General features: G+C 44.6%; 1 protein-coding gene and 2 long non-coding RNA genes across 4 annotated transcripts; 1 reads left to right on the plus strand and 2 right to left on the minus strand.

Annotated features, from left to right (window-relative positions):
* Window positions 1-61397: 61397 nt before the first annotated feature.
* Window positions 61398-97181, minus strand: ANXA2 (annexin A2). 2 transcript variants are annotated; one of them, XM_082198121.1, is made up of 13 exons: window positions 97089-97181; window positions 83182-83241; window positions 81040-81139; window positions 75300-75394; window positions 73854-73967; window positions 69066-69156; window positions 67239-67318; window positions 65955-66014; window positions 65354-65447; window positions 63959-64054; window positions 63292-63350; window positions 62503-62625; window positions 61398-61849 (listed from the first exon to the last, which is right to left on the minus strand). In XM_082198121.1, the coding sequence occupies exons 2-13, from the start codon at window positions 83227-83229 to the stop codon at window positions 61790-61792; spliced, it is 1020 nt and encodes a 339-aa protein (XP_082054247.1). In that variant the 5' UTR covers window positions 83230-83241; window positions 97089-97181; the 3' UTR covers window positions 61398-61789. The 2 variants fall into 2 exon arrangements, with proteins under 2 accessions (XP_082054247.1, XP_082054248.1); XM_082198122.1 differs by having other exon boundaries at window positions 75261-75394; window positions 97089-97180.
* On the minus strand, window positions 79585-81033 carry LOC309518234. Its single transcript, XR_014213393.1, has 2 exons — window positions 80775-81033; window positions 79585-80250 (listed from the first exon to the last, which is right to left on the minus strand). It is a non-coding gene; the product is annotated as an uncharacterized lncRNA (long non-coding RNA).
* Window positions 97182-102387: 5206 nt separating the features above from the next.
* On the plus strand, window positions 102388-111313 carry LOC309518237. Its single transcript, XR_014213396.1, has 3 exons — window positions 102388-102475; window positions 109429-109507; window positions 111122-111313. It is a non-coding gene; the product is annotated as an uncharacterized lncRNA (long non-coding RNA).
* Window positions 111314-121896: the final 10583 nt, after the last annotated feature.

A 121896-nucleotide genomic window follows, 5' to 3' on the forward strand; every position in this document is an offset into this window, starting at 1 on the left:
AGGGCACTACAGACAAAATTAGCAAAATCCTCCATAAACACAATATCAAAACAGCCTTCTGCACCAACCAAAAAATAGCCAATATCCTCAGAAACCCAAAAGACAAAATCCAGCTGGAAAACCAAGGGGTCTATGAAATACCCTGCAAAGTCTGCCCAGCCACGTACATTGGACAAACAAACAGACGAATAAATGCACGTATCGCAGAACACAAGAATGCCGTCAAAAAAGAAGAAAAAACTTCCTCTCTTTTCCAACACATGAAAGAAACAGGACACGAAATTAATTTTGCAGATTCCAAATTGCTCTTTAACATGGAACATCACCACAAGAGAATAATCATGGAAGCCATCGAGATAGAGAAACACCCTCACAACATGAACAAGCGTGACGACACGTCCCGCCTGCCAGACATCTGGAAATTAGCCCTCCCCACAAAAACCGACACCAGAACCAGAGGCACACAGAACGCCGTCACCAATCAACCACACCAGACCCAAACCCAGACCCTCTCCACAGACATATTACAAACTCCATCCAGTAGCCAAACTATAGTGGCACCTCCGGATGCAGCACCCCCCTGCAATCCCTACACAGATCTGGCTGGCACAAGGCACAAAATCACAGCTCGCCCCTATACACGAAGCCAAGCCAGAGCACAACTAAATGCAGCACAGCCATCTTCTCAGAAAAACTCTTCACAAGCTCAAGAGGTCAAGACACGAAAGCTTTAGTAACTAATCTACACTTAATGACCCACCCAGTGGTATTCAGAATATCACTCATGAAATCACTCAAGATATCCCTCAAGTAATTAAGGAACAAAAGAAGAAAAGGCACACTAATCTAGGAACTTCCTCTCTGCCCAGAACGTTGGAGGCTATACACCACACCCCTCAACAGTATTTATAGGAACTCAAACACCAGATTCTGCTCTGTTCCAGTAACAAGAAGCCGAAAGCACCAGCCTGAAGATGACGAGTGAGACCTCGTCGAAACGTCGCCCAGACACCCCGACTCTTACACGGGAAGACACCCGAAGACACCAAAACCTGCATTCCTGTACCCGTGAAAATCTACGAAAGCATATATATATATATATATATATATATATATATATATATATATATATATATATACAATAATAACCCAAACAAAGCTAATATTGAAAGAGAACAAAAGAAAAAAGAAAAGAGAGAGAGAGAGAGAGAGAAATGACCAACCACACAAATACAAAATTTTATTGGCTATCAACCTTTTATCTTAATCTTCAGCTCCCATCTTTCTCAGTCCCAACCCTGAGAAAAACCACTCTGTTCTGTCTCTCTCACAGGGATTTCTTCTATCAATCTTCTCTCTGTGTGTATCTTCATATCATATCATTCATTTCATACTTATAAGTAATACTATTTAACATCAATTCAAAGCGATCAAAAACTATATACAAAGAAACAAAGAAGAAAAAGGAAGTATTTCCACTCTTCTATCTGCCAATTATATATAATACAGTTATTTCCAGTATTTGGCATAGTCATTCCAAAATGACTCCTAGCTGTATTGCTAGGATACATACAGCTTTTTGGCATCCACTAATGGTATTTCTTCAAATTTCCTTCACGGGCTTCTGACATCCCCAATTCTGACACAATCAGTCTAATATGACTTTTTCTTTATTGCTATTTTTGAATGTCCCAAAATAATTTTTTCTTCAGTTTCTTGTGAGATATTCATTTTGTGGACTCCAGCAAATCTCAATAAAATGAGAGTCCACATTTATTTGCCTGTTGCTTAATTTCATGCTTTCCTCTCCAGCTTTTATATTTTTTTCATCTCCTTTCAGGAGATAGGCAGGATTTTCAGCCATCTTCTCTTTAGGAATATTTTGAAGTGAGTAATCTTTTTTAAAAAAATGATTTTCAGCTTTGCTTTTGCAACTTCCCCCAGGAACTTTCCAAACACGTGGGGAAAATCTCACTCAGATCTAATGGAGTACAAAGATTATTGCACAGCCCACCCTGCACCAAATGGTCCATGGCAGGTTTTAAAAACATAGCAACTAAAAACAAGATGGAATTAAAATCATGGAATTAAAATCACAGAGCCAACCAAGAGCAAAGCTAACAGAGCAGCTGCCAAGACAACCTCCTAAGTGGGCCTTCCTTCTCTGAGTTGCAGGCAGCCATGTTTAGTACCAGAGTCAGCTCCCTCAAGAAAAAAAGTTCTTGAGATTTGGGCAGCTTCATCTCTCGTAAGGAGAAGGCTTCTGTACTTGTATCACTTCTGGATTGGGAGCCATGTGCATAAACTGGATGTCCAGCTGTAGAGTTGGAAGGGATCCCAAGGGTCATCTAGTCCAACCCCTGCAATGCAGGAATCTCAGCCAAAGCACCCATGACAGATGGACATCCAAGCTCTGCTTAAAAAGCTCCAATGAAGGAGAGCCCACCACCTTCTGAGGGAGTCCAATCCAGTCAAACAGCTCTTACTGTCAGCGGGTTTTTCCTGACGTTTAGTCGGAATCTCCTTTCTTGTAACTTGAATCCATTGGTTCAAGTCCTATACTCCAGGGCAGGAGAAAACAAGCTTGCTCCATCTTCCCTGTGACAGCCCTTGAAATATTTGAAGATGGCTCTCATCGGAATGCAGATCTGTGTGTCTACACCACATTTCTGTCAGTTGGGTGTCTTGTGCCTCCTATTAGAACATAACAGCATAAGACGAGCCTGATTCATCAGGCCAATGGCCTGTCTAGTCCAGCATCCTGTTCTCACAGTGACTGTGAGGTGAAAGGTGGATTGTTGTTGTTGCTGTTGTTGCAATACAAAGAAGTGCTGGTGCTGTAGAGGTTCACAGGCTGCAAAATAGGTCTGGAGTGGCTATAGTTATTCAAATGTTGCATGAATCTTCTGACGTTCAGAGCTATTCTACAGTGAAATGAACTCCCTCCCTTTTTTGTCCTTTGCTTTTTTTCTATTTAGCCGTGTTGTTTGGTTTATTTTTTGTTTGTGATGAATTTGTCTGGTGTGTATTGGTGTGTAATGAAAATTAATAAAGAGAATGCAAAAAATATATATGAAATGAACTCCCTCGAACAGTGATGGACTCCTCTTCATTGGATTTTTTTTATGATTTTTATTGATATTTATTGAGATTTACAATCACCAACCAACACCCACCAACAAAACATCACATCTTATTACATATATCCTACTTTATGCTCCATAGAGCCGTTGCCTTCCGTCCTTCCCTTCCACTAGTTTTCCTATTCCATTCATTGGAGTTTTTAAAGCAGAGGTTGGGTGGCTATCTGTCAAAGATTCTTTAACTGTAATTCCAGCATGGTATGGGGTTAGACTAGATTACCATTGAGGGCCCCTTCCAACCTTATACTGCTAAGATTCTGGGATTCTTTGATATGCTGAGATGTAGCAGTTTTTAAAAGACTTCACGGCTAGGGATGTACAAATTTGTAAATGTTGTTCTCCCATTTTTCCAGTCTTAATGTCCAACAGTTTGACTTCACGCCCAAAGATACACTCTTCCATTGTCTCCCAAAACAGGTGGATGACAATAAAACCATCAGTTCATTACATTTCCATATGGTTTGTAATTTGATTTTTTTTTTTTAAAAAAAAAAAGTCCTCTGGAAAATTTGTCAGCATTTAAATGCACATATTGCCTAATAGATACGTTTTTGTAAGAATTTTTTCTAATCTTATTTTTACAAATGTGTGTATTTTTTTTAATGCACTTAGCACATGCATTTCCCTACACAGCTTTTGGTCAGAGAACTGCACTGCTGAATTCAAAGAAGTGTGCATTTTGAAGGATTGCTGCATTTTGGTTTGTGTTGTAAAAAATAAGGCAGATTTGCAAAGGAAGCCACTTTTCTCCCCCATCCTTAACACTGGTCTCTACAAGGGGGAAATGCTCTTTCCAGATTCTGATATGGTTTATATATGCAGTGTCCAAAATGAGTCTGTGTGGCAAGGCTGCATTTCTCTGCTTGGGTGCGACAGGAGAGTCCAGCCTCTTCAGTCAGCATCCTTCATTTCCATGTAACTAAGTCTGGAAAAAAGGGGGCAAGATTGATAAATGCTGTCCTGCTTTTATGCCTCTTTAGCCAGACAAACACCAGCCCTTCGCATTTACAGTAGCAGCTTATTTTCTTTTTTACAAAAGAAGAATCTTTAAATGTGCTTTCTTAAATATGCAGATGTTCTATTGTCACAGTTCCACCACATAATGAACAGCTTTTAAATATTTAATCAAGCTTGTAAGCCAGCCCCACAGGCTCCCAGCACAGACTGTTGATAGCCAACACTGCTAAATGGCCATTAAGATGCCGAATGTCTCTTTTAAAATGTGCTTAACAAACTGGGAACATTACCTGCAGAGGAATGTGACCCCCTCGCTCCAACACTTGCCGGAGATGGAGGGAAATTAACGTGCTCTTGGCAAGTCCCATTACCAAGATGCCACCATGTGGCATGACACTCTCTGCCTCCAGTGGTGGTGTAATGACATATACTGGCTAGCAGTCATCATTCCTTATCTGCAAGGGCTAATATATTGCAATAATGATGCTCACTAATTGGATATAGAAAGCAGAAGTGCAGAACAATAGCATTTGTGTATCAGCGGAGATCTTCAGAAAGCCAACAGTTTTCTGGTTGCGTGACCCCTCGGTTCCTCCTCTTTGCCTGCTCCTCCCTCACATGTTGAACATAAAACTCACATGTGCCAGACACATGACACTTGATGGGGATAGCTCCCCAACAGGTAGGCTTGGAATCAGGCTCGGGGGAGGGGGGTGAGTTATTTCTCCCCAAATTATTTCACGCAGTGCATAAGTTGTGGCACTCCCTCTCACAGGAGGCCGTGATGCGCACTAACTTGGGTGGCTTTAAAAGAGGATTAGACAAAATGATGGCGGATCCTGCTTGTGGGTTTCCCATGGGGCATCTGGTCGGCCACTGTGAGAAGAGGAGGCTGGACTAGATGGAGCCCTTTGGCCTGATCCAGCAGGCTCTTCCTATGTTCTTAAATTCAAAAAGGAGCATGGTTGACTCAAAGCCTTTTGCCCTTGTCATGACCCTGATGGAGTCACTGGGAGGCAAACAGGGCTGGATTCCTCCAGAAGCTTCCAGTCCCTCCTTCTCAGCCACCTGCATAACTGCTGACTCGCCTCCATCCTTCCTTCTCCGCCATCCATTTTCATGGCTTGCTGTTCCAGTGGTGGTGGGAGGGAGGGAGATCACCCCCTATCCCTTCTCTGACACAGTCCAGTGTCAGGAGTACTGGGACATTTATTTTCCAAGTCCCTTGAAACCCCAGCCCAATATTCTGTTCAGCAGTGTCAGCTTTTTGTAGCTGGAGTCAGCCATGGCCCCATCCTTCCAGGCCAGGCAGCAAAAGGCCTGCAAGGCAGGGGACAGGTTTTCCACTACTCACAGCCTGGATTGTGCATGTGTCCCCACATTTATTTTATTGTATTGTATATTATCAATTTTCAAGGGGATGTTAACCTGGAGGAGCTCCTCCCCTCCCCCCAGGAGTTGCATGCCAAACACCCCAGGTTCAGTCTCCAAATATGGCCAGGTGAGCCCCAGGAGTGCTGTTGACAGGTCAGTGTAGAAAATACTGAGTGGAATGGTCCAAGAGTCTGATTAGGCAGAGGGAAGGAACATTTCCAGAGAAGCTTTTAGCAGTGGGACTCCCGGGTGCCACACCATCCTTCCATGAAGTTCCACAATGCACAGTCCACTGGGAGTGCAATGGGAGTTGTGCAAGAGAGCATCCCAGGGCAATATCGCCCAAGGGTCTGATCTATTTGCCTCTCACCCAGTTGCCGCTTCTCAACACACTGTAGGTCCAGCTACCGTTAAAACCAAAGGGGAAAGAGGTTCCTAGTAAGAGGCCCCAGCCACCATCCTTCATGTGAACTACAGATAAGAATACTTGAACCTATGATATATGACTTATGAGGCTCTCTGCTTCAAAACCCAGCTCAGCACAGCAGCAGTAGAGAGCTTATTTCCAGCTTCACCTACCTTACAGGGTTGTCGCAAGGACAAAGGTAGAGGGGTGTAAAAAGGGTCTCTGTAGTTTCACAGGTTCATTTGCAGGCTATAAAACAAAAGGGGCTCTTTCATTTTAGGGGCAGGGGAGCAGATTTTCAGGGAGGGCACTTATCTGAGCCCTCAAAGCCCCATCATGCTGGCTTTGATGTAGTGCCATTTCTGGGGAGGACGCGCTGGGGTGTGTGATTTAGATTGAGGAAAATGGGCAGAGCTGATGTAAATTGGGAAAATGCTGCAGGGAAGAATCTGACATCCTCTCTCCACCCCCTCTGCTCTGACCCAATTTAGGCCCTCCCAGAACCCTAGAGGGAGCTGTTGGCCATCCATCCACCCAGAAGCCTCTCTCTTCCTGTTGCAGTGGTTGGCTGGAGCCAATGAGAGGAAGAAAGCTCAGGCGAGGTTGCAGTCTTGGATGGACCAGGGATGAGGGAGATGGGATTGTTGATAGGCCTTCTTCTCAAAGAAAAAATAGGGCTCAGGAACTTGGTGTTCTCCAGTCACTGTTGAGGAAGTTGTAAAACAAGTTGCAGACTGCGAGAATTAGTTTGACACCAAAAAGATAGAACCTATGCTTTTAGCGGTTCTTACTTCCATCTGTAAGCTGCCTTGAGTTCCATCAGGGGGAAAGGTGCAGTATAAACAAACATACATACATACATACATACATACATACATATATACATACATACATACATACAAAAGTAATAATAGAGAGGTCAGCCCAGGAGATTAAATATGCAAAGATAGTTTGGGAATCTAGAGGTCCCTAACTCTGTCTGCTTTAATTCATGCAACCCCCTCCCTTTCTGCAAGCTGAGTTGCACCCAAACTTCCAACATTTCTGTTGTGACATATTCAATATGTGATTATTGTGTGCTGACCTTCACTGCTGCATGGTTTTTGTTTTTGTTTTTGAAAGTATAACAGTAAGAATAAAATTCAGCCTGGGCCAAAGCATTGACAGTACAGAAATCTAAATTTAATCAGCAAGTCTCTGACTGTTTACTTAAAGGCAGCATTGGCTTTCAGCATTAAAGAGAAGTCAACAGAAATAGCATCCCCCCAAAAAGTCCATTTTTAATTCACTTCTCACATTAGGTGCTCCTAATGATTCAAGTCACCTTTCAAAGCAAGAAATGGAAGCATGAACTGGAAGCAGCTTCTGTTGCTATTGCATCTCCTATATATCATGGACCTTTTATGGACAACCTTCTTTCGCTGGGCACAAAAAAGGGCTGGAGGTCTTCACTGCAACTCTCCTCTCCGTGGGGTTGGAATTAAACACGAGGAATGTGAAAGGTAAAGGCGAGGAGGGGAGTTAATACACTCCTGGTCGCTGTTTCATCCTACCCTTTCCTCCCTCCCTCGATCTCATGTAGAATTGTGTTTTGTGGCCCACAGCAAATGCTTTCGACTCTCTTTTTAAAGAGACGTCTGGATAGAGATGGATGACACAAGTAATCTACTTATCTTCCTTCCCCATCACCAATAAAAGTGACAGCCTGCCTAATTAGGCCTAATAAAGCCTCAGCCACACGAGTGGCGCAGCAGCGATCTAAGGGAAGGATGGCATTGACCCACAGAAAACAGGTGCCGCCTGGAGGCAGCTCGGGTATTGCTTTATCTCCGACACATTACAGCGAGGGTGCCCGTGCTGTATTCAAATGCAGGGAGCATGTTTTTCTCTTCAATGCTTAGATCAAGAACAAAAAACCCCTCCTAATAATAAAAAGGCGCTGCCAATGTTTTCCCCCAGCTTCACATTCAAAGCAAGGAGTCATTCTGAGCATTGCACTCCATATTCTATTTTATAATATCACTTAAAGCTATTTCTTTGAATTGCAGACATTTCTTTAAGAAGGAAAAATAAAAAATTCTTCAGAAGGAAATGCTCAGGTTTCCACACGCACTCACACATCTCCTTTTTTTCCCAAGCCACCCACCCTCTCCCTCTTATGCTTTGCCATTTCCAAGGAAGGAACTGCAGCATGCGGGAGGGAGCTGCAAAGAGTCCGTGTCTGCAAAAGTCAGGGGCTCCTTAAGCAATTATTAGCGCTGAGTGCTTGACACTCTCTGGTTGCCAGCACCCAACTTTAAACAGAGCAGAAAGAAGATGGAAAATAAACAGGCCTCTTAGCAAAATTAACAATTGGCCCTGCAAATTAAAAAAACAAAACCACCTCCTGTGTTTTTTGCATTATACCTCTTTTTGTAATAGGAAGGAAACAATATCAGCAGATGAAATGGAATGCAAAGTGCCCTGTTTCATATGAAAACTATCCAGAGTCAGCCAGTGTTCCATTTTTCTGTATTTTCCAAGGAAACATTCCTACTCATTGGAACCCATCCTGTATACAGTTTGTGGATGCTGTGTGGCTAACGTCCAGGAGATCCTTCGCTCATATTAAAGATGGGGGAGAAGTGTGTTTGGTTCACAATTCAGTGCAAATCTTCTCCATTTGCACTTGCCTAAACAATATACAAGAGCAAGTGCTCCTATCCCTCAAAAGTCCCATTTCTCCACATTTTGCAGCCAAAATATGCATACAGAAATTCAGGTGTTAGAGGAAGTGCTATTTTTCTTTAAAAAATGTTTAGGGGTACTCTCATTTTCCTAATATTGAAATACTGCCCCTCAATGGGGCCAAACTTAGATTCACAAAATGTTTAGGGGTATGCGTACCCCTGTGTCCCCCCAGAAAAAAGCACTGGTTAGAGGAATGTATGGACACAAATGTACACATATATTAGTGAAAGTAACATACAGAAATGTATTGCATTATGGGAAACTGCCTGCAGAATGCATATGAGAAATGCCCATGAAAATGTGTGCAAGTATTTATGCTGTATTCTTCTTTAAAAGAACAAATAAATTGTAAATTGATGGGGGAAATGGGGGTGAAATGAATTTATGTTGGGAAAATGAGAAACTGAGAGAAACGGAAATTAACAGATTTGTCCAACCTACTATATATAATATTTGTTCAGTTCTACTTAGTATCTTAAAAGTATGCAAAAGTTTTAAGCAGCAACACATTTTTATTACCCCTCTCCTTGTAAGCAGCACATGTTGAGGAAGACAGAATGGTCAGACTTCCTTTGTGCCCTGTTTCTAGGCACAGGTCTGCACTTCCAAGCTCCATGTCTGAGCGCTTTTTTATGCCTCGCGCTTTCCCCACAAGACCACACACTTCCCCACCGAATCAGAGCAAATGACTTTCCATAGAAACCCTGAATTGCCATTTGTTCCAATTCTGTGAGTTTTCCTGGGGAAAGCAATGGGGCAAAAACACTTGGACCATGAGTATAGCTAGGATATATGACGGGAGCAGAACTGAGCTATCTGAGATGCAAATGGTCCGTTAGTTAAGTATTTTTTTAAAAAATTACTTGATTTAGGGGGGCAGCTGCCCCCTGCTTCCCCCAGCTGTGCCCGTGGCTTAGGCCACAGAGGGCAGACCTGTGCCTAGAAAGCAGTGGGCAAAAGGTGAGGGTGGATAAACCCTTAAGCACATAACCCTAAAACAGATCTCCAATTACATACCCTGTCATGCCAACCACATATTTATGTTTTTCCAAGAAGAGCATTACTGCAGAGGCGCTTGTGCTCAAGCCCTGCTTGCCCCTTTCCCACAGGCTTCTGGTCAGCCGCTGTGAGAACAAGATGCTGGACTAGATGGGCTCCTGGCCTGATCCAGCAAGTTCTTCTTATGTTCTTCACACGCAGAGTGCAAGGAGGCAGGAGCAGGTGCTCATGGTAAGTGACTAAGAAAGATTATATGGTGTAATAATTGGGGTGCTTTTCTCATGCATGTGTCTTACAAAGCTTTGCTAGACTGATCAGAATTGTAGGCCGGTCCTTGAATTATTGGGGGGCAGGAAGACTCTTTGCCCTTACGTGACACTATTATTATGATTATTAAAATTTCTATCGTACCCTTCTTCACTAGGCGCTCTCTCTCTCTTTCTTTTTCCAAGGCTCTTGTGGACGTGCAGCTGTTTGCTGGGATTTGGCTAAAATGTGGGGTTGGTCATGGATTCCTTTAAGAGCCTTCCTCCCTGATTCAGGCACTGATCCAGATAGCCATCTGTTCCCGTGTTTAGACCATCAGCTTGAGATAGCCACTTGCTTAGCTGTCTTTTTTAAAAAAGAAAAAGAGTAGCGACTTTCATAGAGGATATGCCTAGCAGTGCTAATGAGCCATGATAGCTTAATCTGATGTACAGAGGCAGCACAGCTCAGAGTGCAAGATGCTGGGTGTGTGTTTGTGTGCCAACAAGGGAATCCTCATCAGGTTCTCCTGCATTGGGCCACTGCTTCATCTGGCTTTCCAGGTCTCCTGCAGGGGATATTCTCTGCCTTACCTGGCGTTCCTGGGGATTGAACCTGGGACCTTATGCATACAATACAGATGCTCTACTGCTAAGCCCTTCTCTTCCCAGGGGTAGCTGTCTGGTTACTTTTGGGAACAGAGGCCAGGACACAAAAGGTTGTTTTGGAAATATTTTAGGGCTTGACCATGCCATTTATTTGAGACTTTCCAGCTATTTGGGAGGACCTTCCCTCCCACCCCATGTGAGTCATGTCATAAACCAAACTGTTCTTTGTGCTTTAGCCACAGGGAAGGCGAACCTGCCACTCACAAACTCAAAGCCACTTAGCATGCTGAGAATGACTTGTGCAGTTCTCAGAATCAGGGCCAGAACAGAGGGTGGGGGATGAGGGGGTGAGAGGAACCCTTGCCTGATTCAAGGGGACACCTTAATTAAGTCATGTGGTCTAGAAACTTGTTCTGTTTTCAAAACCAAAACTGTCTGCATGACATTTCTGAAACTTGGTACTGCTCCCACAGGTAAATTTCTCCTCCCTGCCTCCAACTGTGCATGGGAAATGTTGTGATTTGAAGTCTCTTTCCAGGATGTCTTTATTGCCATGGCATAAATTGCTCTCATCTTGAGAGTGGAGCGGCAGTTCCACTCTGTCTCAGCCATTGATCGGGTAGCAACTGCTGCCTCAGCACTGCTAACTTGGTGTAAACCAGCAATAAACTGAAATCAAACTCTTAACCCTTAATGAAGTGAAATAATGTGATTTGCTGGAAATGGTTGGCTTTGCTCTTTTATTATTATTATTTTTAGGAGTTAGTTGGGAGCTGGGCTGGCTACATGCACCCATAAAAGCAACATTTTCTGGTATTGCTCAGTTACAGACATGTGCATAGGCTTGCAGGTTTGGATGAATGCCTAGCGGCCGGCTGGCTTAGTGGCTACCATCTGTTGCTCTGTGCCCACATGTTTGTTGGAAGTTGGGGTGCAACTCAGCTGGCAGGAGAGAGGTTTGCATGTGGCTAAGACAAGAGAGTGTAAGGGACAATGTTAGCTCCCTCCCCCACACCTTCCTGCAACTAAGGCTGCGATCCTGGACCCATTTACCTGTCAGTAAGCCTCACTCAACTCAGTGGAACGTACCTCGGAGTAGGCATGCGCAGGATTCCACTGTAACTCCGTAACCAATCCTATGTAACTGGACAGTGATGTATGTGTGTGTATGTGGTGTTGTTGTTTTGCCCCCTCCCCTTCCCTGTGGTTTCCCTGTGTCAGATTTAAGACTGGAACGTCCTCAGGCCACGGACCTCTCCCCTTGTACTCTGTGGTCTACCAGGCACACAAATGGAGCTGTATAAATAAACAATGTTTATTTATTTTATGAATTTACAAGTCACTTCATGGGCACTGAAGCAGTGTACGGCAAGATAAAAATTTAATTAAATTCAAAAAGTACAGGTTCTAAAAATGGTCTACAAAATGACTGGGTCAGACCCCTCAGGGGAAGCCCTCTTCAGCAAAACTGTCTTAATTTGGCATCTAATCATCATGTCACTATGTGGCTGTCTAATTCTGCCTGGCTACTGATTCCAGAGGACTGGAGCTGCAACACTAAAGCCATGTTTCTAGTATAAATTAAGCACATCTCTGGGGCATGTGGTGCTCTCAGCTGTGGCCCATTGCAGTGCAGTTGCCAGGCAAGGGCCTGTCAGTGTACACAGCACTTCAAAGGGGAACATAAAAATCAGATCTTTGCCAAAATTCTCTTACAATGTGAGGAGTTTAAGGGAAGAGAGAAGTAAAGTAAACAGAGCAGCAAATGCAAGAAAGCCATTTTCACTGGTGTCATTTCAATGGGGAATGAGGACTAAAGCAGTAAGTCAATGGTTGAATAGCAGAGGTGGGTTTTGTTGGAGGAAACAAAGTCTAGCTTACCAGCCTTGGTGTTTCCTCTCCTTAAATCTGTTTTCTTCCTTCCTCCCATATCTAAGTTTGGATTGTGAGCACATTGTAAGCAGAGACCTGTCTTGTCTTACATTGCTCCGCAAAGTCTCTATTTAAATAAGCTAGATATAATCCAACTGGTGCTATGATTTATATTTTGAGTTTTCAAATGTTTTACTGTTGTCCTGCCGATTGTGGGTGTGGGGAGGAATGGGCAGCTGTGGCATTTTTTTATATTAGATTGGATGGTCCTGGCACTGGATAAGATCCACAGGGGCAAAACAAAATATTGAAAAAGTTGATCGAGTCAATCAAGTTGTTCTCAACTCACGAGCTCATTTTAAGTATGGGGGAGGGGGTGGACAGAGAGAAAGGGGAGACCCCTCACTGATGCTCTGTGAGTAAACAGAAAACGCTGGCCTTAGCATATTCTGAGGTGCATTTGTGCATAGAGCCATTAAGTTATCTTGCAGTTATTTATTTCCATGGCTTGTTATTAGCTTCGTGGAGAATATTATTCTAATTATGTCAGCCCAATCAGCAGTATTGCATGTCCAGCCTCATTTGCATTAGCTTGAGCTGTGTCTTTCACACTGTGATACTAATTCAATGAGACATCAAACATTTAAATCGACCTGGGAAGCTGAGGTCAGGCCGCCTTGCCCTTCCACACTATTAGCACTTGAGTGTAATTGCGTTTGTCACTCGCCCCGTGACTAATAGTATTGGGTGCCCATCAGAGCACAAGCTGGCAATGTGTTAATATATTATTTTGTTCTATAATATCAATATGTGTTTATTCAGTGGCTGTGTGAGCCTAGTTGGAACGGCAAGCTGGCACCATGAATGCAGAGGTGCTTCCTCACACAATTATGCTTTACCACAGTCAATTCCACCCTCCGTGAGAAAAATGGAAAAGTCCCTTAAATAAAACTGGCAGCCTTTGGCCCAGAGTTCATCTTAAATTTCAAGAAAGATCTGAAACAGCAAAAATGCAAAATAGTTCAGGTAAGAGGGTAATATCCAATCCATTCACAGATTAAGTGGTACTAGGAACCCTGAGGAAACTGGTATTCCTGAAGCGCAAGCGATTATTTGTCTCAGGTCTGTGCAAAGTGTCAGCCCTTCAGCCAAACGCAGCTCCCCGCCCAACCTGGATACTGGTGGGAACCTGCCTGGGGCTACAGAAATGGAGGCCTTATGGTGTAGCAGAGGGGAAACGCAAGGGAATGCAGGCCTGGGACATCTTTAAGAGCAAGAATGATGATGCCATCAGAGAGCCAGTGTGGTGCAGTTAGGAACCAGGAGACCAGGCTTCAAATCCCCACGTGGTCATGAAGCTTGCTGGGTGTTCCTGGCCCAGTCCCTGCCTCTCAGCCTAACCACCTCACAGGGATGTTGTTACGGACTAAAGGAGGAGGGGGATAACTACGCATGCCATCTTGAACTCTCTGGAGGAAAATGGAGTATAAATGCATCAAATAATATTTCTTTTTACTGAAGTTCTATCTACAGGGACATACTTCCCTGTTCATGGAAGCTGCTATTCCTTGAATGCCTTTTTAAATTTAAATTTCAGATGTGACAGGGCTGGCGGGCAGGATCTGAACCCTGGCGTGGGCATGGGGTTGCTTTACATCAGGCTCCTGATTTTAATCAGCTCTCCCTGCCTCCAATATGCCTACAATATAATTTAAAAAAAATGCATTCAATTTGTCTAAGCCTTATCAGGATACACCGATAAGCTTTGCCATGCCCATTTCCCACTAAAGGTAAAGGTACCCCCTGTCCGTACGGGCCAGTTGTGACTGACTCTAGGGTTGTGCGCTCATCTCACTCAAGAGGCCGGGAGCCAGCGCTGTCCGCAGACACTTCCGGGTCACGTGGCCAGCGTGACGAAGCTGCACTGGTGAGCCAGCACCAGTGCCGCACACGGAAACGCCGTTTACCTTCCCGCTATTAAGCGGTACCTATTTATCTACTTGCACTTAAGGGTGCTTTCGAACTGCTAGGTGGGCAGGAGGTGGGACCGAACGACGGGAGCTCACCCCACCATGGGGATTCGAACTGCCGACCATACGATCAGCAAGTCCTAGGCACTGAGGTTTTACCCACAGCGCCACCCGCGTCTCCCACTACTCCCCCCCAAAACATGGGTAAGTTTGCCAGAAGATCAGAATCCACAGACCTACAACCAATACATGATTTGGAACATGTGCCAAGACTGGGTTGGGTATATGCCCAGATGCAGTCCAGTTTCCCTCTCTGTGTTTTCTAAATTGTAGGCTTCCTAAATTTATGCTTGCCTATCAGAAGATCGGCGGTTCGAATCCCCGTGACGGGGTGAGCTCCTGTTGCTTGGTCCCTGCTCCTGCCAACCTAGCAGTTCGAAAGCACGTCAAAGTGCAAGTAGATAAATAGGTACCACTCCAGCGGAAGGTAAACGGTGTTTCCGTGCACTGCTCTGGTTCGCCAGGAGCACCTTAGTCATGCTGGCCACATGCCGGCTCCCTCGGCCAATAAAGCGAGATGAGCGCCGCAACCCCAGAGTCGGTCACAACTGGAACTAATGGTCAGGGGTCCCTTTACCTTTACCTATGCAAAGATAGGTAGGCAGGCAGGTGGGCAGGGAAAAATTGTACCCAGAAGAGTAAACCTTCAACTTTAGCAGAGTGGTTGAGCACATTAAGTTTGTGTTTATTAACAGAAACATTGATCTGATCTCTACAGGAGAATCAACCCCTTTGAGAGACAGGGCTACATATGTTAGTTTAAGAAGACGGCCCTATAGCTCTGTGGCCAGAGCACATGCATTGCATACAGAAGACTCCAGTTTCAGTACCTGTTTTTTTCAGGTAGAACTGGGAAATGCTGTTGCCTATGGGCCTATGATTTGGCTCAGGTGTAAGCCTAGAGCACTGGTGGTGGAAAAATCATTCTGAATTGGACCCGACATGGGTTAGAGCCCAACATCAAGCCTACCAAGTGGCGACAGCGATGGTGCATCTGCAGAAAATAGCAACAGGAGACTCTTTCAGGTGGTTCGCAATCTAACAGAACCATCTCCACCATCAGAGCCTGGTGAGGACCCCAAGATCTCTTGCAATGATTTTGCAAAGTTTTTTTGCAGATAAAGTTGCTCAGATTCGGAAAGAGGTAGACTCCACTGTGGGAGCAGGGCTGGAGCAGGAGAGTGCTAGAGTCCTGTCTAGTCAAGTTGCATGGGATCAATTTCAATCTGTTACCTCCGAGGACATGGACCGGCTGATTGGACAAGTGAAACTGACCAGCTTTCTCCTTGATCCTTGCCCATCCTGGCTCATAAAAGTGAGCCGGCAAGGGCTGGGCTCTGGGCTCTGTGGGGTGGTGAATGCTTCCCTCTGTGAGGGAGCCTTCCCAGAACCACTGAAAGAGGTGGTTATGAAACCACTTCATAAAAAAAAGTCTTTGGACCCGGCCAATATGGCCAACTATCACCCAGTCTCAAATCTTCCAAGGTGATTGAGTGGACGGTTGCTAATCAACTCCAGGCATGTCTGGAGGATGCAGACCATTTGGCTCCCTTCCAGTCAGGATTCAGGCCCCATCATGGGACTGAAACCACCCTGGTTGCACTGGTCAATGATCTCTGGCAGTCTAGTGACAGAGGTGAAAGCTGTTTCCTAGTTCTGCTGAATCTCTCAAGCAGTCTTTGATACCATTAGTCATGGTATCTTTCTGAGCCGTTGGGGTGTGTGTGTTAGGAGCTGGGGCCACTGTGACACAGTGGTTCCGCTCCTTCCTCCTGGGCCATGACCAGAAAGTGGTGTTGGGGGATGAGTGTTCAGACCCTGGGCTCTCACTTGTGGGGTGTCTCAGGGTCCGTCCTCTCCCCCATGCTTTTTAACATCTATATGAAGCTGATGGGAGAGATAATAAGGGGTTGGGGCTGGGTGTTCACCAGTTTGTGCCCGATACCCAGCTCTACCTCTCTTTTAAATCAGAACCAGTGAAGGTCCTGTGAGAGTGTCTGGAGGCGGTTGGAGGACGGATGGCGGCTAACAGATTGAGGATGAATCCTGACAAAACAGAAGGACTGTTTTGGGGGGACAGAAGGCGGGCAGGTGTGGGGGACTCCCTGGTCCTAAATGAGGTAAATGTGCTCCTGAAGGACCAGGTGCACAGCCCATGAGTCATTTTGGACTCACAGCTGTCCATGGAGGCGCAGGTCAATTCTGTGTCCAGGGCAGCTATCTACCAGCTCCATCTGGTACGCAGGCTGAGACCCTACCTACCTGCGGACTTTCTCACTGGTGCATGCTCTGGTTATCTCCCACTTGGACTACTGCAATGCACAGCTAGGCTGGTGACTGGGAGTGGCTGCTGAGACCATATAACACCGGTCCTGAAAGACCTACATTGGCTTCCAGTACATTTCCGAGCACAATTCAGAGTGTTGGTGCTGACCTTTAAAGCCCTAAATGGAGCGTCTCCACCCCCAGCATTCAGCCTGGACACCAAGGTCCACCTCCAAGGGCCTTCTGGCAGTTCCCTCACAGCGAGAAGTGAGGTTACAGGGAACCAGGCCTTCTCGGTAGTGGCGCCCACCCTGTGGAATGCCCTCCCATCAGATGTCAAAGAAATAAACAACTATCTGATTTTTAGAAGACATCAGAAGGCAACCCTGTATCAGGAAATATTTAATGTCTAATGTTTTACAATTTTTTATGTGCTGTAGGCCACCCAGAGCGGCTGGGGAAACCCAGCCAGATGAATAGAATAGAAAATGTTTATTCGGCTTTACGCCCATCATAAAGCACAACACAACAAAACAGATCAAATAAAACAGTAGACTCATACAAGCCACCGGTAGTATAACACAATTCACAGCTCACAAGGACAGATATTAACAATTCAAAAGAAAAATATAAGATTAAGATTTAGGCACTACGCTAAAATCAATATCTGATGTCATTGTAGAAAATTATTATAACTATCAATAATCGGCTAACATTCCATTCCGTCTCTTGTATGAGAGGACGGCTGTTAGAAATTTAGCAACCTGTAGGGTAATATAAGGATCCACATCTTGAAGAACCCAGGCAAGCTGTAGGTTTACTGGTTTGTCAGCCATAGGCTGAATTATGGAGTTTAGTATACTAGCACGAGCTGAACTGTACATAGGGCAGATAAACATGACATGCTGTAGAGATTCAGATATTTTCATATCACAAGCACACATTGAAGGGACTTGGCCCTTAGTGAATCTATGTCTCAGGACATTTGTTGGAAAAACATTGAACCTAGCTCTAATGAAGGCATATTGGTGAGACGCGGCCATAAGCGATGTTAAGTAGGACGGAGCACGGTAGATAGGGATTATGCCAAAATTTAACGGCGAGCAGACTCCACACCCCAGCCAGATGAGCGGGGTATAAATATAATGATAATGATAAGGCAATTTCCTATTTAATTTTTACAATTATTCCTGAATTTTCCTCATGCCCCAACAATATTGTCTGTTGCTTCCTAGGATAGGACCTGAGCCAAGGGCTTCAAATAAATGGGATCTTGACTAAACGTTAAAAAGAACTTTCTAGTGGTATGATCTGTTCAACTGCAAGACAGCCTGCCTTGGAACATGGTGGATCCTCCTTTGTTAGAGGTTTTAAAGCTAAGCCTGGATGCCAGGGATGTTGTAGCTACACCTGCATCTTTTTCGAGGCCCTATCACTTCTGACACCATGTGTTGCCTGATGGTTTGTACCAATTGGGTAAATTCTAAATGCCTTATGGTACGAAGTCTCAGGCTCCGACTAACCACATGCGGAGTGTCACTAATGACTTGAGCTTATGTGCAAATTTTAGGAAGCATATTCTCTCATATCACCTCACCAATCATTAAGCCACTGCAAGGCATTGATTATATTCTTTATGCAGTGAGCCAGAGTCTCTGAGTCAGCCCTGCATTGCAAAGTGTGTTGGTTTCACTCACTGGGAGCCCAGTTATTATAATTAAAAGCACATCTTGAGCATTTTGTCTCAAGGAATTTTAAAACATTGCCTCTCCAGCAACTATGCAGAGTGTGTTAAAATTAACTTGCTGCCTGTTGCACATCTTTTTCCATGCTAGGGTCTACCATAGTTGTTTTGTTGCATTGTTTCTCATTGATTCATTGTTCAAATGCAAGACGTAGGGCACATTTCAGTGTGTATATATAAATGCATATAGACATACAAACAGTGTCAACACATTGTGTAGTTTGTTTGCCAACACAGTCACAGTAATTAAACCCCAGTGTATTAAATGCATCCTTGTGCAACTGTTCCTTTCATTTGACATCCCTATTTGGCTTTTCAGAATCCACCAGCTAAGCAAAATGTATTAGCAACTACTTACGGAGGACATTCCTGCTTCTCCATACATTCTAAATGCAGGTGTTGCTTTTTCTTCCTCTTATAAAACCAGTTCATTGTCTGTCTCCTCTCTGTCTTGCTCTCTCATTCTTTGATGATTCCAGTTTTAGAACACAAGATTTGTGATGGGTCAAAAAATAAAATGGTTTCACTGAACAGGTTTTTGCAGAACTTGTTCTGGGAAACTGCCTAAATCACAGCCAAAAGCACTGTTTATTTATTTACTTAGACGAATAATATACTGTTTCATTTCAACAAATTATCCACAGCCATAACTGCCTCCTGTGAGAGGGTCTTCCATAGTTTCACTATGTGGTGCATGAAGTATCTTCTTTTATTTGTCCCTAATGTTCTAACTTTCAGCTTCATCGGATGTCCATGAATTCTAGCATTAAGAGAGAGGGAGAAAACTTTTCTCTAGCCCTTTTATCTATGCCATGTATAATTTTCTAAAATTACATCATGTCCCCAATACTACAACCTTGCATTGTAGGAAAGTCACTCCATCCCCTTAACCACTTTGGTAGCCCTTTTCTGAAGCTTTTCCAATTTTACAACATCAAGTTTATTGGATCACCTCAAGTTCCAAGATGATAAGAGAAGAAAGAAAACCTCTCCCTGCCTCTCTCTCCATTTTCTGTGCACCATGAATAGTATTTTTATAAACATCCATTATGGTCTCATTCCTATGAGATGTGACTCTCCACAGCTGGGGGGGACGGGGACTAAGACCGGTCACATTTTTAAAAGGAAGTGATCATGTTGCGTTGGTACCCTGGCTTCGACTGGAGTTTATGCAAGGTATGTTGTTCCTTTGTCGACAGTTGCTGACAAGCAGAAAAGCATCCCTCTTGCTGCTGATCATAATGGTTAATTTATCACACAGAGCAGTGACTGACCTCTGTGAGTCCCAGGCCCTCCATCACCTTCACACCTGCTCAAGCTAATTGTTTGAGCCAAGTGTAAATGAAAATCAACTGGGCCAATAATGAATGGAGGCCATTACTCGCAACAGCACATCAGCTGACAAAGTTTCATCAAGCAGCGTTGTGCCTTCATCACAGCTCCCCTGGTCGCATTATACTACTGCCGCTGCCACTGCCGCCGCTGCTGCTGCTGCTACTACTACTACTACTACTACTACTAATAATAATAATAATAATAACGATCATGTAAAGACTCCGGGATAGTAAATGCAAAGAAGTTCGTGTTGGAAGATTCAGGACAGCTAAAAGAAACAACTTCACACAGTGCATAGTGAAACTATGGAACTCACTCTCAAAAGAGTGGTGATAGCCACCAACTTGGATGGATTTAAAAGAGGATTAGACAAATTTGTGAAGGAGGGAGCTATCAATGCCTCGAAGAGTGATGCTTCTGAATGCCACCTGCTGGAAATCACAGGAAGGATGAGTGTTCTGGTGCTCAGGTCCTCCTTGAGGGTTTCACTTCAGGGCATCTGGTCAGCCCCTGTGAGAACAGGATGCTGGAGTAATGGGCCATTGGGCCATTGGCCTGATCCAGCAGGCTCTTCTTATGTTCCTCTATATGTTTTGAGCTACACCTCCCACCATCCCTGACCAATGCTAATCATGCTGGCTGGAGCTGCTGGGAATTATAGTCTGAAGCATATGGTGGGCACTATATTGGTATATTCTTCTGAATAACAATATGGAGCCAAGAAGTGACCTAGACTTTTGTTTCTCTGGGCTGATGTTCTCTGCTTTTTCTTCCCCACCTCCTTATCTCCTACTCCATCTGTCTTCTGGGCATGGGACAAGGTGAAGGTGAAGGCCTTTAACTTGTGACATGTGGGGGCTCCTCCCCATCTCCTCCCTGCTTGCCTGTCTTCCAAAATCTAATTTCAGTACCTGGATGTTTAATATCCTTTGATGTTGAAGTCAAGCTACAAAAATGGACAGAGGCTTCTTTCAGATAGACTGAAATGTAAATGAACTGGTGCCAAAAGAGAGGGAGAGGGGCGGTGGGAGAAACCCACGAAGTTCTTGCCTCTTGAAAATTTTATTATTTCCCATCCAAGCTGACTGCTTTTGTTTAATCTTGCCATTCCTTTTCTTCTTGATTGTGTGCTCTTGTTCTTAGGGATATGCAAACTTTATTAGTCAGCGCGGCTTTCAAGCTCTCGTCGCTTTTGTGTTTGAGAATTGGGAATCAGGTACTTCGACAGTTAGCCTGAGGGGAGCAGGGGGCAGGAGGAGCCTTTATGAATAATCAGCCTTGACATCTCCAACGTTGTTCCTTCATTATAAATATTGTTAAAGGAGCTGTGACCACCATGAGCTCAAACAGAACAGAGCGCAGAGGGGAAGAAAGAGCCAGCCAGCCTTTGATATTGACTCTTGACTAGTTATCACTCTGGTGATGACATGGGGGTTGACAGGTGTCATAGATTCATCTGCCTCTCTCTCGCCTTTCTTTTGGGTAGGGAAGTTCACCTCACCACCAACACACACACGCACACACACACACACCAGTAGCACAATGATTATTCTCTCTTTGACCAGCCAAATTCACTGTGCAAATGGTTGTACAAGCACGAAGGGGCTAGTGAATGGCAGTGCTTGTGAATTCCCCCTAAATGCTGCCTTCTTAACATACAGGCCATTATCTTTAATTGATTGCATCAACCATGCCATTTTGTCCACTTCCCTCTACTCAGCTATCCTGCATGCTAGTCACTAGGGGCTAGAAGCTTAATCAACCGGGCAGAGTTGCAGAATGACTCCATTCATTTCCATGGAACTTCCGTTGCTGCTGTTTTGAATGGAGGTAGAATAGCAGCAGAAGACACTTGGGACAACAGACCGAAGCTGTCCATCATAAAGGCATTATTGTCTCCATTTGAGGCGGCTTCCTTTTGAGAAAATGAATTTGTGAGTTGACAAACAGTTGGAAAATTCCAACTTGGAAGGTTTCTCTTGCTCACTAAGAACAGACACACACAAGAAAGCCTGCAAACTCTTAGGAACCAGCAACACATGTCCCTGAACACAAACCACGTTCAGCCATGCTAGAATCTAATGCCATAACCAGAAGGCAACATGCCCCCTGCCCCAAGCAGTCTGCCAACAAGCATCAACACTAACTCGGCCAACTCCGAAGTTCACTTCGATGCCTTGATTTAAATCTAAATTTAAATACCAAGAATACAGATCTCCAGAAAATCAGCTGAAAAGAGAAGAGATGCAGTAACATTCTGTGCCGTGCCTTTGATTTCAGTTGAATATAATGTTTCTTTCTCTTATTTACTTCTTTCAAAAAATAACAACTGCTAGCTGGTGTTTTGTTACAGAAGGCCTGCCTGCCTCCAAGAGCATCGGTAAGATGTACATCTGCTTCATAGCTGTTAAATCTTAGTAAACACACTTAAAGTAATCAATAGAAGTTTAATGTGCAATTACTGTCTTATTAAATCTAAATGGACTGCCTTGCACCTTGGCACTGAAAGCTGGTGTTCCCCATCCCAACTGCAGCCTTACGTTGCTGCAGCTACAAAAGAACTTGATCTGAGCCTGGATTTTTAAAAATCATTTTTAGAATCATAGAACTGTAGAGCTGGGGAAAAACCACAGGGGTCATCTAGTCCAACCCCCTGCAATACAGGAATATTTTGCGCAACAAATATAGATTTTTATTAGAAGATAATCCTCACAACACCTCAAACTTAAATCTATTGCAAGTCAAATAAATTTAAACCTTTAAAACATTCCACCCAGCACAGCCTTAAAGCACAAACTAAACCAGATAAAATCACCATGTCCGCAACCCACTTAAAATCACTCCATGATAGAAGATGTGCTTTAAAATTTGTAAAGCAACCTCATCTCACTTGAAAGCAAATTACATAGAAGTGGGGCCACTGCATTGAAGGCCCCGTTCAATATGCCCTGCCAGTCTAATTGCTCTCAGAGGCAGATAAACAAGCAAGACCTTTGATGCTGGTCACAGTAAACTGGCCCCAAACCATATAGGGCAGCAGTGGCCAACCTGTGGCCTTTCAGAATTTATTGGACTCAAACTCCCAAAAAGCAGAGAGAAATGATCTGACCACCAACACTGAAAAGCAGAAGTAAATACAAAACAATTGGAAATTTTACTGACAACATACACATGTATGTACATAAAATGTAACAATGAGTAAAAACAATACAAATACAATAATAAAATTCCACTCATAATTTTTTTTTAAAAAAAAAATTCCATCCAAACTTCCCACAAGTGAAAATGAACTGGTGCATCTCATTAATTTTTGACAAAAATTTGGGGGACAGAATAAATATCACAGCCTATCAATGAAGGCTGTGACTCCAGCAGCCAGCATGGGGATGATGGGTATGATGGGAGTTGTAGTTCAATGCTATCTGGAAGGCACCAAGTTAGCAACCCATGATTTGGGGCTTGAGATGTCCATCGTGAGCACTTTAAAGTCGGCCTGGAAGCCCATTGACAACCTGCCCTATGATCCAGTCACCTTGCACCAACCATAACCAAGGTGGCTGGATTTTGTACCTGTTGAAGTTTTGGAGCCATCTTCAAAGGCAGCCTCATGTAGACCTAGAGGTGTCAAAAAACGGAAGTCTCTGCATTTATTTGAACTACAAGTTTCATATTCTTTGTAGGGGTTATGTCATGTCAGATAAGCTGGTTTAAAACTGACATACTGTCATGGCCTGGACTTCCAGTAGCAAACTGGGCAATGACTCAGAGAAAAGCCAATGGAATCAGGAGGGCTAGTAGCACAATCTACAGAGGTGCAGGATCTGGGCACCAGTGAGTCTGATTCCAACCACTAGGGTCCTTCTGAACCCCAAACCACCCAAAGGGGCCTCCAATGAATACAGCCCCCAAGCTGAATCCTACCGAGGCACCAGCTTCCTCGCCTCATGCCCTGCTGAACAACCACAGGCAACCTGCCTGATTAGAATTGACAGAGAGGCAACTGCCCTTTTAAGGATCTCCATTTTTCACCACGTGGGCAGAGCCTGGGAAGAATGAGTGAAGCTGAAGGACTGTAGAAGTGTTCAGTCACTACCCAACTCAGTCCAACCTGTTACTTCCTTGGAACTTGTCTAGGATTCTGAAGGACATGAATCTGAACACTCCCCTTCCCTGACTCCCCTAAGAGGTTCTGGGCCTCTTAGGCTGTCCCACGGTCTCTTGCCTTCCACGGTCCCTGCTGTTGCCTCCATGCTTGGGATGACTCCACAGCTTCTTTCCTCCAGACTCCCCCATGGACCCGAAAGTAAGTCCTGTGGTGCTCAATGGCGCTTGCTCCATTCTAAGTGTGCTTGGGATTGCATCTCACTGAGGGATGGGAGGCATCTAAGAAAACGGGTGTGGCTGCATAAGGAGCTTACAGATGAGCTGAGAGTTAAGGCCGGCATGTATAAGAAATGGAAGAAAGGGGAAATCACAAAGGAGGAGTATACATGAGTAGCCAGTAGTTGCAGGGGGAAGGTCAGGCTGGCGAAAGCTCAGAATGAGCTCAGGCTTGCAAGTGAGATTAAAAATAAAAATAAAAGGTTTATTTGGCTATATTTGAAGCAAGAGGAAGAACAAACAAGTGGTAGGTCCTCTGCATGAAGACAGAGAAATGCTATTGGGTGACAGAGAGAAGATGGAATTACTCAACACCTAATTTGTCTCTGTCTTCACCCAAAAGGAAAGTGATGCCCAACCTGGTGATAACAGAATAAATGATGTAAGGAGGAGCTGCAGCTCAAGATAGGAAAAGAGGTAGGAAGGGAACCCCTAGCTACTTTAAATGAATTCAGATCTCCAGGGCCTGATGAGCTGCATCCAAGGATACTAAAGGAGCTTGCAGATGAAATTTCTGCCAAATTTCTTGGAGAACAGGTGAGATTCCTACAGAATGGAGGCAGGCAAATGTCCCCATCTTCAAAATGGGAGGGGGGGGAGAGACAAGACCCAGGTAACTACCAACCAGTGAGCTTGACAATGATACCAGGAGAGGTCCTAGAACAGATAAGTCAACAGTCAGTCTGTGAGCATTTAGAAAAGAACACTGTGATTATTAAGACCCTGGATGGGTTTCTCAAAAATAAGTCATGCCAGACAAGCCTCATTTCTTTTTTGATGGAGTAACAAGCTTGGTGGATCAGGAGGATGCTGTGGACATAGTGTATAGGGATTTCAGTAAGGCTTTTGGCGAAATCCCCCATGATATTCTTGCGAGGAAGCTGGTAAAATGTGGGTTGAACGAGGTAACTGTTAGGTGGATTTGCAGCTGGTTGACTGACCAAACCCAAGGAGTACTCATTAATGGTTCCTCATCATCCTGGAAAAAGTGACAAGTGGGTTTCTACAGGCTTCTGTCTTGGGCCCATTGTTGTTCAAGCTCTTTATATATGATTTGGCTGAAGGAATTGAGGGGATGCTCAAAAAAATTGCAGATGACACCAGACTGGGAGGGGTAGCTAATATTGCAGAAGACAGAATCAGAATTAAAAATTACCTTAACACATTGGAAAGCTGGGCGCAAGCTAACAAAATGAATTTCATTAGGGACAAATGTAAGGTTCTGCACTTAGGCAGGAAGAACCAGATGCACAAATATAGGATGGGGGACACGTGGCTTACTAGGAGTACATGTGAAAAGCATCTAGGGGTCTTAGTAGACCACAAGCTGAACATGAGTCAACAGTGTGATGCAGCAGCCAAAAAAGCTAATGCTATTCTAGGCACTGGCGGACAAAGGTGGGGGCAGGGGGAGCGGTCCGCCCCAGGTGCCATCCAGGGGGGGGATGCCATCGCAGCCACCTCCCCAGGACACACGCTGCTCACTGCGCACCCCTGGGATGCACACCGTGTGCACACCTCTGTAGCCACCACACACCCCGTGATGCACGCCAGCCATGCTCCCGCCTGTTTGCTACTTCAGGTGTCGGAGCATGTAACTCCACCACTGATTCTAGGCTGCAGCAACAGAAGTCTAGTGTCCAGATCAAAGGAAGTAATAGTACCACTCTCTCCTGCCTTGTTCAGACCACAACTGGAATACTGTGTCCAATTCTGGGCACCACAATTTAAGAAGGATATTGACAAGCTCAAACATGTGCAGAGGAGGGAGACCAAGATGATCAAGGGTCTGGAAACCAAGCCTTATGAGGAACAGTTGAGGGAGCTGGGTATGTTTAACCTGGAAAAGAGGAGACTGAGAGGAGATATGAAAGCTGTCTTCAGAGATCTGAAGTCACATGGAAGATGAGCAAGCTTGTTTTCTCCTGCTCTTGAGGGTAGGACTCGGGGCAACGGCTTCAAGTTACAAGAAAGGAGATTCCAGCTGAACATCAGGAAGAACTTTCTGGCAGTAAGAGCTGTGGAATGGACCTTGGGAGGTTGTGGACTCATCTTCCTTGGAAGTTTTAAAGCAGAGGTTGGATGTCCATCTGTCATGGATGCTTAGCTGAGATTCCTACTTTGCAGGGGTTGGACTAGATGACCCTGGGGACCCGTCTCACTCTACAGTTCTCTGATTCTGTGACTCATTACTGCTTCCCCACTGGACTTACTTCCATGTAAACATGGCTAGGATTGCACTGTCAACCATTAAAAACAAATCAGTAATGTTTCCACTCCATTGTGTTGGGGAGATGGTTGCCAAAACAACTGCACTGTTCAGTTTGTTTGAACTGATGCCCAGCAACTGTTCCTCCCCTGCTCCCACACACCTATTTCTTTCTTGATTTTTATGTTTTACTTTTTAGCCTACAGCAATGCTGACTTTCTTCCCTTTGCTGTTTTTCCTTTATATTGTCAACTAGGCACAGACAAACAGAAGGGTGAAGATGACAAATCTCTCTCCCCCCCCCCACCTCCCACCCTTTGTGAGAGAGCTGTAGGCCACAGTTATCATCTCCTCTACTGCTCATCCCTATTTGCATATCCAAGACCTCCTGAGGCAGCAAAGGCATTTGCACTCCCATCATCAGGGAGTGAAGTGAAACAACACAGCCCACCCCCACCATATGATATTCAAGGACCCACTCAGGAATCTTTCTTTCTAAAGAGGGAGGGTAGCTCTTTGCTGCACACACACTTGAAGTGAATCTTTTGTTTCCAGACAACCTCATTGCAAGAATCTTGCAGCAAGGCTAACTTGTAAGCATTCAGCCCTGCGATAGGAGGCAGTCATGAAGCGATGTGATGTGGTGATGAGGGCCCTGCGGGTGGTGAATTTAGGTGTTATTCAGGGCATTAAAGTGCAAAATCAGTTATCTGACCCAGGGGATTGCACCCCATATTAATCAGCCCCCCCCTTCATAGACACGCCAGGCCCCTTCTCTGAATGTTAAACTTACATTAAAATACAGATAGCACTTTTAAGACCCAATGATCTGCATGGCAGATTTCAGCGAGCTATCTGGACACCAATGGGATGCATCCACCTGTTTTACTCAAGAGCAGACCCACTGAAATCAATGGACCTAAGTTATCATGTCCATTAATTGGGATGGATCTATTCTGAGTAAGGCAGATGGCTACCTGACAGATCATATCTCCAGATGAATCTGCCCAGGTGCTAAGATCCTCAGGGCAGCACCTTCTCTTGGTCTCAGAAATATCAGATTCATGGTTGGTGTTGGAGTTAAAATTAACATTGTGTTGTGATCTTAAAGATTTTTTTTTTATAAAAATGATGTATTGTTGGTATTTAACTCTTGATAAACTGTTCAGAATGTATAAAGGTGTTTCAAATGTTTGCTGGAAATGTCAAGTACATGAATGGACGTTATATCATGCTTGGTGAACAAGGCTTCAAAAATTGGATACAAATATATACACTGATACAGCAGCTTTTAATGGTAAATATTCAACTGAAGCCAAAATTCTTTTTTTAGAGGGTTAATTGATACACAACTGGAAAAGGACTATAGAAGATCATTCCACTATATGATTACAGTGGTGAGACTGTTATATGCACAAAGATGGAAAACTACAGCCCTACCTACTATGGAGAAATTGCTGATAAAATTATTGGACTTAGCTGGGATGACAAAGTTAATGTGTTTAATTAGAGAGGAATCATTCCTGACGTTTATTAAGGATTGGAAGGTTCTTATGGACTTTTTTGTGAAAGAGAAAATGAACTTGTAGTATCTGGATTTGAAGATTGAAAAAAATGTTGGTTTGTAGAAGATAGAATGGTTGTACATTAATGAGTGAATACTATATTTAGCTGCAGGACAGAGAACCAGAAGTATTTTAACTTTCTTTATTATTTTCTCTCTCTCTCTTCTTTCACTTTTCCTTCCTTCCTTTACTTTACTTTACTTTACTTCCTTCTTCTTCTTTCCATCTCTTTTCCTTTTTAGATTAAACTTCTCTTTTATTTCAGTATATTATAAAAAGATACTTTGTATTGGGTATGAACTTTTGTATATCTTTGAAAAAGTATTAATAAATATAACTAAACTAAAAAGTTGGTTTTGGAGGTCCCGCCTTAAAGATTGACAGGCACAAAATTCTAAATAAAATAAAATAAAATAATCACTACACTATCAATTAAATTTAGCACATTATAGAAAAGTATAATAGCTTTCCACCCCCCCCCCCCAGCATCCAGCCTCTTTCCTATCTATGCCATGAATCAGCAAAATCATTCTCCATTTATTTGCACAATTTTGGGAGGAAGAAAGATGATATCAAATTTAATTAAACCCTCCTATTTAAAAATTAAAACCTTCATTTTTCTTCTTGCCTCAATGTTGCCACTCCAAGCCTCACCTTTTCACCTGAGCAGACCCTTGGCTAAGGGATCAGCTGCGAGCTCTGGAATAATACCGTGTGCCACTGTGGAAGCTCTCATGAGTTGAAGAGCAGAGAATAAACACGAGCAAATAAAGTTAGATATAAATGGTGTGTGACTCCTATGTTTTCTCCTCTCTGGCGCAAATTCCCTCCACTGGCCACAGGTAAGGCTCGCCTAGTGTATCGCTCTGCAGATTTCTATCGGCAATGAGCTACTGCTTTCTGTCCCTCATGCTTAGAATTAAGGAGCAGGCTTTGGCTGGATCTAGACATATCAAAGTAGCGTTTCAGTTAAACGTGTTGTAGACTTTGTATGAGAAATCGGGTTATCAAAAACAGAACTCCACAGCACCATCTGATGTCACAGTGTTATGATGCATATGCAGCACATATAAAGCACTTTTTTCTTTTTTGCCAATGTGGCCGAGTCCCTTGTTTCCAGGGACTTTTATTTTCCTTTTTAAAAAATCAATGAGCAAACTGCCTATGATTAGGCAGTCTTACTACTCTCGGGTTACCACACCTGCAAATTCCATCCACTCCTGCGAAAAGGACAAAAGTGATTATAACCGTTTGCAGATCACCCCATTATAGTTGGCTGCAATCGAGAGCTTTGCTTTTAACACATTTAATTTGGGTTCAAATAATGTGTTGAATTGGAAAAACACAGAGCTACCCAGACACTGATTAGGCTGCTTCCCAAAACTACAGTGCAACTTAAGATGTCACACTTCAAAGAGAAAAATTTTACTGTCTGCTTCTGGGGGGAGGCTGCTTTCATTTCCAAGGCTATAGACTTGTTATGGTTTATGGCTGCCACAAATAAATTTGAACTGAGCTGAAATTATATATAACGTTTAATTTGCTTGTCTTTTGCATCTTTTTAAGACAGAATTGAGCTGAGTGCCAGATGGTTGAGCTCCACAAGTGCCACTGTTGTCTGCCTGCCTTGAAGGTACTGTCACAGAACAGATAATATTTAGAGGCAATTTGGCTCCACGACAAGCAAACCAGGCTCTTGGTATAAAGTAAAAACAAACTGAAAATTTGCAAACGGCAGCAACTACATCTCACATTTCCTAAAAACAATGTTTCCTCCCCCACCACACACACACACACACACAGGTTGCAGACGCAGGAAAGGAACTGCAAATGAAAAGTCTGCTAGGTTGCAAAGCACTTGGAAGATTAGCCCTTGAGCTGAGCAGATGCCCAAAGAGCATACAGTGGAATCTCAGGCTTGCTCTTTACATCTCGTTCTTCCAGTCCTTCCAACCAATCAGCAGTGCGGCATCTGGCCTCTCTTCCTAAGGGGAGGCAGCTTCCCAGCTCCCCCTTATAATGGCCTCAGGCAAGGAGCAGTGATTAAAGCAATTAAGAGACCCACAGAGTACAGGAAACCTTACAAAACAATTTTGCAAAGAATGGTCCCCCGCCCTCAAAGAACTGTTTGGCAAAGTTACATTACATTAAGTCATAAATTACATTGGTGCCAAAGCATCTATAAAGGAAATCTATGTTTATGCACCATGTCCAAAGTATTTTGTACCAATGACAAACAGAATCCTGCAATCCAAATAGGAGTTTGCCTCCATAAGGCAATAGAACATAAGAGCATAGCAAGACCCTGCTGGATCAGGCCCACGACCCTCTTCTCACAGCAGCCAGCCTGTAGGAAACCAGCAAGCAGGATTCCAGCAGAAGAGCAGTTTTTCCTTTTATGGTTTCCAGCAACTGGTATTCAGCAGCACTGCTGCCTCCGTCCGTGAAGGCAGGTCATAGCCATAAGGGCTAGTAGCCATAACGGAGGAAGTGACCACAGTCGGGTTCCCCCCTCTCCGAAAAGGAAATTGCAAAGCTGGAGAAAGTGCAGAAAACTGCAACCAGCCCAGTGAGGCAGTTGGAGCCCCTTTCTTGGGGTGGCTGTCCAAGGTACCAACAGCCAGTGGGCATCTTCAGGATTTCTGCTCTCTCTTCTTGTGATTTTTTACTTTTGAAAAGAGGATGTTTTCAGACTGAAGACAGTCCTTCAAACAGAGGACTGTCATCTGTAAAGCAGACCACTTAGCCCTTTCCCATGAGTGTGTGAGGCTTTTTGGTTTAACATAATAAGTGGGGCACGTTTGAGGTCTATGAAATTGTACTAAGTGTGGAGAAACTGGATAGAAAAGAAGATTTTCCTCCCTCTTTTCATGCACTGGAACTCAGGGCCACCCAATGAATTTGATGGGCAGATGAAATCCCTGCCCCCTTTCCATTTCACTGTGTGAAAAGAGGGCAGAGAACACAAATAGGACATTTTCACCCAGTCCTACAATGCTCAGCAAGGAGTTCCTGCTGGATATTCCAGATGGGTATGGGAACAGAGATTTAAGGGAGGCGATGAATGGTTTTGGCGGCTACAATATGCACACCTGACATTGAATTCAATGGGACTTACTTCTGAGTAGGCATAGATACAATTGTCCTGTAAAGCCATTTCCTCCATCAGATGGATAAGAACTGACATTTTAAAAAAAGTATTTGAACACTGGCAATATACCAATCATCAATCAGTCTACTTCAGGTTCCCTGTAGGATTTCCATGAGCTGGAAGTTTAGCTCCATTGCATGCAGCTGTATCCTACCAGCCTTTTGCAGCTGAGTGTATTCCATGTAAACAAGACCCTAATGCTCCTGTAAATCTTTTAATATCCAAGTTAATGAATCCACACGCCTCCCCTTCCGCCAAGCGCTCACCCTAACAGAGGCTTTGATTTTGATGCAGAGTATATACCCAAAGCACAGTTTGCAAGCTGCATGTAATCAAACTCACCCACTTGTAGGGTTACTTCAAATACTAAAATGTTTAAGCATAATAAACAGCAGCAGAAAATTGACTTGTTTTATCCGTGCCTTTGTTAAGCACAACTGGATTACCAGCAGATTTGAGGTAATTAATTATAAGCTTCTAGGGGAAATGTGGCATAGCAGCCTCATTAATAGAAATGTTACATGTAGGCAGGGTTTGTGGTTTTATGTGTGTGTTTTAACAGCCCTGATTGTCATAAACTCAAAGGAAGAATCTTTGACACCAAACTTTACAATGAATGGTTTCCTTCCAGGGGCACCATTTAGGAAGAGCAGCAGAGCAGATAGTGATGCCACCCCTCTAGATCTTGAGACGCCTTCAGGAACAGCAGTTGCTCTGGCTGCTTCACTGGTTCTCTGCACTGAGGTGCTGGTCCTGTGGATTTCTTATGTGTGGCATTGCGTACAAGAGTGCTGCCAACTGTCATGGCCCTGATTTCCATTGCTGGCCACCAACATGGCCATAGATGGAGGGTGAGGTGCCCAAGGCACAGACTGCTGCAGCACCCGAGTCCAGGTCCAGCGTCCTCACCTCCCAAGGGGCACAAACTCAACAGAGTCTTCCTGCCAACACAGCCCAAACAAGATCCTGTCTATTTATTTAATCCGTATAGTGCCCTATACCTGTAGGTATCAGGGTGGTTCACAACATAAAAAACACAAAATACATTGTAAAAATAAGAACAAAGACAACCCAATAATCCTAACTTCCACAACACATATAAAAGGGAATCGTATGTTAATCAGACAAAGACCTGGTTATGGAGAAATGTTTTTGCCTGGCACCTCAAGATATGTAAGATAAGGTGCTAGGCAAGCCTCCCTGGGGGCTCATTCTCATGTCACCACCTCTTGCGCACGAGGCATGCAAAGATGGTGATTACAGGGTCCAGGTCAGTTCATATGGTGGAGGGGAGGGGATGGTCCTTGAGGTATCACGGTCCTGAGCCATTTAAGGCTTTCTAGGTCAAAACCAACACTTTGAATTGGGCCTGGAAACTAATTGGTAGCCAGTGCAGTTGGGCCAGGATTGGTGTAGTATGTTCAAACTGGTTGCCCCAGTGAGCTACCTAGCCACCAAAGTTTCCGAACCACCTTCAGAGGCAGCCCTATGTATAACATAATCTAACCTAGATGGTTGTCAGAGCATAGGCAACAGAATTTAGGCTATCTCTGTACAGATAAGGGTGCAGCTGGGCTGATGGAAGGCACTCGATGCCACTGAGGCCACTTGAGCCTCAAGGAGAAGCAAATAATAATAATAATAATAATAATAATAATAATAATAATAATATACCACACCCATTTGCCTGCCCGAACACATATAAGGTGGCTTCCAAAACATATAAAAACATCCAAAAGTATGCGCAAGCTACACACTTGCTCTTTCAGAAGGAGTATAACACCCAGAGGCATAGCATGGGGGCAAGGACTGGGGGCTGTGACATCCTTCTCAGCCACCTTCTCAGCCGGAGGGCACCTGAGAAGGAAGAAATAGTTCATGGCAACTCACAAGCCCAGCACTGTTTCTGCTGGGCTTGCAGGGCACTGTGAGCAAGCCCCTCAAAGCCAGCCAGCCAATGGGTCACTCTCGGTCATCTGGTCTAGGGAACCACACATTAACAGTGCCTCCATTTTATCATTTGGTTTGCTCTCATCCAGTCCATTACCAAGGCAAGACTACAGTCCAGCACGGCCACCGCCACACCTGCAGATATATTCCCCAAGCAAGAGCCTCTGGAAATGACCATCCAAAGCAGTGTTACCCACCCCTAACTCAGACAGACACTCCAGAAGGATACTAAGGTTGATGGTATCGAAAGCTGCTGAGAGGTCAGGGAGATTTAGCAGAGACACATTTCCCCTGTCTGTCTCCTGACAGGGTGACCAAAACCAGGCCTAAACCCTGATTGAAATGGATCTAGAAAAATAGTTTCCTCCAAGAAGATGGCCTTGTCCTCTCCAGGGAGGCTTTGCGCCAGGCAAAGACATTTTTGTTCTCCCAGGCATTCACACAATGCTTTTGATTATTTTGGTTTTGATGGGCGGGGGGTTATTTATCCCACTGGTTGATCTTAGTGGCTGAATGATCTTGGTATAGCTCTATGTGTCTTAACGCATGCAAACCCCCCTTCTGCAAGCTAAGTGGCACCCAAATTTCCCACAAGGAGGAGCTTTAAAAAAGAAAAGTCGGAAAATAAATTGTGACTCATCTTTTCATGGAGGAGAAGGCTGTCAATGGATGCTCGCCACAACAGCTAGGCTCTGCTTCCACAATTGGAGGCAGTAATGGTTCTGACTGCAGGAGGGGGAAAGTGCTCTTAGACCTGAGTCCTGGCTGAGGGTTTCCCACAGGCATCTGCTTGGGAACTGTGAGAACAGAATGCTGGACTAGATCCTTATCCACGGTCCTTATCCAGCAAGCCTCTTCTTATGTTCTACTGTTAAAGACCCTGGTGACAATGTTGGTAACTGTGTTCTCTCCATCTTAGAATCAAAGATGGTAATCTCCTCAGGGCAGGAACACTCCCCCTCCTCTGCAATGTGCCATCTGCATTGATGCTCCATGCAGGGGCAGTGGGAGGTGCTGGGCTAGCTTGTGTCTGGTGCAAAAATAAAAATAAATGTGGCACTTACTGTAACAACTTCATGGTGACTAAAGGTAAAGGGACCCCTGACAGTTAAGTCCAGTCATGACAGACTCTGGGGTTGCAGCTCTCATCTCACTTTACAGGCCAAGGGAGTCGGCGTTTGTCCGCTTCTGCAGACAGCTTCCGGGTCATGTGGCCAGCATGACTAAGCAGCTTCTGGCAAAACCAGAGCAGCGCATGGAAATGTCGTTTACCTTCCCACCATAGTGGTATCTATTTATCTACTTGCACTTTGATGTGCTTTCGAACTGCTAGGTTGGCAGGAGCTGGGACCGAGCAATGGGAGCTCACCCCGTCACGGGTTCTCGAACCGCAACCTTCCGATTGGCAAGTCCAAGCCACACTTGTTTAAACCACATCACCATCACAGTGAGTACCAGCACCTTATTTTCTAGAAGAAAAGCACTGTGCAAGACCTTTTGCTATTGAGACTGGTGCATCAGAACTGCTTGATGGATTGCAGCATAACAGACTTTAAATAACATTCTCAATTATATTTCTGAATAATCTCTCTACATGTTCTGGCACTAAAGAAACAAGCCAAGTCTCTTCTCACCCCACCCCAGTCATTACCAAGGCAGAAATGCCACTGAACTTTTTATGAACCTGATACATAGTGAGTACGATCGACACCATTAATACATTTAATCCATTAATTAAAGTGTTCCAAAATCCTTGCACCCTGCAATCAAAACAACACAGAGAAATGTCCAAAGTTCCTTATTTTGCATAGAAAAGCAATTGCAACCCACTTTGGAAACAGATTTTGCTCTATTGATTGTAAAGGGATCTAAATTAAGCCAAATTTAAGGCATAGTTGCCTCCCAGGGATAACAATCAAGGGCAATTAAACTGGGTAAAATGGAGGAATGACTTCACTAATGGCAGTTTTGAGGGTCAGTGGAGAGGAATTGTGTAACTTTTCATCCTGGGTACCCAGTAAAAGGATCCTACCTAGTAACCTTAAAAAGAGGTGAATTGTAGGCACCAGGGGGGATCCTTCACATTAGTAAAAGTATGGTTGAAAGGAGGGAGCAACTGTCTTTCCTAGAAGAAATGACTTTCACACTGTAGATGTGAAGCAAAAACATTCTCGGCTGGTTATTTCAAATGAAGAAGTGAAATTCAGCTCCCTGTGGTTTCCCTGCACCTCTTGGACTCCTCAGCAATTGTTTACAGAGTTTCAGAAGCAGAAAGGTCTCTGCCCCACGGTGATCCTTATATAAATTTGACAGTGGGGAGGGAAAGAAACAGAGTTGGGAGGAATGTCAGCCATTGCAATTTAAGGACACAAGGAGGGGACTAGACCAGATTAACCTGTAATTAAAATATGCAATAAAACAATCCAATTAAACACTAAAATATTAGCATGTGTATGAACTCTTGCCCAGTGACAAGCAGCCCCTTTGGGGGGCAAGGGGCTCTAGAGGATTGTGGTAGCCCAGCTTCAGGCATGCTTGGAGGAGACTGAATATCTAGAGCCATTTCAGACTGGCTTCAGGCCTGCTCATGGCAGTGAAACATGGTTGATTACTCTTCTTGGGAGAGAGATGGGGGGAGAGTGACCCTGTTTGTTCTTTTTGACAACTCACTGACTTTTGATATCATTAACCATGGAATCTTTCTAGAGCAGCTCCAGGAGGTGGGAGCTGGGTGGCACTCTGCTTCAGTGATTCTGCTCCTACCTCAAGAGCCATACCATAGAGTCACAGAATAGTAGACTTGGAAGGAACCCACCAGGGCCATCTAGTCAAACCTCCTGCAAGCTGAAATCTCAGCTAAATCATCCATGACAGATGGGCATCCAACTTCTGCTTAAAAACCGCTAAGGAAGGAGACTCCAGCACCTCTCATGGGAGGCTGTTCCATTGTCAAGTAACATTCACTGTTAGAGAGTTCTTCCTGGTGTTTAGTTGGTATCATGTGGCAACTATTGAATGAGCAATTGGAAGAGCTCAGAACTAGGATGTGTAGAATGGTGAATGAAAATAGATCAGAGAAAGATCAGACTAAAGAATTCACAGAAACTTTGGGGGAAAATATTGATCAAGATATTCCTGAATATGAGAGTGGAATGGTAAAGTGGAACCATGGACAGTGACAGTAGGAAACATCCTGAGATGGCAGAGATAGAGCTGAGAGAGAAAGCATATTAGATGAGAAATCATGGCCAACAGGAACTGGGATTGTAAAATATGGAATTGGGTATGAATTAATGAATATACAACAAGTAAATAATTATGAATTATTACTCTAGTAAGGGATGATGGGATTTCTTGGAGATAAAGTCATCTTACTGGACTGGAGGCAGAATAGTCTTGACATTTAGTGATCATAACAATTAAAGAAACCCTTTTGGACTTTTCACATGGAAATAAAAATGAATGAAACTTCAGATATCTGGGATTGAAGACTGGGAAAGCACTGCCTAGCAGACTGAGGAACAGCTAGACATTATCCTGGAATAAAGCTGGATACCAATCTAGAGTGAAGATTTGGAATATTCTGAATAATATTTATATACATAATTGGTAGATGGAGAATTGGAAGTCCTCTTTCTTTCTTTCTTTCTTTCTTTCTTTCTTTCTCTCTCTCTCTCTCTTATCTCTCTTTTCCTTTTTATCTTTTTCTGCTAACCCTAATCTTGCTTATAGAAAGAGAATCATAGAATTATGTTTTGTTTTTTGATGTCCTCTATTCTGGGTTAATGAAGATACTCACAGGAAGTGGATGGATGGCTGATGAAGGACCCTGTATGAGAGGCAGGGAAGGGAAGGGTGGAAGGCTGGGAGAAGGAAGGGAAGCTCCTGGGTCCACCCCCTTATGTGTGCAATAAGGATTAACACCTATCTCTGACAGAGGTCTCTGTATTTCCCCGCTTCCTCCCACCTCTCTTACTTTTTCCCCCTCTTCCTTTTTTTAAAAATATATTTTATTGAGAACTTCCGGGGTGGTGCCTCCAGTGATGGCGGACTCCCTCTGAACTGGAGGGACAAGCTCCGCACGAAACGGGTCTTTTCCGCTGCGGCGTAGCGGGGACCCTTCTGAAAATCACAGGCGGATGAAGCCTGTGACCGTGGGACTCGGCGGGCACCTTTAGCGCCCCCCCAACCCACTAAGGAACCCAGAAACGGGCCCCGAAGTGAAGAGGGGGGAGTGGCGCGGTGCTGTGAGTCGATTGCTTTTTCTGCGGAGCGAAGCCGCACAGCCGTTGCCAGAGAGCGCTGCCTTTTTCCTGGGACAATTTGGCATCGAAAATAACTAACCGTGAGTACTGGAACGCTAAATACCTGGATTTTAAACAAGAATTGGCGAAATAAAAGGAACTTGGACTCTAAAATTTGCCCTAATTTGGTACTGAAACGGAAAGGGCTAAACAGGAAGTCACCCTTCCGTTCTCTTGTAGTTATAACAAAGCAAAGACAACGTAAACTAGAGCCTTAAAAATCACTTTTAAAGGATCGTCTCTCATCATTCAAAATTGTGGAACCCCCCTTCGGAAGCAGGAGAAGAAGGGGGACGTTTATTGAGTTGTTTAACCCTGCGGAAATAAAATTAAAGTTAAGTACTTTTTCACCGTCCTGACCCTGGAGCGGGTTGTCAGATTTGACGATTGAAGCTTATTGACCAGAAACAAATGCTTTGACAGATAGTTAAAAGAAGAGAAACATTGTGACTCCATTGTTTCCTTTCGTCTTTTAAAAGAACAAATATGGACAAAATATCTTAAAAAAGAAACTCTGTTGCTATTGTTTTCAAGGAAAAGAACAATCAGAAGTTTTCCCCCCTAGAGGGGAACTATGAAATTGTAATTAAATCATGGGAACTTGCGGCTGTTACTGATTCCAACTGTGGGAAAGAATTCTGTGACCTTGCAGGACAATGCCTTCAGAAGCACTGTTGGGTGCTTTCTATAAAATAAACGCCCTACTGGATCAGTTAAGTCAGAAGATGGTTTTTATGACTAATGCTGCCAAAACCTTTGATCAGGTAGTGGAAAAGTATATGGAGCCCATTCAGGAACTAAAACAGGAGTGTGTCATGACAGAACAACAGAAAGAAGAGGATTTTGCTGAATCTGGGACGCCAGGGATGGAGGGACTTTTGGCCCAGCAGGAAAATGAGCCTTTGGATTTGATAAATGAACTTGGAAGAAACCAGATTTGGAAAGATAAAGTTTGGATTGAACTGGAAATGGGGGGTTGTACTGACCCCCCCCCCTTTGCAGGGATGGTTGGACTTTCCGAGTCTGGTAATGGGCCATCAGAGGTTTGGAGCTGTTGGGACTTTCAATTTTGGAGGGAATTTGAAATATGTTTTTAAACATCACATGGAGCTTAGTCCGGACTGTGAGAAAAGGGCTGATTTGCTGGAAAGGGTCAAAAACACTATAAAGCTGAAGTTCACGCGAGTGAAAGGAAAATATAAAGAAGAGCTGTGAAAGGGACATGGAAGAGATTTGAAGGCCTCGGATATAAGAGCACCAGGTTAATGTGGCAGACTAATGGGACAAAAAAAAGAAGACTGACAACCCCGGGACCGGGGGGAGGGGACGCTGGAAGAAGATTGGATTGCTTTTATTTTATTGTATCTTTTTTATATTAATATTACTCGAAATGTTTTATGAATTTTGGGAAAATGTTGAGATGAAATTACTTGGCTCTTGAAAAAATGCTTAAAGAATTTGGCAAAAAGGTAATGGTTATGAGAAGTTGGTAAAAAAGATTTAAGTTTTAAGCTCTAAGGTCGTTTGTATAAGACAAGATGATAATAGAGTAAGGTAACGTAATGATAAAATATTATGAATTATGGAAAGGATTTGCTGTGACAATTATTAATTAAGATACAAGAGATGGGAGAAGAAGAAGAAGAGTTGGATTTGATATCCCGCCTTTCACTCCCCTTCAGGAGTCTCAAAGCGGCTAACATTCTCCTTTCCCTTCCTCCCCCACAACAAACACTCTGTGAGGTGAGTGGGGCTGAGAGACTTCAGAGAAGTGTGACTGGCCCAAGGTCACCCAGCAGCTGCAGGTGGAGGAGCGGAGACATGAACCCGGTTCCCCAGATTACGAGACTACCGCTCTTAACCACTACACCACACTGGGAGGAGGAGGAGGTCATGGAAAGAAGGTAACGCAAATTGGAGAATTTGAAAGTGATGGTTTTATTTTTTCTTTCTCTTCTTGTGCTTCTTTTTTTTCTCTTTTTTGTAATTTTGTCTTTTTTCTGTGTAATTTCAAATTTTTTTGTGTTTCAATAAATATCAATATATATATATCAATATCAATATCAATATATATCAATATATATCAATGTATATATATATATATATATATATATATATATATATATATATATATATGCTTTCGTAGATTTTCACGGGTACAGGAATGCAGGTTTTGGTGTCTTCGGGTGTCTTCCCGTGTAAGAGTCGGGGTGTCTGTGCGACGTTTCGACGAGGTCTCACTCGTCATCTTCAGGCTGGTGCTTTCGGCTTCTTGTTACTGGAACAGATGCTGCACCCCCCTGCAATCCCTACACAGATCTGGCTGGCACAAGGCACAAAACCACAGCTCGCCCCTATACACGAAGCCAAGCCAAAGCACAACTAAATGCAGCACAGCCATCTTCTCAGAAAAACTCTTCACAAGCTCAAGAGGTCAAGACACGAAAGCTTTAGCAACTAATCTACACTTAATGACCCACCCAGTGGTATTCAGAATATCACTCATGAAATCACCCAAGATATCTCTCAAGTAATTAAGGAACAAAAGAAGAAAAGGCACACTAATCTAGGAACTTCCTCTCTGCCCAGAACGTTGGAGGCTATACACCACACCCCTCAACAGTATTTATAGGAACTCAAACACCAGATTCTGCTCTGTTCCAGTAACAAGAAGCCGAAAGCACCAGCCTGAAGATGACGAGTGAGACCTCGTCGAAACGTCGCACAGACACCCCGACTCTTACACGGGAAGACACCCGAAGACACCAAAACCTGCATATATATATATATATATATATATATATATATATATATATATATATATATATTATTAAGATTTTCCAACAAAATTTTCACATACTCAATGCTAATAAAAAACACAAATTGCATTTTACATTTTCTGTTGTCATCCCCTTCCCCCGACTTCCCCCAACTTCCTTTTCTGGTTTATCACATATTCATTTCTTCTGCTTATAGTTTTATATACCTTATATATTGAAATTAAAATTACACCTTGTAATATATTCTTAACATTTTACCCTCATGTTTATATTTTCTGTTTATGTTTGTTACATTTAAGTGTCTTAATCAAATCTTGCAGGTGAGTCCATTTCAGTGCATTGTTTCTGTATATACATCATAAAAGGTTCCTAATCTTTTTTGATATCATTATTGTCCTTATCTTTAAGTCTCACAGTCAGTTTTGCCATTTCGGCATATTCCATCAACTTTTCTTGCCATTGTTCTTTTGTTGGTATTTCATCACTTTTCCATCCTTGAGCTAATAAAATTCTGGCCACTGTTGTCACATTCCTCCCACCTCTCCTAGATTATTTTCTTTTTCTTCCCCATTTCCTCTTTCCTCTTTCCTTTTTAGTCAGATTAGTTTGGTTTTTATGGCATTGTATGTTTAAAAGTATCAATAATTTTTAGAAAGAGATTTGAAAAGAGCAGGATAGGCACATGACAGGAGCTGAAGCTCACAGAATTTTCCTGTAAGTTTGCTAGAGAGCTCTGTGAGAAACACTCCCATTGTGAGGGAACATATCGTCTCTTCTTTTTACTCTTTCTGCTCTTCCTCTTCATCTCATCACCAAGCCAGAAATGTGAAAAACGTTTGCTGTATCTGGGCTCCAATGCTCAAGCCCATTTTTAAACTAGACTTAAGTATGTCATTGTAACTGAATTACCATTTTAAACCTGCCTGAACAAAACTGATGCATCTGTTGCTCTTCAACAAGTCTGCTTTCAAGCAGCCTGGATTACTTTAACTAAAAAACTAAAACTAGCCTATTTAAGCTTTCCTTTTAAGTGGCAAAGGGAGTCCACTCTGCTTAACTCACAAATGTGAGGAAGGAAGGTATCCAATAGATATCTCCTCTCCTAGCATCTATTCACATCCCTACATAAAAGCATTAGCTTTTTTTGTTGCTGCATCACACTATTGACTTGTGTTCAGATTGTGGTCTACTCAGACTCCTAGATCCTTTTTGCATGCACTACTGGCAATCCAGACCCTCCCCCATCTTATACTGGATTGTTACAATGCATTCTACCTGGGGCTTCCCTTGAAGGTAACTTGGAAACATCAACTGGTCCAAAGTGCAGCCTCCAGTTGGCTTAAAGACTCATATGCCTTTAGAACCCTGTTTTAAAACAGCTGCATTGACTGCCAGTTCATTTCCAGGTCAGTGGCCATGGCTGCACCTCACAGCTGCAAATTCCACATGTTATTTATGCATGGACCTTTGCATTGTCTCTCTGGAATCCATATCAATTCTCATTTATTGGAGGACCCTGAGTGCTAGTACTTTGTAAAAGGAAGAAAGATCTTCTCTCTTCAGCCACGTTCTCCACACCATATGCTGAGAGAGCTGGTGTAAGATAGTGGCTAAGAGCCCAAGTGGAAGACCTTGAATTTCACCTCTGCCCTACGTGATCTTTGGCAAGCCACTCTCCAATAAGGGGGCAATAATAAGGACCCACCATACTTTACAGGTTGTTATTGGAAGGATTATAGCCTGATAATGCATGTGAAGTGTCATACAAAATATTCAGTATTAACTTTTTATTATTGTTGGCAATGCAGTTCCCATTATTTTTAGAAGGGACTAATTTGCTACACCCATCCTCCCTTGGAAGAAGAGGAGAGGTGGTATCTCCCTAGGGGAGAATGTAATGGCCTGATGGGCGATTTCACCCAAAGGGGGGAGGTGGTCACAGACTATTTAAGTACTCCATCCCATACTCTTCCCTCTTCTTTATTCAGCACCCACCCCTCCCGCCCTTTGGCAGTGTGGGCCTACACACTAGTTGTCTGTTTTCAAGGTGCTGAGTAGAATTTTTTTTGAGAGACCCTAACTGACCAGGGTCTTCTTCTTCTTCTTTGCCTACTCCATACTGTTGGGTGATGTTTGTTGGAGTGGTGTTCCTTCAGTTTGGCTAATTGGCATTTGGTCCAGGCAGGTGAGAAGATTTCAAAATAATGGAACACTTAGCTGAGGCAGTGTTGGGTTGTGGGCATCCCTTGGTCACTGTTGCCAGGCATGGCCTGCAGGTGCTGGGGGTGCCCTTTGACTTGACAGACACAGCAGGGAGGGATGATCTTAGGAAACCTTGCTGCATGCACACAGGGTGTGGCTGTTAACTTGCTCAGGTGATGGGGGTAGAAATCTATTAATGAACACCTGCACGGACTTTAGTTGATTTGGTTACAGTGGTTGAATCTGATTAGTTTGAATGTGATTAGTAGTTGAATCTGATTGTGGAAACTATCGAGGCATCTCTCTATTAGCTGTGGCCGACAAAATTCTTGCAAGGATCTTAGCAAACCATCTTGTTTGATCCTATACTTTGTTGAAGGAAAACTCCCCACCGGAGTAGAAATCATATATCGAACAGATGGACAGCTCTTCAATCTGCGCAGGCTGAAAGCAAAGAGTAAGGTTACCATAACTTCCGTCATAGAGCTTCAGTATGCTGATGACAACGTAGTGTGCGCGCGCTCAGAGGATGGCCTCCAAACCGTCCTAAATATCTTTGCAGAAGCTTAGGAAAAGCTTGACCTATCACTCAACATCCAAAAACCCAAAGTGCTGCACCAACAAGTACAAAATAACCCCTCTGCAGCGCCACAAATACAACTCAGTGGTGTAACGTCAGAAAATGTTGATCTTCTCCTACCTGGGCAGTTATCTTTCCACAAGGGCCAACACTGATGCTGAAATCCAGGATTGCCTGAGCTCTGCAAGTGCAGCTTTCTTCCGATTGAAGGGCAGAGTGTTTGAGGACCGGGACATTCGCAGGGAAACCAAAATGCTCGTTTACAAAGCTATTGTACTACCAACCTTACTATATGCTTGTGAAACATGGACCACTTATAAACGCCATCTCCAACTCCTCGAAAGATTCCATTAATGGTGTCTCTGAAAAATTGTACACATCACTTGGGAAGACAGACAAACTAATATCAGTGTACTGGAAGAAGCAAAGATCACCAGTGTTGAAGCAATGATTCTTCAACATCAACTTTGTTGGACTGGTCATGTTGTGCGGATGCCTGATTATGGTTTTCCAAAGCAACTACTCTATTCTGAACTTAAAAATGGAAAGCGTAATGCTGGTGGTCAACAAAAGAGGTTTAAAGACTGTCAAGGCAAATCTAAAAAATTGTGGTATAAACACTGACAAATGGGAAACACTGGCTTGCGAGTGCTCCAGTTGGAGAACAGCCTTTACCAAAGGTGTCATGGGCTTTGAAGACACTCAAACTCAGGACACAAGGGAGAAACGTGCTAGGAGGAAGGCACGCTTGGCAAACCCACACCGTGATCAACTCCTGCCCAGAAACCAATGTCCCCACTGTGGAAGGACGTGTGGATCCAGAATTGGCCTGCACAGTCACTTACGGACTGATTGTTAAAACCGTGTTTATGGAAAACAATCATACTCGGCAACGAGTGATCGCCAAAGAAGAAGAAGGACTTCAGTTGATTTGGTTACAGTGGTTGAATCTGATTAGTTAATTGGTTTTGCAGATCCTCAAGTTGTTATATTTAATAAATATAACTTATTTTTCCACTTTTGGTTATCTTCACTCTTCTTCCTGGCATACTGGCAATAAAATGCCCCCTGTCATTCACACAACCTTCCCCACTCTACGTGCATCAGACTTAGCTTCTCACCATTTAAACAACAATAATTTGCTTTGCTTTGATGTTGCCTTCGAAATAACAGTGTCATCATTAAACATCTGGCTGGCTCCTTCCTTGCCGTCCCGGCCTCCAAAGAGGAAAGGGTGTTTATAATTCTAATTTGAAAACGCAGCACATTAATATGCTGATTTCCATCGTGTTTGCCTTAACCTGTTTGGAGAAATTACGACTACAAATATCTTGTACACGGCACCTCTAAACTACCAGCTTGAGCAAACAACATAAGAGTTGATACAGTCTCACATAGCTGATTAGAGCCACTTCAGAGGTGGTCGTGATTATCGCATTTGGCTCAGAGCCATCTGTGGGGTAGTTTTTTTAAACACATAAACAAAGCATCTGTTTCGGAGTTCTTGTCCCAGGCGGATAGACCCACCTACACTATTACTAATAAGCACATTCAAGGAGCACCAGATGGCTCCACTATAAAAGAGACCCGGATTTTCCTGAGCTAGGCACAGCAGAGAAGCACCATTAACATGGGTTCCAGATTGCATTTCCTCGGGCTCTAAGAGCCAGCAAGGCACTCCCAAAACCTGGCTCCACTAAAGAAGGGTGCAAGTCTGGAGGGGGAATCCATTATTTACGATTGGCGGTACCCAGGCTGCCGGCAGCTTGGCCAGAAGATCTCCTCCTCGCTGCATAGAGGTATGCCGAAGGAAGATGAAAGGCAGCCCTGATCCTGCAAGACAGCCTGGGTGGCGGTGACACCAGCCCTGCCTCAGCTTCCTTGAATCTGGCCCTCAAACATCCTTGCCTGCAGCCAAAGAGGGCCATTGAGGGCCTACCATCTGCTGCATCTACAAACGAGGCAGGCTGACACAATTTATTAGCAGAGGTGCATTTCAGTTCTGAATATGGAGCTCTGTTGAGAGCATAAGAGGAGCTCTACTGAATCAGGCCAAAGGCCCATCTGGGGAACCTGCAAGGAGGACCCCAGCGCAAGAGCCCTCTTGCCTCCTGGGCCTCCAGCAACTGGTCTTCAGAAGCATTAATGCCTCTGACCATGGAGGCAGAGCAAAGCCATCCTGGCCAGGAGCCACCGATAGCCTTGTCCTCCATGTCAATCCCCTCCTATTTTCCACAACCTCTGAAATTGCACTGGTGAAAATGGACTTCAAGTCTGTTTCCAGACCTACCAGACACTGTAGTCTTTTAGGTGGAGACCTCAATCTTTCAGGCTGTTTGATTATAAAAGGTATTGTCATTTCACCACATAATTTCTCAGCTAGTGTTCTGTGGGTTTTAGATTGTTCTAGCTGCTATACCTAGACTAAACTGGTTCATTTTTCGATATTTTTTATACAATTTTTCAACTGCTTTACAATTCTGGTTTATTTTTGTACATTTAATGGTTTTCCAAACTGCCCAGAGAGCTAGGCTGTGACAGCTTAAATCAGCATTCAGCCACTGGTGTGCTGATTGGTGCTGATGGGATTTGTAGTCCAGCAGCAGCTGGAGGGCACCAGCATGGAAAGGACAGGTACACCTCTGGCCCTCTAGATGTTCCTGGATTACATCTCGCAGCATTGCTGGCTGTTAGCTGTGCTGGCTAGGGCTTATGGAATTCAACAACATCTGGGTGGCCATCCCTGTATAGAACAATTACAGCAGCATCTAACCTTTCCAAGTGACAGGAAAAAATATGACCAGTGGTGGAGCTTCATGCTCCAGCACCAGGGGTGGGGCTGGCATGCATCCCAGGGGCATGGCATACCACCCGCAGGGGTGTGGCACCCAGCCCAGCACAGGCGAGGGGCAGCCGCAATGACACCCTACCGGGATTGCGCTGCTGAGGGCAGTTCGCTCCCCCTGCACTCCTCTTCCTCTGCCACTGAATATGACTCCAATAGGTTTCAACACACCCACCCCAGTTTGTTTGTTGTTGTTGTTATTATACTATAGCATGCACCTCTGATCTGTTTTAAGGAAAATATGGTGTGTGGAGGCAACAATCAAGTGAGAAAGGAGTCCAGTCACTGACCGCAGCTCATGCGGAGTGAGCTTCTGCTTCAGGGCTGCTTCTTGGTTGCCCTGGCCTCCGCCAGGCCACCTTTTACAGAGAATCACAGAAGTGTAGAGTTGGAAGGTGAGCAGGAACAAAATGTCAAAGGAATGCAGAGAGCTCTTGTTATTTAGATTTAATGTCAGGCAGGCAACTTTACAATGGAAACAGAGCGCAGACGCTGTGGAGAGAACATGACTGGCAAAACAAAGCGGAATTGGGCAGGAAATGGGCACTGAATGGGGGGAGTGTGGACTGGAAAAGTGAAGAGGAAGAACCAACGGATGAGGAAAGATGACAGAGAAGCTAGATACAGATGGCGGCACACGCAAGATAGTAAGAAAAGTAATACTGAAATAATAAGTGATTTAAAATAGATAGGTAAGGGAAACTGTAACCTCTTTTGTTCTTTAAAGGTAAAGGTAAAGGTACCCCTGCCCGAACGGGCCAGTCTTGACAGACTCTGGGGTTTGTGCGCCCATCTCACATCTATTGGCCGGGGGCCAGCGCTGTCCGAAGACACTTCCGGGTCACGTGGCCAGCGTGACAACGCTGCTCTGGCGAGCCAGAGCCGCACACGGAACGCCGTTTACCTTCCCGCTGGTAAGCGGTACCTATTTATCTACTTGCCCCCGGGGGTGCTTTCGAACTGCTAGGTGGGCAGGCGCTGGGACCGAGCAGCGGGAGCGCACCCCGCCGCGGGGATTCGAACCGCCGACCTTTCGATCGGCAAGCCCTAGGCGCTGAGGCTTTAGCCCACAGCGCCACCCGCGTCCCTTCTTTGTTCTTTAAAGGTATGTGAAAAAGCAACATCTGATGGGAAACAGGAACTGAACATAAGGAATGGATTGTGAATAATAGATAAATATGTAATATCAAGCAGCAAAGGGGGAAAACAGGGATATATTTGGTATGAAGAGTAAGAGGTAATTTTTTGGTAAAAGATACACATGCAGGATGATAAGAAAGGGGAATTAATATAGAAACAATAAGTAACAATATAAAAGGGTTAGGCATGGGTAAATGCAACCTCTTTTGTTATTTAAGGAGAAGAGGGAGACATTTAGTGAATGCAAAATGAAGGGGAGGAAATATTTTAGAAATGATAGTTATTGTTTTATTGTGGACTGATATTCAATTGACTAAGCTCACTTGTAGGTACTGTAAATGTTAAATACTGTACATGCAGGAATTGGCAAGTTAAGGATAGTAAGTCTAAAAACAACATAAATCTATTGTAATATAGTATAACAATTGTAAGGGATGGAATATGAATTAGAAATAACCAGGGAAATAATGCAGCAACAAGAAGAACCTTTGGACACATCAAGAACGGAGGGTGGGAAACCAATTTCTGGAAAATTTGTATTTGTTTTAAAGTGACTGATTTGGTAAAAAATCAGAAAATTGATAAAAAAGAAAGAAAGAAAAACAGGCCTGAAGTAAAACAGCCAGGCCTCTTCTAAACTCATGTGGAGCAGCCTCTCTGCCGCTGCCTCCAAACTGGCTTCTGGAACTCTCCTACAACAAAGAGGTTGCTGAGAATGTCTCACTACCGTGGAGAAAAGGGAGGGGTCAGACAATAGGCCTTCTGTTTATTCTACAATGTATTCTTCCTGCTTTTAGTAATAACATCACTGGTCACATTGGTATGTAGTTAGATGCCATTTTGACCCACAGTGATGGACTGAACATTCCAAAAATGCATTGATTTTAACCAAATGGAGCGTGATGTTTCCTGAGATCAAGGAGCAAGCTTTTGTCTATGACTGGAGACAGTTGGGCATCATTTTGAATCAAGAAGGTGGACAGAACTTATCAAAACTGGACTGGTTTTAACCACAGACTTCAAAACTGAACTGATTTTTTAGTTTCTTAGAATTCCCAGCAATGACAGAAAATGAAACTGCTGATCATCACTATTTTGTGCCACACACTCATACTAACTTGCTCAGGTTCCAAAATCTGCTTCAGAGAACTTGCTTTGGTGCCCACCTGTGGAGACAATCAGGCTGCTGGGTACATGGAGGAGACATGCATTTCTGGAATTCATTCATAAGAAAATAGGAGGAGCCTGCTGAATCAGACCAGTGGCCCCAGTCCAGCAGCCGGTTCTCACAATGGCTAACCAGATGTCTGAGACACCCACAAGCCAACTGGAACACAAGAGCACTTTCTCCTCCTTCAGTTCCCAGCAACTGGTATTCAAGAAGCATTGATTCCTCCAGTTGTGGAGGCAGAACATAGCCACCCCACATGAGATCAGGGAAGCCCCGTCCCTCAGTCCTTTTCCATGGGCCTTGAAGGCCCACCTTTTTGGTCATGGCCTTCAGTGGAAATGGAGATGTGATCTGGTTTTTGTATGACTAAGTGATCCTTGTTGTTTCAGGACACATGCCAATGTTTTATTTTATTTTTTTTAAAGATATTTATTAAAATTTCAGCATATTACAAAAATAAGAAAAAAAGTAAAAGAAAAAATAAATAAAATAAAAATACAAAGTAAAAAACAGTTAAAAACAAATCAGTCTTTCCATATCTTATCTTTCATTTGCTTGTTTCCCTGACCTCCTCACACCTCCCTTTTTTGTATTCCAGTTCAATTAGTTAATTCAGCAAATCCTTTCCCTCTTTGATTTTATCTTAATCTTTTATCTTAATATATTATAACTTTAGGTTATCACCTGTTAACAATCCATTTTTACATATTCCTTTATAATATTGCTGCTAAAAACCACTTAACTCCAATCCAACATCATTCTAACATTCATTAATTTTGCAGTATTTCTGTAAACAATCTTTGAATTTCTTCCAATCTTCTTCCACCGACTCTTCTCCCTGGTCTCGGATTCTGCCGGTCATTTCCGCCAGTTCCATGTAGTCCATCTCCTTCATCTGCCATTCTTCCAGAGTGGGTAAATCTTGTGTCTTCCAATATTTTGCAATAAGTATCCTTGCTGCTGTTGTAGCATACATAAAGAAAGTTCTATCCTTCTTTAACACCAGTTGGCCAACCATGCCCAGGAGAAAGGCCTCTGGTTTCTTCAGAAAGGTGTATTTAAATACCCTTTTCATTTCATTATAAATCATCTCCCAGAAAGCCTTAATCCTTGGGCACGTACACCAAAGGTGAAAGAATGTACCTTCAGTTTCTTCACATTTCCAACATTTATTATCGGGCAAATGATAGATTTTTGCAAGCTTGACTGGGGTCATTTACCACCTGTATATCATTTTCATAATATTCTCTCTTAAGGCATTACATGCCGTAAACTTCATACCTGTGGTCCATAACTGTTCCCAGACAGCCATCATTATGTTATGTCCAACATCTTGTGCCCATTTAATCATAGCAGATTTCACCGTTTCATCCTGAGTATTCCATTTCAACAGCAAGTTATACATCTTTGACAAAATCTTGGTTTGGGTTCTAACAGTTCTGTTTCCAATTTTGATTTTTCCACCTGGAAGCCAATTTTCTTGTCCAAATTATATGCCTCCATTATCTGATAATAATGAAGCCAATCTTGCACTTTATTTTTTAGTTTTTCAAAGCTCTGCAATTTCAATCTGTCTCCCTCTTGTTCCAAAATTTCCCAATATTTCGGCCATTTGGCCTCCATATTGAGCTTTTTCTGAGCCTTCGCTTCCATCGGTGACAACCACCTTGGGGTTTTATTTTCAAGTAAGTCCTTATATCTTATCCAGACATTAAACAATGCTTTCCTGGCAATATGATTTTTAAATGCTTTATGTGTTTTGACCTTATCATACCACAGATATGCATGCCATCCAAATACATTATTAAAGCCTTCTAAATCCAAAATGTCTGTGTTTTCAAGAAGCAGCCATTCTTTCAGCCAGCAAAAAGCTGCTGATTCATAATAAAGTTTAAGATCTGGCAGGGCAAATCCACCTCTTTCCTTTGCATCTGTTGGTATTTTAAATTTTATTCTAGGCTTCTTGCCCTGCCAGACAAATCTAGAAATATCTCTCTGCCAGTTCTTGAAGCAATCCATTTTATCCAAAATTTGCAGTGTTTGAAATAGAAACAACATTCTAGGCAATACATTCATTTTTATCGCAGCAATATGGCCTAGCAGTGAAAGCTTCAAATTTGACCAGATTTCTAAATCTTTTTTTCACTTCAGTCCAGCATTTTTCATAATTGTCTTTAAATAGATTCCCGTTTTTAGCTGTCATGTTAATCCCCAGGTATGACACATGCCAATGTTTTAAATGGTTTTAAATTATATTTCATTGGTTACCTTTTAATGTGCATTTCATGTACAGCTTTGTGAAGAATGCTGATTAAAAACAAGGTATAAATATTATTACAGAAGTTGGGTACCACCCCCACTCTCTGCTGAGTGCTAGCAAGATTCCTGGGGGTTCCAGGCGCTCAGCCATGTTCTGTGCTCCTTTGGAGAATTGAAGACACAGCCAAGACTGTTGTAGCTTTATGAAATATGGTTTATTCACCTATTTGTACCTTCAGTCTGCATGGAGTTCAGATCTTACAGCATGGTCATTTCAAGAGGGGCTTGACTGAGACAGCAGTGCAACACTCATAGATGCCAACTCCTCAGAGCTGAGGTCCTTTCAGCACCCCCTAAAATATTTGAGGGGGCTGAGCACTGCCCCCAGGTTGATGGATGTTGCCATTCAAATGGTGTGGGTGTCCCCAGTCATGTGACTGAACCTGTAGGGCAGTGCTTACCTGCCCCCACCATATTTTATTCAAGTTGCACCCCCTGGAGTCAAAGTCATCTCTCCCAGCCAGCCTTCAGTCATCCTGCCCATGATGACTCTCTCCCTATTCTCTCCCTTCTTCTTCCCAGCACACCTTGCTCCCAGTACTCTCTTTTCCTGACACCTCAAACACACACCCCATCACCATGGCAACCTCTGCCTGCCCAGGCACAAGAATTCCTCTCAGATGGACCATCAACACCTTTTGCCATGTTAGAGCCTCTCTCCCAAGTGAGGAAAAAGATCTGCAATCTTCCCTTCAACACTCCAAATAATCACAATCCTACCATTTATTATTTTCCAGGGTTTGGGGTGGAGTCTCCCCCCCCAAAAAAATAATCTATAACAATATGTAAACAAAGACAAATGCATTTGGATTGGTCCTGATAAAAGTGTTTCATTACTGTGACTTTTGAATAAGCAAACCAGCCATGGACCAGCACCTGCTATCTGTAGTTTTTATTTGTCTAAGTATCTAACCCCCCCCCCCATTTTTTTGCTCAGCCTTCATCCTTTTGCATTGTCAGAGAAAAAAAACTCTCCTAAAAAGAAAACCTTCTAAAATTCTTGCTCTTTTCAGACACAGGGAATTGTAACTCAGACAGTGTTTGCTAAAATAAAATGTGTTTTTTTAATTATTATTATTATTATTATTATTATTATTATTATTATTATTATTATTTAGATTTGTATACCACCTTTCATCCAAAGATCATAGGGCAGTTCACAACATAAAAATACAAAATGAGAACACAACACACACAATAAAACAACCCCCCCCAAAAAAAAAAAAACATTTAAAAGGCCAACATTTTGCATGCTACAGAGGAACAGCTTTCTACTTCCTTTTATTAAAATATGTAAGTTTGCATTTTTACTTGTATAAATGTTGTTTTGAAATCACATTTTAGCAAATGGGCACATTGCATTGATGGTGTATCAACCCTTAAAATAAATTTATTTGATAATGCACATTTTATTTTGATGCTATTAAAGCACCATATCAGTTATACAATATGTCTGTAAAAAGCTATCACAATGTTGAGCAGCAAGGGATGACCCACTAAATAATGATTTCTGTTCAGTTAAGGGTCTGACATTTACTTGAGCTGAAATTAATAGTGCAGTTTTACAAAAGTGGTACTTTTTAAAGGACATTATTACATCCTGTGGTTTCTGAATGGCACAAGTCTAGAGACAGGAGTTGGTTATGTTCTATATGCCCCCAAAATTCATTCAAAAGAGACCTGTATTTTCAACTGTTGTGAGATAGCTGTTTAATTAAAAGTTAACATTGTGAGATAGCTGTTTAATTAAAACTTAGCATTGGGGAAATAAACCCACCTATGTTGCCTTTAGCCCTGTTAATGTTATAGTGGGATATAATCTCTCATTTTCTCTGCCCAAATTGTATCCCATTCTCTTCCTTGTGTGAAGTTCGGATTTTCTCAGTTGCACGTGGAGGAGAATAAGTTGCATCCAATAAAAATACCATACTTTAATCTGGACTCCCCCACCCAAAAAAAATCTTAGCATCAAAAAGTTTTTAAAATGCATTTATATGTTTGGCATCCAAGTATGTCTGCAAGACAAGGTATGTTTGTCAAGGATGGATAAACATGTCATTTTGGATGGCTACTGCTGATATTCTTGTTCAGCTTAATGTAATAGACCTACAAAGTGAGTCATAAATTGCAGCAAGAACCAAAGAGATACAGTATATACTGTAAGTGAAGATATATACTGTATATGTACTGAAGTACACACACACACACACACACACACATATACATATATATATATATATATATATATATATATATATATATATATATATATATATATATATATATATAACACGTAGAGTTATATTGATTTTTAACTTTGATTTATATGGTTTTGATATTTTGGAAGTGCTGTTGAGGTATGATCCACCATCAGAAGGTTCTTTGAAAGCCTCAATATTCATCTTAATGGGGCTAAGGTAGAACTTTTGAACCTGATTTTGGCCTTACAATGTATTATTACCAATCGAAGCTGAAAGCTACCTTCACTTTACATGCTTCTGTTTTATTTTTAAAATTAATATGTAGTTTTGTTACTGTTCCATTTTATATCAGGCAGCATTTTATATCCGGGAGCTAAGCCCTCAGCATTTTCATGGCCACAGTTTTTATTTGCTGCAATTCTCTAGCTGCAATTCTAAACCCACCTTTTTTTTGGGGGGGGGGGATGCAATTCAGTATAGTGTAGTTCAATCCTAAATAGCGTGGTGGCAAATGCCTATTGATAATGATGATATTTGACAATAACTGGACTATGGATAGTCTTAAAACCTCAAAAATTCAGGATAAGTGGAGATACAAATCTGAAAAACATTTTAAATACCACGTTGAGAAGATAAAACTTCCTTCTTTTGAGAAAAGGTAATTAAATTTTGGAATGATCATTACCAAAACATGTAAGTGAAATCCAATCTTTGAGATTTTTGAGGGACTTGGAAAGTGGTCTCAATCATTGTTTGGAATGCATGTAATATTGTTATGAAATTGTTTTCATTTTTTAAAGAAAGAAGGGAAATCTTTTGGGCAACCGAATGACTGTAGGCACAAGCTAGTGAACGCTAGCCCTCCTGATTAAAATGCCACTGAAATCAATGGAAATTAATTTAGTTGTGAAGAAGGCTACAATCCTAAACACAAAACCTAGAGAGTTAGCCCAATTCATTTTGATGAGACACACTTCTAAGTCAGCAGCCACAGCATTGCATTGCATGACCACAATCCAATGCACACTTGCGTTAAACTTGGACTTACTTTCAAGTAAACCTGACGTCGGGTTGGCCTGCATGTCCCAAACCCGTCCTTTCTGTGGATTTTGCCACATCTAATTTTGGGTGGAGTAATGCTTTCTCGGTAAAACAAAGCAAAACCAGTCCCTTAAAAGGTAGTGATAATTTGCTGGATAACGCTGGTGGTAGGTCAAGGAGTCCATTTCTGTGTCCTCATTTTTGTGTCATGTGCTTTACTTTAGGTGGGTTTTAATTTTAAAGCCATAAGAATTTTGCCATTTACTCCCATGGTGCATCCACCCAGCAACTCCAACAGCCACCCTCCATGCAATCAGTCTTGCTCCTCATCCCAGACTTCTTCCTGCTGGCGGTATCTTTCTCCATTTCTCCTTTACATGGTCAAATATGAATGACTTTGCTTGTAAGCATTTAATGCAATTACAGGAAAGAAGCCACAGCAAAGGGGAGCTGGTGGCCTTCGCTGGGTGAGGCTTCCCGACACTAAAATCGCCAAATCTGGACATAAACAAGTCACTCGACCTAATTAAATGAATTCTTTCTGTCTATTAAAAATTTAGAAGTGCTCCCCGAGTGTAAACAAGTCATTTTGAAAGGGAAGAAAGGAAACCCTAATGCCTACAAATAATTGGAAAATCTTTCCTTTAGCCAAGCCACTTTCATAACGCATAGCTCCATAAATTATTCTAATTCTTCTTCTATTGGTAAAGAAATATTCTCAAAAAAGCAAGGCATATTTAACCATTTGTGATTAAGTCCTGGCTGTATTTAACACTTAGTGGCAGGAACATTTTCTAGTACAAAAGTGGCAAGGTATTCCAGAAATCATTAAAAAAGGAAACCACGTGCACCATGGGTGTAGCCAGGATTTATTTTACAGGGGGCAGGCTTTATGTTGAGGGGGGAAGAACTGAGTTTGCAATGCAGTTGGTCAGTTAATTAAGTATTTTTTATTAATTTACTTGATTGGGGACAGCTGCCCCCGACTATGCCCATGATGCACACCTGTTCCACAAAGTAAGGTGAGGCAGCCCTGCGACAAGGAGACTGGGAAAGGGACAGAGAGGCTCAGTGGTTAGAGTACCTGCTCTGTATGCGGAAGGTCCCCAGTGGCATCTCCAAGAAGGGCTGGGGCGAATCTCCTGTCTGAAATCCCAGAGAGCTGTAATTGTACACTGGGAACGGGGAATCTGTCACCCTCCAGATCTTGCCAGACTACAAATCCCCTCATTCCTGACCATTGGCCATGTTGGCTGGGGCTGATGAGAGTCCAACAACATCTGCAGGGTCACAGGTTCCCACTTCTGGTGTTGGTAGTACTGCACTAGATGGTCTGACCCAAGATAAGGCAACTTCTGATGTTCTTGTGAGATAGGTGTTGGCGGCCATTAAGGCTGCTAGAAAGCACAAATCTGCCTTGGAACACAACTCTGCCAGGGTGCTTTGTAGCAGAAATCTCATTGTAATGGAAAGCACATTGTTCTTGTTCACCCCCTGTTCATTTTTCTAGAAAAGAGGTGCAGAAACTCACCACGAATGCCTCCCTCATCCTCTTAGAATGGCAATGGTGCCGACTTGAGAGGTGCTGGGACCCACCTGAGAGGTGCCTGAACTGAGTTCTGGTGAGTTCCCACAGGGGCTCATTCAGGCAAACCCCTGGCTGGATTGGTCCCCCGTGTTAAACTGCTGACAAAGTAACTTGGGACAGCCCTGCTCCACCAAATTGCTGCAGGGGAGGGTGATGGCTGGGGGTTGGGGGAATAATAGCATACTCTCAAAAAGTCCCAATTTTCCAGGGACTGTCCCAGAATTACAGAAGCCATTATGGTTTCTGATTTGATCCCAGAATGTCCTGGTTTTCCTTTTTCCTCCCCTTCAGGTCTCGTGTGTGTGTGTGTGTGTGTGTGTGTGTGTGTGTGTAGGTGCAAAAATGAAGTCCCCTAAACATTTTGTGAATTTTTGTACTTTTGTTCATTTACTGTATCTATTTTTCCCAATTTGAACTATAAAATGGTGATTTTCTTGAGTCAAAATGAGAGTTCCCCTATACATTTTAAAGAAAAAAGACTGTTTATACTGAAAATAAAATACCTGCAGGAAATGAAGGAAATGATGAAGCTGGCATGCAAAGCCCTTCCTATAATTTTGAAGGGAAAATGTCAAAAAATCCTTTAATTGCAATGCAAGAGCCAGCAACTTTTTTTTGGAAAACATGTGGAGTGTTTATTCCTTTGTTGTAAATTGAGCCTTACACAGCAAGTCTTTACATGTCTACTCAGAAGTAAGTCCCACTGTATTCAATGGAGTTTACTCTCAGATAACTGGGTAAAGCCTGGGCAGCCTTACACTGCAATCCTAAGCATTTTTACTCAGAAAGTCCCACTGTGTTCAATAGGGTTTACTCTCTGGTATGTTCCCAATCATTCTCACAGTTTCTGTCCTCCTCCTCTCCTGCCTTTTTCCCTCGCAGAGACTCAAGGCAGCTTACGGCTAAAATTTTGTTTTATTCCATTTATCTGTGGAAGGTGTTGCACCCAATTCCTTCCCTCACACATTTTTTTCTTTACATCTTGTGAAGTAGGTGAGGCGGAGAGGTTGCAATTGACTCCAGGTGACTGGTGTTGATGTGTATATGACCTCTATGTGAGCAAGGAGATCAAATGCAGGAGAAAAAGGGTGTCCCTATTTTCACCTGAGAAATGTTGAAGAGCATGTAATAGTTTCTTCCAGCATTTGCCCTTATTTTCCTGCTGCTTCAAGGAACTTTGCAGAGCTTATCGCGTTTCTTAAGCAAAACGTAAAACAGCCCCCGTCTCCCATGACCTGCGTTGATGTTGGCTTTATGAGGTCACCAAGGTGGGTGGCGACACATTCTCAGACTTCTGATGCACAGAGCATGTGTGCAACTGTCTATCTATGGACTACACAAAGGCTTTCCAATATAATTCTTTAGAAAAATTCAGTCCAGAAGACTGGAGCAGGAAAACGTAAATGTTTGTCAAGAAGAATGGGAACAATTCAGTCCATGGAAAAGCAGTAAGGCTTTCTTTGAGCTCCCTCTAATGGGGAACTGCACTTTGTGCATGAGGAGTTTAGGTCTGCTGTTTTATTGGAAAACAGTTACCACCTGCAAAATTACGTATTATGGTGTGACTTGTCTGCAACCTTTGGGTGAAATGCTGCAAGTAAATAAATAAGCAAATAAATTGTTTGGCAAGAAGCTGAGAGCTTTCCCCAACAATTTCTCTTTCTATGAGTGTGAGGGAGTGTCTAGAAATGCAAGCCAGCAAACCTGTTTTTATTTATTTAGCTGCTGAATTTATAAGCATCAGTCCTTGGGGGAATAATAGAATCAGAATCATAGAGGTGGAAGAGACCCAAAGGAATCACTTGTCTAACCCCCTGCAATGCAGGGTTAGAGTTAAGAATAAAATCAGCTCACACTTTAGGAACCAAGGTTTTTACTCATGAAGTTTGGGAGCTATTGAGAAGTTGGCTGCTCACATACATAGTGTTACTATTTATTGTGGATATTAGGGTTATTATTGCACCAGCCCTCTACCTGGTGCAAAGAATGAAAGAGGCCCCAGCCCAGAGAGATTTCCATTTTTATATTTGGCAGAGGTGAGATGAACGGAAGATGGAGACGGAGGATGGCAGCTGGCAGCTGGCAAAGACATTTCAGAACCTGAGGTGGACCCCACCCTACCAGGGAAAAAAGGATGAAGGAAGATGTACAGCAGTAACAAAGGGGAAAGATATATTGCCATTGGGATTTGCTGCCTCTGTAGATCCTGCTGACTGAAGCAGTTGCCTCACTTTGACTCTTGAGTGGGCTGGTCCTGACATCTGGGGTGAAAGTGGTGGGGAAATTGGCATTTAAGTCAGCTGCATAATGTGTGGGCAGGCTGTACACTGCTTGAACATCACATGTGAAGTGTGCAGCTCAATGCGCGCACGCCTCAGCTTCTCTCCACCCCGTTGCCACCCACTCTCCTTTCTCTGCCTCCTTTCTCAGGCTTGACCCAGGAATGGCGTTGCGGCTGGTGGCGTTGGGCGTGAGGAAGCTGCCTGTCTCTACAACTCCCTCGTGTGCTGGAGCCAGGCTCCAATGAGGGAGCCAGTTGTGGGGCACCTTGTCATGCCCCCTTAGAAAAATGCACCTGGGGCCATGGCCCCCTCAGCCCCCCATGCTCCACCCCTAGTTCCAGGCCTATTTGGGAGCAAGGGATAAACATCCAGAAGGTGCCACAATAGTCACCCTGTTAAAAAGGGGACCCTAACTAAGCTGAAGAGCCGGATGGAGACACACACACAGAGAGAGAGAGAGAGAGAGAGAGAGAGAGAGAGAGAGAGAGAGAGAGAGATGGCTCAGACTACTAGAGCAGAGGCAGGGTTGTTCTGCTCCCTTCTCAGAGCTCCTCAAGAGAGAGATTGTTGGGGCCCTTTTTGGCCAAGAAGCAGAGTGGGCAGTGGGCAGGACTCCTTTTGTTAAACTATGGAACTCACTCCCACAGGAGAGAGTGACAGCCACAAACCTAAACAGCTTCCAAAGAGGGTTAGACAAATTCATGGAGGAGAGGGCTATCAGTCATTAGCCATGATGGTTATGCTCTGCTTCCACAGCTGGAAGGTAGTAATGCTTCTGAATAGCAGTTGATGGAAGCCACGGGAGGGGAGGGCTCTGCCCCTGCTTGCTGGTTTCCCACAGTCACCAGGCTGACCACTATGGGAACAGGATGTGGGGCGAAATAGGCCATTGGCCTGATCCAGATGACTGTCTTGGGTGCAATTTGAAGGAGGGCTGTTTGGTGCCGGGACAGGAACGTAGACATGCTGCTGGTGTCATGGGCTGGCTGGATGTGGAGGAGTGGTGGGAGGAACCAGCTGGGGACACCCCCCCCCCCAGGGAAGAAGGCTTAGAGCCCAGGGAGTGGGGGTGGGACAGAATCAGAGGCAGCAGTGGAAGCTGGAGAGGGGGGGCAAGAGGCAGAGTGGAGTCAGGGAAGAAGCCAGGGATCCCCCCCCCTTCCTGTGGTGACCAGCTTCCCTCCTCTTTGATCTCCCAGAACCCACAGAGGTATGAAGAGGGCAGAGCAGAGACAAGGTGTTGGAGTCTCAGTTTGCTTGGGAAGGACTTGGGGGAGCAGGAGACTTTAGAGAGCTGGAGGAAGGCCTTGCAACTGCCTCATTGTGGCAAGACCTACTGGGCAGAGCTGCTGTGCTCACTAGGCCTGAGCTGTTTTGTTTCACTGAATAAAGAGTTAACTTCACAGATGCCTTGTGAGCTTTTGCTGACCTGCTCCTAATACCCATTCTGACTGGTGGGTTGAGAACATCCAAGTCCTTGTTCCATTTCTTTCCTCCATTTTCCTTGTTTTCAAAGTTCACTGGACATAGAGTAATATCAGGAGGAATGTCTGCCCCCCAGCCACCTTTGAGAGATGTTGGTTGGTGATTCTTTCATTACTTCAGTGGCTGCTAAAAACTTGCATGTTCACCCAGCCATCTGTAGATAGTTTTATTGCTAGAAATCTGTAGGCTGTTCTGTGGTTTCAGTTACCACAGTTAGTGTTGAAGCTGGATGTACTTTTATTTACACAGTATTGTGTTCAATGTTAGACTAGACCTATGGAAATGAATGAATAGGTCTACCTTCAATACAATATTTGCTAGTGTTGCACCCTGACCAAAAAGCAGGTGATGATGGGCAAGGTTGGCACGAGAAACCTGTAGAGTTTTATAGATTACAGTGGTACCTCTGGTTACATACTTATTTCGTTCCAGAGGTCCGTTCTTAACCTGAAACTGTTCTTAACCTGAAGCACCATTTTAGCTAATGGGGCCTCCTGCTGCTGCTGCGCCACACAATTTCTGTTCTCATCCTGAAGCAAAGTTCTTAACCTGAAGCACTATTTCTGGGTTAGCTGAGTCTCTAACCTGAAGAGAATGTAACCCGAGGTACCACTGTATTATATTCTATTGCAAAGCTGGGGCAGGAGAGAAACTGAGGGCAGAGGCAAAAGTGGGTGGAGCCATGAATGCAGCTCTTCCCTCTGGGTGGCAGCCCAGCCATGGGAAAGCCAAAGACTGCTACCCCCACCCCCAGTGCTTTTTCTGGGGGTACTCAAGGGTATGCAGTGCCAGCACTCCACCACCCACCCCCATGAGTGTGATGCTTACTGTCACAACTTCATGGTGAGTGCTAGCGCCATTTTTTCTATATAAAACTAGCACTGCCCACATCCCTCCATCCAGGCAAGCAAGTAGCACCATCCAAGTTCAAGACACATCCAGCCAGGCAAAAACACCCCAGAGGGTACGAGGGCAAGGCCAATGAGAGGTGTGAACAAGGGAAGAGTCCTGACTGACAGGCTAGGAAGGGCTGAAGGGTCCTATTCAGCCCACTGGGTTTGAGGTTCCTCGTCCCTGCTGTCATAAAGGCTACTGATCTGGTCCATAGGTCTGGACACATCTTGAGATACCCTTACCAAACTTGGCACAAGGGTGCCCAATACGGGAGCAGCAGTTTTTATTGGCAGTTGGAAGCTGGCTGCCATTTTGAACCAAGATAACGGATCGAAATGTGAGTTTGGCATCACTATGCCCATTTGGGGGCACAGGTTCAGATGTCTCTTGTGTTTTATCATTGCCAGAGACTGCACAAGGGCTCCTGAAGTGGGGGTGGAGAGCCTCATTGCCATTTGGATGCCAGGTGCCATTTTGAATCAAGATGGTGGACCAAAATGTCACATTTGCATGATTCCACCTGTCTGATGGCATAGGGTTAGTTGCCTGTCAAGGTATCTTCATCAAACTTGGCATGGGGGTTCCCGAGAAGGGGGTGAGGATCTACATCAGTGTTTGGGTACCAGGCACCATGCTGAATCCAGATGGCAGACCAAAACATGATTTCACCCAGTGTTTGGCATAGAATCATAGAACTGTAGAATTAGAAGTAACTCTGAGGATCATTTAGTTCCACCTCCTACAAGGCAGGAATATGCAGCTGTCCCATACGGGGATTGAACCTGTGACCTTGGCATTATCAGCACCGCGCTATAACCAACTGAGCTACCCAGTCATTTACATGACAAGTCCAAACTCACAAAATCACCATCCATTTAAAAAACATAGTATTTTGGGGTTTCTACAAATTCCTGGGCAGCACCAGGCACTCCCCACTAGTCTACCATAAATTAACTTTCATCTAATGCAAAGCTGGAAATGCAATTTACCTTCCCGCCAGAGCGGTACCTATTTATCGACTTGCACTTTGTGCTTCTGAACTGCTAGGTTGGCAGGAGCTGGGACCGAGCAACCGTGCGCTGCTCTGGTTTCGCCAGAAGCGGCTTAGTCATGCTGACCACACGACTCGGAAGCTGTACACCGGCTCCCTCGGCCAATAAAGCGAGATGAGTGCCGCAACCCCAGAGTCCGTCATGACTGGACCTAATGGTCAGGGGCCCCTTTACCTTAAAGCAAAGCAGGAGTGGTTTGGATTAGTTCCTTAGAATCACAGAGTTGGAAATTACACCCAAGGGTCAACTAGTCCAGCCCCCTGCAATGCAGGAATCACAGCTGAAGAATCCCTGACAGAGGGCCACCCAACCTCTGTCCAAAAACTTCTGATGAAGGAGACTCCACCACCTTCCAAGGTTGTCCATTCCACTGTCAAACAGTCTTACTGTCTGTTGCTGTGAATGGGAGGCTACACCAAAAGGAGGGATATGAAGCAATTTTTTAAATATGCGCAGAAGGGGGAGTGTCTGAATCCTACAAGGTAATTATTGCTACACCAGGAAGCTGACACTTTCCTCCTCTGGAAGAATGCACAAGAGCACACTGTGTTTTTCTTAAAGTAAAAATTCCATTTTATTTGGCTTTCCAACAAGAACATTGCACACAAAAAGAGGCAGAATCTTCCACTGTGCATGTAAGGATTGCCTCCCTCTCCTCCTCCCTCTCTTTGGAATGTTAACTCCTTTGGCCTGATTACTTCTGCTGAGATTAGCTACTTGGGTAAAAGCCAAGCAAAGCCTGAGCCAAGGAAGGGAATGATACAAAAGCAACCAGCAGCATCCGCCTGGAGTGGACAGGATAGGGAAGATGAGTTAGCAAAGGCTATCATGCCAATGGCTCTAGTTCTGCAAAGGAGATCAGGGCTGGGCTGAAGCAGGGTAAAAAAAAAGGGGGGGAGCATATCTCGGGGCTGGAACTCTTTCCATTCCCATCACAGTGTTCAATCTTCTCCTCCGCACAGGTTCAGGAGCGCCCGCTGGTAGTCGCCCTTTGTGTCTTGCTGTAAGGGGAATAGAGGGAAAGAGACATTAGGCCAAAACTCTCCGCAGGGCCAGCCTGGCCCTGACTCTCCTCACACTGTCAGGGGATCATCAGAACCCCCAAAATGATACAAAAAAGAAGGGAGGCTTCTATTCTGCACCACTCCATGCAGGCAGCCATAAGTTGTCCTGTGTTTTCCAAAATTCCCCATGTGTGTGTTCTTGCACCATGCCAAGAATTTCAGGGCATACCAGCAAGTTGGGGTGGGGGAGGGATTCCAAGGCTTGTACAAAATGTACAATGTACATGTACAAAAGGGAAAAAAATGTTTTGTGGGGGTGGATTATGCAAAACAGCAGAATGGAGACTGAGTACACTCAGTGGTCACAGAAGCCTGGCTTGTGGGGGGGGGGAGAAATGGAGTGGCTGGGATCCTGAGCAGAAGCACGCCACATGGCCAGCATGGAATTGCAGAGTTGGAAGGGACCCTGTGGATCATCTAGTCCAACCCCCTGCAAGGCAGGACTATGCAGCTGTCCCTTACAGGAATCAAACCTGCAACCTCGGCATTATCAGCCCCATGCTCAACACAACTGAGCTCTCCATGGGGTGATCTGATACTGTCTGCTCTGCTGTGACTGACAGGAGATCTGCTGCAACACGGCCACTCACCTGGATGAAGTAATACAGGGACTTCCCATATTTCCTCTTGAATTCACTCTTAATTTTCAGCATGTCCACCTCACTGCGGGAGACCATAATCCTGATCAGGACCTTGTCTCGGGTTCCTTTGCCCTGAAAAAAACAATTATTTTCCACAATTAAACTTCATTGTTAAAATCAAACTTGATTGTTTGCAATGCATTTTTTGGGCGGTGGGAATTGTTAGCAGTCAGTAAAATAACACAGATGGAATCCAGAGAAAAGAAATCTTAATAACACTTTACTGAGGAAAATGAAACAAAGCAACATATAACTTGAGAAGCGGGGGAAAACCAGAGCTTTCTTTCTTTTTAAAGGGCAGGCCTTGTTAAAGCAGGGTTAGGTTCAACTTAACATCCAGGGAGAAATTCTCTCACAGCTACACAGTCAGAGCATATGTGTCCTCACCAAGGATCATGCAGCCTCCTTAGTTGCTAAGCAACACTTCCATACTTACTGAAAAATGAATTAACCCTTAAGTTGAAAACGGAATGATCAAGCCCCACTTGAGTCCTGACCCATCTCAGAACCCAGAATGAAAATAGGCATGGTTTCTGGGAGTGATTTAATGATATGACAACAATGTTATGGACGTTTGGTGCAGGAAGCGGACACAGGCCTCTGGGGTGCTCCAAGAGAAATCCCACTCAGATGAGCAGGAAGCGCACAGGATCACTGAGCAGGAGACCTCATGAACAGAATTAATCTCAATGCGGATTGCACAGGAGGGTGCCCCTGTCCTGTGTTCGGGTATTTTACCTTCATTGAGTCGTACAATCGGTCCGCAAAATACAGCTGCTTGTTCTGAATGCATTGGACTGTGGAGAAAAAAACATTCACATGGGGTTAAAATACATACCTGTAATCAACTATTAAAAGTTTAAAAGTAGATAGCCCCCACCACCACCACACACATTTCTGCTCCCTCCTGTCAAAAGGATTATTTTGCTAAAAAAATAATAATATCCAGTTTTTAAACACTGCAGTGTTTAGTTAAATCAGCATTGATTTAACTAATGGATATGAATATGTTCCTCTTAAGTTCCTAACCTAACAGAAAATAACCCTAGCTGGTATACACACAACCCCCCGCCCCATACTATTTAAGAATTAGTGCCTGGATTTTTCCTCTTCCCTCCCTTTCCCAGTCCTTTTTTAAAAAGCTGCTGGAGGAGGGGAACAGAAAGGGGTTCTCAGAGCAGCCTCCAGGCAGAGAGCGGTACGGGCGCCCTGTCCAGCCCTGAGGAGGCGCGCTCCTCCTGTCCAGGCCACCTCAGATGTTTTTGGGGGTGGAGGCACCAATACAGCTCCTTGCCAAGGGCACAAGGGACCCTTGGGACACCTCTGCCCAGAAGCACCCAACTCCTGACCTTCCTCAACACCCTTTGGGATGGTCAGCTCCTCTTGCCTCTGTCCATGTACTCACCGAGATTAACGAAGGCATTTTCCAGGTCTCCTTTCACTTCCTTCTTGATGCTCTCCAGCATATCGTAAGGGCTGTAGCTCTTGTACCTCTCAAACACTGCAAAGTTTAGCCAATGGAAACAGAGAAGGGTCAGGAGAAAGAAAAGAAAGCCGCGCAGCGCAGAATTAAACTGTGGAACTCACTCCCACAGGAGGCAACAAGGGCCACAAACTGGGATGGCATTGAGAGAGGACTGGATGAACTTGTGGAGAATGGAGCCATAAATGGCTGCTAGCTATGGCAGCTATGCTCTGCCTCCATGACTGAAGAAGGAGAAGACTACAAACCAGGATGGACATGCTCTGCCTCCACCTTCAGAATACAGTGGTATAATAATAATAATAATAATAATAATAATAATAATAATAATAATAATTTATTTGTACCCCGCCCATCTGGCTGGGTTTCCTCAGCCACTCTGGGCGGCTTCCACAGAAACCAAAAATACACTAAAATCACACATTAAAAACTTCCCTTAAGATGTCTTCTGAATGTCAGGTAGTTATTTATCGCTTTGACATCTGATGGGAGGGCGTTCCACAGGGCGGGTGCCACTACCAAGAAGGCCCTCTGCCTGGTTCCCTGTAGCTTTGCTTCTCGCAATGAGGGAACTGCCAGAAGGCCCTCGGCGCTGGACCTCAGTGTACGGGCAGAACCCCAGTGGTACCTGGGGTTAAGTACTTAATTCGTTCCAGAGGTCCGTTCTTAACCTGAAACTGTTCTTAACCTGAAGCACCACTTTAGCTAATGGGGCCGCCCACTGCCGCTGCGCTGCCAGAGCACGATTTCTGTTCTCGTCCTGAACATAGCTGTCAACTTTTCCCTTTTCTTGCAAGGAATCCTATTTGGAATAAGGTAATTTCCCTTTAAAAAAGGGAAAGGTTGACAGCTATGATCCTGAAGCAAAGTTCTTAACCCAAGGTACTATTTCTGGGTTAACAGAGTCTGTAACCTGAAGCATCTGTAACCTGAAGCATCTGTAACCCGAGGTACCACTGTACCGGTTGCTGGAAACCACAGGAGGGGAGAAGGACTCCTGAGCTCACATCCTGCTTGTGGGTTTCTTACAGGGATCTGGTTGGCCTGTACAGGACAGGATGCTGGACCAGACTGACCCCTTTGGCCTGATCCAGCAGGCTTCTCGTATGCTCTTAATCTGTTTGCAAAGCATATGTTCCACCACTGAGCTATGGGTGCAATTATGAAACCAAAGATAAGTTGTGGAGCAAAGTTGCTTCTCCTCCAGTTGTAACCTGGCCAGCAGAGAAAGCCACAAGCAAGTGAAAAGGATCCTCTATCACCAGACCTGAGCTTCACCCACCCACACCTCTGGAGCGGCCTGGAGTTGCATGTTACCTTTCTGGAGGTGGGGGACACTCCTTTCAGTCATGATGTTGATCCACTTGGGCACGTCCGTTCCCTTTCTCTTCACACCAGCATCATACAAGTCCTGCAGTTGGGATGAAAAAGTTGTGTGTCAGATACCTGGCCACTGCCATGGCAGCAGAGCTACAAGACTCCCAGCACCCCACCCTCTTATGGATAGTTTCACTTTATTGTATTGAGAATATTGCTGGGGTGGTTTGGAGCGATAACAGGCTTCCTCAACCTCGACCCTCCAGATGTTTTGAGACTACAATTCCTATCATCCCTGCCCACTGGTCCTGCTAGCTAGGGATCATGGGAGTTGTAGGCCAAGAACATCTGGAGGGCCTAGGCTGAAGAAGCCTGGTCTATAACCTGGTTATCGGCAAGGGCTCACAGCAGGTCAAATACTTCTGGAACGTGTGAGCACTGCAACAGACTGGGCATATTGTGAGCTGTTACAGTTGAAGTGCATTTGTCTGCTCAGATACTGTGGAACAGTTGACACTTTGCACACATGGGGAGGTCGGAGGCAGCTTTTCAACAGGCCCTCATACGAGGTTAAAAGAGGTCAGTATTCAGCATTACTTACCCTGGCATCTTGATCAATCAGCTCGTAATCAACCACGGAAGCATCCTCATTTCTCCTTCCCTTTTAAAGAAGAAAAACAAACAGCTGTTTCAGATATACAACCACTGAACACTTCTTGCTCCAGGATTCATTGAGAAGAGAAGTATGCAGAATATTACGAACGCTCTTGCCTGGATTTAGGAACTGGGGACAGCTTTAGAGTCATGAGGGCTACAGCCTTTGATATATCTAGTTATGACATTTGGGAGCATCGGTATTTTCAATGTTTCAACTTTTGTACCATTTGTTACAGATCACGGGAGCTTGTTTCTCAGAGCACATACTGTGGTAATATAATGCTAGCGGTGGTTGATTGACGGGTGGGGGGTTGATGTTATGGCTATTGGCTCTCAAGGGTGAAGTGGAGCCTTAAGATCTGGCCGTAAGAGCTAATTTCAAATTCTGTGTGGCATCCCGTACACATTTAGGCCACAGTCCTTTATTTATTTATTTTATGAAATTCATATGCCATTGGATTCTAAGAAAAAAACTCAAAGCGGTTTGTAATAATAATAATAATTCTACTCTGTCCTTCATCCAAGGATCGCAGGCTGGTTTACAATATCAAAACACATAACATTACATGTCTTTAGGTGCCAGGCAAAAACATTCCTTTTTTCCCAGGCCTTTGGCTCATTAAACAATCTACGGCCTTTTAAACTGGGTGGGGGGGGTGTTACTGTTTTTGTTTGGTACTGAAACAATAACACACATACACTCCTCGCAGTTTAAAAGGCCATAGATTGTTTAATTAGCCAAAGCCCTGAGAGAAGAGGAATGTTTTTGCTTGGTACCTAAAGATGGGTAATGGAGGTGCAAGCCTCCCTGGGGAGCCACCACAGAAAAGGCCCGTTCTCAGCTTGTTACTCTCCAGACCTCTTGCAGAGGAGGCCTATGAAGAAGGGACTTGGGTGGTGATTGCAGAGTCCAGGTTGGTTCATAAAACAATACAATTTTCAATGAAGACATTTAAAAGCAGCTATTTAAAACATTCAAAAAATAACTAAAATCAGTGATAAGCTAAAAACAGATTAAAACATACAACAACACCACAAACGCCACCACTCTGGACAGGCTTGTCTAAACAAAAATGTTTTTAGCAGGTGCTGAAAAAGGTACAGTGAAGGTGCCTGTCAGATGTCAATAGGCAAGGAGTTCCAAAGTGCAAGTGCTGCCAAACATCGAGTTCTTACCATGACTTGCAGCAAACGGAGGAAAAAGGGGGTTGGACCAGAAGAGTCTTACCTTAGCTAAAGCCACCATCAACTTGCGGAAATCGCCAGATGTATCTGAGATGATGTCTTTTTCCAATTCAGTCTTGTACACTAAAAAAAAGAAATCAAGGAAGATTGGTTAAGCAGGCTCTATTACTAACATTTCTGAAGCCCAGTTCAGCCATAATGAAAAATCATGATCTGCTGTTACAAAAACAAGCCCGATCCTAGTTTTTTAGCTATCCACAGTTAGAAGAAAAGTTTTCTGAGTTCAGACAAAAGAGGAAACTACAGCTCAAAAATTGAACCAGAAATTCTTGCCCTCCCCTCCTTCACATAGAATAGGAATAAACTGCAAAACCTCTGCTTTCAAACCACAGTAACTCATTACATACGAACTCTGGAAACTGAGGTTTGTTAAAGTAGAATCAAGCTGTGACAGATCACACAAGCTGGGTGCCCACATAGGTTTGTTTTTACAATGACAGAAAAGGTTCGTCACGATGACTGACCCAGACTTTTCATTTCCGTTTTCCAATTGTTTTCAAAGAGATCATTCTTTTTCCTTTTTCTAAGGGACTGAGACTTGCTAAGCAGAATAAGAGCCCAAACCCTTGGTTGCTTTTGTTGTTTCTAACTGGCAGAGCAATCCTGTCCAGATCCACTCAGAAACAAGTCCCAGTTACTTATCCTCTGGAAGCTCAAGCCAAGTTGTCAAAAGGAAAAGCTGAGCTTAAGACCCATGTGCATGTTTTCTTCATCCTAGATCCCAGTGCAGAATTTGGCCCTGTGTGGAAGTCAGTCTTTGTATGAAACAAAAATCAAGTGTCTAGCAAAAGTGTCTGTGAAGGTCTCAGAAACTGAAGAGGGCATCCTGTGATCAAATATTCATGCTTCTGTAGCACATATCCCTCACTGTCCCTTCCAGTGGCTTCTTGTGTCCACCCCCCCCCCGGATTCCCCGTCTCCACAGGACCCTCCTGACCCTAGAACTGTGTGGGGTTCACAGTCCTTCCAACTAAAGAAGCAATGGCCTACAGAACTTTCATCAACTCACTTGTGCCCCACCCATTTTCTAAGACATTAAAAGCCCCAAGCACTCCTCATTATGAAGAAACATTATCACATAAATATTTATTTTAAAAGCCAATTAATGCAGCCACCACCAGCTTTGCACAATCTCACCTCCTCCTAACTCTTGCTTCGTTAAAACAAGGAAGGACTTTTATGAGATCTAAGAATGGCCCAGCAAATTAGGCACTCTTTCCCTACCACTGCATCTGGTGCAAAAATTGAAATACTTTGGGACCTTTTACACCTCACTTTTAGGCCTGAAAAATAAGTTACCCCTCCTCTGTTTTCTGACATTTATACCGTACATTTCTTCTGTCATGCAACCTAAGGCAGCATACATCTGGTTTCCATCCAGGAACTGACCAGACACTTAGCTTCAGCAAGGGAGTGGCCTCACATGCCCTGAGTACTTACCCTGACTACACCTCTGCGACTGCAAATGAGCTTCTGAACCTATTACCACAAAATGCTTGGTGTCGCTGGACCCATCAATCAAGGTATCAGCAGGTCAATCCTCAAATCATTCCGAGGGCAATCTATCTAAGGACAGATCCACACCATACCGCCAAAGCACATGACTTCCCCCAAAGAATCATGGAAAGTATAGACTCCCCTCTCAAAGAGCTAGAATTCCCAGCATCCTTACCAAACTACAGTTCCCAGGATTCTTGGGCGGAAATCCATGTGGTTTAAATGTCTGCTGAATGTGCTTTAAAATCTACGGTGTGGATCTGCCCCCAAAGGAAAAACTCAGCCCCCCACCCATCCCTCCTGGTCAACTTACTTTCCCTGTAGGCTCTGTTGATTGCGTTCAGCTCCTGGTTTGTCCGTGAACAGATTATCTCAATGAGCGTGTCTTCGTCTGTTCCCAGACCCTGAAATGCAAGCAGAAATGGACATCTTGATACATACATATACTCAGTGAGGTGAGATTTTAACCAAAAAAAGTGTGGCTTCCACTTGTTATCAAAATAAAAATGTTATGAGGGAGTAGGGCCAGCCCAAGGCATTTTGCTGCCTGAGGCAAATTACAAGATGGCACCTTCCCCTCATTCCTCATACAGAAGCCAGCTAGACTGAGGCAGTTGGCAGTTACTGCCACAACAACCATGATATATCATTCTGCACGGCACCTGAGGGCAGCAGGCTAGCTTAGGGGAACACTGGTCCCCCAATATATGCTACCTGAGGCAGTTGCCTCACTCTGCCTAAAGGTAGGGCCCTGTGTGAGGAGAATATCCTACTCAACCTGCTTTGAACAGTCAGTTTCAGAATACTGCTCTTGTTTGCTACCTTCATTGCAGAATTGTGTATGTTCAGACAAACCAACAAAAATCTATTCCAAGGCTGAAAATGAATTCTGAAGGAGAGCACTCACACAGGACCTTCACTGCCTTCACTGGTTCTAATTTAAAGGAGAAGTAGAGCTGGGTATCATCCGCAAACTAGTGAACACCAAGCCCAAACCCCCTGATGATCTCTCCCAGCGGCTGCATGTAAATGTTGAAAAGCATGGGGGAGAAGGACAGAACCCTGAGACACCCCACAAGTGAGAGCCCAGGGGTCTGAACACTCACCCCCCCCCACCACTTTCTGGCCATGGCCCAGGAGGAAGGAGCGGAACCACTGTATGACAGTGGCCCCAGCTCCTAACATACACACCCCAACGGTCCAGAAAGATACCATGACTAATGGTATCAAAGGCCGCTGAGAGATCCAGCAGAACTAGGAAACAGTTTTCACCTCTGTCACTAGACTGCCAGAGATCACTGACCAGCGCGATCAAGGTAGTTTCAGCCCCATGATGGGGTCTGAATTCTGACTGGAAGGGAGCCAAATGGTTCGCATCCTCCAGACATGCCTGGAGTTGTTCAGCAACCATCTACTCAATTGCCTTGTCCAGGAATGGAAGGTCTGAAATTGGGTAATAATTGGCAAAAATTGCTGGGTCCAATTATGGGTTTTTTAAAGAAGCGGTTTAATGACTTTTTTTTAAGGGGGTCTGGGAAGACTCACTCACAGAGGGGAACATTCACCACCCTACAAAGCCCATTGCGGGTTCCCTTTTATGAGGAGACAAATGGTCGGTTTCACTCGTCCAAGCAGCCTGTCCACATCCTTGTAGGTAACAGACTGAAATTGATCCCGTACAACTTGGGATTACAAGCAGAAATGAACAGGAAAGATTTTCACTCTATAAGAAGCACAGTGCCCAGAAACACTGCATCTCAAAATTGTTTTCACAAAAAAGGAGGGGAGCAGGAATCAATATACAGGTGAGCCTTTTAAAAATAGACAAAGACATTTTATTATCCCTGTTAATAGCAAAGAACAGAAATACGTTTTGCATGACAGACCAATATTCAGATTTCATATATTTTGAACAGTCTGAGTGAGTTCAAGGGACATATATTATAAAATATAAATTTCAAAGTGTGAGGGGTTTTTTTAATGATCAAAGTTCAAGATTTAATCAGCAGATTTCTCTCCCTTGCATGCTGAACATATAAAACTGAATACAAAAATACGGCTTTGAACTAAAAGTTGAATTAACTGGGAGTAAAGTGTAAATCAATTATGAAGCTGTTAATACAATAAGAAAATTACTAATCCACATGAAAAGGGATCAGGTGTTAATTAAACTCTTTGGGAACTCAATGACCCTCCCTAGTACAGTTCAGTCAAAACAATCCCCGCCAAAGGCCTGGAAACAAGATCGTTAATTTTTGTTCCGTTCCACTTCCATCAGGCATCATTTATAAAGCAGCTCTGGCTGCAAGGATGTTGAAGAACTTTTAAGGAAAGAGCATAATTAAAGAGACTTATTTTATGTGCCTCTTTAACAAAAAACAAGAATAACGCAACCTTTGACTTCAGAATTAGATGCATAATTGATAAATGAAGTGCTTTCAACCATGTTACTCATTTAATTTCCTTGGTTTTCTACTGCAACGTGGCTCTAGAGACTAAGACAGCAATGAAATAGAAAAGGGGAGGGGAACACCCTTTGGAAATGATGGGGCGCAAGATACTTTTCCGTGTCAAAATATTTAAAATTCAACTCCAGGATGAGCAGCGTACACTGGGGAGTCCATGTGGTCCCTCACAATGCTCCTGGTCTCCAACTCCCATCTGCCACAGCCGATGTTCAGGAGTATTGGGAAACCAGCAATGTCAAGGAGGCAACACGTTGTTCTGCATCCCTTGTAGAAACTGAGCTTGCCACATGTTCAAACTGTTGCTGGATTGTAGTGCCACTGGTGGTGGTGCATGAACAACAGAATGCTCCTGCACATATATTTCAAGCGTGTAGGAAACAAGATGTTGGGGAGAAAAACCGTTGCCTCGCCTTCCTCCTGACACACTAGTTCTCCATTCTATTGTCCTCCTTGTTTAAACTGTAAGCTCCATGGGACAGAGATCTGTCCATTCGCTTATGTCAACATGCCATGCAGAGAATCATAGCATTGTGGAGTTGGAAGGACACAAAAGGGTCATCTAGTCCAACCCCCTGTAGTGAAAGTTGTGACAGTGTCTTTTTTAAAAAAAAAAATTAAAAAAATTTTATTTACAAAAGTGTGTGCAATGTCTTTCTCTTGTATTTCCCCCCCCCCCATGTAACATTTTTACAAATCAGTTTCATTTGTTGAGACATTAGTAAGAAAAGAGGGAAAGAGGTTGGGTGGCGATGTTTCTATTTTATGTTGTGACAGTGTTGCAAAAAAAACAAATACTGGGAGTTTTCTAGCCTGTAAGAAAGGGCAAGAGCTTCCACAATTGTGACATGGAAGCCCCGAAGATTTCAAAGGCTGATTGTTTTTCAGAAAACATGTTTTACATTGTTTGCTCTCCAGTCCAACTCGAAAAGCTTTTTCAAATAGAAAGTCAGTGTGGTACAGGGTGATTTGGGTGCTGGATGAGGAATAGGGAGGCCCAGAGGTGGTCAGGGGCTTGTCAGTATCTCCCAATCTGCCCAACTTCGCAAGGCTGTCGTGAGGATAAAATGGGGGGTCGACTTTCCTAAAACCTTGTCCCAGGCAAAGGAGAAGGGTGTGCAGTGGTTGCTCCACAACGTAAAGAGAAGTGCCAGCCCCGATAAATGTGTAGAAAAAGGGCTAGGAAGCATTTGAACAAAGCTTTGAGACACAGCAGGCTACGGCAGAAAACAGGGTGGCAAACTGTTAATGAAGAAGTTAAAAGCTACATTTGGCAACAGTGCTGAGCTGAGACAGCAGAGGGCAGCATTGGATAAAGAAAAAGAGGAGGCAGAACTCTGTGTACTGACTAGAGCAATCCAGGAGTGTGGGTGAAGTTTAGGGGACAGGAAAATCAAAGTCCTGCCCATGTCGTGAGACCGAGGAGTGGAGCACTTCTACACGAAACAGATCGCAGGCTGGAGAGCTCAAGAGTGGATCTTTACAAAAGATGGCATTCAATTATGTTCTGCTCAGAGCAGAGACACTGAAATTAATTAACCTACATTTGTCATGCCTATGAATTTCAATGCATCTACACTGCATAGGACTTGGTTGAGTACCACCCCCAGGACCAAAATGCCTAACTGATATGATGGGCTTGAGTGAGGGGTGGTGGTGGAATCCCTTCCATTTCAGTTTCTCATTTCCCCCAAGTTTAAATTCAGTTTGGACCATTTCTGCATCAGTTTTGAGATTATTATTTTTTTAAAAAAAATGCACAAAAAATGTATGTTTTCACGCATAATTTCTCTAAGGATACCTATTTTGAGCACACTTTTGTGCAATACGCAGGCTTTTTGCAAGTCATTTCCCCTGGCGTAATCTGTTTTTGCATGTCACCTTCACTAATACACACTTTCCCCAAACATTCACATTTTTGGGCTGGAGAACAGCATCACAAAATTAGGAGAAGTGCGAATTTTGAAACATTTCAGTTCAGTTACTAGTTTGGGAGCTGTGAATTAGGTGGGAACCAAAATCTCACTCCTCCTCCCTACTGGCACTGGCAGCTGAGTGGTGATGGGGAAACAACAGATCTTTAAAGAGCCAGAATGCTGTAGCGGTTAGAGTGTTGGACTAGGACCTGGGAGAGCACGGTTCAAATCCCCATTCAGCTGTGAAAGTCACAAATCTCTCAAGTCTAACCCACCTTGCAGGGTTCTTGTGAGGATAAAGTGGGGAAGAAGGAAACCACATGTGCCCCCGTGAGCTCCTTGGGGAAAAGCGGGATATAAACATGATGAAGAAATACTAGTATTTCAAACACTAATTTTAACAGCAACTCCAACGCTCACTGTTGTGGGTTCTGTTCAGTGTCGATAACACACAGTGATCTGAGTTACACAGGCAATCTAGGCGCTAAAACGTGGGAAGCATCCTGAGCTCAGTGATCTTGATCTTAGGGTTGTGGATTCGAGCCCCACGTTGGGCAAAAGATTCCTGCATTGTGTAGGGAGTTGGAGTAGATGAGGCTTGTGGTCCCTTCAATAAAGGAAGGTTTTTTTTGACAGTGAGAGCTGAGAGATTGAGAAGGGTTTCAGTGATGGAGACAAGCATCAACGATGAACCTTTTGGGGGTTCCTCATTTCACATACCTTCATGGACGCTTTCAGTTCAGAAGCATCATACTGAGCTGGTGTTTTCAGCAGACCCAGGATAGTAGTCTCCAGGTGCCCAGACAGAGCAGACTTCAGAGCTGCAGAGAGCTCCTAAAGACAGGAAAGAGGGTGACAAAGTTAGTACCTATTTCAGATTTCTGGGTGCTTGCTCCTCTGAGTGACTGAAGTCTTTAAATCTGTTGTTTTTCCCTACTGATTTGCAGGGGAGACACAGTGGTCTTTTGGAAGTGATCAAAATCTTTCTATTTAAAGGTAAATGACAACCCAATACCTTGTTATATTCTACCATCCAAGAAGGTAAAGGAGTTTTGTGTAAAAAAAAGTAAGAGAACATGTAATTTTGAGCACACAAACTAAATTCACACTCATAAACCTAGTAGGAAAGTGTTCATTCAGCATGCAATGGACAGATTTAAAGGAGACAAAAGAGTCTGTCGGGGGCAAAGACGATTTAAGTGGTGGACATTTCTCTCTCTTTTCTCTCTCTCATAAAATGTAGATCCCCAGCCTTCAAAACAATCAGGACCACCTTCCTGATCCCAAAGAACATTAACTGACTTGCCATTTGCAATGTCGTGAAGAAAACCCAGTGGAAACATTTCTTCTCCAGGAAACTCATCCAGGAAAAGTAATCTATCCATTTCCTTTCCCTCTACTCCTGACTCATATTTTTCCACTGAGGGATTGGATGGTTGCCTGTTGCCACTGTCTCTTAGAATCCTTTGGCATTTAGGCACTCTGGCTTAATTGGAGGTTTGGCTCCGATTGCGGAAAGCCAGGATGGAACACGAGAGACCAGCTAACAACTGTGAAAGTGGAAATGATCATTTTCTAAACGTAGCTGAAACCAAGTTCTCCCATGCAAGTCTTTCACTGAAATGTACAACAGCCCTACAGTGGCCACAAGCCATGACAGCTGTAGGCTCTCCAGTACCGGAGGCAGTAGCCACTGGATACCAGTCCCCACGGGGCAACATTGGGAGGGAGGGGCTTGTGGGCTTCCTGTGGGCATCAGGTTAATCGCTGCAGGAACAGAACGACAGAGCAGACTGGCCTCTTGGCCTGATCCAGCAGCCAGGCTCCTCTTGTGAGCTACTGAGTCAGGACACAGCAGTTCCTGGAGAGAATGCACTAATGCCACTATTTTAGTGATATCTTCTGTGGGGCTCAGTTCTGTGTGGCAACACACCAAACCACGTTTAAAAGGAAGCTCAAATTCTATCTACTTTTATTCACTGGACAGTATTTTTAAGCCGCTTTTCTGGGCAAGCTCATCCAAATTGTGGCTTATAGAATTCATTGCTACAAGGTATAGTGATGGCCGCTGGCTCAGAGGTCCTTAAAAGGGGATCTGACAAGTTGATGGGAGAAGGAGAGGTCTACCTCTCGCAGTATAGTGTAGCTTTTGGCCTCCTTCAGTACCTTCTTAGTTCTCCTCTGGTAAGCGAAGGCAATGTCCTGACGCTGCTCATTGCTGCGGTTGGTCAGGATGTTGACAATTGTCACTTCATCCACACCTGCATAGGGAGAGAGAAGGGAGAAGGGAAGTCGTTGGCAAGTGGTCTGGATGTTGTCATCTCTGCAAAGATTTAAAAGGCAAACCCGAGGCCAGCTGGGTTCTCAAAAACAGTGTCCCAGTCCTCAAAACTTTCAGAAGATTACAAAAAAAGCACAACAATGCACACTGATTGATTTGCAATATTTATAGCCCACTCTACATTGAATATTTTCTTCTTTTTGCATTTTTTGCATTTTAAAAAATTTCATTTTGTAATGTGTATAAAACAGGGAGAACAGTTATAATAACAGGTGGAAATGAGATACAAGTTATTTACGTTTTTTACATTTATTTTTGTTTCACAAAATTTATATACCACTTGAAAGTAATAAAACTTTAAGGCTGTTTGCACTTTATCTATAAAGCTCAGAGGGCGCATATCAGAGGGTTCTCCAACCTTTTTCTTTAATCCTCAGATTGACCCTGTGTGGTTGATTAGTTTTGAGAAAAAAGCAGCTGGCCCAAGCTTACCCAATGAGCTTTGTGGCTGAGCAGAGATTTGAACTTGGGTCTCCGTAGTCTAAGACACTAACCACTGTGCCACACTGTCTTCAAAGAGCATTCCACTAGATGCTGGCTGGGACAAACATTTCAATTTTTCATTTTGCTTTTTATTTATGTACTTAAGCCTAGATTGGGATTGGTTTGGTTTTGTAACATTAAATTTGTGCTTTGTTTGCTAAATTGTTGGTTTTTCTTATTTTGACTTTACTGACACGTTCTGTATTTTGTGTATTTGTATTTCTAGTGTTCTCTGTTCTAATGATTTGAATGCCTGCTGTAAGCCGCTTTGAGCACAGCTCCTTTTGGGAAAGCGGCATATAAGCAAACTCAGTCAATCAATGGGAACTGTAGTGGGAGGATACAAGGTTAGCAACTGGCTTCAGGCAAATTGTCCATGGACCTTATCATGTCCACGTTATGTACATCCCCTTGCACACACCATGGACACTTTACCTACTGTTCCAGATACAGAGGTGGCCCTCCCTTGAGGCAAGGTGAGAGGGGAGTGCCATTAAAGGTGGCCCAGTGGGAAACAAATATGGAGCCATGGAACACCGTCCAACAGGAAGAATCGCTGTACAGTGGTACCTTGGTTTAAGAACAGCTTAGTTTATGAACAATTTGGATTAATAATGCTACAAACCCGGAAGTAGGTGTTTTGGTTTGTGAACTTTGCCTTGGAATAACAACATGTTTTGCTTCCTGTTGAGTGTGTTTCATTTGTAAATGGAGTCCCCCGCTGCTATGGGAAAGCACGCTTTGGTTTAAGAACGGACTTCCGGAATGGATTAAGTTCGTAAACTGAGGTACCACTGGAAGGAACAGAAGTTGTGTGAGGCACCACCTCAGTCTTCCACTGTCGAGGTCTAGGAAACTTCTTTTTTTAAAAGCCAAAAATATCCCCGCACTCTACAGAAAAGACTACTACCATGCAGTTTGGTGGCTCCCATTCATTTCAGAGGGTCTTACGTCAAATGTTAACTCGTGAAGGATGGGTGTTATTTAGGCTTCGCTGCTTGTGGCAGCAAATATCTTGGGCCAGGCTTTACTGATGTGCTGGCATTTCCTGGTGTTGGATTTCAGTCCATGTGGGGCTGTGGCCAGGGGATGCTCACAGGATCTGACTGTTCTTGCAGGGACATTTCACACAAACAGCAGAATATGAATCATTGAAGAAAAAGATGACTCACAGAGCATTTGAGGGGTGCAGCAGAAATAAGCATGAGAGACACAAAGTGATGACTAATACTGGATTTCAGCCAGAGCAACCCTTTGTAGGGTGGGTTCAGCCAGCCACAAACTCTCAGTTGTGCATGGAGAACAACTGCCACCCAGTTAAAGAAACCTGAGCTGATAAATCAACTAAAACTCATAGGGTCATTAGCTCAATTGCATTTAAATAGGAGGGTTAAAAAACAACAACTCAATAACCTCTGTTTTTAGTTTACTCATATATGAGCCATAGCAGGTGCTGCTTCAAAAGAGGCTTCCCTCCTGGGCAAGAGAAAAAGAGGAAGCCTCTGGGCACCAGAAGCTTTCATAAGTGCTTGTATTAAAAGTATTTTAAATGTTTACTCCCCAGTTTAAACTGGGGCATTTTTGAAAGTCAATGGTGGTGGTGGTTTTTATTGATCAAATGCTGATGCCTTCGAAAACAGAAGTACCCACATACCCTGCTACAAAGGGACAGATTGGAATGGACTGCAAAAGATGATCTCTAAGTGAATACACCATCACATGGCAAACTAACACAGTTTAGATACCACCCTTCATCCAATTCCAGGGCAATGAGCAATAAAATAATAAATTTATGCAAGGCAACAATAAAAATTATGACAGACAACAATTAAAAAACTTTACACAGGCTAAAGCTGACAATTTTAACTGCCCAAGGAAATTTCAGTAAAAATAAATAAATGCTTGAGCCTGCCATCAAAAGGATAGGATGCAACTGAATCCCTTCTCATGTTCTACTGCTGGTCATGAAGTGTAGTTAGATGCTTGTGTGCACAGAGGACTCTTCACTGCCCCACTGTGTATCTATACAGATCCTCTCATTCATTCATGGGTCTGCATCATGCTGGGCACTTTTTCCAGGTTCAACCATGTCCAAAGCACAGACAGGGAGACCCAGCTTAGTACTGACAAAAAGCAGTTAAGGAGGAGTGCAGAGCAGGCGGACAGGAAAAGTCACTCTCCCCAAGGAAGAATGCAGAATTGTGCCACTTCCAAAGTCTGCAGAGATAGTGGAACAGGCTGTGTTCATTCTTCTGGCTTATGTGGAGCAGGAGGTGAGGGTTGGAAAAATCCCTTTGCATTTCAGGGTAAGAGGATATCAGAAGCAGGATGCTGACTCATAGCTGCTGAGACAGGGGAGGGGCAGTGAGCTGTTCAGTGAAGAATGGAGCTCAGAGTTCTTCTTTTTCAGTCTTAAGGGAAGGAGGGAGTTCTTAATCTCCTGTTGCAGTGCTCTGATCAATCTGGCAAACAGAAAAGACACTTTTGTCCAATGGCTAACAGATGCGCCTTGCTTTGCTACTCTGTGGTCCATTGTGGCTTCAGGGTAAGAAGAGTCTGACTAGATCAGGCCAAGATCAGCATTGTGATCTTACAGTGGGAAACCCACAACAGGATTCAAGCACAAAGGCCCTCTTGCCTCCCTGTGGCTTCCAGAGATTGGTATTTGGATGCACTGCTTTCTCCAACTGTGGCGGCAGAGCACAGCCATGCGGTTAGTAACTAGTGAGAATTACTGCGCAGGCCCACAGCCAAACAGAAGGAATGAAGCTGGCCTGCAAAGGGGAAGTTCCAAAGTGGAGAGCTCCTGCAACTGTGAGCTGTAGCATCCTTTCAGGACACCGGTGTGAGATGAACTACTAGCCAACCTCCTGTAAAGTGATGGTTTGCCCCTCCTCCTCCTCCTCCTCCTCCACGAGGGAGGAACAAGCCTCACATTTGTGGCTGCTCGCGTGGCCATTTATCTTTTATATCAAATGGTTCAGATGGGAGATGTTTCCGTTTGACATCTCACATGCAAAAGGTCAACTTACACTTGCCACACACAGGGGCATGCCACAGCAAACGCCATGATCTAACAAAAAAAGAACAACAAGGGAGGTTTGTAGACTTTCTCCTCTTTCAATAAAAAATATAATGAACCTGAAGCAAGGAATAGGAGAAGAAGAAAAAGATAAAGATTAGGGCTGTGGGGTCCAAAAAGTATTTTTCCTCCCCTACCACACTGAGGGCCAGAAGCATGTTCTTTATTTTTAAAAACGAAATTTCAGGCATATCGGAGTGCTTGACAGATGCATGGTACATACAAAGCCCCAGAGCAAAAACAGCAGGTGTGCTCTCTTTGATTTACTCCATCAACACTTCTCTCTCTCCAATTTTTAAAAACTAAGGTGTGGCCTGCCAATCATGCCAGGCTGGTCAAAGTGTTCCCAATAGTTATTTTGCTTCAGGCTTTTGCTCTCAGTAACATGAAGGGATGTGCAAGAGCTTCTCGCCACTGCTCTGAGAAAGATCCAGATGTTCCATGAAGTAACCACAGGACTCCCCCCGTTTCTCCAAACTAAGTGAATTCCATTTTTGCACATTTGTTATCTCCCTTCTGCCCCACAAATGATAGAATGATGAGGGTTTTTGCAGAAAATAGGCCCATCAGTTCAGGGCCAATCCTGTTCAAGTCAAGCAAGGATGCAATGCAATGGACTAAATTCTGCAATGCCACCTCCAATTCACAGGTTACCAAGCCAGCATGGTGGCTGCGGGAGCATCATCACAAATACGAAAGGTAACTGCAGTAGCAGTCTGTAATAAGTAAGCCACTCATATATATGATGAGGGACCCCAAAGTTGGTCGGAGTTCAAAAAAGTCCTGGGACACCTCCCCAGCTACAGCCCAGTGAGGACTGAGTATACACAGTGACTCATTGTTTGGGGTTAGGCGGATGCAAATCCACCTATGAACAAGCTGCAAGATTTTGTTGCAGGTTTTGCCTGCAACATATTGTTGATATGTATGTATAAACCACTACCTGTATGCATGGTGCTTTGCAAAGTGGAAGAAGGCAGGTCTTTGCCCCAAGAAACTTGCAATCTGAAACTCAATACAGGTGGGTCCAGCCCCCCACCCCAATACTAATCCATACAGAATGAGGCTCCACAGCCCAACGTCACACCACAGGCTCTGCCTTTGCAAAGTCTGGCATGTACTGACAGGCAAAAGAACGAAACAGCACCGCTATGAAACTATCATAAGATGAAAGGGTTCTGGCATCATTAAAGCCAATGCCCAGACTCAGACTGGAAAACAGGAATGCTGTGCACAGCCATGAGCACATTGGCATTGCTACTTTGCACTTGCCCCTACCACCCAATCTCTTTCATCGCAACCTACCTTGTAGGCCAGAAGAATGTTTTGCTACCAAAGTGAGCTCCTTCTGGGTGGGGTCAGGCTCTAAACCAGGGGTGGAGAACCTGTGGTGCCCCAGATATCGTTGGACTCCAACTCCCAGCAACCCCATGGTCAAGGAAGTTGGAGTGGGTTGGGTGTTCAACAACATCTGGAAGGCCACAGGTTCCCCATTCCTGCAGTGAAAGAAAATTTGCAACATGGGACAACAAGAGCCTCAACACGGCAAAGCATTTGCTGTTGCAGGAACGACCTCCTATCTACCAGAAAGAGTTGCTGCTTTTGAGCTCCTGAATAGCTTCCCTGGGAAAGAAACGGGTGTCACCCAGTCGTTTAATCTAAGGATGTAACATAGGTTCAGCTGGATCCTTCGTTATACACCTTTTGGCACCAGGCAAAAACATTCCACTTCCACCAGGTCTTTGGCCGATTAACACCTGATACCCTTTTAATTGGGTTGTAGGAGAGGAGATGATTGCTTTGTTTTCATTCTTAATAGCATTGTGTATTTTGCGTTTTTTATATTGTATGTTCATGTTGTGAACTGCCCTGAGATCTATGGATGATGGGTGGCATTCAAAGTTAATAAGCAATAATAATAAAGTAATGCTTGACGGTGGCAAGTCAAGGACATGGCAGCTGCCAATGGAGGACAGAGGGTCTCCCCTGCCCGGCCCTACCTTTGGTCTTGATTGCGGTTTCGAGGGCTGCAGCATCGCGATCCGCATCAAAGTTCCCGTATGCCTTGACTGTGGCGTAGGCGCTTGGAGGGAGAGCATGCTGTGGGAGAGAAGAGGAGAGGGGGGAATGACCTTCCAAACTGGCTCCATTAAATCAGCAGCTCTGTTCTTGCAAAAGGAAAGCCTGCCTAATGTCCATGGGGGGAATGGCACCGTCTTCTCACCTGACGGGGCTACTTTCTTATCTCACAGAACAGACCCAATGCATAAAACAAAGACAGGACCAGGCCTTCCTGGACTCCAACTCCCATCAGCCCCAGAAAGCAGATGGCGGTGGTGATAGGAGTCAGTCTCCTCATCCCTGATGTATAAGAACTTTGCCTGTGAGCTGTCTTATGAGTCTTTTAAAAAAGCAAAAAACTTTCTATTTATTTAAACAAGACCACCCACTTCAACAACACACTAAGACAACAAGAAAAGCCCAAATGAAAACTGAAAATTAAACATACACATACCAAGTACAAATTTGAGTTGTTTCATTCACATTCCCTGGAAAAAAACTTGTTCTCATTGGTGTTGGGAGAGAAGGAACATTTAAATAAAAATATATGTTTTAATTATCAATACCAGGATATTGTCCTTGAGTACTGTGATAGTCTCATGTGCAGCTTAAAGGTAACTGAATTCCAAATAGTTGTTATCTGTGGGCCACTTTTTAAAAAAATCAGAAAGCTGTGTACAAATGCATGCAATAAATAAATTCTGCTTCTTTAAAAGTCAAAAACAGAAACAGTGGAATGAGGCCAGCAAGACCTGCAAGAGGTGAGCCGTGTTCTTTTCCACTTGCTTCACTGCCAGGAATGGCACAAAATATGAGGTATTGCAACACAAAAATAGGAAACTGCCATCACCCCAAGATCCCCGAGGGGAGGTTCCTTTCCTTTTGTAAGCTTTGCTCCAGGGAAAAAGCACCTGTGAGTATTGCAGCTAAAAGGGCCAATGATCAGACGGGGTGAAAGGAAAGCGGGGTTGTTCTTGTTCGTATTAGGTATTTTGTGCTTTTATGTTGTGAACCACCAAGAACTACGGATGAAAGACAGTATCCACAATAAATAAATAAATAGATAGATAGATGATAGATAGATAGATGACAGATAGATAGATAGATAGATAGATAGATAGATAGATAGATAGATAGCAACCTCCAAACACAGAATTGCCACCCAGAATTCCTCCTCTCCAGCAAGGCTTGTGAAGCAGGTTATTCAAGCACAGCCTTTTAAAATGTAAGACTCCAGGTGGAGGGTGTAAACACTCTCCCCCCCCCCTTTTTTTTTTACTGAACTACCACCTCTTGGCTGTTCCCACCTCTCTCAGCCAAGGTGGAAGCTGGCCTTTTGCTGGCCTATGTGCACCATAGACAGATTTTCCAGAAGATTCTGCTCCTTTCTGATGCCAAGAAAAGCAGTGAGTGGAAAAGTTTAATTGCACCATGGAGAAGCTGAGAACACTCAGAATAAAAGCACATTCTTTTGCTGGCTTATCATCGACCATGTCTGGGATGGGTTTCGTAGCTCAGCCATGGAGCAGATGCCTGGCCTGCAGAAGGGCCTCAACTCAATCTGTTCCACCTGCAGTTCGAAGGATCAGGTAGCTGCACACCCACCGCTAGGCAGGTCCCACTAGGCAAAACAGATCTGGTGTGTCTCACTCAGGAGACTGCCTGAGGACATTTCTTTAAAGAGCATTTCCCAAACCTCTGGACACCAAAGCACCCCCACCTCTCTCCCCCGCCCTGAGTTAGAAACAGTGGTGCACACTCTTGCACCTCAAAAGGTTTATTCTGTGCAAGTGTGAAAATCAACAACTTTCGAAAGAGCCTATTCTCAGTCCAGGGGAATGTCTGCATTTCTGAGCACATGGCATTGCCCTCTGTCAAATAAAGCCACTGGTCCACTTCGCCCGGCGTATCCAGAGGGAACTTTCACAACACTTGCTGCCTGAGAGATGCACGGCTTGAACTTTTGAGTGCTATTCAAAAGAGGCATTCCGCAATACATAAATACACCACATGCACACAGATGTGTTTGAAGCTGGGATGGGCCAGGGGGAAGCAGGGGGAGTAAATGGAGCAATACTTACATCTCCCTCAAGGGTGAGCTTGGATAAGATTTCGTGGACCGTTGACATCTTGAGAGAAGGCTGGAAGAAAGTAAGAAGACTTCAAGTCAATCTGCTTGAGCATAGAGGCACTGAGGCCGAGTCCACACTTTACCACATTCAAAGGCCATTCTTTCTCACATAGGATTCTGGGCACTGTAGTTTCTTAATGGTTTCTAAGAACTGCAATTCTGTGAGGGGAAACTACAGTGCCCAGAATTCTTTGAGGGAAAGAATGTGGTTCAGGTGTGTTTTAAAGGCATAGTGGGCATGTGGCTGCAACATTTCAACAGGGTGTCAGGCTGCGAAAGAAAACATGTTTTAGACAGCAGTGAAGGAAGGATATTTGTAACGTCACCCTAATCTTATTTCAATACCTTTCAATTCCCCAAATATCCCAGCAAAAAATGTCAATGGGAAATTTCCTCCCATTTACAAGATTTTCATGCTCTTTATTTCATTTAAATTCGCCAACCAGGTGCTTTCCACATGTACTGGATGATCCACACCCAAACCACCACATCACCAACACCCGACTGCAGCACAGAAGAAACTGTCAAGTCCTCCTTTCTTGCACACTGTAATACCTCCATTTATTAGGGTTTGAAATGTGTGCAGAGGAGGATGACCAAGATAAGCTACCTGAAAACCAAGCCTTAGGAGGAAATGTTGAGGGAGTTGGGGGTGTTTAGCCTGGAGAAGACTGGGAGGGGATCGGATAGCCATCTTCTAATATCTCAAAGGCTGGAAGATGGAGCAAGCTTGTTTTCTGCTGCTCCAGAGAGCAGGAACCTGAAGCAATGGATTCAAATGCCAAGAAAGGAGATTCCGACTGAACCATAGGAAGAACTTTCTGACGTAAGAGCTGTTCCATAGTGGAAAAGACTACCTTGGAAGGTGGTGGACTCTCCTTCATGGAGGTTATTAAACAGAAGTTGGATGGCCGTCTGACCAGGTTATTTAGCTGTGATTCGAGTGTTGTAGGAGTTGGGACTAGATCAGCCTAAGGACCCATTCCAACGCTACAATCTACGATTAGGGAGCCCAACTGGGGCTACAGTTGCCATTTTTTACATTTTATTTTCTAGAATTCCCCATTAAATAAAAATATGTATTTTATCAAAATGACAATTCATTTGCTGCTCCTGCAAGTGGGTGGCCTCCTCCTGAGGAGAGGCAGAGCCAGCCCTGACATACAAGAAGGGTGGGATATTCTGAGTGAAACTGAATGCTTAAAAACAGGAAAGGCAAAGTGGATCATATATTTTCTTTTATTCTGGTAAGTTAAGGCTAGTTGCATAAATGGCTTTCAGGCTGTGAAGTATGTATTAAACGGAGAAAGGGCTGTCATGCAGGGATTAACGTCAGAACGCCATTAAGGCTTTTTACAAATAAATTAAGTGCTCCCAACCAAGGGAACAGCTAACAAAGCTGGCAAAGAGAAGAAGGCAGCTTGAGGGTGTGGCAGCGAGTGAAACGTGGGAAGGAGTCCTGGCCAAGGAACAGGCTTGGCCAATGCCCAAACTCACAGGCTCCTGGTTCCACTCCTCTCTCGCCCATCCTGAAGCCCCATGAAAGAAAAAGGAGCTCCAGGCTTTCAAAGAGAAGAAAAGGGGGCAGAGCAACTGAATGCAAATCACATCCTGAAGGGGCAGTGCAAAGGGGCAGTGACCCAGGTTCAGAGGACCCCTGCCCATCTCCCAGGGTCCTCCAGAGGTTCTGGACTGCAGCTCCCATTGACCTCGGCCAGCATAAATAGGGGACATCTACAGGTGCCCTTAGCCATTTGCTTCTTAGAACTTGAGCAATGCAGCAGCCTCAGTGACAAAATGTGTATTTGGTTTGAAGTCCCAGGCTGAGCCTAGTCAAGGAGAAAAACGAAACAAAACCATCTCTACCTAACTGCCGAGATACAGGCTTCTCCACTCACATGACATGGGGGGAAAATCAGATGCCAAAATACCAAAACTGATCTTAAGGAAGTTCCCAAAAATTTCCAGCAGTTAAATGGCACACAGAAGCCTGCTGAGAGCAGCATATTACACAGAGATGCAACAAGAATCCTCCTTCAACGAGTAATTCCACTCCAACTTTGCATCAGGAGTGATTGGGTAATTTAAATTTCCCCTGACACAGAGCCTTGCTCTGTCCCCTGCAAGTGATAGCCAATAACAGGAAATACTGTGGAAGTGCCTCTTAAAGGCATTCTTTTTTATTCATACTTTAGACTCATCGCAATATTTAATTCAATTTACTTATTGCAATAAAGTAGTAGGTCTCTCATAGCACTGTTCTGGAATTACTACACTAATTGCAATATTTCAGTTTTACAGTAGTCACTTCGGGGGCTGTCAATAGGTAGACTCAACAGGAAATGAAAGTTTAGAACCTTTGTTAGTATTAGAACCTAGACTACAAATGAGTAGCAGGCAGGCAGGTAGGCAGGCAGGCAGGGCAGAAAAGCATTTGTGGACTAGTAACTTGAAGATTTGGAAGAGTTTTTTAAAAAATGACAAAAAAAACCCCAGAAGTACAAAGGCTGGCAACTTGAAATGACAAAGGTGTTGAAAAGACTAAAGCAGCTAGTCAGGGGGAAAATGTGTTGATTTTAACCTGCTTTCTTCTCTTCCAACAAGTTTTTTTAACTCCCTGTATCTTCAACGCCTTTGCAAGCCAAATAGCTCTGTTGGGCTGGGAGGAGCTCAAAAATCTGGGAAGGAGGGGCAGCTGTTGTACAAAAGGTGTTGCTGAGAAGAATTCAGGCCCCACCATTGCATTCCTGGAAATCAGGCATGAGAACAGAACTCCCGAATTCCTTAGGTTAGACAAATATTTCAGCTGCCAAACAGCATCTGACAATGGTACGCTGTGTGCAGCAGCTGTGCTCACTTTTCAAATATACTGAGGACTGGCTGTGTGTGTGTGTGTGTGTGTGTGTGAGAGAGAGAGAGAGAGAGAGAGAATCTGTTGTGTGACCCTATGAAGGTGCAACAGTTACAGCAGGGTGTGTGGGTGTGTTTGTGTTTGTGTGGGTGTGGGTGGACAATAAGCAGATTCCTTCCTCTTGCTCAAGCACTGATGACCCAGTAGAAACACACAGCCATGAAAGTGAGTGGCGCTGAACAGCTACCTACCAGAAGGTCATCCAGTCCACCCCATGGTTTCCCCAACCACCACCACATCCCCACCCTCAGAACAACCTAGAAGAACTGGTCTAATTCCAAGTCCCTGAAGCAATAAGCCAAGGGAGACACAGCAATCTCCCAAATCTCAGGGCTCCGAATTTTGCAACACCATTCTCCAAGCAAAACATGCTTGCAAAAATGTGTGTGTTTGGGAAAAGTGTGTATGCCATTACAATCAAAAATAAAGTATAAAGGTTTTATATCTGTAGAAAGAATCCCCCCCCCCCAATTCATCATGATTTCACACTAAATAAATATATTGGAGAAAATAAACAGAAAAATGAGTACAGATTTTTGTAGGGACATCTTAAAATATAAATGACGATGTGAAAAGGGAGGACACCCAAACTTAAGACCGTATGCCTCTTGCCTATTTCCCCCCACCCCCCTCAAGACTGCATGTGTAGTTCTGAGCAGCCAGAGACGTAAAGGGGGGAAATTTCCTACGGGGTGTGTGTGTGTGTGCTTTGATCTTTGGGTCCAAGGAGGAAAACGAAAGTGAGAAAGATCTCAGAGGGTGGGAGCCATCATAGCAACAGTAACTGTTGCTACTATTAGGGATCCAATATTATTGGGGTTACAGTTAATCACTCTGTTAAAGGAGGCTGAGGGTGCAATTCCATCTTATCGCAAACTCAGGCGGCTGAGCAGAGGACTCTTTAGTTACATGGGAGTATTGAACTTTGTACATGCAAAAGGCTGTTTTTATCACAACAACTTTCAAAAAGGACCCATGAGCTTCTTTCTGCAACTTGCAGAAGTGTCCGTTGAAGGAGCGGGTGGTGAAACTGAAACAGGAGGAGGGAAGGAAGAGAGAAGTGGTCTACTGCAGCCTCCAACTGGCTATATAGTCCAGCATTTATTTTCCTACAGCAGTCAGGCAGATACCTCCAGGAAGCCCACAAGCAAGGCATGAAGGGGGCAGACTTCTCCCCAGCAAATAGTATGCAAACCTGCTGGCTCCTTATAGCCCTAGATCGCTCAAAAATTACATTGGATCTACGCCATACATCTAAAGCACATTCAAAGCACATTTAAAGAACACAACTCCCCCCAAAGAATCCTGGGAACTGCAGTTTTTGCCTCGCAGAGCAGCAATTCTCAGCCCCCCTAACAAACTATAGCTCCCAGGGTTCTTTGGGGAAAGTAATGCAATTTATATGTGCATTGGATGTGCTTTAAATGCACACCCCAACCGATAAAAAAAAAATAAGGCTGAAGACATTCCCGTTAATCCAGGCATTTGGGTTACAGAGCAGACTGCTGCTGGGTTGTGGTCCCATCAATATTTTAATCTCAGCCATTTTATTGCCGTCTTGTGACTCTATGATACTCTTTGTACTGTTTATTGCTTTAATGTTCTGTTCCTATTAAGTGCTCCAGAATGGGGAAAGGGTGTGGCTTTAAAGGAATTCAAATAAATAGTTGTGCTTCCAAGGCCTATTGGGATCCACCTTCCTCTGACTCTCCCCAATCTCCTTCAAAAACCACCTAAGTAATGCAGAGACTCCACCCCCAGCTATGGTGTCCTGATACATTTGATACCCCCCACTGTTTCACTCATTAATCAAAGCTTATCAAGCTATAAGGTACCATTCATATATTTAGTGCGATTTTTCTAGAAAAAGAGGTGCTGGAACACACCAGGAATGCCTCCCTCATTCTCTAATAATGGCAATGGCGCCCACCTGGGAGGCGCCAGAACTGAGTTCTGCCAAATTCCGACTGGGGGAAAAAAGCTCTGCATATATTTATTGCATCTGCATCCCACGCAGGGGCGTCTTACCCATAGAGGCTATTGGCACGGGGCGCCAGAAAAGAGGCAGAGGCTGGACACAGTGCCTCCCGGCATCAGCTCGCTGCCCTCGCCCGCCTCCACCACCTGCTGTGGCTACCGCGGCATGAAGCGGCCAGCTGAGCCGGTAGGCGCCATGTCCAGCCTCCACCTCTTTCCTGCCAGAGGAGCTGTCCTCCAGCCGCTGCCCGCCTCCTCCAGCCCTGCCGGCAGCGCCAACCTCCCTAAAAAAACTCTGCAAAACGGGGGGGGGGCAGAGGGAGCTTTGCACCACAGTGCTGGATATGCTTAAGACGGCCCTGATTCCACCTTTTTCTTCAAGGAGCTCAAGGTGGCCCACATGGCCCTCTCCCCCTTTGGCATTTTATCCTCACAACAATCCTTTGAGGTAGGATCAGGTTTAGAGGCAGGTGAACTTCATGGAAAAGTCCAGATTGGAATCCAGGTTTCTCCCAGGTCCTAATCCAACACTCTAACCCATATCCTCCAACATTTCTCTGATGAAAATAGGGATGTCCTATTCCATCACCATCATTTCTACCCCACCCATCTGACTGGGTTGCCCCAGCCACTCTGTGAGGCTTCCAACATATATAAAAACATAATAAAACATTAAAGAAACTTCCCTCTACCGGACTGCCTTCAGATGCCTTCTAAAGATGATATAGTTAATTATCTCCTTGGCTCCGCGGTCACAAAACTCCATTCCCTCCAACGTTTTCCCAATGAAAATAGGGATGTCCTAAGGAAAAGTGGGACATTCTGAGAGCAAATCAGAAACCGGGACGACATCTGTAAATCTGGGACTGTCCCTGGAAAATAAGGACACTTGGATTGTCTGCTAACCACTGCACCACACTGGCACACACAGAGAGACACACTTAAACTTACATCATTTTAATAATAATAATAATAATAATAATAATAATAATAATAATAATAATAATAATTTAAAGGAAATGCCACTGTCTGCCCTAGCCCAGCAGTTACACCAGGAGTTGAAAGTCATTGCAATAAAAATAGCCTCGGCCAGAGCACCAACTGATTTTTAAAAGAGCTTCAGTTACAAAACTGAATGAAAACCACAGCCGAGCAGGCTTGTTGAGACAAGGCAGAAAAAGGCAGGGCAGAGGGGGAAGCAAGTCCAGTGATTCAGCCGACACGCCCTTGGAATGTCGGCTGAGTTGCCACATAACACTGTAGTAAATGGAGGCCAATCAGAGAAAGGTTATTGCAGCCCAGTCATGGGGGAGGGAGGGAGGGAGGGAGAGAGAGAGAGAGAGAGAGCAGGAAGATGGGAATTCTGCAAAGATGAGTTTGTTAAAAGATAAATGAGGTCACAGATCTTGAACTGCGTGGCTATGCTGTGAACTGTGGACTGCCAACTACACAGGATCTGGGAGCTGCTGCAGACTCTTGCATTTTTCAACTGCGGCAGGAGGCCTCTAGTCCTCATGAGTGCAGTGAAGAGTTGGAAATGCACAAACCACTAGGGAAGGGGTGGGAGACGCCCCTCTCCATTCATCCTCGACTGCTGGTCAGGCTGGGGGGGGGAGCAATGGAGAGATACAGGTTCTTTACGCTTGCCTGCACTAGAGACTTGGAAAACGCAGACACAAGAAAAACCCTACACCAGAGTTCCCAAGGTGTTTGCAAACATCAGACTATGAAATGCCTTCCCCTCTTCCGCTGTAGCCCTGAGTCCCCATCTGAGCATATACGTCAATTCCCGCCATCTCCTCTGCCCAGTAAGTAATTGAGGCTATAATTCTGTCACAGCTTCTACTGCCTAGACTTTAGCAACAAAATTTAAGGGTCTAGCTTAGCATGGAAACCCAGCCAAAATTGTGTACACCTAACATTTGTGCAAAATTGCCCAGAACTCAATTGATTCTAACTGAATAGCGTAAAATGTACAATTTAGTCCAATTGCCAAAAATTATTGCTTTTTCTTAAGCACAGAACGGTGCACCCTTCAAGAGAGCTGTGCCTGATACAGGTATTAGGGACAGTGGTCTGCCACTTACCCTGAGGTTTACCCTGTCACATCTATCAACAGCTCAGAAATGGGAAACACAAAAAGCACAAAGGGTTTGCTCTTTCTTATTATAGAAGGAACACAAGCTCTCATTCGACACAGAGCTTTAAACCAAGATTGCAAGCCTGCAGGCAAATTGACACAAATCCGTTTTCAACCAAATGATGTACTGTACCAAAATCTAAGTGCAGCAGAAGGCATAGCATCCATTCAGTGGTATTGAACGAAGCAGTGTCGGCTGATGCTGGCAGGGAGGAAGGGGGGCAGCCCCACGGGAGGGGGAGCAAGAGCCAATGGCAGGCAAACCCACCCTCCCTTCCTGCTGAGTTCCAAGTGGGTTAACACAGAGACGAAGGAGGGGGAGGCAGCTGACAGGCCATGCCACCCCCTGGACTGGTTGTAAGCAAGGAGGTCAGCAGTTGGGGGCTGGCTGAGGGCTAATCATAGCCCAGCCTCCCCTGGAACCACGTTTTCCCAGAGGAGACCCTGAGAAGTACTCTGGCCACACCATCCACTTAAAGCACTATGACATCACTTTAAACACTCATGGCTTCCCCCAAAGGGCGGAGAGTTTTTAGGAGACCCCTATTCCCCTCACAGAACTACAATTCTCAGAGTTCCCTGGGAAGAGAGATCAACTGTTAAGCCACTCTGGGAACTGTAGTTCTGAGAGGGGAACAGTCTGACAACTCTCAGAACCCTTAATGCACTGCAGCTCCCAGAATTCTTTGGGGTCGGGAAGCCATGACTGTTTGAAGTTGGGATCATAGTGCTTTAAATGAATTGTATGAAAGTTGCCAAAGCTGGATACACCACTTGGCTCCTAATGGAAGAAGGAACTAAAGGCTGTGTTGTTTAGCCCAGTGTGATGAAGAGTAAGATACATCTGCATCCCATGGGGCAGAATGAGAATCAAGGGGGGGCAGCCACCCAAGCTGCAGGGCCTTCATTTACCCCACTCCAAGGATGCCATGTGAAACTTAGAGCTACTTAATTCCAGAAAATTCACCATAACCCTTAAAGCTCAAACCATACCAGAGGCATAATCACCATGCCCTTTCTGTTACTCCTTGAGTTTTTAAAATGTGTGTTAATAGGTAAAATTATTATTTCAAGGCAGCATCACAGCTGGACATGGATTCAGGTTCAGATCTACACATGCTCAAAACCTGACCAGAGCATGCCGGAATAGCCTGGTGCCATTAAAGCAGACGAGGAACAGGGGCAGCACAGAATAAGCTGCCTGCCCCAGTGGAAGCCATATAGTTTAATTCACAAAGGAGAACTCTCCGGAGAATCCTGAGAAGGAACTTTCAAAAGAACGCAAGGAGAGCCTGCAGGATCAGGCCAATGGCCCATATGGTCCCCATCCTGTTCTCACAGTGGGCAGCTAGATGCCTGGGGGGCAACTGCAAGGAGGGTCTGCGCACAAGAGCATTCTCCCCTCCTGTGGCTTCCAGCAACTGGGATTCAGAAGCCAACACTGCAGGCACAGCAGAGCCATTGAGAGCCTTCTCCTGCATGAATCTGTCCAGTCCTTTAAAAAGGCCACCCAAGTTGGATTGCTTTGCAAGAGGCACCTTCTCCTGGCTCAGGTGCCAACATAATACATGCTCTGAATTTTCAAAGAGGACAATGTCTTAGGGTGGCACCACCTACACTTTGGAACTCCCTGCCCATTGATGCCAGGCAGGCGCCTTCACAGAACCCATTTTGGTGCCTGCTAAAAACAGTATTGTGTAGTCAGGCCTACCCTAGATGTTTAGAAAGCGGATGTAAATTTTTACCTGTTTTTAGCTTACTGTTATTTTAACTTTTGAAAAGTCATAAATTATTGTTGTTAATCCTTCTTAAATGTAAAGGTAAAGGGACCCCTGACCATTAGGTCCAGTCGTGACCGACTCTGGGGTTGCGGCACTCATCTCGCTTTATTGGCCGAGGGAGCCGGCGTTTGTCCACAGACAGCTTCTGGATCATGTGGCCAGCAGGACTAAACCGCTTCTGGTGAACCAGAGCAGCACACGGAAACGCTGTTTACCTTCCCGCTGGAGCGATACCTATTTATCTACTTGCACTTTGTGCTTTCGAACTGCTAGGTTGGCAGGAGCAGGGACAGAGCAACGGGAGCTCACCCCATCACAGGGATTTGAACCGCTGACCTTCTGATCGGCAAGCCCTAGGCTCTGTGGTTTAACCCACAGCGACACCCGCGCTTCTTCTCTATCTTTTTTGGAAACCACTTTGGGTTTTAACAATAGAGTGGTGTTTAAATCTTATGAAATAAGTAAGTAACCAATCAATTGACTAAACATTGCCACCCTTTTTTTAAAAAAGCCCCAATCCTCTCTCTGTCTTGCATTTGGCACCTTCCTTCTGCCCCAGCCAAGTCCTTGAACCAGCCTTCGGGGTGTTCTCTGGACGCACAGATCAAGTCCAAGAACAGGGGAGAGAGAGGAGTTCCTGGCAACTGTTCACTAGGCATGGCCAGGGCCATTGTGCTAGCCTGAAAGGGAGTGGCCCCTCTGGGGATGGCAAAAAAACAGAAAAACAAAAAGCAAGGTGTTGCTCAAGTTTCAGAAGTCTTCAGAATGAGAGAATGGAAACCCTGAGCTTGTGTGAGCCACGTCTCCAAGGAAGGCAGGGCGTGGCCATGGAGGAATGTGGGGCTGCAAGGAGGAGAGAGAGGCACAGAGCTGCCCCAAAGGACGCACCCCAGAGGTCTACCTCCACAGGAACGGTGAGAAGGGGGGAGGCCTTCTCTAAACCAAAACAGGATTGCTGAAAGCTTTCTCGTTTTGATAAGTATTTTGCAGGAAAAGGCAGGCCGTCACTGCTGCAAACGGAACCCACAAATGAGATCATGCCAAACTCTGCAGCAGAACTTAATTAAGTTCAAAGCAGGGAGGAGGCAGGAAGAGAAGCCAGCTCTCCTACTCAGTGTTTGAAAGCACTATTTAAAAAATGAACCTTTTTAATTTTTGCAGTGCTGGTTATTTAGCTGGAAGGAGAGGCAAGGCTGTGTTGCTGGGCTGTGCCAGCACCTACAAGTCAAGAGAGCTCTGCTCATGAGCCAGCCTGGGGTAGATTTCACCTCCCTCCCACCTGTATTTCACGTCAACTGTGCCTTGCAGCTTCACATGACTATACTGGTCAATGGTTTCTTCACAAAGGCATCCCACAGAATCAAAGGGTAGCAGCAGGAAACCCCTGGGCCAAATGTCAGTTGCCCAGCTAGAGGCAAAGGAGAGAGAGAAAATTACCACATTTCTCTCCCTGCAAGGAGAACAGGGTAGTATGCATGGTTTCGCCACACCCATTTTTATCTTAACCTACCAATGGTAAGAACTGTTTGGCAGTGGAAAAGACTGTGGTGGATTCTCCATTGTAGGTTTTTAAGCAGAGGCTGGGTGGCCATCTGTCATGGATGCTTTAGTCGAGACTCCTCCTTTGCAGGGGATTGGGTTCAATGACCCTTAGGGTCTCTATCATTCTATGATCAGGATCTCTATCATTCTATGATCACCCTGTAGAGGTTAAGCTGAGCCAGATTTGAACCAGCCTGACATTCTACCCTCTACACCAGTGTTTCCCAAACGTTTTTGGGCAACGGCACACCTGTTTACCGGAAAAAAATCTCGCGGCACACCACCATTAAAGCCCCGCCCCGTGACATCAGCGCGCAGCGTCACGCCGGGAGGGACGCACAAAAGTGAACGTTTTTTCCCTTCCCCTTGCCGGGGTGGGAGGAGGCAGCAGAGCGAGGGACTGAGGGACGGCGGCAGCTGAGGCGGCGGCGGCTGTTGTGGTGGTGGCGGCGATAGCGGGCGGAGGAGGAGCCGTCGCCGGGAGTTGCTGCTGCTGCTGTTGCTGCTGCTGCCCGGACATGCCGGCCTCCTCCTCCTCCGCTGTCTCGCGCTCCTCCCTTTTGCGCGCGCTGCCCCGCCGCTCGGCACCACCACCGCGGAGCCGCCCCCGGCTCGACGCGGATCCTTGCCGCCGCCGCCTCTCGCCGCCCGACTCGCCCGCCTCCCTCCCACGGCACACCAGCCGGTGTCTCACGGCACACTAGTGTGCCGCGGAACACCGGTTGGGAAACACTGCTCTACACAATGATGACTTTCTGGACCTGGAGGGAGGGAAGAGTCAGGATCCCCAAAACATCTCCAAAGATGTTGTTGTTAACTAGCAGTACATATACTGGGTGTCCTCCAGGTTGGGGCATAATTTGCATTGCTCCAGCCAGATGGGAGCTGTGGTACAAAAAGAGGGAACAATGTTGGGGGAGGCAGGTATATTGCAGCCCTCATGGAGGGTGGCCAGTATCTGCTGAGTGCTGGCACCAGGAGTCCTGTGGCTCCTTTACAACCATCAGATTTACTGCAGTGGGAGTTTTAGTGGGCTGGACTCAAGCCTGCTTTGTCAGAAGCACATTCTAGAAGTCAGGAAACTGGGGAGAAATGCAGAAGCCATTTTCTACATTTATAAAACACCATACTCTATATCTGTACAAGAGGAATGTCCCGCTGCAGGCAAAACAAGCATTGATAAATACTTCAGAAATGCAGCTACTTTAAATCTTTTATTAATTTCTCTGAGCAACTGCAGAATTTTGGTTCACCGACTTAACTTTTGAATTGCCCTGTGAGTCACTTTGAATTGAATGGGGCTTCATCCCAGGTCAGTAGAATTAGGACTGTGGCCTTAAAATTATTTGCAAATATGCTTTTACTGTAACATGTTACAAAACAAAAGCAACTGCCCCCCTTTCAGCCTCACCACAACCGTGGAAAGAAGGTTCAGGTCGAGAGATAGTGAGCTATGTTCAGAAAACAAGCAAATATCTTCAGGAGACAAACACACACACACACACCCCGCAACCATTTCACAAGAACCTTGCAAAGATTATGCAATCATCCAGATGTTAGATTACTGTTGGGCCAGAGGTAGCAACTGGTTTTTGAAGATTTTTTTTTGGGGGGGATAATTGGGGAGGTGGTGTGGGGGTTGTGGACTTCATTCAGGGGCAGCCTCCTCCTATTACTCAGGCACTGCAGTCATCCATAATTCCCCCAAACGGAGCATGCAGGACGGGTGTGGCCCTTTCTCAGTACATCTTTGCTTACTGCACAACTTGCTGCAACATGCCACGCTCTGGCCTGTGGGGTGAGGAGAGCATATTTCACAGAATGACGTAGCAGGAGAGCCGTTTGGGCGAGAAGGCGGACACACCCAAGGCTTGGACTGAAACTAATAGCCGAGAGCGGGAATCTCCACAGCCAGCAAAGGCAAGCAGGGAACTTAACACAGCACCATCACAACCAGTTATTCTCCTCTCGGGATGGGCTCTGGAAGGGCAGTTTGTGATCCAGTCCTTGCCCCCTGGGCTGCCCTTTGGGATTTGCTGGCAATGGGCCACTGGCAGAGGGAGGGCACCAAGGGGTGGGACTGTCTCCTACACAAGCCTTGGGGAAAGGGAGCCACGCATGCAGGGGGGGGTTGTGCCCACACACAAGGTGGAAACTTTTAAAGGAAAGCTCTCAAGCCTGGATACTCAATCCTTGCCTCCTGGAGTTGGAGGGCCAAAAAGAGGGGTGGTGAATAAATGAACACACCCTTATTGCAGCATGACAACCCAGGAAAGAAGGCGGCTCTCTTTCAGCTGTCCCCAAAGCATGCAAGGCTACAGATCACACAGAAGGCTTAAAGCCTGGTCCAACCATTCAGAAGCTTTATTATTAATAGCATTTTCAAACGGCCCCTCATTCCAAAGGTCCCCAAGTTATCCATATTGCAAATCTCATCTCCTGGGCGTCTTTGGATGCTACCTTACCAGCTAGAGCAAGAGAGCTGGACTAGATGACCCTCAGGGTCCCTTCCACCTCGACCATTCTGGGACTCTAAAGCACCAAGGAGGGACAGAAGCAGAGACTCCACACACAGGACCCAACTCTGCTTGGGGGAGTCTACAGGCCAGGTGCTGGGCACCCAAGACCCGGGGAGCGAGGATGCAGAAAAGGGCTGAGAATGCAGCCAGGTATGTGAATTAGCAAAAAGTAAAATCAAATGTATTGCAAGAGATGGGTAAGCAGAAAGACAACACTAGAAAATGTTTGTCATGTTCTGCTAGTTTGCATTTCACCCCAGCAGAATGAAAATTTATTTTTCCCCCTTTTCTATATTTTTAAGGCGCTTCTTGGCACTCCGAACAGCCGAGAAACCTTTTCCATTTGCATTTCTGCTTTGACAGTCGGGTGTCCCTGCACACTTCACGCCCAGGGCTCCCAATTATAGAGTTGCCAGGACACCTCGAATGTTCTTGAGCTTTTTTCAGGAAGGCGACTGACTTGCCTAAGATCCAGGACAAAGAAGCGCCACCTTCCGGGAATTCCCCCCCGGACGTCAATTATGCTTTTGAAATCCCGTTGATGTCCGGAAAAATCAGGACGCATGGCATCCCTACAAGTCAGGATTGGTAGGACGTCAGCCTAAACGCCCGATCCTATGGAGACTTTCTCCGAAGCGCACCGAGGGCCACTCCCAGCCGTAGCAACCCTCCTCCGAAGTCAGCCCCGCCGGTTTCAACGGCGGCCCCAATCCTCCCCGAGCTCCTTTGCAGGGCAAACCTTTGCCCACCAGACACACGCAGCCCCCCCCCCCCCGATAAAGGAGAGGCTGAGTCGAGCGCGCGTACGCGAGAGTAAGTCCCACTGAACTCAACGGGACTGACTTCTCATGGAAGCGCACCAAGGCAGTGCAATTCTCCCGCCGCCTCACTTCGGAGTCAATCCAGATTCAATCCAGATTCAATCCAGATCACTTCGGAGTCAATCCAGGCGGAGCCGCTCCGGATGCAGCGCCCCCGGAGACTTACCGAGCAGGCGGCGACGGCTGCAGACTCCGAGTCCGGCTGAGCACGGGCGAGAGGCGGGCGGGGTGGGGTTTTTGTAGCAGCCGCGGGTCCCGCGCGTCTCCGGCCGCGGCAGGCGCCGCCCTCCAGAGCCCAGCCAGCCCGGCCCGCCCCGCCCGGCCGCCCGGCCCGCCGCCGCCTCCGCCTCTGACTCAGCCTCGCCTCGGGAAGGGAAGCGGGGAGGGCGGGCCCGAGGCCCCCGACCCCGGCCCGGCTTGAAACAGCTTCCCTCCGCCCCGTAAATATTTCAGAGTTTTAAAAAAAACAATTACTATTTTTGACATTATTAAGAACCCCAAAGTGCAACATTTTAAATTGATTTTTAAATTATAGCAAAGGAAGGACACCCCGAGTGAAATCTCTCCGAGCCCACCAAGATGTAATGGTGATGCATGCTTTAATCTGTCTTCTGATTACTGTTGATATTTTGAACGTTTTAAATTATTGTTGGTATCTTTTTTTGCAAAGCACTTGCTGTTGTTTTTTACGCTCAAGAGGTGTATAAATCGCAACTTACAGCAAGGAAATGAAGATGGTTACAATGGCTGCTGTGTAAGCAATTATTGTTTCAAACTCATCAATTTACCTGCAAAAAAGCAGAATGAAAGACTAAGAGCAGTGTTTCCACATATACTATTGATAATTCCAACAAATTAAAAGAAGCATAAACTCACTAGAGTAAAATCTCTCAAGATCCACACCTTGGTACAGGTAGGAGAAGCCACCTGGCCATGATGAACTTCATTTGTCAATGAAATAAAATCATACCATATTGCAAAAAAGATCTGTCAATTGTACTGCGTTCTCTAGCAGCTTTTAATTTATGGGATCTCCACGCCCAGAGCCATTTGCCAGACTTGGGAATACTAAAAATGCTGCACTTTTAGGTTGTTAATAATGTTTCAATCAAACAGTTTCCAAAATTTAGTCACAGATGCTCTTGCTGTTGTTAAAATCACAAACAAACCTTAAAGTTACAAAAAGAGAGGTATTTTCCAAATAAGTAGAGGAAATGTTGGAAAATAAAGGCAGTGAAATACACCTTGATTTAGCTGCGTTTTGTGATTGGGTGGGGGAAGAGAATTTTGTATCTCTAAGCGTAGGAAACGAAACCCACCAAACAGTGTAGAACTGCCCCAGGTCTTCACTGCTCTTAGAAACACATGATTTGTATCTTCTCTGCAATAACCAGAGTCCACATAGCCCTGCCAAAGTGCAAGGTTCTTTCATTTCCAAGCTGGCACCGATCCTTCTACATACTGCTAGACTTGGGCTGGAGCATTGTTTAGGGGTCGTTGCTTTCGGGGTTGTAGCTGTTGATTTTTTGTTATCTTTCGTTTGGATCTTATGATTTAGGTGGAAATTGTTCAATTTGGTTGTGTACTTTTTGATGTTTATTACTACTTTTGTTATATTTGTAGTTGTGGAATTTGCTGTATGTTGTAAGCCGCCTTGAGCCTGGTTTTAACTTTGGAAAGGCGGCATACAAATAATATGATTGATTGATTGACTCTGAAGTTAGCCCTCTTCAGCCTCTCCAGAGGAGTCTTACTGCTTTAGAGTCCTCTCCTTCTTCACTCCAGATCAAGGGGCACTTGAACTTAAGGATGTGTGGGGTCTACTCCCAGGTCAGTGTGCATAGGATTGCCGGGGGATCCTAGGAACACTTTTGACTCAAAGGGAGACCTCATTGATCTCAGTGGAGATCAGGGAAGATGTGCTGCTTCCCATGCAGGGAATTTGCTTGGCTCCTGGGAATAAAACTTCACTGAACTCAGTGGGGACACTTTTTTAATTTTCAGAAACCTCATGTCTTCTCATCTGGGTAAAAAAGGAAGCCCAGGTACTCCTATCTTGATGGAAGTGCCGTGGATGTCCGCACAAAATGGCAGCAAAACCAAACAAGAGGTGCCAGAACTTTGTACCGTCAAAAAGCACATAGATGCAAACTATCTGAAGAAGTGTGCATACACACGAAAGCTCATACCAAGAACAAACTTAGTTGGTCTCCAAGGTACTACTAGACTATTTTTATTGATAGATAGATAGATAGATAGATAGATAGGCCGTGGAAGCAGTGATGGCCACCAACCTGGATGCCTTTGAACAAGGATTGGGCAAATTCATGAAGGAGAAGGCTATCAACAGCTGGGAGCCAGGATGGTTGGAGGCAGGGGGTGTTTCTGGATAGCAGTTGCTGGAACCACCGACGGGGGGGGGGCTCTTGTGCTCAGATCCTGCTTGAGGGTTTCTCACAGGCACCTGGCTAGCCGCTATGAGAACAGGGTGCTGGACTAGAAGGCCCCCGGCAGACTCTTCTTGCCTTCTAAAAAAGAAAAATCCCTGCCAGTACTGACATGCTACCAATTTGTGGGGTGGGGAGACTCGCTATAGCTGTTTTCTTTCAAAACTTTTCAAAGCTTCTGTTTTAGGTATCATATTCTCCATCTCCAGAGGTATTGTTAGGGGCATAAGGATGGGTGAAAACTTTGTCTAGGTTCCCATTTAGATGTGAACTTACCGAATTCAAACTTTCTGAAACAATAACTGAACCAAAACAACTCTCCTTTGAAATTAGCATTTCTCCAAATTTTGCAGTGAAGTTCTCCAGACAAGGTACCGGTATGTGTACAAAGATGCAATTCTAAGAGTCTGCCTTTCTTTCTTCTAGGAGCACTGTTATGGGGCAGACCAAGGGGGCTGTGCCCCAGACCTTTTCTTACCCCTTACCTTACTTTTTAAAACTCACATTATTTTTCCTCCCTAGCAACTGGACAGGTGACAAAGCACAGGACTGGGGAAACCTCAGGTACATATCATCTTCAGTTTCCCAGGAGCCCCTGACTTAGTTCTGTACAAGCAACAGTTCTTGCTGGCAGGCAGGACAGAGGACCACTGCAGTGTACCTGGGAGACCAGGGTTCAAATCCCAACACTGGGTGGCCCAGATGACCAGTGCCTGCCTCTCAGCTTAACCTACCCTAAAGGGTTCTTCTGGGGATTAAATGAGCTGGAGAGAGAACCATGTGTGCCACCTGGAGCTCCTTGGAGGGAAAAAGGTGGGACAGAATGCACGAAACAAATAAAACCATCTGCATGTGGTGTGCTTCCTGGATCCAGAAAATCTGTGGGCAGACCCCAGTTCAGGGCGCAGGTGCCGGGTCCCGCCCAACTTTGGGGGTTCCCAGCACACGTGTGACATCACAAGATGGAAGGAAGCCATGAGGCCCACCACAGCCACTGGTAGGCCCCGCAAGGCCCACTGCAGACCACAGAATATTGAGGGGGCCCGGCTCCCTCCCTGAAAATTTCAGGGGGCCCCTCAGCCCCTCCTAGATGGCGCCCCTGGTTCAGGGTAAGTCCCCAACAGCAAGAGTTCACCCCACCCACCCACTCTGAAAGTCACCGTAAATTTGCACCAATACATATAAATTAGCACATGCTAATTCTATGCAAATGTGTGTCATGAGCCTGTGTGCTGAACCATGTACATAGCTACCAGTGAGCCTGCATCAGTAAGTGAAATGGCGGCACTCAGTTGTATAGGTCTGCTGGGAAACTGTAAATCCAAGCACGCTGATTTATTGCATTTTAAGGGCTTCAGTCCTCTGCACATTTACATTGAACTTAAAAGGGTGTGATCCTGTACACACTTACCTGAGAGCAAGTGCCACAGAACACTTCCTTCTGAGCAGATGTGCACAGGATTTGGCTGCCTGATGCTAGCAAGAGAAAACAACAACAACATGCATTCTTCCTTTTTTCAGTGCCCTTTTCTTCTAAGAGAATTTGCCTGGCAATTTAAATGATTTTTTTAAAAAAGCAGAGTGAGGAGAACTGTTTCTAGATGTGCTTAGCAAAGGACAAGGCAGAGCCAAGGGATGACTAACGAGGAACCTGGTCCAGCATTTCTGTGGCTGGAGTGAGAGAACCTTGGAAAGTTGCTCGCAAATTATTCTGAGGTTAACAGTCAAGGAAGTGCTGTTGAACTGCCAAGGGGTGGCCACCAGGACCTGCAGCCACCAACCCTGTACTGGGACCCCCATATTTGGCTTAGTGGGCCCTGTCAGTGTCTGTGTGGGGTGTGAAATGGTTTTCACCTAAAGTGGACTTGCAACTTGTGGGGGGGTTATGTTCTGGGGATGGTGCGTATATGCAAAAACAGGTAAGGTCAAACCACACCCTTGGAACCAGCTCTGCGCAAGTAATCTTATATTTCAGAACCAGTGCAACGAACTGGTCTCATACCCTTCAAGTGTCCCTGTTTTCCAGGGATAGTCCCAGAATTACAGAAGCCCACAGGGGGAGGAAGAGGAGTGCGGGGGGAGCGCACCACCCCTGGCAGTGTGATCCCGGCAGGGTGCCATCGCGGCTGCCCTCCCTGCGCAGATAATATGCCACACCCCCAGAACGTGCACCAGCCTCGCCCCCACCTGCTCTCTGCCCCCCCCCCCCGTGCTGGAGCATTAAGCTCCGCCACTGCAGAAGCCATTCCGACTTCCAATTTGATCCTGGAATGTCCCAGTTTCCCTCACCTCTGCTGAGCTCAGAGAAGAAGCTGAGCTGGGGCTTGCTCTGAGCAGCAGCGGCAGTGGCAGCTGCGAAAGAGCAACCCATGGCCTCCCATGGCAACTGCTGTTGGCCTCCTCTCTTGGGCAGCTTGTAATGTCTGCTGGAGAGTGGGCAGGAGGAAGAGAAGCTGCCACCCCAGAGGCCCAGCCCCGTGTGGCATGCCAGCCTTGAGATGTGGGCAGAGGGCAGGACCACCCTAGGCGGGAGGAAAGGGGGAGTGGCGCTCAAGGAGTCTTCATTTAAAAAAAAATCCATGCCCACGTCCGTGTCTAATCTTGTCCCTTTCTAAACCAATTTTTATTGGTTTGTGCTACTCTCTTTGTAAATACACCAAAGAATAAAATAAAATCGGAATTAAGGGCTTTTCTCACGACAGTGTGTGCTGTGTCCCATTGGTGTAATGATGGTGGCATTCGCCCTTCTTCTGACAGGAAATGCTCTTGGGGGGGACAAAAAATGGGGGACAGAGGAGGGTCAGTTGGGGTGAGTGAGAACTCCTGGGGGTGGGAGAAACCGCAGACGCCAAAGGGGCAGCAGACCCTCCAACATTCCTCAGGTGAAAATGTCCCTATTTTATCTGAGGAATATTGGTGGGTATGAAATTTGTTCAGAGACAGAAAGGAAGGGGATGCTTAATCATTTCCTCTGTGTCATTTCCTCCAGTTAAAATCCTCTCCCCCACTCAGCTTCTGCTTGTTTTGCTGCCCTGGGCTCCTTGGGGAGGAAGGACGGGATATAAATTCAAAAAATATTTTCCACCAGTAGGCAAAAGAGTAGCAGGTGAGAAGGAGCAAACTCGATTTGGAAAATAGTGGGTGGGTGGGTGGGTGGCAATTGTATGCTTTCTCCCCATTCATTGCCTCTCCCACCCCCTGTCATGGGTGTAGCCGGGGGGGCAGGGGGCACCTGCCCCCCCCCAGATCAAGTAAAACAATAGAAATACTTACCTAACTAACCAATCATGTCGGTTCTGCCCCCCAACAAAAATCCTGGCTATGCCCATGCCCCCTGCCTCGCTGAGATGAATCAGTTTGGCCCTCAGTTGTTATTGTTCAGTGGACATCCCCAGCCTACCCCCAAGCTACATGGTAAATAATAATAATAATAATAATAATAATAATAATAATAATAATAATAATAATAATAATAATAAATTTTATTTATACCCTGCCCTCCCCAGCCAGAGCCGGGCTCAGGGTGGCTAAAACCAGTAAAATTACAGTAAAAACATAACAGGAAAAAAACCCAATTTAAAATACATGTTAAAATGCAATTTAAAATGCAGCCTCATTTTAAAAGTAGCCCATAGATCAAAACCATAAGGGGAGGGAAACATTAGGGTCAGAGTGAGTCCAAACCAAATGCCAGGCAGAACAGCTCTGTCTTCATATTTTCTCCCTTTGCTCTTTAGTTTGCAAAATGAAGAGCTTTAGCTGAAAAGGCCTGAGCTGCCTGCATTATGAATCAGATGCCAGAAGTCTTACAACATCAGGAAATGTGAGGACACCACAGCCAGCTCTTTATCCAGCAGACCGAGCAGATCATGTTAGGTGCTCCACCTAGCAAACTAATCCTCAGCATCAAGGATTTCTTTGCTGTTGGACTTCCATGTACACACACACACACAACTGCATTCCAGCACTCGGCGTGTACGGCCGGAATATTTTGTTTGCTTTCCATAATCCTTTGTAAAGTAGCATCATTGCCCATGAGGGAGGAAAAATTGCTTGCAAATGTTTTATTTTCCTAGTTGAGTGTGCTTCTGGGGTGTAAATGCAAACATGGTCAAGGCCTAGTCTGAAGCACATTTATCTCTCTCTAGAACATCAAGGGAAGGAAACAGGGCAAGTGATTACTTGCCACACTCAATTCTTACATTACTTCCAGGCTCCATTAATGGACATATCACTAAAGACTCAATTCCACCTGCTGAAGCCTTCATCAACCTGGTGCCTGCCTGCTGTGTGGGACTAAAACTCCCATCAGTCCCAGACTGCAACTGGGTGATTCTGGGACTGATGGGAACAGGACTCTGCAGGCTAGGACTGATGGGAGTTGTAATCTAAAACAGCTGGAAAGCACCAGGTTGGCAAAGACTGGTCTCCTACAGGATGGGGGACCAGTGGCTTTGCAGATGTTGCTGGGCTGCAACTCCCATAATCTCCCTCGCCATGCTGGATGGGTTTGCTGGGAGCTGGAGGCAACTGTATCAATGTGGCCTGGCATCAGCATACAGCTTTCTCAGGCAGCTGTCAGGCCTCCTGTTTTTGGCAGGGTTCAGTACACTGGTTCTTGCCTGCCCATAGCCTCTTCCACTCCCAGACCATTGAGTCCTGCGTGCCAAAATCTGCTTGTGGCCACCATTTTCTTTTCCCTGTCATGCATATCCAAGGACTTGCTCCACGGGGAACCAGGCCCATTGGCAGACCAACTCTGCATTTCAAAGATGTCTGCAAACACGGCTGAAGGCTGGCAACATCAACCGTGCCATGTGGGGATCCCTTGCAGATGATCACAGCACCTGGAGACAGGTTGTGCATCTATAGCAGTGACCAGAGGAGGAATGACCGCTAGGAGGAGCAGAGAGAAGAAACGTCATGGTGCATCTACAGCAGCACAAGCAGACATCTGCATCTGCCCCAGCTGCAGCAAAACATGTCTCTCCTGTATCAGCCTCTGTTACTCGCCAACGCCCCAAAGGTGCATTCCACCATTGTCTCCCGAGATAAACAGATGCCAACATTCATGCACTGGAATGACACAATTCAGTGCATGGTGGAATACAAAGTGGTAGCCACAGGGATGCTATCTTTTCTATTCCTTACAGCTAAAAAATGGGGGAGCCCACTACTGTGCTGTGCAACAAGGTTAAGCCCCACATAAATGTCCCATAAGCAATAAAAGCTTGGCCTCGCCTGGTGTGCAGAATGGCATATGATGTACTATCAACAGTTCAAGATGAACCTTAATCAACTGGAGAAGGTGACCTGGCCAGCGGTGCCCTGCTGGAGGCCAGGTGCTGCCTCTTCCTGCCCTAGAGAGATTAACTCTGCAGGACAGGGATGGGGAGCCTTCCTGGGGCTTTTCCTGGTCATGGTGGCTGACGCTGGCAGGAGTTGGAATCCAATAACATTTGGAGAGCCACAGATTCCCCATCCTTGTTACTGAGTCCCGAAAACAGAGCTGAGATTTGTAGAATTCACCCAAACATCATTTTTAATAACCCACCCTACATCCCCCCCAAAACCCCACCCCAAAACCAAAAGGAGGGACATTGGAAGAGGAGCCTTTAGAACTTTAAGGCTGTCCCAGATAAAGACGAGCCATTGGAACGTATAATTAACTGTGATCACAGCTCGAAAATATCATTCATAGACACATAAGGAGGAGTTACGTAAGCGCTCTGGAATATTACTGATATCACTCATGACTCCCATTTGCAGTGGTTACACAACTGTTGCACTTTTGTACAGCTAAACATACCCTAAGGGGAGAGTGGCAACAACACAGCCATAAATCAGACTGTCCATTTCAGTCGCCACCACCAGCCTACCGGAGGTTTGAAGTTACTTCTGTCAAAGTTTAGGATGATTCAGATGCAGCAGTCCCCACCCCCCACCCCCACCCCGCAGCTTGGTGTAAATCAACCTTGGCCAACCTGCAGCCCTACAGAGGTTTTTGACTATAACACTCAACAGGTGCCTGGGGCTGATGTGAGTTGTGGCCTAAAACATCTGGAGAGACCAGGCTGGCCAAGGCTGGTGTAAACAGACTTTGGATCTGACTTACCGTGTGCTTTACTGATATTTTAAGTGTTCTGTGGTGATGCTTATTGCTTTGCGGTTGTGATTTCTTTTGATCTTGCACATCCCTTTGAGCGTTTTGCATGGAAAAGTGGTTTATTATTAAACATTATAATTAGAAATGTGATTTTTTAAATTGCTTTGTGCACAAAACGTTGGGATGGTTAGTCTTCTATCTTCCAACTGTTTTCCTGGGAGAAGATCAAACTGTGTTGCACGACCCAAGTGGACGTAGTCCAATTGTCTTTAAAAAATATTGCTATAGTTTTTTGGGGTGGGGTGGGCATCTTGTATAGGTGAGAATAGAATCTATAAGAAGAAACCAGCCCAACCAGTTCCTTTGTTAGGTAAAGACCTTAACCAGCCATTTACATCAAGAAGAGTTTGCCCTATTGCCATAGAGACAAGGGGGGAATCCCCCTACCCCTCTCAGCTGCTGAAAGTACGCTAACCTCACCTTGTAAGGTAGACCAGCAACAGCCAGAGCTGGTATGTGAGTTTTGGCTGATGCTGATGTAGGGTCTTGCTTTGTGCTTCGCCCAACCCTAGTGGGGAAGCAAGATCTGCTGTGAGCCCCTCCATCCTCTGCTCAGGTCACATGTGTGTGTAAATAAAGGCTTGCATCCTAAAGACACCACCGTCTACACCTTCATTCCAAGGATACCAACCCCTGGCTGAGTGCAGGCACCCCTGGAATCTCTATCCAATTGGAGGCTGGGTTGGGTGCAGCAGTATCCCTGATACTGAAGAAGAAGAAGTCTCTAACTGAACAATTAAGTCATTTTTAATTGGAGCCAACAGTTTAATTGTTTCAATTCCTGTTAGAGTAAGATGCCTAAAAAGCAAACTCAAAATGAATAAATATACTCTTACATCTCATTACCAACAATTCAATTCACTCTCCTTGCCCACCAATTAATCAATTCAGTGTTTAGTTGATACTCAGAGTGAAACTTGCACTTCAATTATTGATAAATGATTATGACTTCACATAACAAATTTAATAATTATTTATAAAAATGTATATATTACAAATTCATAAAACTTCAGGATGCTGTGCAACTATAAAATATAAAACACAATTAAAAGCAGTACAAAATACAAAATGTGTGTGCGTCCTATGGGGCGAATGCAGGCTTTCGCTGAAGCCTGGAGAGTGAGAGGGGTTGGTGCGCACTGACCCCTCTCCCTCTCCAGGCTTCAGGAAGCTATCCGCAAGCCCTGGGAGCCCGGCGGGAGTTCCCGCCGTGCTCCCTAGGCTTGCGGATAGCAGCCTGCATCCTGAAGCCCAGGGCGCGGTGAGAAGCGTGCCCTGGGCTTCGGGCAGATATCCGCAAGCCTGGGGAGCCTGGCGGGAACTTTTTTCCCTGGCGGGAATTTTTTTTCTTTATCCCCCCCCCAAAAAAAAAACTAGGTGCGACCTATGGGCCAGTGCGCCCTATAGGGCGAAAAATACGGTAATCATAGAATCATAGAGTTGGAAGAGACCACAAGGGCCATCGAGTCCAACCCCCTGCCAAGCAGGAAACACCATCAGAGCACTCCTGACATATGGTTGTCAAGCCTCTGCTTAAAGACCTCCAAAGGAGGAGACTCCACCACACTCCTTGGCAGCAAATTCCACTGTCGAACAGCTCTTACTGTCAGGAAGTTCTTCCTAATGTTTAGGTGGAATCTTCTTTCTTGTAGTTTGGATCCATTGCTCCGTGTCCGCTTCTCTGGAGCAGCAGAAAACAACCTTTCTCCCTCCTCTATGTGACATCCTTTTATATATTTGAACATGGCTATCATATCACCCCTTAACCTCCTCTTCTCCAGGCTAAACATGCCTAGCTCCCTTAGCCGTTCCTCATAAGGCATCGTTTCCAGGCCTTTGACCATTTTGGTTGCCCTCCTCTGGACACGTTCCAGTTTGTCAGTGTCCTTCTTGAATTGTGGTGCCCAGAACTGGACACAGTACTCCAGGTGAGGTCTGACCAGAGCAGAATACAGTGGCACTATTACTTCCCTTGATCTAGATGCTATACTCCTATTGATGCAGCCCAGAATTGCATTGGCTTTTTTAGCTGCCGCGTCACACTGTTGGCTCATTAATCAATAATCATTATTATTTCTTGTATTCCATTTTTCTCCAAGGAGCTCAAGGTAGTCTATATAATAGTCCCCACCACCCCCCCTCAACAATTCTGTAAGGTGAGTGAGGCAAGCAAGGCTGAGAGGCAGGGGCTGCCCAAGGTCACCCAGGGAGCTTCCTGGAGGAGCAGGGATTTGAACCCTGGTCTCCCAGCTCCTAGTCCAACGCTCTCACCACTGCACTGCATTGGAAAAGCAAGAATGTGACTAATCAAAATTAGTGACTAGCTGAATGTTTAAACAGCTGCATAGGCCTGTTGGCATGAAAAAGACTTCAAGAAAGTGAAAAAGGCGAGGGTGCCTGCCAAATCTCTGCTGGGACCAACAATGCTAAATGACTTCTGGCTGAAGTCAGTCGGGCCTTTGTGACACATGGGAATTTTCTGGATTATTTGGGCAACTGAGGTAGGGTCTAAGGGCTCAGGTCGTCCCTAAGGTATCCTGGACCCAAGTTGTTCAGGGCTTTGTCTACCATCGCAAGAGCCTTCCACCCGTCCTGGTAGCACCTGGTTGCTGATGATTGCACCAGATGGTGCTTTGGTTGCCATATGTCCAGAACTTCCTGGACATATCTGGAATACTGCAGTTGGAAGTAGTGTCTGGATGGAAATCGCTTTTTTAAAATGTCTGGGAAAATTCGGACATATGGCAACCCATGTCGGCAATGTTGTTTTTGGCGATTTTCCTTAAAGATAGCTCAGAAACTTTTTTTGTGAATTTGCCAGAAAAGCTCAACAACTTTTGGCAAAACTAAAAACAACTCAACAACTGTTTGAAATATGGCAACCCTACTAAAAGGGCAGCCAACATAGAGCACATCACAGCAATATCGCAATGGTGTTAAATGACACTGCTACCTTATTCTTTAGTAAGAAAATTAATTCCATTTATGCATCGTCTGTGTGGTGCAAGAGTCCATTACTTCTCTGATTAACTCAAAGCCATTGAAGTGACAAACTGCAGCTCAATATGTTCTCTGGCCACTAACGGCAGCTACTTGTGTCTTAAGAAGCCTGAGCAGCAGAACCGTTGACTGAGCCAACCACCAGAGCTCTAGTTCAGTGGCAGAGCATCAGTTTTCAAGCAGAAGGTCCCTGTTCATTCCCTGGCACCTCCAGACAAGGTGGGGGAAACTCGTCTTCCTGAGATCCTGGAGCGCTGCTGGCAGTTGATGAAGAGTGGAACTTTGCTAGATGGCTCAATGGTCTGATGCAACAGGAGGCAGCTCCCAGCTGTGCTTGTTTCTGTAGCCGTCTAAAAAAAGACATCTAAACATCACCTTGCTGCATCAGAATGTACTCAAAGGGGTGTAAATTATTCCAAGGAGCCTGGAAATGAAATACACCCTGGAAACTTTTTCAGCTACACCCACATTGTTCCCATCCCATCTCATCAATATCTAGATCTACCTGCACTCCAGCTGTGATGGGAGCTCCCTTCCTCCTGCTCATTGGTGTTACACCTGCCTTCCGCTAGACAGTGTCACCTTTCAGTGACATTCCTTCTTTCATAAAATGTATACCCTGCTTGACTGTAAAACAGCTCAAAGTCTTTGAAGAAATTACTATAAAATGTAAAAAAAGTTGAAAACAACTATTTAAAACATTAAAAAATAAATAAACTCAGCAATAAACTAAAAACGAACACACATTGGCATCCAGCCTATCTGGGGAGGTTGGTCTAAACAATTATGTTTTTAGTCAGTGCTGAAAATAGTAAAGACGCCTGCCGGATATCAATAGGCAGGGAGTCTCAAAGTGTAAGTGCTGCCATGCTAAAATATTGGATTTCTTTCAGGTGCTGAGCAGGTAATATGTAGCACCTGTAGCAGTGCCAGTTCCACAGACCGAAGGAGTCAAGTGGGTGTCTCTCACAGGTAAGCTGGCCCCAAGTTGTTAAGGGCTTTATATACTGAGAGCAATACCTTGAACTTGGCCCAGTGGCAAATTGGCAGCCAGTGCAGATCTCTGAGCACAGGTCTTGTATGCCAAAAAGGTCTTGCTCCTGTCAGCAATTGTGCTGCAGCGTTCTGCACTAACTGCAATTCCAGGTCAAGCACAAGGGAAGCCACACATATATGTGAACTGAGGCAGGGATGCATCGAGAATGTGATCCATGCAAGTTCTGATGCAGTCTTGATCCACACCTTCCTGATGAGTATGTGTCCTGGAAAGGGGTTGTCCACTGGCCTTAACACTTTCTGAACATTCTGATCTGGTCTTGCCTGAAAAGACAGTGGAAAAATAGGTCCAGGCTGGTTTGCACTGGGCACTTTTGAAGGTGTTTGTTTGTTTGTTTGTTTGTTTGTTTGTTTGTTTGTTTGTTTTGGAGGAGGAGGGGAGAACTGAAAGGGATTTGCTTCTCTCCTTGTGGTTTTGTGAGTGGTTTTATTATAAAATGTCTTACATCACAGAGGTGCATCAAGAAAAAAACCTGAAAAGTTTCTAATGTTGAGGGCAGAGGCTAGGGAGTTACAATAAGTTAAAAAAAACAGCTTCAAAAGTTAAATAAACTCAATGCAAAGCTGGGGGTTTATGGTCCAGAGGCAGAAGCACTCGAATATCCAACATCTTCCAAGCAAATGCTGTTAGCAGAAAGAAGAGCCCAGAACAGACAACAAGGTGAAGCCTCAGCAGCCCTTCCTCAAACCACGGAGATTTGAACGACAGGGTAAAACAATTCCCTCTGATTAGATAGACCTGTCAGTCACAAAGAGCTCCCCACCCCCATGACATTTCCTTAACACTGCAAACTTGGGGAGAAATGGCATCTGTGGCATTTTTTTTAATTACACTTGAACACTTGTGACTGAAGCCCCCTGATGGACATGGGAGGCCCCCACTTCAGTTTAGGGCACATGGGAGAGATCACACTTCAGCTCAGGAAAACCTTGAATCTGTCCAAAGTAAGGACAGTTTGCTTCTTGATGCAGAATTCATACAAATCTCTTGCACACCCCTAGTGAAGATGAGGCAAACCGTTTGTAGTAAATGCTAAGAATATCACATTTCGTTAATGCTTTTTGCCCCTACCTAGTGCCTGAACAGGAAGTCCTAGAGTTGAAAAAAACCACATGTTTGATGTCACAATAATTCTTGGCTTCCTTCCTTTGGGGCGTTTAAGGCTACTGTTCTATCCCCATTTACTATGCACATTAAGCTCCAATTCACCTCAGCATGTGCCATGGACTAGACAGCTGGGAAACCCCCCAAAGGAAGAAGGCTTAGAGCCCGGGGAGTGGGGGTGGGACACAATGAGTGGTCAGAGGGAGAAGAGGGAGCAGACTGGGAGGAGGAGGTTTCAGAAGCTAAAGAGGTAACAGGGTTTAGTGATCAGGAACAGGCTCTGTCAGAGGGCAGTCCAGAATCAGAGGCAGCAGTGGAAGCTGGAGAGGAGGGGGGGCAAGAGGCAGAGTGGAGTCAGGGAAGAAATCAGGGATGCTCCCCCCCCTTTCTGCGGTGACCAGCTCCCCTCCTCTTTGGTCTCCCAGAACCCACAGAGGTGTGAAGAGGGCAGAGCAGAGACAAGATGTCAGAGTCTTACATTGCTTGGGTAGGACCTGGGGGAGGAGGAGACTTAAAGAGCTGTAGAAAGGTGGAGACCGTCAGTCCGCACAGCTGGCTCATGGGGGCAAGACCTACTGGGAAGACTTGCAATGCTCACTAGGCCTGAGCTTTGTTGTTTCTTTGAATAAAGAGTTAACTTCACTGATGCCTTGTGAGTTATTGCTGACCTGCTCCCAACACCTGCCCTGACAGCATGACTTATTGGGTATTTTTTACGTTTTGGAAAATATTTTACAATACTTAAAAAATTGAGAAAATACTTTTTTAAAAAAACACACATAGAATCATAGAATTGGAAGAGAACACAAGGGCCATCAAGTCCAACCCCCTGCCAAGCAGGAAACACCATCAGAGCACTCCTGACATATGGTTGTCAAGCCTCTGCTTAAAGACCTCCAAAGTAGGAGACTCCACCACACTCCTTGACAGCAAATTCCACTGTCGAACAGCTCTTACTGTCAGGAAGTTCTTCCTAATGTTTAGGTGGAATCTTCTTTCTTGTAGTTTGGATCCATTGCTCCGTGTCCGCTTCTCCGGAGCAGCAGAAAACAACCTTTCTCCCTCCTCTATGTGACATCCTTTTATATATTTGAACATGGCTATCATATCACCCCTTAACCTCCTCTTCTCCAGGCTAAACATGCCCAGCTCCCTTAGCCGTTCCTCATAAGGCATCGTTTCCAAGCCTTTGACCATTTTGGTTGCCCTCCTCTGGACACGTTCCAGTTTGTCAGTGTCCTTCTTGAACTGTGGTGCCCAGAACTGGACACAGTACTCCAGGTGACGTCTGACCAGAGCAGAATACAGTGACACTATTACTTCCCTTGATCTAGATGCTATACTCCTATTGATGCAGCCCAGAATTGCATTGGCTTTTTTAGCTGCCACGTCACACTGTTGGCTCCCAACTTCTTTTATTTAATTTATTTATAGGATTATTTATTTCTTGCTTTCCTATGCATAGCCCACTCAAGGCAACTCCCTATATCATAAAAGTATAATAAATACAAGCAAACTAAAGGCAACATTTAACAGTTGTTTTAAAATATAGGCCAGTAAAAAGATGTAGCAGAAACTGATGTAGCACCTAATGGAGCTCCCTGGAAAACAACATTTTCCTTTTTTAAAGTGTTTCAAAAAAAAGGGGCTTTTAAAGCACATTTAAACACCTGAAGCATGAAGGCCACACACATTTCTGAGTGGTGGAAGTTCCACAATCTGGGGGCCAACACAGAAAAGGCTGCATTCATGTCTTTGGTAAGCCATGAGCATGCCACCAAAATTCTGGGCACCTAGCAAAGAGAAATAAACACCACATTAGATGCAAGTTACCATACTATTAGCATTAGAGGTTGCCTAGGAACACCCACAAAAGAAAGATAAATAACACACCTGCCAGCCACTCAGTGCTGACTACATGAATGAAACGTGTGTCAACAAAGACAATGGAACAGTCGCAGGATATACATTGACCCAGCATCCGGAGCGTGGGCCAAGCTTATTTCCTGATGCACTTGAAAAAACAAAAAGGAACCAGGTTATTTTCTGACTGTGTGAGGAACACAAAATCAGCCATCTTCAACTGTTTTCAGAGTCAGCTCCACTTGTAAACCCAACTTTACACTTGCTTTTGTTTGTTTGTTTTCCCATTTAAAAACTTGATAAAATGCACAGACCTCAGGAGGCAAGATCAGAAATCAACAATTCCAGCACTTAATGATTTTGAAAAGCTCTTCTTATCCCTCCCCCTTAAAAAGTCAACTTTTAATCTCTGTTGAGATGCAATATACAGATATTTGGTATTCATGGAGAAGCGTTTCCGTGGCTCCGAGCCAGGATGGCTCTGCTCTGCCTCCCCAGGTGGAGGCAGGAGGCTTTGAACAGCATCTGCTGGAAGCTGCAGGAGGGGAGAAGGGGCTCTTGGGGTCAGGTCACCCTTTCCAACTTCCCACAGGTATCTGGTTGGCCCTGGGAGAAAAGGTTGCTGGATTACATACACCATTGGCCTGATCCAGCAGTGCCATGGATTCTTGCATTCTTAATCCGTTAATTACTTAATTATCAGTTAAAATCCAGATAGTAAATTAGCTATGGCTACAATCTACAAACCTATCTGACTGGGAGTAAGTGCCCCTGCAGCTCTTACTTTCGAGTAGGCATGTATAAGATGTGACAGGCGGTTTGCATTTGGATTTAGAATTCTTCATCAAGTAGTAATACTTGGGAGCTTAAATGGACCCACCCCTTAATTTTAGTTTAAACTGCTCTCGTAAACAAAGCAGAGATAAGGATCTGGCAGAAATTCTATGGAAGGAGTTCCAATGCTGAGGGCCCTTCCAGCACCTTGTTTTGGTGCTAGCAGCTCCTGAAGCACAGCCATAACTCCAGCTCACACTTCGCAGAGTCAGGAACAAATTTAGGAACAGGTAAATCACCTGAGATGCTGGGTTTGGCAGGTCCCTGTCATCTGCTAGCCATTCAGCTAAAAAACAGCAGTTTGTTCACATGTAAAGTTGGTAACACTCACCTGCATGGCCAGCACTGAGCCAACATTTATTGTGCTTAATTCACAGGAAATGTGCAGTGTTGGTTCCCATTCAGCAAACAGTGTGCCTGAGAGAAATTGGGATCAGTTCAATGTGGGAGGAAAATTTATCTCCTTGTGTGACAGAGCAAAATTGTGCATGAAAACAATACATTAAAGTTGTGAAATGGGCAACATGTGTATTAAATAAAGATCACCGAAGGAAGTCTTTTTTCATGTTCCATTTGTTAGAGAAGTGCAAATTTCATTTGCACAAGAGAGAACCTTTTCTGTTTTGCCCCCCAACTGTGGAATGTCTTTTTCTCAGCACCAGCTTAACATCTTTTTATTTTGCACAGGCATGTAAAATCATTGTATTTTTAGATGGCTGGGTACTTTCATCTTTTATATTTTATTCATTATATATACATCTTTCATGTTTTTGGATGAAGGTGAAATTTATTTACTGATTCAAAGAATTTATAAACTGCACCTCACCTTCTTCAAAAATGGATTTCAGGGCAGCATATATAAGAATGTGGAATCTATAATTTTGAAAGTTGGGCCACGGAGACACACGTCACTTTGGACACTCTTTGTTGGCCTAGGGCAGCCTTCCCAACTTGGTGCCCTCTGGACATTTTGGATTGCAATTCCCACCAGCATGGAAGTTGATCACAACTGATGGGCAGGAAAAAGCAGTCCTCAAATGTATAAATTCAGATGCAATGGAGTCCCAAAGACAAATGATACTCAGGTTAGAAGCCATCCGGCAGATGCTATGCAAAGTGTCATGGATTGCCTCTTCCCATCCAATGAACATAAGAGGAGAAACAGGGAAGAAAATATGGTATGGAAAACTAGAATCCTACGACAGAAAGGAAGCTTATCCAAAATTCTTCAATAAGGAGATCAATAATGGTGGACAAACTTTCCAGAAAGACAGACTGCCCACCAAATAGTGATCTCCTCATGCACTGCAAAACACTGGACTGCAAGTATCCCTTCCCATTGGGCATGCTGGATGGGGCTGATGGGACCTGGAGGGCGATAGATTGGAGGAGGCTAGTTTAGGGCTGATCCTGCACAGATCAGAGAGTTACGGGAGAAGCCTCCAATATCCATAGATAAGTGACTGTGGTGTGTGAGTGGGGGAAGGTGTCAATGGCCAGAGTTTTATTTTCCTTTCCAGAGAAGCAGTCACATTGTTCTCTGTTTCATTGTTTCTCCCTGGGATAATTTTCCAATGTCATGACTCACTCTGTCTAGGCAATTTGGGAGGCTGGAGTAAACAGCTGGTCTATGCCAGAGGGGTGGAAATGTAGACTCATCTCCACCTTACCAAAGCCCCTGGAAAGACAACATTCATGAAATGTTTGAGGAATGTGCTAAAGTGCAAAACTCAAACCAAATCAAATAGTTTGGTCCAATGGCTGCCTTTCAGTGAGATCCCTCATATGAGGAATGAACAAATGGATAGTAGACAGAACGTTCAGCAATGACTGCTAAGAAAATAAAAGATTCTGATCTCCCTCCAACTCAGCCCAGGCAAAAAACAAACTGGAGATTAAACGATTGCTGGAGACAATAAATGCAACAGTAAATCTCTCTAAAGGATATGCTTCTTTTATTCTAAATAAACTGGCTCAGCTCCTTTTCAAACACACATTATTATTTCTTTGCTTACCCAAAGGTTTGAGGGTTTTAGTCAGCAGGCTAAACTGTGGACATACTCAGATTTGATCTGTTTTAATTGCTCTGCCTAGAAAGCATAGTTCTGTGGTTGAGGCAAAGGCTCACAGAATCTTCTACACTTCCACCAGGCTACAATTCCCATGATGCTTTGGAGGTGGCCACAACAGTTAAACTGGTAGAGAACCATTGCAGACATATACAAGTGGGGCTGCTACATAAAGCTGCAGTGTGGAGTGTGATTTGGCAGCCACAACTATCTGCAATGCATGAAGACTAGAGTCATGGGACGAAGGCCAGAACTAGTTGCTTGGCCATCACTCATGGAGGTGATGGGCTGGTAAAGTGCCACGTTTTCCTTCCTGAGTTTGTGCAGATTTTAGGCAACAGCTCTGCAGGCTTCTTTTGTTTTTGCAGATCAGCTAAGGTGCTGCCAGAACAAGCTTTTGCACCTTGCCTGCCAGGGGAAACTGGATGGCAGGTGAGGTGACTATCTGCTCAGCCAACTTTGGCTCCCTCACCAATCACAGGTGTCTTGTGTTAATCAAGGAGAGCCACACCTATTCCCTTGTAAACAGCTCCTGTATCCACTGCTAGATATATTGGCCATAGGTAAACTATGGAACTCCGGCCCATAGGAGTGATGACTATGAACCTGGATGGCTTTGAAAGAATATTGGACAAATAAATGGAGGAGAAGGCTACAAGCCCGGATGACTATGCTCTGCCTCCATGTTCAGACGCAATAAAACTTCTGAAACTAGTTGCTGGAAGCTACAGGAGGGAAGAAGGCTCTTGCAGGTTTGCTACAGGCATCTGTTTGGCCACTGTGAGAACAGGATGTAGATGATATGGACCACTGGCCTGATCCTGCAGGACCCTCCTTATGTCCTTATTTCCTGGAGAAAAGCCTGCATAGGGACATAAGCAGCTGCCTTGTAGGTCAGAATATTTGTCAGCCTGGGTAAAAGGCTCTCTTTTATCACTTGCTGCTTGATTCTTCTAACTGGAGGTGCCACTGGGAATTGAACATGGGACCTTCTGCATGCCAAGCAGGCGCTCTGCCACAACTCTGCCCAGAAGGGACCTTGCCAGCCCTGGCCTGCACAGTTCTAAGTGAATGTGGTGGTGGTTTCTATTCTCCACTTTCTTTCTGCCTTGGCCAGTCGTGTCCTCCTCCCACCACTATTTCCATCCTTTGCAGACTGACAAAACTCAGAATCCGAATATGGCCAAACGTGCTGCCTTCTCCACCCCAGCAATAAGGCAGCAAGACTTTGAGTGATTTATTTACCGGTATTTTTATTAACCTGCCCTTTACTCTAAGGTCCCAAGGCAGGTTACAACAGTAAAAGAGAAGTTTAAAACAACTTACAAGCACAGAAATAAGGTGGGTCCTAAAAATATATCTCTCAAGTGTCAAAAGCCAGGGCAAAGAGGTGTGTCTTCATCATTCACCAGCAGTACAATGAAGGTGGCAGACACACCTTAATATGGTGCAGGATGTAAGGCCTTTTCAGTGCTTCAATGTAGTGTCTTGTATTTATTTTACCTACTAGATATCCTATCCAGATACAATCTACCTGAGTTTAATACTCTCAAATTGTGGAGCCCTGATAAAGTTTGGGAATGAATCTTTGAAAAAGATGCCTTTTTGGACTCCACAAAGATAAAAAACTCGGGGTTTTCCTACTGGCTTCCCCGAGTAAAAGCAGTCAAAATCTGTGCCAATTACTTGGTGGAGATCACTGATCCCACCCTTCGGAGAGCTTTCACTATGGCACGGTTTCAAACATTACCAACTGCATATCTGACCGGTAGATTCACAAAAACCCCAGTAGAACATCGTTTATGTCCTTGCCTTATGAAAACTAAAGAGGATCTTACACATTACCTCCTCTATTGCCCCATCTACTCAGGCTTTAGAGACGCATTGCGGCAAATTATACCCAACTCTATAACCAATCCTGAAGATAGAGTAAAATTCTTGTTAGTTGATGCAAACCCACATATTACCCATGTGGTAGCGGTTTTTGTGATGAAGGCCATGAAAGCCAGGGAAAGATTTATGGATGACAATGTAAAGACCCCTTCATCGTCTGTTTAACTCGTTGCTTGTTTTCCCTCTCTTTCTATTTTGTGGGATGAAGGTATATGTTGGCATAGTATCTAATGAATTTTAATATTTTTAACTATTGTTGTGTTGATGTTTGTGTACAGGCATGGTCCTCACAATAAACGGATTTGTTGTTGTTGTCTTTTCTGTTTCTTTATTTATTTTAGTCATTTATTAAAAGTTTAATATCCAGCATTCCTGGTGCAATTCAAGGCAGCTTTACAACATTTAAAATTACAACTTGATTTTTTTAAAAAACAACAACAACAAAACAACTCTACAGTACAAAGCAACTGCACAAAGAGACACAATCAGCAGTAAAAACCAAACATGAAACATTATGGACCACATAAAACAAAAGCCTTTTGGAATAAAGCAGTAATTAGTAACTATAATGAGTTCAAGGTCTGAACTAGATGATCACAAGTCCTTTCTAACTCTGCAATTTTATGGTTGCTATATTGGGGACGAGAAGAGGACTGCTAAAGCATTCTAACTGTTTGGCCAGGTCTGACCTAGCATCTTTCTTTGCTAGGCAAATTCAGGAAATATGAATAGATGGGAACTAAATAGATGGGAACTAAATAATTAGTTATAAACCATAGTTCTGGAAGGAAAGCCCCATTTGTGAATCAAGGCTTACCCTTCCCACTTTCTTTGGCTGGGGATGATGCCATTCCAGTGGATTATGACAGGCTGCACTTGAGGTGGGCTAAGGATGGGGAGACCAATTCAGGGCTCTGGAAGCGTCTTAAAGGTATTGGCTGTCACCCTGGAGGTTTGATGCAGAAGCAGTGGAGGTTGGATGTTGGAGGATGTAAGTTTTGTGCCTCCATCTATTTTCAACATCTATATTTGTAAATAAAATACAGATATTACAAAATGCCAGTAAATCTCCAGTGACCTCCTTCGAAAGGAAACAAAAGTCAGATAACCACTGAGCCCTTGGATCTTCTCAGACAGGAGGGGAGACCATAACTGTGTGAATGTTACAGATACAGTTGGCTTTTATTGCTGAGACAATGATTTCTTTTATCACTGCAGATGCTAACCACAAGGAAAGGAAGCTTCCATTCCTCCTTACCAGACCTACCCTCCAAATCCAAGTTCTTCAAATACCAGTAGAAAAATGAAGCACTGGTTGGCTGGGGTGCTTTCTTCAGCAGGGCTGAGCCTCCCACCCACCCATCTCAGCTCAGGGATATTTCTGATCAAAACTACACCCACATCATCATAATTTCTTCAACTGTTGCTGAGTTGCAAGCTCAAAACACTTTATAGGTGAGTCTTTGCAGGTACTGGCATGCTCATTGGCAAGGATGACATGCCCACCATTCATCCAAATAAGGGAGCAAACAAGCCTTTTGTGGAGAGCTGGGTTCATGTACAGACACAACCCATGCCTGCTGGAACAGTCTGCTGCTGGTGGGGTGATTTCCAAGCTAGAGCAGGAGGCTTTAAATGGCACCAGACGAAACTCATTAGCAATATTGATCAGCAAGAAGCAATGCTTTTAAGCAACCATGCTTCCCCTAATGTGGTTGCATTGAGTGCAGAAGGCTGCATTCTCTTCTTATAGTGAGGGGGGGAGGAGTGGGGGAGGAGACAGTAGCAGTCCCAAAGAGAAAAAACTGGTATGTGAAAACCCTTAGTAAGACGGTGTATCTTGTCATTGGTAAAAATAATTTATTTTGCTTCCAGAGATGTAGCCACGTAAGTTTGATGCAGCAAAATCAACACGGAGTCTTGCATGAGCTTTTGTGGGTTAGAGCTGACTTCATCAGATGCATGAAGTGTAATTCTAAAATGTCATCTGCATCTCTCCCCCCCCCCCCACTTACTTATATGCACATGGTTGATGGCATTGGATGATGGAAAGGAGTAAATAAGACTTTTTAGAATGTTGCACTAGAACTGGAACACAGTTAAAAGAAAGGAAATCTTCATGCAGCACATAGTTAAACTATGGAACTCGGTCCCATAGGAGGCAGTGATGGCTGCCAAAGAGGATTGTATACATTTGTGAAGGAGATGGCTATTGATGGTTATTCGATGGCTCTGCCCCCATGGACAGGGGCAGTAATGCTTCTGAATACCAGCTCCAGAAACCGCAGGGGGAGCGAGGGCTCTTGAGCTTGATCCTTCCATGTTGGTTTCCCACAGGTAGTTGCTGTGAGAACAAGATGCTGGACTAGATGGGCATTGGCCTGATCCAGCACGCTCTCTTTATGTTCTTTTGTACACATTATAGGCGACTCCCCACTTACATGGGGCCCCTGTTCCAGGCCCCTGTGCGCTGTGTGTGTGTAAGTGGAGAGTCTCATCCGAGTGGGGAATGAGGGTGATTTCTTCTTCTTTTACAACAAAAAAGTCAGAGCTCTTCCAAACCCGACATAACAAAAAGCAACCCATACTGGACCTTTAGTTCCAGATCTCCAGAAAGGGCAGGGAACATTGCCTCCGAGCCTGCTGCAATACAGCTTCTTGCCCAACAGCTGTTGAGCAGGGTAGCATGGCAGCAGCGATAGCTCCTGAGCACCATTTTTTTTTTTTTTAAAAAAAAGCCTTTTAAAACCTTTATTTCTAAACTTTTGGCTCAGTGTCGTCAACTTCAGGCTCTGAGGAGAGTCTCCTCACAAGCCACAAGGACTTTCAAACTATCTCCTGCCATTTCCAGGTTTGAATTGAATTATTTGTTTATTTCCCGGTGCCGCACATCTATGCGGCTGCACACACGTAAAACAGGGAGGATGCCTGTCTTGCAGTCATCCTTAATATAATTTACATATCACTTGATTGGAAAAAAGCCCTATCCTTCAAACCACTTCACAAAAAGAATAAAACAATAAAACTATCAATAAAAACAATGATTCAAAACATTTTAAAAATAATAAAAGTCAGCAATAAGATAAAGACAGGTTAAAACACATGTGAACTTCCTTTCAATGGCCTTATAAGGTGGCCCGGGTTATTATTTTTGCATTACATGGAGAAAGTGGTTGAGAAAACATTGGAGGTGCAAGATCTTAGAAACTTCTCCGGCACAATCAAATGCAGTAGGGCCTCCTAAGCATGCACACCCCACACCCGACTTTCACTTATTCATTACTTCAACACTGGCCACCCAGTTCAAATCACCTACTATAAGGTTCGGGAACGGGCTAAGGAAAGGGCTTTCTCTACATAGCAGCTTACTGAATTGCCCAGCAGAAGCACGCAGTGGTGGCCACAGGAATCTCCTTTTTACTGGGTCAGGCCATTGGTTCAATTAGCTGTTGACACTGATGGGCAGCGGCTCTCTAGGGTTTCAGAGAAGGGCCTCCTACCTGAGGAAATGTTGGGAAATGAACCTGGGACATGCCTTTTGATAGAAAACTATATCCAAAGTAACTTGCACAACTAGACCTTGGCGCCATGGATTTGTCCATCAACAGCTTTCCAGCATAATGATGAAATGGAAACTACACAAACAGTTGCTGTCTCCCTCTTGGCTAGCAGGAGCTGGAGACAAACCAAATGACAATGGCCCCAAGTTAGGTGGTGCCTGGAATGGTGTAGTGGAGCAGGGGTGCAAGGGAGAACACAGCTCCAGGGCTTTTCAGAGCAAGAGTGATGATGTCAAAAGCTGAAGTGCAGGGTAACTGACAGAGCATCCTTGCTGTGGCAAGTGAGGAAGGCAGAACTTTCCAAACTTTTCGTGTTGGTGACACAGTTTTTAGGCATGCATCATTTCACAATACAGTAATTCACTTTTATGAGCAAACCAGATGTCAACTAACCCCTTTCCAGCCGTGAGATGAGCACAGGGAGCATTTGCATGACACACTGCAGCCAACAAACTAACGTGTCACGATACTAAGTTTGGAAAGCTCTGGACTAAGGTGATGAGATGCTTAGATTTGTACATGAACAGATAAACATAGACTAGGAAGTCAATTCTAATTCAAAGCAAAAACTTGCATTTTAGCTGGCTAAAGATCTTTCATTAAACCTCAGGGTGTGGGTTTTTGTTGTTTTTTTACAAATTAAAAGTGTGTGGTCACAGGAATAATCACCACTGAGTCTCTATGTGTAACACTGCAGTCACGTGATTTGAATGAAATGAGTATTATGTCATGGATCTCTGTTTTTTGGGTGTGTGCGTGTGTATTAATGGATCAACACAGCTGCATTTTTTGGACTCTTCTTGGGGGTGTGGCTCTGGGAGCTGTCATGATGATCTCTTGTTCTCCAAAATCTGACACTGGCTCTTTGTGAGTTTGCCGAGGGAGGGATACCTGGAGAGCAGAAATAGAAGCTTTTTTGGCCTGATCCAGCAAAGCTATTTATTCTTGTGTTCTTGCAGATGATCCTTTTAACCTCATCAG

This window comes from Podarcis vaucheri (genome assembly GCF_965113315.1).
Source record: "Podarcis vaucheri genome assembly, chromosome: 14".
Lineage (NCBI taxonomy): Eukaryota > Metazoa > Chordata > Lepidosauria > Squamata > Lacertidae > Podarcis > Podarcis vaucheri.

What these genes read in the sequence shown, in the direction of transcription:
- ANXA2 (XM_082198122.1), bottom strand. Translation starts at nt 83,229, where the DNA reads ATGTCAACGGTCCACGAAATCTTATCCAAGCTCACCCTTGAGGGAGAT. An exon ending in TGATGGTGGCTTTAGCTAAG is followed by an intron (nt 66,015 to 67,238) that starts GTAAGACTCTTC and finishes CTTCTTTAAAAG; the next exon opens with GGAAGGAGAAATGAGGATGC. An exon ending in GATTGTACGACTCAATGAAG is followed by an intron (nt 62,626 to 63,291) that starts GTAAAATACCCG and finishes TGTTTTTTTCAG; the next exon opens with GGCAAAGGAACCCGAGACAA.